Raw genomic sequence first — 115,884 nt, forward strand, 5'->3', positions numbered from 1 at the left:
CCAAACTTCTAAACGACACGTTGCTGCCTCATTCACCACCTCCACACACCCACACCAGCGTGGCTTTATGTTTTCAAGTCTGCAAGTCTTTTAGGGAGGCAAGATAAAGTTTGAGAAATTTGAATGGAACAATGTAAATGATCCGTCACTGCCTTCAGCATATTGCACTCTGGCATGCCAGTGCATCTGCAGGCAGGCACCTGGCCATGATATCCCGCAGTGGCACGAGGGAAAAGAAAAGTCTCCTTTGAGCTGGATTTGAACCAGCAACCTAAGGATCGCCTTATTAACAACTACAGTCCTCCGCTCTACCAACTGAGCTATCAAAGGTGCTATGCTAAAGGGTTGGACTGAAAACTGACAAGTGCATTTAGGACAGACTCGGATGCTCTCCTATGATTGTAGAGCGAGTACATCCGGCAAAAGCCTAGCCCTAGCCCCTGAACTTAATCCTATCTCCTTCCTTTCAGACGTAGCTGAAAACGGTGGCCCTGGTGGTCTAGTGGCTAGGATTCGGCGCTCTCACCGCTGCGGCCGGGTTCGATTCCCGGTCAGGGAAGTGTGTGCTTTCTTGCACACCAAGTCCACTACAAGACTCTGGAAGGTCCCCCCCCCACCCACATGCTGGGCTGTGTAGGTTGAAGGAATGTAAAGCGTCCTCCTTCTGCTACTTCCTTTTTTGCCAAACTTCTAAACGACACGTTGCTGCCTCATTCACCACCTCCACACACCCACACCAGCGTGGCTTTATGTTTTCAAGTCTGCAAGTCTTTTAGGGAGGCAAGATAAAGTTTGAGAAATTTGAATGGAACAGTGTAAATGATCCGTCACTGCCTTCAGCATATTGCACTCTGGCATGCCAGTGCATCTGCAGGCAGGCACCTGGCCATGATATCCCGCAGTGGCACGAGGGAAAAGAAAAGTCTCCTTCGAGCCGGATTTGAATCAGCGACCTAAGGATCGCCTTATTAACAACTACAGTCCTCCGCTCTACCAACTGAGCTATCGAAGGTGCTATGCTAAAGGGTTGGACTGAAAACTGACAAGTGCATTTAGGACAGACTCTAATGCACTCCTATGATTGTAGAGCGAGTACATCCGGCAAAAGCCTAGCCCTAGCCCCTGAACTTAATCCTATCTCCTTCCTTTCAGACGTAGCTGAAAACGGTGGCCCTGGTGGTCTAGTGGCTAGGATTCGGCGCTCTCACCGCTGCGGCCGGGTTCGATTCCCGGTCAGGGAAGTGTGTGCTTTCTTGCACACCAAGTCCACTACAAGACTCTGGAAGGTCCCCCCCCCACCCACATGCTGGGCTGTGTAGGTTGAAGGAATGTAAAGCGTCCTCCTTCTGCTACTTCCTTTTTTGCCAAACTTCTAAACGACACGTTGCTGCCTCATTCACCACCTCCACACACCCACACCAGCGTGGCTTTATGTTTTCAAGTCTGCAAGTCTTTTAGGGAGGCAAGATAAAGTTTGAGAAATTTGAATGGAACAATGTAAATGATCCGTCACTGCCTTCAGCATATTGCACTCTGGCATGCCAGTGCATCTGCAGGCAGGCACCTGGCCATGATATCCCGCAGTGGCACGAGGGAAAAGAAAAGTCTCCTTCAAGCCGGATTTGAACCAGCGACCTAAGGATCGCCTTATTAACAACTACAGTCCTCCGCTCTACCAACTGAGCTATCAAAGGTGCTATGCTAAAGGGTTGGACTGAAAACTGACAAGTGCATTTAGGACAGACTCTCATGCACTCCTATGATTGTAGAGCGAGTACATCCGGCAAAAGCCTAGCCCTAGCCCCTGAACTTAATCCTATCTCCTTCCTTTCAGACGTAGCTGAAAACGGTGGCCCTGGTGGTCTAGTGGCTAGGATTCGGCGCTCTCACCGCTGCGGCCGGGTTCGATTCCCGGTCAGGGAAGTGTGTGCTTTCTTGCACACCAAGTCCACTACAAGACTCTGGAAGGTCCCCCCCCCACCCACATGCTGGGCTGTGTAGGTTGAAGGAATGTAAAGCGTCCTCCTTCTGCTACTTCCTTTTTTGCCAAACTTCTAAACGACACGTTGCTGCCTCATTCACCACCTCCACACACCCACACCAGCGTGGCTTTATGTTTTCAAGTCTGCAAGTCTTTTAGGGAGGCAAGATAAAGTTTGAGAAATTTGAATGGAACAATGTAAATGATCCGTCACTGCCTTCAGCATATTGCACTCTGGCATGCCAGTGCATCTGCAGGCAGGCACCTGGCCATGATATCCCGCAGTGGCACGAGGGAAAAGAAAAGTCTCCTTCAAGCCGGATTTGAACCAGCGACCTAAGGATCGCCTTATTAACAACTACAGTCCTCCGCTCTACCAACTGAGCTATCAAAGGTGCTATGCTAAAGGGTTGGACTGAAAACTGACAAGTGCATTTAGGACAGACTCGGATGCTCTCCTATGATTGTAGAGCGAGTACATCCGGCAAAAGCCTAGCCCTAGCCCCTGAACTTAATCCTATCTCCTTCCTTTCAGACGTAGCTGAAAACGGTGGCCCTGGTGGTCTAGTGGCTAGGATTCGGCGCTCTCACCGCTGCGGCCGGGTTCGATTCCCGGTCAGGGAAGTGTGTGCTTTCTTGCACACCAAGTCCACTACAAGACTCTGGAAGGTCCCCCCCCCACCCACATGCTGGGCTGTGTAGGTTGAAGGAATGTAAAGCGTCCTCCTTCTGCTACTTCCTTTTTTGCCAAACTTCTAAACGACACGTTGCTGCCTCATTCACCACCTCCACACACCCACACCAGCGTGGCTTTATGTTTTCAAGTCTGCAAGTCTTTTAGGGAGGCAAGATAAAGTTTGAGAAATTTGAATGGAACAGTGTAAATGATCCGTCACTGCCTTCAGCATATTGCACTCTGGCATGCCAGTGCATCTGCAGGCAGGCACCTGGCCATGATATCCCGCAGTGGCACGAGGGAAAAGAAAAGTCTCCTTCGAGCCGGATTTGAATCAGCGACCTAAGGATCGCCTTATTAACAACTACAGTCCTCCGCTCTACCAACTGAGCTATCGAAGGTGCTATGCTAAAGGGTTGGACTGAAAACTGACAAGTGCATTTAGGACAGACTCTAATGCACTCCTATGATTGTAGAGCGAGTACATCCGGCAAAAGCCTAGCCCTAGCCCCTGAACTTAATCCTATCTCCTTCCTTTCAGACGTAGCTGAAAACGGTGGCCCTGGTGGTCTAGTGGCTAGGATTCGGCGCTCTCACCGCTGCGGCCGGGTTCGATTCCCGGTCAGGGAAGTGTGTGCTTTCTTGCACACCAAGTCCACTACAAGACTCTGGAAGGTCCCCCCCCCACCCACATGCTGGGCTGTGTAGGTTGAAGGAATGTAAAGCGTCCTCCTTCTGCTACTTCCTTTTTTGCCAAACTTCTAAACGACACGTTGCTGCCTCATTCACCACCTCCACACACCCACACCAGCGTGGCTTTATGTTTTCAAGTCTGCAAGTCTTTTAGGGAGGCAAGATAAAGTTTGAGAAATTTGAATGGAACAATGTAAATGATCCGTCACTGCCTTCAGCATATTGCACTCTGGCATGCCAGTGCATCTGCAGGCAGGCACCTGGCCATGATATCCCGCAGTGGCACGAGGGAAAAGAAAAGTCTCCTTCGAGCCGGATTTGAATCAGCGACCTAAGGATCGCCTTATTAACAACTACAGTCCTCCGCTCTACCAACTGAGCTATCGAAGGTGCTATGCTAAAGGGTTGGACTGAAAACTGACAAGTGCATTTAGGACAGACTCTAATGCACTCCTATGATTGTAGAGCGAGTACATCCGGCAAAAGCCTAGCCCTAGCCCCTGAACTTAATCCTATCTCCTTCCTTTCAGACGTAGCTGAAAACGGTGGCCCTGGTGGTCTAGTGGCTAGGATTCGGCGCTCTCACCGCTGCGGCCGGGTTCGATTCCCGGTCAGGGAAGTGTGTGCTTTCTTGCACACCAAGTCCACTACAAGACTCTGGAAGGTCCCCCCCCCACCCACATGCTGGGCTGTGTAGGTTGAAGGAATGTAAAGCGTCCTCCTTCTGCTACTTCCTTTTTTGCCAAACTTCTAAACGACACGTTGCTGCCTCATTCACCACCTCCACACACCCACACCAGCGTGGCTTTATGTTTTCAAGTCTGCAAGTCTTTTAGGGAGGCAAGATAAAGTTTGAGAAATTTGAATGGAACAATGTAAATGATCCGTCACTGCCTTCAGCATATTGCACTCTGGCATGCCAGTGCATCTGCAGGCAGGCACCTGGCCATGATATCCCGCAGTGGCACGAGGGAAAAGAAAAGTCTCCTTCAAGCCGGATTTGAACCAGCGACCTAAGGATCGCCTTATTAACAACTACAGTCCTCCGCTCTACCAACTGAGCTATCAAAGGTGCTATGCTAAAGGGTTGGACTGAAAACTGACAAGTGCATTTAGGACAGACTCGGATGCTCTCCTATGATTGTAGAGCGAGTACATCCGGCAAAAGCCTAGCCCTAGCCCCTGAACTTAATCCTATCTCCTTCCTTTCAGACGTAGCTGAAAACGGTGGCCCTGGTGGTCTAGTGGCTAGGATTCGGCGCTCTCACCGCTGCGGCCGGGTTCGATTCCCGGTCAGGGAAGTGTGTGCTTTCTTGCACACCAAGTCCACTACAAGACTCTGGAAGGTCCCCCCCCCACCCACATGCTGGGCTGTGTAGGTTGAAGGAATGTAAAGCGTCCTCCTTCTGCTACTTCCTTTTTTGCCAAACTTCTAAACGACACGTTGCTGCCTCATTCACCACCTCCACACACCCACACCAGCGTGGCTTTATGTTTTCAAGTCTGCAAGTCTTTTAGGGAGGCAAGATAAAGTTTGAGAAATTTGAATGGAACAGTGTAAATGATCCGTCACTGCCTTCAGCATATTGCACTCTGGCATGCCAGTGCATCTGCAGGCAGGCACCTGGCCATGATATCCCGCAGTGGCACGAGGGAAAAGAAAAGTCTCCTTCGAGCCGGATTTGAATCAGCGACCTAAGGATCGCCTTATTAACAACTACAGTCCTCCGCTCTACCAACTGAGCTATCGAAGGTGCTATGCTAAAGGGTTGGACTGAAAACTGACAAGTGCATTTAGGACAGACTCTAATGCACTCCTATGATTGTAGAGCGAGTACATCCGGCAAAAGCCTAGCCCTAGCCCCTGAACTTAATCCTATCTCCTTCCTTTCAGACGTAGCTGAAAACGGTGGCCCTGGTGGTCTAGTGGCTAGGATTCGGCGCTCTCACCGCTGCGGCCGGGTTCGATTCCCGGTCAGGGAAGTGTGTGCTTTCTTGCACACCAAGTCCACTACAAGACTCTGGAAGGTCCCCCCCCCACCCACATGCTGGGCTGTGTAGGTTGAAGGAATGTAAAGCGTCCTCCTTCTGCTACTTCCTTTTTTGCCAAACTTCTAAACGACACGTTGCTGCCTCATTCACCACCTCCACACACCCACACCAGCGTGGCTTTATGTTTTCAAGTCTGCAAGTCTTTTAGGGAGGCAAGATAAAGTTTGAGAAATTTGAATGGAACAATGTAAATGATCCGTCACTGCCTTCAGCATATTGCACTCTGGCATGCCAGTGCATCTGCAGGCAGGCACCTGGCCATGATATCCCGCAGTGGCACGAGGGAAAAGAAAAGTCTCCTTCAAGCCGGATTTGAACCAGCGACCTAAGGATCGCCTTATTAACAACTACAGTCCTCCGCTCTACCAACTGAGCTATCAAAGGTGCTATGCTAAAGGGTTGGACTGAAAACTGACAAGTGCATTTAGGACAGACTCTCATGCACTCCTATGATTGTAGAGCGAGTACATCCGGCAAAAGCCTAGCCCTAGCCCCTGAACTTAATCCTATCTCCTTCCTTTCAGACGTAGCTGAAAACGGTGGCCCTGGTGGTCTAGTGGCTAGGATTCGGCGCTCTCACCGCTGCGGCCGGGTTCGATTCCCGGTCAGGGAAGTGTGTGCTTTCTTGCACACCAAGTCCACTACAAGACTCTGGAAGGTCCCCCCCCCACCCACATGCTGGGCTGTGTAGGTTGAAGGAATGTAAAGCGTCCTCCTTCTGCTACTTCCTTTTTTGCCAAACTTCTAAACGACACGTTGCTGCCTCATTCACCACCTCCACACACCCACACCAGCGTGGCTTTATGTTTTCAAGTCTGCAAGTCTTTTAGGGAGGCAAGATAAAGTTTGAGAAATTTGAATGGAACAATGTAAATGATCCGTCACTGCCTTCAGCATATTGCACTCTGGCATGCCAGTGCATCTGCAGGCAGGCACCTGGCCATGATATCCCGCAGTGGCACGAGGGAAAAGAAAAGTCTCCTTCAAGCCGGATTTGAACCAGCGACCTAAGGATCGCCTTATTAACAACTACAGTCCTCCGCTCTACCAACTGAGCTATCAAAGGTGCTATGCTAAAGGGTTGGACTGAAAACTGACAAGTGCATTTAGGACAGACTCGGATGCTCTCCTATGATTGTAGAGCGAGTACATCCGGCAAAAGCCTAGCCCTAGCCCCTGAACTTAATCCTATCTCCTTCCTTTCAGACGTAGCTGAAAACGGTGGCCCTGGTGGTCTAGTGGCTAGGATTCGGCGCTCTCACCGCTGCGGCCGGGTTCGATTCCCGGTCAGGGAAGTGTGTGCTTTCTTGCACACCAAGTCCACTACAAGACTCTGGAAGGTCCCCCCCCCACCCACATGCTGGGCTGTGTAGGTTGAAGGAATGTAAAGCGTCCTCCTTCTGCTACTTCCTTTTTTGCCAAACTTCTAAACGACACGTTGCTGCCTCATTCACCACCTCCACACACCCACACCAGCGTGGCTTTATGTTTTCAAGTCTGCAAGTCTTTTAGGGAGGCAAGATAAAGTTTGAGAAATTTGAATGGAACAGTGTAAATGATCCGTCACTGCCTTCAGCATATTGCACTCTGGCATGCCAGTGCATCTGCAGGCAGGCACCTGGCCATGATATCCCGCAGTGGCACGAGGGAAAAGAAAAGTCTCCTTCGAGCCGGATTTGAATCAGCGACCTAAGGATCGCCTTATTAACAACTACAGTCCTCCGCTCTACCAACTGAGCTATCGAAGGTGCTATGCTAAAGGGTTGGACTGAAAACTGACAAGTGCATTTAGGACAGACTCTAATGCACTCCTATGATTGTAGAGCGAGTACATCCGGCAAAAGCCTAGCCCTAGCCCCTGAACTTAATCCTATCTCCTTCCTTTCAGACGTAGCTGAAAACGGTGGCCCTGGTGGTCTAGTGGCTAGGATTCGGCGCTCTCACCGCTGCGGCCGGGTTCGATTCCCGGTCAGGGAAGTGTGTGCTTTCTTGCACACCAAGTCCACTACAAGACTCTGGAAGGTCCCCCCCCCACCCACATGCTGGGCTGTGTAGGTTGAAGGAATGTAAAGCGTCCTCCTTCTGCTACTTCCTTTTTTGCCAAACTTCTAAACGACACGTTGCTGCCTCATTCACCACCTCCACACACCCACACCAGCGTGGCTTTATGTTTTCAAGTCTGCAAGTCTTTTAGGGAGGCAAGATAAAGTTTGAGAAATTTGAATGGAACAATGTAAATGATCCGTCACTGCCTTCAGCATATTGCACTCTGGCATGCCAGTGCATCTGCAGGCAGGCACCTGGCCATGATATCCCGCAGTGGCACGAGGGAAAAGAAAAGTCTCCTTCGAGCCGGATTTGAATCAGCGACCTAAGGATCGCCTTATTAACAACTACAGTCCTCCGCTCTACCAACTGAGCTATCGAAGGTGCTATGCTAAAGGGTTGGACTGAAAACTGACAAGTGCATTTAGGACAGACTCTAATGCACTCCTATGATTGTAGAGCGAGTACATCCGGCAAAAGCCTAGCCCTAGCCCCTGAACTTAATCCTATCTCCTTCCTTTCAGACGTAGCTGAAAACGGTGGCCCTGGTGGTCTAGTGGCTAGGATTCGGCGCTCTCACCGCTGCGGCCGGGTTCGATTCCCGGTCAGGGAAGTGTGTGCTTTCTTGCACACCAAGTCCACTACAAGACTCTGGAAGGTCCCCCCCCCACCCACATGCTGGGCTGTGTAGGTTGAAGGAATGTAAAGCGTCCTCCTTCTGCTACTTCCTTTTTTGCCAAACTTCTAAACGACACGTTGCTGCCTCATTCACCACCTCCACACACCCACACCAGCGTGGCTTTATGTTTTCAAGTCTGCAAGTCTTTTAGGGAGGCAAGATAAAGTTTGAGAAATTTGAATGGAACAGTGTAAATGATCCGTCACTGCCTTCAGCATATTGCACTCTGGCATGCCAGTGCATCTGCAGGCAGGCACCTGGCCATGATATCCCGCAGTGGCACGAGGGAAAAGAAAAGTCTCCTTCGAGCCGGATTTGAATCAGCGACCTAAGGATCGCCTTATTAACAACTACAGTCCTCCGCTCTACCAACTGAGCTATCGAAGGTGCTATGCTAAAGGGTTGGACTGAAAACTGACAAGTGCATTTAGGACAGACTCTCATGCACTCCTATGATTGTAGAGCGAGTACATCCGGCAAAAGCCAAGCCCTAGCCCCTGAACTTAATCCTATCTCCTTCCTTTCAGACGTAGCTGAAAACGGTGGCCCTGGTGGTCTAGTGGCTAGGATTCGGCGCTCTCACCGCTGCGGCCGGGTTCGATTCCCGGTCAGGGAAGTGTGTGCTTTCTTGCACACCAAGTCCACTACAAGACTCTGGAAGGTCCCCCCCCCACCCACATGCTGGGCTGTGTAGGTTGAAGGAATGTAAAGCGTCCTCCTTCTGCTACTTCCTTTTTTGCCAAACTTCTAAACGACACGTTGCTGCCTCATTCACCACCTCCACACACCCACACCAGCGTGGCTTTATGTTTTCAAGTCTGCAAGTCTTTTAGGGAGGCAAGATAAAGTTTGAGAAATTTGAATGGAACAGTGTAAATGATCCGTCACTGCCTTCAGCATATTGCACTCTGGCATGCCAGTGCATCTGCAGGCAGGCACCTGGCCATGATATCCCGCAGTGGCACGAGGGAAAAGAAAAGTCTCCTTCGAGCCGGATTTGAATCAGCGACCTAAGGATAGCCTTATTAACAACTACAGTCCTCCGCTCTACCAACTGAGCTATCGAAGGTGCTATGCTAAAGGGTTGGACTGAAAACTGACAAGTGCATTTAGGACAGACTCTCATGCACTCCTATGATTGCAGAGCGAGTAAATCCGGCAAAAGCCTAGCCCTAGCCCCTGAACTTAATCCTATCTCCTTCCTTTCAGACGTAGCTGAAAACGGTGGCCCTGGTGGTCTAGTGGCTAGGATTCGGCGCTCTCACCGCTGCGGCCGGGTTCGATTCCCGGTCAGGGAAGTGTGTGCTTTCTTGCACACCAAGTCCACTACAAGACTCTGGAAGGTCCCCCCCCCCACCCACATGCTGGGCTGTGTAGGTTGAAGGAATGTAAAGCGTCCTCCTTCTGCTACTTCCTTTTTTGCCAAACTTCTAAACGACACGTTGCTGCCTCATTCACCACCTCCACACACCCACACCAGCGTGGCTTTATGTTTTCAAGTCTGCAAGTCTTTTAGGGAGGCAAGATAAAGTTTGAGAAATTTGAATGGAACAATGTAAATGATCCGTCACTGCCTTCAGCATATTGCACTCTGGCATGCCAGTGCATCTGCAGGCAGGCACCTGGCCATGATATCCCGCAGTGGCACGAGGGAAAAGAAAAGTCTCCTTCAAGCCGGATTTGAACCAGCGACCTAAGGATCGCCTTATTAACAACTACAGTCCTCCGCTCTACCAACTGAGCTATCAAAGGTGCTATGCTAAAGGGTTGGACTGAAAACTGACAAGTGCATTTAGGACAGACTCTCATGCACTCCTATGATTGTAGAGCGAGTACATCCGGCAAAAGCCTAGCCCTAGCCCCTGAACTTAATCCTATCTCCTTCCTTTCAGACGTAGCTGAAAACGGTGGCCCTGGTGGTCTAGTGGCTAGGATTCGGCGCTCTCACCGCTGCGGCCGGGTTCGATTCCCGGTCAGGGAAGTGTGTGCTTTCTTGCACACCAAGTCCACTACAAGACTCTGGAAGGTCCCCCCCCCACCCACATGCTGGGCTGTGTAGGTTGAAGGAATGTAAAGCGTCCTCCTTCTGCTACTTCCTTTTTTGCCAAACTTCTAAACGACACGTTGCTGCCTCATTCACCACCTCCACACACCCACACCAGCGTGGCTTTATGTTTTCAAGTCTGCAAGTCTTTTAGGGAGGCAAGATAAAGTTTGAGAAATTTGAATGGAACAATGTAAATGATCCGTCACTGCCTTCAGCATATTGCACTCTGGCATGCCAGTGCATCTGCAGGCAGGCACCTGGCCATGATATCCCGCAGTGGCACGAGGGAAAAGAAAAGTCTCCTTCAAGCCGGATTTGAACCAGCGACCTAAGGATCGCCTTATTAAAAACTACAGTCCTCCGCTCTACCAACTGAGCTATCAAAGGTGCTATGCTAAAGGGTTGGACTGAAAACTGACAAGTGCATTTAGGACAGACTCTCATGCACTCCTATGATTGTAGAGCGAGTACATCCGGCAAAAGCCTAGCCCTAGCCCCTGAACTTATTCCTATCTCCTTCCTTTCAGACGTAGCTGAAAACGGTGGCCCTGGTGGTCTAGTGGCTAGGATTCGGCGCTCTCACCGCTGCGGCCGGGTTCGATTCCCGGTCAGGGAAGTGTGTGCTTTCTTGCACACCAAGTCCACTACAAGACTCTGGAAGGTCCCCCCCCCACCCACATGCTGGGCTGTGTAGGTTGAAGGAATGTAAAGCGTCCTCCTTCTGCTACTTCCTTTTTTGCCAAACTTCTAAACGACACGTTGCTGCCTCATTCACCACCTCCACACACCCACACCAGCGTGGCTTTATGTTTTCAAGTCTGCAAGTCTTTTAGGGAGGCAAGATAAAGTTTGAGAAATTTGAATGGAACAGTGTAAATGATCCGTCACTGCCTTCAGCATATTGCACTCTGGCATGCCAGTGCATCTGCAGGCAGGCACCTGGCCATGATATCCCGCAGTGGCACGAGGGAAAAGAAAAGTCTCCTTCGAGCCGGATTTGAATCAGCGACCTAAGGATCGCCTTATTAACAACTACAGTCCTCCGCTCTACCAACTGAGCTATCGAAGGTGCTATGCTAAAGGGTTGGACTGAAAACTGACAAGTGCGTTTAGGACAGACTCTCATGCACTCCTATGATTGTAGAGCGAGTACATCCGGCAAAAGCCTAGCCCTAGCCCCTGAACTTAATCCTATCTCCTTCCTTTCAGACGTAGCTGAAAACGGTGGCCCTGGTGGTCTAGTGGCTAGGATTCGGCGCTCTCACCGCTGCGGCCGGGTTCGATTCCCGGTCAGGGAAGTGTGTGCTTTCTTGCACACCAAGTCCACTACAAGACTCTGGAAGGTCCCCCCCCCCACCCACATGCTGGGCTGTGTAGGTTGAAGGAATGTAAAGCGTCCTCCTTCTGCTACTTCCTTTTTTGCCAAACTTCTAAACGACACGTTGCTGCCTCATTCACCACCTCCACACACCCACACCAGCGTGGCTTTATGTTTTCAAGTCTGCAAGTCTTTTAGGGAGGCAAGATAAAGTTTGAGAAATTTGAATGGAACAATGTAAATGATCCGTCACTGCCTTCAGCATATTGCACTCTGGCATGCCAGTGCATCTGCAGGCAGGCACCTGGCCATGATATCCCGCAGTGGCACGAGGGAAAAGAAAAGTCTCCTTTGAGCTGGATTTGAACCAGCAACCTAAGGATCGCCTTATTAACAACTACAGTCCTCCGCTCTACCAACTGAGCTATCAAAGGTGCTATGCTAAAGGGTTGGACTGAAAACTGACAAGTGCATTTAGGACAGACTCGGATGCTCTCCTATGATTGTAGAGCGAGTACATCCGGCAAAAGCCTAGCCCTAGCCCCTGAACTTAATCCTATCTCCTTCCTTTCAGACGTAGCTGAAAACGGTGGCCCTGGTGGTCTAGTGGCTAGGATTCGGCGCTCTCACCGCTGCGGCCGGGTTTGATTCCCGGTCAGGGAAGTGTGTGCTTTCTTGCACACCAAGTCCACTACAAGACTCTGGAAGGTCCCCCCCCCACCCACATGCTGGGCTGTGTAGGTTGAAGGAATGTAAAGCGTCCTCCTTCTGCTACTTCCTTTTTTGCCAAACTTCTAAACGACACGTTGCTGCCTCATTCACCACCTCCACACACCCACACCAGCGTGGCTTTATGTTTTCAAGTCTGCAAGTCTTTTAGGGAGGCAAGATAAAGTTTGAGAAATTTGAATGGAACAGTGTAAATGATCCGTCACTGCCTTCAGCATATTGCACTCTGGCATGCCAGTGCATCTGCAGGCAGGCACCTGGCCATGATATCCCGCAGTGGCACGAGGGAAAAGAAAAGTCTCCTTCGAGCCGGATTTGAATCAGCGACCTAAGGATCGCCTTATTAACAACTACAGTCCTCCGCTCTACCAACTGAGCTATCGAAGGTGCTATGCTAAAGGGTTGGACTGAAAACTGACAAGTGCATTTAGGACAGACTCTCATGCACTCCTATGATTGCAGAGCGAGTAAATCCGGCAAAAGCCTAGCCCTAGCCCCTGAACTTAATCCTATCTCCTTCCTTTCAGACGTAGCTGAAAACGGTGGCCCTGGTGGTCTAGTGGCTAGGATTCGGCGCTCTCACCGCTGCGGCCGGGTTCGATTCCCGGTCAGGGAAGTGTGTGCTTTCTTGCACACCAAGTCCACTACAAGACTCTGGAAGGTCCCCCCCCCCACCCACATGCTGGGCTGTGTAGGTTGAAGGAATGTAAAGCGTCCTCCTTCTGCTACTTCCTTTTTTGCCAAACTTCTAAACGACACGTTGCTGCCTCATTCACCACCTCCACACACCCACACCAGCGTGGCTTTATGTTTTCAAGTCTGCAAGTCTTTTAGGGAGGCAAGATAAAGTTTGAGAAATTTGAATGGAACAATGTAAATGATCCGTCACTGCCTTCAGCATATTGCACTCTGGCATGCCAGTGCATCTGCAGGCAGGCACCTGGCCATGATATCCCGCAGTGGCACGAGGGAAAAGAAAAGTCTCCTTTGAGCTGGATTTGAACCAGCAACCTAAGGATCGCCTTATTAACAACTACAGTCCTCCGCTCTACCAACTGAGCTATCAAAGGTGCTATGCTAAAGGGTTGGACTGAAAACTGACAAGTGCATTTAGGACAGACTCGGATGCTCTCCTATGATTGTAGAGCGAGTACATCCGGCAAAAGCCTAGCCCTAGCCCCTGAACTTAATCCTATCTCCTTCCTTTCAGACGTAGCTGAAAACGGTGGCCCTGGTGGTCTAGTGGCTAGGATTCGGCGCTCTCACCGCTGCGGCCGGGTTCGATTCCCGGTCAGGGAAGTGTGTGCTTTCTTGCACACCAAGTCCACTACAAGACTCTGGAAGGTCCCCCCCCCACCCACATGCTGGGCTGTGTAGGTTGAAGGAATGTAAAGCGTCCTCCTTCTGCTACTTCCTTTTTTGCCAAACTTCTAAACGACACGTTGCTGCCTCATTCACCACCTCCACACACCCACACCAGCGTGGCTTTATGTTTTCAAGTCTGCAAGTCTTTTAGGGAGGCAAGATAAAGTTTGAGAAATTTGAATGGAACAGTGTAAATGATCCGTCACTGCCTTCAGCATATTGCACTCTGGCATGCCAGTGCATCTGCAGGCAGGCACCTGGCCATGATATCCCGCAGTGGCACGAGGGAAAAGAAAAGTCTCCTTCGAGCCGGATTTGAATCAGCGACCTAAGGATCGCCTTATTAACAACTACAGTCCTCCGCTCTACCAACTGAGCTATCGAAGGTGCTATGCTAAAGGGTTGGACTGAAAACTGACAAGTGCATTTAGGACAGACTCTAATGCACTCCTATGATTGTAGAGCGAGTACATCCGGCAAAAGCCTAGCCCTAGCCCCTGAACTTAATCCTATCTCCTTCCTTTCAGACGTAGCTGAAAACGGTGGCCCTGGTGGTCTAGTGGCTAGGATTCGGCGCTCTCACCGCTGCGGCCGGGTTCGATTCCCGGTCAGGGAAGTGTGTGCTTTCTTGCACACCAAGTCCACTACAAGACTCTGGAAGGTCCCCCCCCCACCCACATGCTGGGCTGTGTAGGTTGAAGGAATGTAAAGCGTCCTCCTTCTGCTACTTCCTTTTTTGCCAAACTTCTAAACGACACGTTGCTGCCTCATTCACCACCTCCACACACCCACACCAGCGTGGCTTTATGTTTTCAAGTCTGCAAGTCTTTTAGGGAGGCAAGATAAAGTTTGAGAAATTTGAATGGAACAATGTAAATGATCCGTCACTGCCTTCAGCATATTGCACTCTGGCATGCCAGTGCATCTGCAGGCAGGCACCTGGCCATGATATCCCGCAGTGGCACGAGGGAAAAGAAAAGTCTCCTTCGAGCCGGATTTGAATCAGCGACCTAAGGATCGCCTTATTAACAACTACAGTCCTCCGCTCTACCAACTGAGCTATCGAAGGTGCTATGCTAAAGGGTTGGACTGAAAACTGACAAGTGCATTTAGGACAGACTCTAATGCACTCCTATGATTGTAGAGCGAGTACATCCGGCAAAAGCCTAGCCCTAGCCCCTGAACTTAATCCTATCTCCTTCCTTTCAGACGTAGCTGAAAACGGTGGCCCTGGTGGTCTAGTGGCTAGGATTCGGCGCTCTCACCGCTGCGGCCGGGTTCGATTCCCGGTCAGGGAAGTGTGTGCTTTCTTGCACACCAAGTCCACTACAAGACTCTGGAAGGTCCCCCCCCCACCCACATGCTGGGCTGTGTAGGTTGAAGGAATGTAAAGCGTCCTCCTTCTGCTACTTCCTTTTTTGCCAAACTTCTAAACGACACGTTGCTGCCTCATTCACCACCTCCACACACCCACACCAGCGTGGCTTTATGTTTTCAAGTCTGCAAGTCTTTTAGGGAGGCAAGATAAAGTTTGAGAAATTTGAATGGAACAATGTAAATGATCCGTCACTGCCTTCAGCATATTGCACTCTGGCATGCCAGTGCATCTGCAGGCAGGCACCTGGCCATGATATCCCGCAGTGGCACGAGGGAAAAGAAAAGTCTCCTTCAAGCCGGATTTGAACCAGCGACCTAAGGATCGCCTTATTAACAACTACAGTCCTCCGCTCTACCAACTGAGCTATCAAAGGTGCTATGCTAAAGGGTTGGACTGAAAACTGACAAGTGCATTTAGGACAGACTCTCATGCACTCCTATGATTGTAGAGCGAGTACATCCGGCAAAAGCCTAGCCCTAGCCCCTGAACTTAATCCTATCTCCTTCCTTTCAGACGTAGCTGAAAACGGTGGCCCTGGTGGTCTAGTGGCTAGGATTCGGCGCTCTCACCGCTGCGGCCGGGTTCGATTCCCGGTCAGGGAAGTGTGTGCTTTCTTGCACACCAAGTCCACTACAAGACTCTGGAAGGTCCCCCCCCCACCCACATGCTGGGCTGTGTAGGTTGAAGGAATGTAAAGCGTCCTCCTTCTGCTACTTCCTTTTTTGCCAAACTTCTAAACGACACGTTGCTGCCTCATTCACCACCTCCACACACCCACACCAGCGTGGCTTTATGTTTTCAAGTCTGCAAGTCTTTTAGGGAGGCAAGATAAAGTTTGAGAAATTTGAATGGAACAATGTAAATGATCCGTCACTGCCTTCAGCATATTGCACTCTGGCATGCCAGTGCATCTGCAGGCAGGCACCTGGCCATGATATCCCGCAGTGGCACGAGGGAAAAGAAAAGTCTCCTTCAAGCCGGATTTGAACCAGCGACCTAAGGATCGCCTTATTAACAACTACAGTCCTCCGCTCTACCAACTGAGCTATCAAAGGTGCTATGCTAAAGGGTTGGACTGAAAACTGACAAGTGCATTTAGGACAGACTCTCATGCACTCCTATGATTGTAGAGCGAGTACATCCGGCAAAAGCCTAGCCCTAGCCCCTGAACTTATTCCTATCTCCTTCCTTTCAGACGTAGCTGAAAACGGTGGCCCTGGTGGTCTAGTGGCTAGGATTCGGCGCTCTCACCGCTGCGGCCGGGTTCGATTCCCGGTCAGGGAAGTGTGTGCTTTCTTGCACACCAAGTCCACTACAAGACTCTGGAAGGTCCCCCCCCCACCCACATGCTGGGCTGTGTAGGTTGAAGGAATGTAAAGCGTCCTCCTTCTGCTACTTCCTTTTTTGCCAAACTTCTAAACGACACGTTGCTGCCTCATTCACCACCTCCACACACCCACACCAGCGTGGCTTTATGTTTTCAAGTCTGCAAGTCTTTTAGGGAGGCAAGATAAAGTTTGAGAAATTTGAATGGAACAGTGTAAATGATCCGTCACTGCCTTCAGCATATTGCACTCTGGCATGCCAGTGCATCTGCAGGCAGGCACCTGGCCATGATATCCCGCAGTGGCACGAGGGAAAAGAAAAGTCTCCTTCGAGCCGGATTTGAATCAGCGACCTAAGGATCGCCTTATTAACAACTACAGTCCTCCGCTCTACCAACTGAGCTATCGAAGGTGCTATGCTAAAGGGTTGGACTGAAAACTGACAAGTGCATTTAGGACAGACTCTCATGCACTCCTATGATTGTAGAGCGAGTACATCCGGCAAAAGCCTAGCCCTAGCCCCTGAACTTAATCCTATCTCCTTCCTTTCAGACGTAGCTGAAAACGGTGGCCCTGGTGGTCTAGTGGCTAGGATTCGGCGCTCTCACCGCTGCGGCCGGGTTCGATTCCCGGTCAGGGAAGTGTGTGCTTTCTTGCACACCAAGTCCACTACAAGACTCTGGAAGGTCCCCCCCCCACCCACATGCTGGGCTGTGTAGGTTGAAGGAATGTAAAGCGTCCTCCTTCTGCTACTTCCTTTTTTGCCAAACTTCTAAACGACACGTTGCTGCCTCATTCACCACCTCCACACACCCACACCAGCGTGGCTTTATGTTTTCAAGTCTGCAAGTCTTTTAGGGAGGCAAGATAAAGTTTGAGAAATTTGAATGGAACAATGTAAATGATCCGTCACTGCCTTCAGCATATTGCACTCTGGCATGCCAGTGCATCTGCAGGCAGGCACCTGGCCATGATATCCCGCAGTGGCACGAGGGAAAAGAAAAGTCTGCTTCGAGCCGGATTTGAACCAGCGACCTAAGGATCGCCTTATTAACAACTACAGTCCTCCGCTCTACCAACTGAGCTATTAAAGGTGCTATGCTAAAGGGTTGGACTGAAAACTGACAAGTGCGTTTAGGACAGACTCTCATGCACTCCTATGATTGCAGAGCGAGTACATCCGGCAAAAGCCTAGCCCTAGCCCCTGAACTTAATCCTATCTCCTTCCTTTCAGACGTAGCTGAAAACGGTGGCCCTGGTGGTCTAGTGGCTAGGATTCGGCGCTCTCACCGCTGCGGCCGGGTTCGATTCCCGGTCAGGGAAGTGTGTGCTTTCTTGCACACCAAGTCCACTACAAGACTCTGGAAGGTCCCCCCCCCACCCACATGCTGGGCTGTGTAGGTTGAAGGAATGTAAAGCGTCCTCCTTCTGCTACTTCCTTTTTTGCCAAACTTCTAAACGACACGTTGCTGCCTCATTCAACACCTCCACACACCCACACCAGCGTGGCTTTATGTTTTCAAGTCTGCAAGTCTTTTAGGGAGGCAAGATAAAGTTTGAGAAATTTGAATGGAACAATGTAAATGATCCGTCACTGCCTTCAGCATATTGCACTCTGGCATGCCAGTGCATCTGCAGGCAGGCACCTGGCCATGATATCCCGCAGTGGCACGAGGGAAAAGAAAAGTCTCCTTCGAGCCGGATTTGAACCAGCGACCTAAGGATCGCCTTATTAACAACTACAGTCCTCCGCTCTACCAACTGAGCTATCAAAGGTGCTATGCTAAAGGGTTGGACTGAAAACTGACAAGTGCATTTAGGACAGACTCTCATGCACTCCTATGATTGTAGAGCGAGTACATCCGGCAAAAGCCTAGCCCTAGCCCCTGAACTTAATCCTATCTCCTTCCTTTCAGACGTAGCTGAAAACGGTGGCCCTGGTGGTCTAGTGGCTAGGATTCGGCGCTCTCACCGCTGCGGCCGGGTTCGATTCCCGGTCAGGGAAGTGTGTGCTTTCTTGCACACCAAGTCCACTACAAGACTCTGGAAGGTCCCCCCCCCACCCACATGCTGGGCTGTGTAGGTTGAAGGAATGTAAAGCGTCCTCCTTCTGCTACTTCCTTTTTTGCCAAACTTCTAAACGACACGTTGCTGCCTCATTCACCACCTCCACACACCCACACCAGCGTGGCTTTATGTTTTCAAGTCTGCAAGTCTTTTAGGGAGGCAAGATAAAGTTTGAGAAATTTGAATGGAACAGTGTAAATGATCCGTCACTGCCTTCAGCATATTGCACTCTGGCATGCCAGTGCATCTGCAGGCAGGCACCTGGCCATGATATCCCGCAGTGGCACGAGGGAAAAGAAAAGTCTCCTTTGAGCCGGATTTGAATCAGCGACCTAAGGATCGCCTTATTAACAACTACAGTCCTCCGCTCTACCAACTGAGCTATCGAAGGTGCTATGCTAAAGGGTTGGACTGAAAACTGACAAGTGCGTTTAGGACAGACTCTCATGCACTCCTATGATTGTAGAGCGAGTACATCCGGCAAAAGCCTAGCCCTAGCCCCTGAACTTAATCCTATCTCCTTCCTTTCAGACGTAGCTGAAAACGGTGGCCCTGGTGGTCTAGTGGCTAGGATTCGGCGCTCTCACCGCTGCGGCCGGGTTCGATTCCCGGTCAGGGAAGTGTGTGCTTTCTTGCACACCAAGTCCACTACAAGACTCTGGAAGGTCCCCCCCCCACCCACATGCTGGGCTGTGTAGGTTGAAGGAATGTAAAGCGTCCTCCTTCTGCTACTTCCTTTTTTGCCAAACTTCTAAACGACACGTTGCTGCCTCATTCAACACCTCCACACACCCACACCAGCGTGGCTTTATGTTTTCAAGTCTGCAAGTCTTTTAGGGAGGCAAGATAAAGTTTGAGAAATTTGAATGGAACAATGTAAATGATCCGTCACTGCCTTCAGCATATTGCACTCTGGCATGCCAGTGCATCTGCAGGCAGGCACCTGGCCATGATATCCCGCAGTGGCACGAGGGAAAAGAAAAGTCTCCTTCGAGCCGGATTTGAACCAGCGACCTAAGGATCGCCTTATTAACAACTACAGTCCTCCGCTCTACCAACTGAGCTATCAAAGGTGCTATGCTAAAGGGTTGGACTGAAAACTGACAAGTGCATTTAGGACAGACTCTCATGCACTCCTATGATTGTAGAGCGAGTACATCCGGCAAAAGCCTAGCCCTAGCCCCTGAACTTAATCCTATCTCCTTCCTTTCAGACGTAGCTGAAAACGGTGGCCCTGGTGGTCTAGTGGCTAGGATTCGGCGCTCTCACCGCTGCGGCCGGGTTCGATTCCCGGTCAGGGAAGTGTGTGCTTTCTTGCACACCAAGTCCACTACAAGACTCTGGAAGGTCCCCCCCCCACCCACATGCTGGGCTGTGTAGGTTGAAGGAATGTAAAGCGTCCTCCTTCTGCTACTTCCTTTTTTGCCAAACTTCTAAACGACACGTTGCTGCCTCATTCACCACCTCCACACACCCACACCAGCGTGGCTTTATGTTTTCAAGTCTGCAAGTCTTTTAGGGAGGCAAGATAAAGTTTGAGAAATTTGAATGGAACAGTGTAAATGATCCGTCACTGCCTTCAGCATATTGCACTCTGGCATGCCAGTGCATCTGCAGGCAGGCACCTGGCCATGATATCCCGCAGTGGCACGAGGGAAAAGAAAAGTCTCCTTTGAGCCGGATTTGAATCAGCGACCTAAGGATCGCCTTATTAACAACTACAGTCCTCCGCTCTACCAACTGAGCTATCGAAGGTGCTATGCTAAAGGGTTGGACTGAAAACTGACAAGTGCGTTTAGGACAGACTCTCATGCACTCCTATGATTGTAGAGCGAGTACATCCGGCAAAAGCCTAGCCCTAGCCCCTGAACTTAATCCTATCTCCTTCCTTTCAGACGTAGCTGAAAACGGTGGCCCTGGTGGTCTAGTGGCTAGGATTCGGCGCTCTCACCGCTGCGGCCGGGTTTGATTCCCGGTCAGGGAAGTGTGTGCTTTCTTGCACACCAAGTCCACTACAAGACTCTGGAAGGTCCCCCCCCCACCCACATGCTGGGCTGTGTAGGTTGAAGGAATGTAAAGCGTCCTCCTTCTGCTACTTCCTTTTTTGCCAAACTTCTAAACGACACGTTGCTGCCTCATTCACCACCTCCACACACCCACACCAGCGTGGCTTTATGTTTTCAAGTCTGCAAGTCTTTTAGGGAGGCAAGATAAAGTTTGAGAAATTTGAATGGAACAATGTAAATGATCCGTCACTGCCTTCAGCATATTGCACTCTGGCATGCCAGTGCATCTGCAGGCAGGCACCTGGCCATGATATCCCGCAGTGGCACGAGGGAAAAGAAAAGTCTCCTTCAAGCCGGATTTGAACCAGCGACCTAAGGATCGCCTTATTAACAACTACAGTCCTCCGCTCTACCAACTGAGCTATCAAAGGTGCTATGCTAAAGGGTTGGACTGAAAACTGACAAGTGCGTTTAGGACAGACTCTCATGCACTCCTATGATTGTAGAGCGAGTACATCCGGCAAAAGCCTAGCCCTAGCCCCTGAACTTAATCCTATCTCCTTCCTTTCAGACGTAGCTGAAAACGGTGGCCCTGGTGGTCTAGTGGCTAGGATTCGGCGCTCTCACCGCTGCGGCTGGGTTCGATTCCCGGTCAGGGAAGTGTGTGCTTTCTTGCACACCAAGTCCACTACAAGACTCTGGAAGGTCCCCCCCCCACCCACATGCTGGGCTGTGTAGGTTGAAGGAATGTAAAGCGTCCTCCTTCTGCTACTTCCTTTTTTGCCAAACTTCTAAACGACACGTTGCTGCCTCATTCACCACCTCCACACACCCACACCAGCGTGGCTTTATGTTTTCAAGTCTGCAAGTCTTTTAGGGAGGCAAGATAAAGTTTGAGAAATTTGAATGGAACAATGTAAATGATCCGTCACTGCCTTCAGCATATTGCACTCTGGCATGCCAGTGCATCTGCAGGCAGGCACCTGGCCATGATATCCCGCAGTGGCACGAGGGAAAAGAAAAGTCTCCTTCGAGCCGGATTTGAACCAGCGACCTAAGGATCGCCTTATTAACAACTACAGTCCTCCGCTCTACCAACTGAGCTATCAAAGGTGCTATGCTAAAGGGTTGGACTGAAAACTGACAAGTGCGTTTAGGACAGACTCTCATGCACTCCTATGATTGTAGAGCGAGTACATCCGGCAAAAGCCTAGCCCTAGCCCCTGAACTTAATCCTATCTCCTTCCTTTCAGACGTAGCTGAAAACGGTGGCCCTGGTGGTCTAGTGGCTAGGATTCGGCGCTCTCACCGCTGCGGCCGGGTTCGATTCGCGGTCAGGGAAGTGTGTGCTTTCTTGCACACCAAGTCCACTACAAGACTCTGGAAGGTCCCCCCCCCCACCCACATGCTGGGCTGTGTAGGTTGAAGGAATGTAAAGCGTCCTCCTTCTGCTACTTCCTTTTTTGCCAAACTTCTAAACGACACGTTGCTGCCTCATTCACCACCTCCACACACCCACACCAGCGTGGCTTTATGTTTTCAAGTCTGCAAGTCTTTTAGGGAGGCAAGATAAAGTTTGAGAAATTTGAATGGAACAATGTAAATGATCCGTCACTGCCTTCAGCATATTGCACTCTGGCATGCCAGTGCATCTGCAGGCAGGCACCTGGCCATGATATCCCGCAGTGGCACGAGGGAAAAGAAAAGTCTCCTTTGAGCCAGCAACCTAAGGATCGCCTTATTAACAACTACAGTCCTCCGCTCTACCAACTGAGCTATCAAAGGTGCTATGCTAAAGGGTTGGACTGAAAACTGACAAGTGCATTTAGGACAGACTCGGATGCTCTCCTATGATTGTAGAGCGAGTACATCCGGCAAAAGCCTAGCCCTAGCCCCTGAACTTAATCCTATCTCCTTCCTTTCAGACGTAGCTGAAAACGGTGGCCCTGGTGGTCTAGTGGCTAGGATTCGGCGCTCTCACCGCTGCGGCCGGGTTCGATTCCCGGTCAGGGAAGTGTGTGCTTTCTTGCACACCAAGTCCACTACAAGACTCTGGAAGGTCCCCCCCCCACCCACATGCTGGGCTGTGTAGGTTGAAGGAATGTAAAGCGTCCTCCTTCTGCTACTTCCTTTTTTGCCAAACTTCTAAACGACACGTTGCTGCCTCATTCACCACCTCCACACACCCACACCAGCGTGGCTTTATGTTTTCAAGTCTGCAAGTCTTTTAGGGAGGCAAGATAAAGTTTGAGAAATTTGAATGGAACAGTGTAAATGATCCGTCACTGCCTTCAGCATATTGCACTCTGGCATGCCAGTGCATCTGCAGGCAGGCACCTGGCCATGATATCCCGCAGTGGCACGAGGGAAAAGAAAAGTCTCCTTCGAGCCAGATTTGAATCAGCGACCTAAGGATCGCCTTATTAACAACTACAGTGCTCCGCTCTACCAACTGAGCTATCGAAGGTGCTATGCTAAAGGGTTGGACTGAAAACTGACAAGTGCATTTAGGACAGACTCTCATGCACTCCTATGATTGTAGAGCGAGTACATCCGGCAAAAGCCTAGCCCTAGCCCCTGAACTTAATCCTATCTCCTTCCTTTCAGACGTAGCTGAAAACGGTGGCCCTGGTGGTCTAGTGGCTAGGATTCGGCGCTCTCACCGCTGCGGCCGGGGTCGATTCCCGGTCAGGGAAGTGTGTGCTTTCTTGCACACCAAGTCCACTACAAGACTCTGGAAGGTCCCCCCCCCACCCACATGCTGGGCTGTGTAGGTTGAAGGAATGTAAAGCGTCCTCCTTCTGCTACTTCCTTTTTTGCCAAACTTCTAAACGACACGTTGCTGCCTCATTCACCACCTCCACACACCCACACCAGCGTGGCTTTATGTTTTCAAGTCTGCAAGTCTTTTAGGGAGGCAAGATAAAGTTTGAGAAATTTGAATGGAACAATGTAAATGATCCGTCACTGCCTTCAGCATATTGCACTCTGGCATGCCAGTGCATCTGCAGGCAGGCACCTGGCCATGATATCCCGCAGTGGCACGAGGGAAAAGAAAAGTCTCCTTCAAGCCGGATTTGAACCAGCGACCTAAGGATCGCCTTATTAACAACTACAGTCCTCCGCTCTACCAACTGAGCTATCAAAGGTGCTATGCTAAAGGGTTGGACTGAAAACTGACAAGTGCATTTAGGACAGACTCTCATGCACTCCTATGATTGTAGAGCGAGTATATCCGGCAAAAGCCTAGCCCTAGCCCCTGAACTTAATCCTATCTCCTTCCTTTCAGACGTAGCTGAAAACGGTGGCCCTGGTGGTCTAGTGGCTAGGATTCGGCGCTCTCACCGCTGCGGCCGGGTTCGATTCCCGGTCAGGGAAGTGTGTGCTTTCTTGCACACCAAGTCCACTACAAGACTCTGGAAGGTCCCCCCCCCACCCACATGCTGGGCTGTGTAGGTTGAAGGAATGTAAAGCGTCCTCCTTCTGCTACTTCCTTTTTTGCCAAACTTCTAAACGACACGTTGCTGCCTCATTCACCACCTCCACACACCCACACCAGCGTGGCTTTATGTTTTCAAGTCTGCAAGTCTTTTAGGGAGGCAAGATAAAGTTTGAGAAATTTGAATGGAACAGTGTAAATGATCCGTCACTGCCTTCAGCATATTGCACTCTGGCATGCCAGTGCATCTGCAGGCAGGCACCTGGCCATGATATCCCGCAGTGGCACGAGGGAAAAGAAAAGTCTGCTTCGAGCCGGATTTGAACCAGCGACCTAAGGATCGCCTTATTAACAACTACAGTCCTCCGCTCTACCAACTGAGCTATTAAAGGTGCTATGCTAAAGGGTTGGACTGAAAACTGACAAGTGCGTTTAGGACAGACTCTCATGCACTCCTATGATTGCAGAGCGAGTACATCCGGCAAAAGCCTAGCCCTAGCCCCTGAACTTAATCCTATCTCCTTCCTTTCAGACGTAGCTGAAAACGGTGGCCCTGGTGGTCTAGTGGCTAGGATTCGGCGCTCTCACCGCTGCGGCCGGGTTCGATTCCCGGTCAGGGAAGTGTGTGCTTTCTTGCACACCAAGTCCACTACAAGACTCTGGAAGGTCCCCCCCCCACCCACATGCTGGGCTGTGTAGGTTGAAGGAATGTAAAGCGTCCTCCTTCTGCTACTTCCTTTTTTGCCAAACTTCTAAACGACACGTTGCTGCCTCATTCAACACCTCCACACACCCACACCAGCGTGGCTTTATGTTTTCAAGTCTGCAAGTCTTTTAGGGAGGCAAGATAAAGTTTGAGAAATTTGAATGGAACAATGTAAATGATCCGTCACTGCCTTCAGCATATTGCACTCTGGCATGCCAGTGCATCTGCAGGCAGGCACCTGGCCATGATATCCCGCAGTGGCACGAGGGAAAAGAAAAGTCTCCTTCGAGCCGGATTTGAACCAGCGACCTAAGGATCGCCTTATTAACAACTACAGTCCTCCGCTCTACCAACTGAGCTATCAAAGGTGCTATGCTAAAGGGTTGGACTGAAAACTGACAAGTGCATTTAGGACAGACTCTCATGCACTCCTATGATTGTAGAGCGAGTACATCCGGCAAAAGCCTAGCCCTAGCCCCTGAACTTAATCCTATCTCCTTCCTTTCAGACGTAGCTGAAAACGGTGGCCCTGGTGGTCTAGTGGCTAGGATTCGGCGCTCTCACCGCTGCGGCCGGGTTCGATTCCCGGTCAGGGAAGTGTGTGCTTTCTTGCACACCAAGTCCACTACAAGACTCTGGAAGGTCCCCCCCCCACCCACATGCTGGGCTGTGTAGGTTGAAGGAATGTAAAGCGTCCTCCTTCTGCTACTTCCTTTTTTGCCAAACTTCTAAACGACACGTTGCTGCCTCATTCACCACCTCCACACACCCACACCAGCGTGGCTTTATGTTTTCAAGTCTGCAAGTCTTTTAGGGAGGCAAGATAAAGTTTGAGAAATTTGAATGGAACAGTGTAAATGATCCGTCACTGCCTTCAGCATATTGCACTCTGGCATGCCAGTGCATCTGCAGGCAGGCACCTGGCCATGATATCCCGCAGTGGCACGAGGGAAAAGAAAAGTCTCCTTTGAGCCGGATTTGAATCAGCGACCTAAGGATCGCCTTATTAACAACTACAGTCCTCCGCTCTACCAACTGAGCTATCGAAGGTGCTATGCTAAAGGGTTGGACTGAAAACTGACAAGTGCGTTTAGGACAGACTCTCATGCACTCCTATGATTGTAGAGCGAGTACATCCGGCAAAAGCCTAGCCCTAGCCCCTGAACTTAATCCTATCTCCTTCCTTTCAGACGTAGCTGAAAACGGTGGCCCTGGTGGTCTAGTGGCTAGGATTCGGCGCTCTCACCGCTGCGGCCGGGTTTGATTCCCGGTCAGGGAAGTGTGTGCTTTCTTGCACACCAAGTCCACTACAAGACTCTGGAAGGTCCCCCCCCCACCCACATGCTGGGCTGTGTAGGTTGAAGGAATGTAAAGCGTCCTCCTTCTGCTACTTCCTTTTTTGCCAAACTTCTAAACGACACGTTGCTGCCTCATTCACCACCTCCACACACCCACACCAGCGTGGCTTTATGTTTTCAAGTCTGCAAGTCTTTTAGGGAGGCAAGATAAAGTTTGAGAAATTTGAATGGAACAATGTAAATGATCCGTCACTGCCTTCAGCATATTGCACTCTGGCATGCCAGTGCATCTGCAGGCAGGCACCTGGCCATGATATCCCGCAGTGGCACGAGGGAAAAGAAAAGTCTCCTTCAAGCCGGATTTGAACCAGCGACCTAAGGATCGCCTTATTAACAACTACAGTCCTCCGCTCTACCAACTGAGCTATCAAAGGTGCTATGCTAAAGGGTTGGACTGAAAACTGACAAGTGCGTTTAGGACAGACTCTCATGCACTCCTATGATTGTAGAGCGAGTACATCCGGCAAAAGCCTAGCCCTAGCCCCTGAACTTAATCCTATCTCCTTCCTTTCAGACGTAGCTGAAAACGGTGGCCCTGGTGGTCTAGTGGCTAGGATTCGGCGCTCTCACCGCTGCGGCTGGGTTCGATTCCCGGTCAGGGAAGTGTGTGCTTTCTTGCACACCAAGTCCACTACAAGACTCTGGAAGGTCCCCCCCCCACCCACATGCTGGGCTGTGTAGGTTGAAGGAATGTAAAGCGTCCTCCTTCTGCTACTTCCTTTTTTGCCAAACTTCTAAACGACACGTTGCTGCCTCATTCACCACCTCCACACACCCACACCAGCGTGGCTTTATGTTTTCAAGTCTGCAAGTCTTTTAGGGAGGCAAGATAAAGTTTGAGAAATTTGAATGGAACAATGTAAATGATCCGTCACTGCCTTCAGCATATTGCACTCTGGCATGCCAGTGCATCTGCAGGCAGGCACCTGGCCATGATATCCCGCAGTGGCACGAGGGAAAAGAAAAGTCTCCTTCGAGCCGGATTTGAACCAGCGACCTAAGGATCGCCTTATTAACAACTACAGTCCTCCGCTCTACCAACTGAGCTATCAAAGGTGCTATGCTAAAGGGTTGGACTGAAAACTGACAAGTGCGTTTAGGACAGACTCTCATGCACTCCTATGATTGTAGAGCGAGTACATCCGGCAAAAGCCTAGCCCTAGCCCCTGAACTTAATCCTATCTCCTTCCTTTCAGACGTAGCTGAAAACGGTGGCCCTGGTGGTCTAGTGGCTAGGATTCGGCGCTCTCACCGCTGCGGCCGGGTTCGATTCGCGGTCAGGGAAGTGTGTGCTTTCTTGCACACCAAGTCCACTACAAGACTCTGGAAGGTCCCCCCCCCCACCCACATGCTGGGCTGTGTAGGTTGAAGGAATGTAAAGCGTCCTCCTTCTGCTACTTCCTTTTTTGCCAAACTTCTAAACGACACGTTGCTGCCTCATTCACCACCTCCACACACCCACACCAGCGTGGCTTTATGTTTTCAAGTCTGCAAGTCTTTTAGGGAGGCAAGATAAAGTTTGAGAAATTTGAATGGAACAATGTAAATGATCCGTCACTGCCTTCAGCATATTGCACTCTGGCATGCCAGTGCATCTGCAGGCAGGCACCTGGCCATGATATCCCGCAGTGGCACGAGGGAAAAGAAAAGTCTCCTTTGAGCCAGCAACCTAAGGATCGCCTTATTAACAACTACAGTCCTCCGCTCTACCAACTGAGCTATCAAAGGTGCTATGCTAAAGGGTTGGACTGAAAACTGACAAGTGCATTTAGGACAGACTCGGATGCTCTCCTATGATTGTAGAGCGAGTACATCCGGCAAAAGCCTAGCCCTAGCCCCTGAACTCAATCCTATCTCCTTCCTTTCAGACGTAGCTGAAAACGGTGGCCCTGGTGGTCTAGTGGCTAGGATTCGGCGCTCTCACCGCTGCGGCCGGGTTCGATTCCCGGTCAGGGAAGTGTGTGCTTTCTTGCACACCAAGTCCACTACAAGACTCTGGAAGGTCCCCCCCCCACCCACATGCTGGGCTGTGTAGGTTGAAGGAATGTAAAGCGTCCTCCTTCTGCTACTTCCTTTTTTGCCAAACTTCTAAACGACACGTTGCTGCCTCATTCACCACCTCCACACACCCACACCAGCGTGGCTTTATGTTTTCAAGTCTGCAAGTCTTTTAGGGAGGCAAGATAAAGTTTGAGAAATTTGAATGGAACAGTGTAAATGATCCGTCACTGCCTTCAGCATATTGCACTCTGGCATGCCAGTGCATCTGCAGGCAGGCACCTGGCCATGATATCCCGCAGTGGCACGAGGGAAAAGAAAAGTCTCCTTCGAGCCAGATTTGAATCAGCGACCTAAGGATCGCCTTATTAACAACTACAGTGCTCCGCTCTACCAACTGAGCTATCGAAGGTGCTATGCTAAAGGGTTGGACTGAAAACTGACAAGTGCATTTAGGACAGACTCTCATGCACTCCTATGATTGTAGAGCGAGTACATCCGGCAAAAGCCTAGCCCTAGCCCCTGAACTTAATCCTATCTCCTTCCTTTCAGACGTAGCTGAAAACGGTGGCCCTGGTGGTCTAGTGGCTAGGATTCGGCGCTCTCACCGCTGCGGCCGGGGTCGATTCCCGGTCAGGGAAGTGTGTGCTTTCTTGCACACCAAGTCCACTACAAGACTCTGGAAGGTCCCCCCCCCACCCACATGCTGGGCTGTGTAGGTTGAAGGAATGTAAAGCGTCCTCCTTCTGCTACTTCCTTTTTTGCCAAACTTCTAAACGACACGTTGCTGCCTCATTCACCACCTCCACACACCCACACCAGCGTGGCTTTATGTTTTCAAGTCTGCAAGTCTTTTAGGGAGGCAAGATAAAGTTTGAGAAATTTGAATGGAACAATGTAAATGATCCGTCACTGCCTTCAGCATATTGCACTCTGGCATGCCAGTGCATCTGCAGGCAGGCACCTGGCCATGATATCCCGCAGTGGCACGAGGGAAAAGAAAAGTCTCCTTCAAGCCGGATTTGAACCAGCGACCTAAGGATCGCCTTATTAACAACTACAGTCCTCCGCTCTACCAACTGAGCTATCAAAGGTGCTATGCTAAAGGGTTGGACTGAAAACTGACAAGTGCATTTAGGACAGACTCTCATGCACTCCTATGATTGTAGAGCGAGTATATCCGGCAAAAGCCTAGCCCTAGCCCCTGAACTTAATCCTATCTCCTTCCTTTCAGACGTAGCTGAAAACGGTGGCCCTGGTGGTCTAGTGGCTAGGATTCGGCGCTCTCACCGCTGCGGCCGGGTTCGATTCCCGGTCAGGGAAGTGTGTGCTTTCTTGCACACCAAGTCCACTACAAGACTCTGGAAGGTCCCCCCCCCACCCACATGCTGGGCTGTGTAGGTTGAAGGAATGTAAAGCGTCCTCCTTCTGCTACTTCCTTTTTTGCCAAACTTCTAAACGACACGTTGCTGCCTCATTCACCACCTCCACACACCCACACCAGCGTGGCTTTATGTTTTCAAGTCTGCAAGTCTTTTAGGGAGGCAAGATAAAGTTTGAGAAATTTGAATGGAACAGTGTAAATGATCCGTCACTGCCTTCAGCATATTGCACTCTGGCATGCCAGTGCATCTGCAGGCAGGCACCTGGCCATGATATCCCGCAGTGGCACGAGGGAAAAGAAAAGTCTGCTTCGAGCCGGATTTGAACCAGCGACCTAAGGATCGCCTTATTAACAACTACAGTCCTCCGCTCTACCAACTGAGCTATTAAAGGTGCTATGCTAAAGGGTTGGACTGAAAACTGACAAGTGCGTTTAGGACAGACTCTCATGCACTCCTATGATTGCAGAGCGAGTACATCCGGCAAAAGCCTAGCCCTAGCCCCTGAACTTAATCCTATCTCCTTCCTTTCAGACGTAGCTGAAAACGGTGGCCCTGGTGGTCTAGTGGCTAGGATTCGGCGCTCTCACCGCTGCGGCCGGGTTCGATTCCCGGTCAGGGAAGTGTGTGCTTTCTTGCACACCAAGTCCACTACAAGACTCTGGAAGGTCCCCCCCCCACCCACATGCTGGGCTGTGTAGGTTGAAGGAATGTAAAGCGTCCTCCTTCTGCTACTTCCTTTTTTGCCAAACTTCTAAACGACACGTTGCTGCCTCATTCAACACCTCCACACACCCACACCAGCGTGGCTTTATGTTTTCAAGTCTGCAAGTCTTTTAGGGAGGCAAGATAAAGTTTGAGAAATTTGAATGGAACAATGTAAATGATCCGTCACTGCCTTCAGCATATTGCACTCTGGCATGCCAGTGCATCTGCAGGCAGGCACCTGGCCATGATATCCCGCAGTGGCACGAGGGAAAAGAAAAGTCTCCTTCGAGCCGGATTTGAACCAGCGACCTAAGGATCGCCTTATTAACAACTACAGTCCTCCGCTCTACCAACTGAGCTATCAAAGGTGCTATGCTAAAGGGTTGGACTGAAAACTGACAAGTGCATTTAGGACAGACTCTCATGCACTCCTATGATTGTAGAGCGAGTACATCCGGCAAAAGCCTAGCCCTAGCCCCTGAACTTAATCCTATCTCCTTCCTTTCAGACGTAGCTGAAAACGGTGGCCCTGGTGGTCTAGTGGCTAGGATTCGGCGCTCTCACCGCTGCGGCCGGGTTCGATTCCCGGTCAGGGAAGTGTGTGCTTTCTTGCACACCAAGTCCACTACAAGACTCTGGAAGGTCCCCCCCCCACCCACATGCTGGGCTGTGTAGGTTGAAGGAATGTAAAGCGTCCTCCTTCTGCTACTTCCTTTTTTGCCAAACTTCTAAACGACACGTTGCTGCCTCATTCACCACCTCCACACACCCACACCAGCGTGGCTTTATGTTTTCAAGTCTGCAAGTCTTTTAGGGAGGCAAGATAAAGTTTGAGAAATTTGAATGGAACAGTGTAAATGATCCGTCACTGCCTTCAGCATATTGCACTCTGGCATGCCAGTGCATCTGCAGGCAGGCACCTGGCCATGATATCCCGCAGTGGCACGAGGGAAAAGAAAAGTCTCCTTTGAGCCGGATTTGAATCAGCGACCTAAGGATCGCCTTATTAACAACTACAGTCCTCCGCTCTACCAACTGAGCTATCGAAGGTGCTATGCTAAAGGGTTGGACTGAAAACTGACAAGTGCGTTTAGGACAGACTCTCATGCACTCCTATGATTGTAGAGCGAGTACATCCGGCAAAAGCCTAGCCCTAGCCCCTGAACTTAATCCTATCTCCTTCCTTTCAGACGTAGCTGAAAACGGTGGCCCTGGTGGTCTAGTGGCTAGGATTCGGCGCTCTCACCGCTGCGGCCGGGTTTGATTCCCGGTCAGGGAAGTGTGTGCTTTCTTGCACACCAAGTCCACTACAAGACTCTGGAAGGTCCCCCCCCCACCCACATGCTGGGCTGTGTAGGTTGAAGGAATGTAAAGCGTCCTCCTTCTGCTACTTCCTTTTTTGCCAAACTTCTAAACGACACGTTGCTGCCTCATTCACCACCTCCACACACCCACACCAGCGTGGCTTTATGTTTTCAAGTCTGCAAGTCTTTTAGGGAGGCAAGATAAAGTTTGAGAAATTTGAATGGAACAATGTAAATGATCCGTCACTGCCTTCAGCATATTGCACTCTGGCATGCCAGTGCATCTGCAGGCAGGCACCTGGCCATGATATCCCGCAGTGGCACGAGGGAAAAGAAAAGTCTCCTTCAAGCCGGATTTGAACCAGCGACCTAAGGATCGCCTTATTAACAACTACAGTCCTCCGCTCTACCAACTGAGCTATCAAAGGTGCTATGCTAAAGGGTTGGACTGAAAACTGACAAGTGCGTTTAGGACAGACTCTCATGCACTCCTATGATTGTAGAGCGAGTACATCCGGCAAAAGCCTAGCCCTAGCCCCTGAACTTAATCCTATCTCCTTCCTTTCAGACGTAGCTGAAAACGGTGGCCCTGGTGGTCTAGTGGCTAGGATTCGGCGCTCTCACCGCTGCGGCTGGGTTCGATTCCCGGTCAGGGAAGTGTGTGCTTTCTTGCACACCAAGTCCACTACAAGACTCTGGAAGGTCCCCCCCCCACCCACATGCTGGGCTGTGTAGGTTGAAGGAATGTAAAGCGTCCTCCTTCTGCTACTTCCTTTTTTGCCAAACTTCTAAACGACACGTTGCTGCCTCATTCACCACCTCCACACACCCACACCAGCGTGGCTTTATGTTTTCAAGTCTGCAAGTCTTTTAGGGAGGCAAGATAAAGTTTGAGAAATTTGAATGGAACAATGTAAATGATCCGTCACTGCCTTCAGCATATTGCACTCTGGCATGCCAGTGCATCTGCAGGCAGGCACCTGGCCATGATATCCCGCAGTGGCACGAGGGAAAAGAAAAGTCTCCTTCGAGCCGGATTTGAACCAGCGACCTAAGGATCGCCTTATTAACAACTACAGTCCTCCGCTCTACCAACTGAGCTATCAAAGGTGCTATGCTAAAGGGTTGGACTGAAAACTGACAAGTGCGTTTAGGACAGACTCTCATGCACTCCTATGATTGTAGAGCGAGTACATCCGGCAAAAGCCTAGCCCTAGCCCCTGAACTTAATCCTATCTCCTTCCTTTCAGACGTAGCTGAAAACGGTGGCCCTGGTGGTCTAGTGGCTAGGATTCGGCGCTCTCACCGCTGCGGCCGGGTTCGATTCCCGGTCAGGGAAGTGTGTGCTTTCTTGCACACCAAGTCCACTACAAGACTCTGGAAGGTCCCCCCCCCCACCCACATGCTGGGCTGTGTAGGTTGAAGGAATGTAAAGCGTCCTCCTTCTGCTACTTCCTTTTTTGCCAAACTTCTAAACGACACGTTGCTGCCTCATTCACCACCTCCACACACCCACACCAGCGTGGCTTTATGTTTTCAAGTCTGCAAGTCTTTTAGGGAGGCAAGATAAAGTTTGAGAAATTTGAATGGAACAATGTAAATGATCCGTCACTGCCTTCAGCATATTGCACTCTGGCATGCCAGTGCATCTGCAGGCAGGCACCTGGCCATGATATCCCGCAGTGGCACGAGGGAAAAGAAAAGTCTCCTTTGAGCCGGATTTGAACCAGCAACCTAAGGATCGCCTTATTAACAACTACAGTCCTCCGCTCTACCAACTGAGCTATCAAAGGTGCTATGCTAAAGGGGTGGACTGAAAACTGACAAGTGCATTTAGGACAGACTCGGATGCTCTCCTATGATTGTAGAGCGAGTACATCCGGCAAAAGCCTAGCCCTAGCCCCTGAACTTAATCCTATCTCCTTCCTTTCAGACGTAGCTGAAAACGGTGGCCCTGGTGGTCTAGTGGCTAGGATTCGGCGCTCTCACCGCTGCGGCCGGGTTCGATTCCCGGTCAGGGAAGTGTGTGCTTTCTTGCACACCAAGTCCACTACAAGACTCTGGAAGGTCCCCCCCCCACCCACATGCTGGGCTGTGTAGGTTGAAGGAATGTAAAGCGTCCTCCTTCTGCTACTTCCTTTTTTGCCAAACTTCTAAACGACACGTTGCTGCCTCATTCACCACCTCCACACACCCACACCAGCGTGGCTTTATGTTTTCAAGTCTGCAAGTCTTTTAGGGAGGCAAGATAAAGTTTGAGAAATTTGAATGGAACAGTGTAAATGATCCGTCACTGCCTTCAGCATATTGCACTCTGGCATGCCAGTGCATCTGCAGGCAGGCACCTGGCCATGATATCCCGCAGTGGCACGAGGGAAAAGAAAAGTCTCCTTCGAGCCGGATTTGAATCAGCGACCTAAGGATCGCCTTATTAACAACTACAGTGCTCCGCTCTACCAACTGAGCTATCGAAGGTGCTATGCTAAAGGGTTGGACTGAAAACTGACAAGTGCATTTAGGACAGACTCTCATGCACTCCTATGATTGTAGAGCGAGTACATCCGGCAAAAGCCTAGCCCTAGCCCCTGAACTTAATCCTATCTCCTTCCTTTCAGACGTAGCTGAAAACGGTGGCCCTGGTGGTCTAGTGGCTAGGATTCGGCGCTCTCACCGCTGCGGCCGGGTTCGATTCCCGGTCAGGGAAGTGTGTGCTTTCTTGCACACCAAGTCCACTACAAGACTCTGGAAGGTCCCCCCCCCACCCACATGCTGGGCTGTGTAGGTTGAAGGAATGTAAAGCGTCCTCCTTCTGCTACTTCCTTTTTTGCCAAACTTCTAAACGACACGTTGCTGCCTCATTCACCACCTCCACACACCCACACCAGCGTGGCTTTATGTTTTCAAGTCTGCAAGTCTTTTAGGGAGGCAAGATAAAGTTTGAGAAATTTGAATGGAACAGTGTAAATGATCCGTCACTGCCTTCAGCATATTGCACTCTGGCATGCCAGTGCATCTGCAGGCAGGCACCTGGCCATGATATCCCGCAGTGGCACGAGGGAAAAGAAAAGTCTCCTTCGAGCCGGATTTGAATCAGCGACCTAAGGATCGCCTTATTAACAACTACAGTGCTCCGCTCTACCAACTGAGCTATCGAAGGTGCTATGCTAAAGGGTTGGACTGAAAACTGACAAGTGCATTTAGGACAGACTCTCATGCACTCCTATGATTGTAGAGCGAGTACATCCGGCAAAAGCCTAGCCCTAGCCCCTGAACTTAATCCTAACTCCTTCCTTTCAGACGTAGCTGAAAACGGTGGCCCTGGTGGTCTAGTGGCTAGGATTCGGCGCTCTCACCGCTGCGGCCGGGTTCGATTCCCGGTCAGGGAAGTGTGTGCTTTCTTGCACACCAAGTCCACTACAAGACTCTGGAAGGTCCCCCCCCCACCCACATGCTGGGCTGTGTAGGTTGAAGGAATGTAAAGCGTCCTCCTTCTGCTACTTCCTTTTTTGCCAAACTTCTAAACGACACGTTGCTGCCTCATTCACCACCTCCACACACCCACACCAGCGTGGCTTTATGTTTTCAAGTCTGCAAGTCTTTTAGGGAGGCAAGATAAAGTTTGAGAAATTTGAATGGAACAGTGTAAATGATCCGTCACTGCCTTCAGCATATTGCACTCTGGCATGCCAGTGCATCTGCAGGCAGGCACCTGGCCATGATATCCCGCAGTGGCACGAGGGAAAAGAAAAGTCTCCTTCGAGCCGGATTTGAATCAGCGACCTAAGGATCGCCTTATTAACAACTACAGTCCTCCGCTCTACCAACTGAGCTATCGAAGGTGCTATGCTAAAGGGTTGGACTGAAAACTGACAAGTGCATTTAGGACAGACTCTCATGCACTCCTATGATTGTAGAGCGAGTACATCCGGCAAAAGCCTAGCCCTAGCCCCTGAACTTAATCCTATCTCCTTCCTTTCAGACGTAGCTGAAAACGGTGGCCCTGGTGGTCTAGTGGCTAGGATTCGGCGCTCTCACCGCTGCGGCCGGGTTCGATTCCCGGTCAGGGAAGTGTGTGCTTTCTTGCACACCAAGTCCACTACAAGACTCTGGAAGGTCCCCCCCCCACCCACATGCTGGGCTGTGTAGGTTGAAGGAATGTAAAGCGTCCTCCTTCTGCTACTTCCTTTTTTGCCAAACTTCTAAACGACACGTTGCTGCCTCATTCACCACCTCCACACACCCACACCAGCGTGGCTTTATGTTTTCAAGTCTGCAAGTCTTTTAGGGAGGCAAGATAAAGTTTGAGAAATTTGAATGGAACAGTGTAAATGATCCGTCACTGCCTTCAGCATATTGCACTCTGGCATGCCAGTGCATCTGGAGGCAGGCACCTGGCCATGATATCCCGCAGTGGCACGAGGGAAAAGAAAAGTCTCCTTCGAGCCGGATTTGAACCAACGACCTAAGGATCGCCTTATTAACAACTACAGTCCTCCGCTCTACCAACTGAGCTATCGAAGGTGCTGTGCTAAAGGGTTGGACTGAAAACTGACAAGTGCGTTTAGGACAGACTCTCATGCACTCCTATGATTGTAGAGCGAGTACATCCGGCAAAAGCCTAGCCCTAGCCCCTGAACTTAATCCTATCTCCTTCCTTTCAGACGTAGCTGAAAACGGTGGCCCTGGTGGTCTAGTGGCTAGGATTCGGCGCTCTCACCGCTGCGGCCGGGTTCGATTCCTGGTCAGGGAAGTGTGTGCTTTCTTGCACACCAAGTCCACTACAAGACTCTGGAAGCCCCCCCCCCCACCCACATGCTGGGCTGTGTAGGTTGAAGGAATGTAAAGCGTCCTCCTTCTGCTACTTCCTTTTTTGCCAAACTTCTAAACGACACGTTGCTGCCTCATTCACCACCTCCACACACCCACACCAGCGTGGCTTTATGTTTTCAAGTCTGCAAGTCTTTTAGGGAGGCAAGATAAAGTTTGAGAAATTTGAATGGAACAATGTAAATGATCCGTCACTGCCTTCAGCATATTGCACTCTGGCATGCCAGTGCATCTGCAGGCAGGCACCTGGCCATGATATCCCGCAGTGGCACGAGGGAAAAGAAAAGTCTCCTTCGAGCCGGATTTGAACCAGCGACCTAAGGATCGCCTTATTAACAACTACAGTCCTCCGCTCTACCAACTGAGCTATCGAAGGTGCTATGCTAAAGGGTTGGACTGAAAACTGACAAGTGCGTTTAGGACAGACTCTCATGCACTCCTATGATTGTAGAGCGAGTACATCCGGCAAAAGCCTAGCCCTAGCCCCTGAACTTAATCCTATCTCCTTCCTTTCAGACGTAGCTGAAAACGGTGGCCCTGGTGGTCTAGTGGCTAGGATTCGGCGCTCTCACCGCTGCGGCCGGGTTCGATTCCCGGTCAGGGAAGTGTGTGCTTTCTTGCACACCAAGTCCACTACAAGACTCTGGAAGGTCCCCCCCCCACCCACATGCTGGGCTGTGTAGGTTGAAGGAATGTAAAGCGTCCTCCTTCTGCTACTTCCTTTTTTGCCAAACTTCTAAACGACACGTTGCTGCCTCATTCACCACCTCCACACACCCACACCAGCGTGGCTTTATGTTTTCAAGTCTGCAAGTCTTTTAGGGAGGCAAGATAAAGTTTGAGAAATTTGAATGGAACAGTGTAAATGATCCGTCACTGCCTTCAGCATATTGCACTCGGGCATGCCAGTGCATCTGGAGGCAGGCACCTGGCCATGATATCCCGCAGTGGCGCGAGGGAAAAGAAAAGTCTCCTTCGAGCCGTATTTGAACCAGCGACCTAAGGATCGCCTTATTAACAACTACATTCCTCCGCTCTACCAACTGAGCTATCGAAGGTGCTATGCTAAAGGGTTGGACTGAAAACTGACAAGTGCGTTTAGGACAGACTCTCATGCACTCCTATGATTGTAGAGCGAGTACATCCGGCAAAAGCCTAGCCCTAGCCCCTGAACTTAATCCTATCTCCTTCCTTTCAGACGTAGCTGAAAACGGTGGCCCTGGTGGTCTAGTGGCTAGGATTCGGCACTCTCACCGCTGCGGCCGGGTTCGATTCCCGGTCAGGGAAGTGTGTGCTTTCTTGCACACCAAGTCCACTACAAGACTCTGGAAGGTCCCCCCCCCACCCACATGCTGGGCTGTGTAGGTTGAAGGAATGTAAAGCGTCCTCCTTCTGCTACTTCCTTTTTTGCCTAACTTCTAAACGACACGTTGCTGCCTCAATCACCACCTCCACACACCCACACCAGCGTGGCTTTATGTTTTCAAGTCTGCAAGTCTTTTAGGGAGGCAAGATAAAGTTTGAGAAATTTGAATGGAACAGTGTAAATGATCCGTCACTGCCTTCAGCATATTGCACTCTGGCATGCCAGTGCATCTGCAGGCAGGCACCTGGCCATGATATCCCGCAGTGGCACGAGGGAAAAGAAAAGTCTCCTTCGAGCCGGATTTGAACCAGCGACCTAAGGATCGCCTTATTAACAACTACAGTCCTCCGCTCTACCAACTGAGCTATCGAAGGTGCTATGCTAAAGGGTTGGACTGAAAACTGACAAGTGCGTTTAGGACAGACTCTCATGCACTCCTATGATTGTAGAGCGAGTACATCCGGCAAAAGCCTAGCCCTAGCCCCTGAACTTAATCCTATCTCCTTCCTTTCAGACGTAGCTGAAAACGGTGGCCCTGGTGGTCTAGTGGCTAGGATTCGGCGCTCTCACCGCTGCGGCCGGGTTCGATTCCCGGTCAGGGAAGTGTGTGCTTTCTTGCACACCAAGTCCACTACAAGACTCTGGAAGGTCCCCCCCCCACCCACATGCTGGGCTGTGTAGGTTGAAGGAATGTAAAGCGTCCTCCTTCTGCTACTTCCTTTTTTGCCAAACTTCTAAACGACACGTTGCTGCCTCATTCACCACCTCCACACACCCACACCAGCGTGGCTTTATGTTTTCAAGTCTGCAAGTCTTTTAGGGAGGCAAGATAAAGTTTGAGAAATTTGAATGGAACAGTGTAAATGATCCGTCACTGCCTTCAGCATATTGCACTCGGGCATGCCAGTGCATCTGGAGGCAGGCACCTGGCCATGATATCCCGCAGTGGCGCGAGGGAAAAGAAAAGTCTCCTTCGAGCCGTATTTGAACCAGCGACCTAAGGATCGCCTTATTAACAACTACATTCCTCCGCTCTACCAACTGAGCTATCGAAGGTGCTATGCTAAAGGGTTGGACTGAAAACTGACAAGTGCGTTTAGGACAGACTCTCATGCACTCCTATGATTGTAGAGCGAGTACATCCGGCAAAAGCCTAGCCCTAGCCCCTGAACTTAATCCTATCTCCTTCCTTTCAGACGTAGCTGAAAACGGTGGCCCTGGTGGTCTAGTGGCTAGGATTCGGCACTCTCACCGCTGCGGCCGGGTTCGATTCCCGGTCAGGGAAGTGTGTGCTTTCTTGCACACCAAGTCCACTACAAGACTCTGGAAGGTCCCCCCCCCACCCACATGCTGGGCTGTGTAGGTTGAAGGAATGTAAAGCGTCCTCCTTCTGCTACTTCCTTTTTTGCCTAACTTCTAAACGACACGTTGCTGCCTCAATCACCACCTCCACACACCCACACCAGCGTGGCTTTATGTTTTCAAGTCTGCAAGTCTTTTAGGGAGGCAAGATAAAGTTTGAGAAATTTGAATGGAACAGTGTAAATGATCCGTCACTGCCTTCAGCATATTGCACTCGGGCATGCCAGTGCATCTGGAGGCAGGCACCTGGCCATGATATCCCACAGTGGCGCGAGGGAAAAGAAAAGTCTCCTTCGAGCCGGATTTGAACCCGCAACCTAAGGATCGCCTTATTAACAACTACAGTCCTCCGCTCTACCAACTGAGCTATCGAAGGTGCTATGCTAAGGGATTGGACTGAAAACTGACAAGTGCGTTTAGGACAGACTCTCATACACTCCTATGATTGTAGAGCGAGTACATCCGGCAAAAGCCTAGCCCTAGCCCCTGAACTTAATCCTATCTCCTTCCTTTCAGACGTAGCTGAAAACGGTGGCCCTGGTGGTCTAGTGGCTAGGATTCGGCGCTCTCACCGCTGCGGCCGGGTTCGATTCCCGGTCAGGGAAGTGTGTGCTTTCTTGCACACCAAGTCCACTACAAGACTCTGGAAAGTCCCCCCCCCCAACCAGATGCTGGGCTGTGTAGGTTGAAGGAATGTAAAGCATCCTCCTTCTGCTACTTCCTTTTTTGCCAAACTTCTAAACGACACGTTGCTGCCTCATTCACCACCTCCACACACCCACACCAGCGTGGCTTTATGTTTTCAAGTCTGAAAGTCTTTTAGGGAGGCAAGATAAAGTTTGAGAAATTTGAATGGAACAATGTAAATGATCCGTCACTGCCTTCAGCATATTGCACTCTGGCATGCCAGTGCATCTGCAGGCAGGCACCTGGCCATGATATCCCGCAGTGGCACGAGGGAAAAGAAAAGTCTCCTTCAAGCCGGATTTGAACCAGCAACCTAAGGATCGCCTTATTAACAACTACAGTCCTCCACTCTACCAACTGAGCTATCAAAGGTGCTATGCTAAGGGGTTGGACTGAAAACTGACAAGTGCGTTTAGGACAGACTCTCATGCACTCCTATGATTGTAGAGCGAGTACATCCGGCAAAAGCCTAGCCCTAGCCCCTGAACTTAATCCTATCTCCTTCCTTTCAGACGTAGCTGAAAACGGAGGCCCTGGTCGTCTAGTGGCTAGGATTCGGCGCTCTCACCGCTGCGGCCGGGTTCGATTCCCGGTCAGGGAAGTGTGTGCTTTCTTGCACACCAAGTCCACTACAAGACTCTGGAAGGTCCCCCCCCCCACCCACATGCTGGGCTGTGTAGGTTGAAGGAATGTAAAGCGTCCTCCTTCTGCTACTTCCTTTTTTGCCAAACTTCTAAACGACACGTTGCTGCCTCATTCACCACCTCCACACAGCCAAAACCAGCGTGGCTTTATGTTTTCAAGTCTGCAAGTCTTTTAGGGAGGCAAGATAAAGTTTGAGAAATTTGAATGGAACAGTGTAAATGATCCGTCACTGCCTTCAGCATATTGCACTCGGTCATGCCAGTGCATCTGGAGGCAGGCACCTGGCCATGATATCCCACAGTGGCGCGAAGGAAAAGAAAAGACTCCTTCGAGCCGGATTTGAACCAGCGACCTAAGGATCGCCTTATTAACAACTACAGTCCTCCACTCTACCAACTGAGCTATCGAAGGTGCTATGCTAAAGGGTCGGACTGAAAACTGACAAGTGCATTTAGGACAGACTCTCATGCACTCCTATGATTGTAGAGCGCGTACATCCGGCAAAAGCCTTGCCCTAGCCCCTGAACTTAATCCTATCTCCTTCCTTTCAGACGTAGCTGAAAACGGTGGCCCTGGTGGTCTAGTGGCTAGGATTCGGCGCTCTCACCGCTGCGGCCGGGTTCGATTCCTGGTCAGGGAAGTGTGTGCTTTCTTGCACACCAAGTCCACTACAAGACTCTGGAAGGTCCCCCCCCCCACCCACATGCTGGGCTGTGTAGGTTGAAGGAATGTAAAGCGTCCTCCTTCTGCTACTTCCTTTTTTGCCAAACTTCTAAACGACACGTTGCTGCCTCATTCACCACCTCCACACACCCACACCAGCGTGGCTTTATGTTTTCAAGTCTGCAAGTCTTTTAGGGAGGCAAGATAAAGTTTGAGAAATTTGAATGGAACAATGTAAATGATCCGTCACTGCCTTCAGCATATTGCACTCTGGCATGCCAGTGCATCTGCAGGCAGGCACCTGGCCATGATATCCCACAGTGGCGCGAGGGAAAAGAAAAGTCTCCTTCGAGCCGGATTTGAACCAGCGACCTAAGGATCGCCTTATTAACAACTACAGTCCTCCACTCTACCAACTGAGCTATCGAAGGTGGTATGCTAAAGGGTCGGACTGAAAACTCACAAGTGCGTTTAGGACAGAGTCTCATGCACTCCTATGATTGTAGAGCGAGTACATCCGGCAAAAGCCTTGCCCTAGCCCCTGAACTTAATCCTATCTCCTTCCTTTCAGACGTAGCTGAAAACGTTGGCCCTGGTGGTCTAGTGGCTAGGATTCGGCGCTCTCACCGCTGCGGTCGGGTTCGATTCCCGGTCAGGGAAGTGTGTGCTTTCTTGCACACCAAGTCCACTACAAGACTCTGGAAGGTCCCCCCCCCCCCACCCACATGCTGGGCTGTGTAGGTTGAAGGAATGTAAAGCGTCCTCCTTCTGCTACTTCCTTTTTTGCCAAACTTCTAAACGACACGTTGCTGCCTCATTCACCACCTCCACACACCCACACCAGCGTGGCTTTATGTTTTCAAGTCTGCAAGTCTTTTAGGGAGGCAAGATAAAGTTTGAGAAATTTGAATGGAACAATGTAAATGATCCGTCACTGCCTTCAGCATATTGCACTCGGGCATGCCAGTGCATCTGGAGGCAGGCACCTGGCCATGATATCCCGCAGTGGCACGAGGGAAAAGAAAAGTCTCCTTCGAGCCAGATTTGAACCAGCGACCTAAGGATCGCCTTATTAACAACTACAGTCCTCCGCTCTACCAACTGAGCTATTGAAGGTGCTATGCTAAAGGGTTGGACTGAAAACTGACAAGTGCGTTTAGGACAGACTCTCATGCACTCCTATGATTGTAGAGCGAGTACATCCGGCAAAAGCCTAGCCCTAGCCCCTGAACTTAATCCTATCTCCTTCCTTTCAGACGTAGCTGAAAACGGTGGCCCTGGTAGTCTAGTGGCTAGGATTTGGCACTCTCACCTCTGCGGCCGGGTTCGATTCCCGGTCAGGGAAGTGTGTGCTTTCTTGCACACCAAGTCCACTACAAGACTCTGGAAAGCCCCCCCCCCAACCAGATGCTGGGCTGTGTAGGTTGAAGGAATGTAAAGCGTCCTCCTTCTGCTACTTCCTTTTTTGCCAAACTTCTAAACGACACGTTGCTGCCTCATTCACCACCTCCACACACCCACACCAGCGTGGCTTTATGTTTTCAAGTCTGCAAGTCTTTTAGGGAGGCAAGATAAAGTTTGAGAAATTTGAATGGAACAGTGTAAATGATCCGTCACTGCCTTCAGCATATTGCACTCGGGCATGCCACTGCATCTGGAGGCAGGCACCTGGCCATGATATCCCGCAGTGGCACGAGGGAAAAGAAAAGTCTCCTTCGAGCCGGATTTGAACCAGCGACCTAAGGATCGCCTTATTAACAACTACAGTCCTCCACTCTACCAACTGAGCTATCGAAGGTGCTATGCTAAAGGGTTGGACTGAAAACTGACAAGTGCATTTAGGACAGACTCTCATGCACTCCTATGATTGTAGAGCGCGTACATCCGGCAAAAGCCTTGCCCTAGCCCCTGAACTTAATCCTATCTCCTTCCTTTCAGACGTAGCTGAAAACGGTGGCCCTGGTGGTCTAGTGGCTAGGATTCGGCGCTCTCACCGCTGCGGCCGGGTTCGATTCCCGGTCAGGGAAGTGTGTGCTTTCTTGCACACCAAGTCCACTACAAGACTCTGGAAGGTCCCCCCCCCCACCCACATGCTGGGCTGTGTAGGTTGAAGGAATGTAAAGCGTCCTCCTTCTGCTACTTCCTTTTTTGCCAAACTTCTAAACGACACGTTGCTGCCTCATTCACCACCTCCACACACCCACACCAGCGTGGCTTTATGTTTTCAAGTCTGCAAGTCTTTTAGGGAGGCAAGATAAAGTTTGAGAAATTTGAATGGAACAATGTAAATGATCCGTCACTGCCTTCAGCATATTGCACTCTGGCATGCCAGTGCATCTGCAGGCAGGCACCTGGCCATGATATCCCGCAGTGGCGCGAGGGAAAAGAAAAGTCTCCTTCGAGCCGGATTTGAACCAGCGACCTAAGGATCGCCTTATTAACAACTACAGTCCTCCACTCTACCAACTGAGCTATCGAAGGTGGTATGCTAAAGGGTCGGACTGAAATCTCACAAGTGCGTTTAGGACAGAGTCTCATGCACTCCTATGATTGTAGAGCGAGTACATCCGGCAAAAGCCTTGCCCTAGCCCCTGAACTTAATCCTATCTCCTTCCTTTCAGACGTAGCTGAAAACGTTGGCCCTGGTGGTCTAGTGGCTAGGATTCGGCGCTCTCACCGCTGCGGTCGGGTTCGATTCCCGGTCAGGGAAGTGTGTGCTTTCTTGCACACCAAGTCCACTACAAGACTCTGGAAGGTCCCCCCCCCCCCACCCACATGCTGGGCTGTGTAGGTTGAAGGAATGTAAAGCGTCCTCCTTCTGCTACTTCCTTTTTTGCCAAACTTCTAAACGACACGTTGCTGCCTCATTCACCACCTCCACACACCCACACCAGCGTGGCTTTATGTTTTCAAGTCTGCAAGTCTTTTAGGGAGGCAAGATAAAGTTTGAGAAATTTGAATGGAACAATGTAAATGATCCGTCACTGCCTTCAGCATATTGCACTCGGGCATGCCAGTGCATCTGGAGGCAGGCACCTGGCCATGATATCCCGCAGTGGCACGAGGGAAAAGAAAAGTCTCCTTCGAGCCAGATTTGAACCAGCGACCTAAGGATCGCCTTATTAACAACTACAGTCCTCCGCTCTACCAACTGAGCTATTGAAGGTGCTATGCTAAAGGGTTGGACTGAAAACTGACAAGTGCGTTTAGGACAGACTCTCATGCACTCCTATGATTGTAGAGCGAGTACATCCGGCAAAAGCCTAGCCCTAGCCCCTGAACTTAATCCTATCTCCTTCCTTTCAGACGTAGCTGAAAACGGTGGCCCTGGTAGTCTAGTGGCTAGGATTTGGCACTCTCACCTCTGCGGCCGGGTTCGATTCCCGGTCAGGGAAGTGTGTGCTTTCTTGCACACCAAGTCCACTACAAGACTCTGGAAAGTCCCCCCCCCAACCAGATGCTGGGCTGTGTAGGTTGAAGGAATGTAAAGCGTCCTCCTTCTGCTACTTCCTTTTTTGCCAAACTTCTAAACGACACGTTGCTGCCTCATTCACCACCTCCACACACCCACACCAGCGTGGCTTTATGTTTTCAAGTCTGCAAGTCTTTTAGGGAGGCAAGATAAAGTTTGAGAAATTTGAATGGAACAGTGTAAATGATCCGTCACTGCCTTCAGCATATTGCACTCGGGCATGCCAGTGCATCTGGAGGCAGGCACCTGGCCATGATATCCCGCAGTGGCACGAGGGAAAAGAAAAGTCTCCTTCGAGCCGGATTTGAACCAGCGACCTAAGGATCGCCTTATTAACAACTACAGTCCTCCGCTCTACCAACTGAGCTATCGAAGGTGCTATGCTAAAGGGTTGGACTGAAAACTGACAAGTGCGTTTAGGACAGACTCTCATGCACTCCTATGATTGTAGAGCGAGTACATCCGGCAAAAGCCTAGCCCTAGCCCCTGAACTTAATCCTATCTCCTTCCTTTCAGACGTAGCTGAAAACGGTGGCCCTGGTGGTCTAGTGGCTAGGATTCGGCGCTCTCACCGCTGCGGCCGGGTTCGATTCCCGGTCAGGGAAGTGTGTGCTTTCTTGCACACCAAGTCCACTACAAGACTCTGGAAGGTCCCCCCCCCCACCCACATGCTGGGCTGTGTAGGTTGAAGGAATGTAAAGCGTCCTCCTTCTGCTACTTCCTTTTTTGCCAAACTTCTAAACGACACGTTGCTGCCTCATTCACCACCTCCACACACCCACACCAGCGTGGCTTTATGTTTTCAAGTCTGCAAGTCTTTTAGGGAGGCAAGATAAAGTTTGAGAAATTTGAATGGAACAGTGTAAATGATCCGTCACTGCCTTCAGCATATTGCACTCGGGCATGCCAGTGCATCTGGAGGCAGGCACCTGGCCATGATATCCCGCAGTGGCGCGAGGGAAAAGAAAAGTCTCCTTCGAGCCGTATTTGAACCAGCGGCCTAAGGATCGCCTTATTAACAACTACATTCCTCCGCTCTACCAACTGAGCTATCGAAGGTGCTATGCTAAAGGGTTGGACTGAAAACTGACAAGTGCGTTTAGGACAGACTCTCATGCACTCCTATGATTGTAGAGCGAGTACATCCGGCAAAAGCCTAGCCCTAGCCCCTGAACTTAATCCTATCTCCTTCCTTTCAGACGTAGCTGAAAACGGTGGCCCTGGTGGTCTAGTGGCTAGGATTCAGCACTCTCACCGCTGCGGCCGGGTTCGATTCCCGGTCAGGGAAGTGTGTGCTTTCTTGCACACCAAGTCCACTACAAGACTCTGGAAGGTCCCCCCCCCACCCACATGCTGGGCTGTGTAGGTTGAAGGAATGTAAAGCGTCCTCCTTCTGCTACTTCCTTTTTTGCCAAACTTCTAAACGACACGTTGCTGCCTCAATCACCACCTCCACACACCCACACCAGCGTGGCTTTATGTTTTCAAGTCTGCAAGTCTTTTAGGGAGGCAAGATAAAGTTTAAGAAATTTGAATGGAACAGTGTAAATGATCCGTCACTGCCTTCAGCATATTGCACTCGGGCATGCCAGTGCATCTGGAGGCAGGCACCTGGCCATGATATCCCGCAGTGGCACGAGGGAAAAGAAAAGTCTCCTTCGAGCCGGATTTGAACCAGCGACCTAAAAATCGACTTATTAACAACTACAGTCCTCTGCTCTACCAACTGAGCTATCAAAGGTGCTATGCTAAGGGGTTGGACTGAAAACTGACAAGTGCGTTTAGGACAGAGTCTCATGCACTCCTATGATTGTAGAGCGAGTACATCCGGCAAAAGCCTAGCCCTAGCCCCTGAACTTAATCCTATCTCCTTCCTTTCAGACGTAACTGAAAGCGGTGGCCCTGGTGGTCTAGTGGCTAGGATTCGGTGCTCTCACCGCTGCGGCCGAGTTCGATTCCCGGTCAGGGAAGTGTGTGCTTTCTTGCACACCAAGTCCACTACAAGACTCTGGAAGCCCCCCCCCCCCCCCCAACCAGATGCTGGGCTGTGTAGGTTGAAGGAATGTAAAGCGTCCTCCTTCTGCTACTTCCTTTTTTGCCAAACTTCTAAACGACACGTTGCTGCCTCATTCACCACCTCCACACACCCACACCAGCGTGGCTTTATGTTTTCAAGTCTGCAAGTCTTTTAGGGAGGCAAGATAAAGTTTGAGAAATTTGAATGGAACAGTGTAAATGATCCGTCACTGCCTTCAGCATATTGCACTCTGGCATGCCAGTGCATCTGGAGGCAGGCACCTGGCCATGATATCCCGCAGTGGCACGAGGGAAAAGAAAAGTCTCCTTCGAGCCGGATTTGAACCAGCGACCTAAGGATCGCCTTATTAACAACTACAGTACTCCGCTCTACCAAATGAGCTATCAAAGGTGCTATGCTAAAGGGTTGGACTGAAAACTGACAAGTGCGTTTAGGACAGACTCTCATGCACTCCTATGATTGTAGAGCGGGTACATCCGGCAAAAGCCTAGCCCTAGCCCCTGAACTTAATCCTATCTCCTTCCTTTCAGACGTAGCTGAAAACGGTGGCCCTGGTAGTCTAGTGGCTAGGATTCGGCACTCTCACCGCTGCGGCCGGGTTCGATTCCCGGTCAGGGAAGTGTGTGCTTTCTTGCACACCAAGTCCACTACAAGACTCTGGAAGGTCCCCCCCCCCACCCACATGCTGGGCTGTGTAGGTTGAAGGAATGTAAAGCGTCCTCCTTCTGCTACTTCCTTTTTTGCCAAACTTCTAAACGACACGTTGCTGCCTCAATCACCACCTCCACACACCCACACCAGCGTGGCTTTATGTTTTCAAGTCTGCAAGTCTTTTAGGGAGGCAAGATAAAGTTTGAGAAATTTGAATGGAACAGTGTAAATGATCCGTCACTGCCTTCAGCATATTGCACTCGGGCATGCCAGTGCATCTGGAGGCAGGCACCTGGCCATGATATCCCGCAGTGGCACGAGGGAAAAGAAAAGTCTCCTTCGAGCCGGATTTGAACCAGCGACCTAAGGATCGGCTTATTAACAACTACAGTCCTCCACTCTACCAACTGAGCTATCGAAGGTGCTATGCTAAGGGATTGGACTGAAAACTGACAAGTGCGTTTAGGACAGACTCTCATGCACTCCTATGATTGTAGAGCGAGTACATCCGGCAAAAGCCTAGCCCTAGCCCCTGAACTTAATCCTATCTCCTTCCTTTCAGACATAGCTGAAAACGGTGGCCCTGGTGGTCTACTGGCTAGGATTCGGCACTCTCACCGCTGCGGCTGGGTTCGATTCCCGGTCAGGGAAGTGTGTGCTTTCTTGCACACCAAGTCCACTACAAGACTCTGGAAAGTCCCCCCCCCACCCACATGCTGGGCTGTGTAGGTTGAAGGAATGTAAAGCGTCCTCCTTCTGCTACTTCCTTTTTTGCCAAACTTCTAAACGACACGTTGCTGCCTCATTCACCACCTCCACACACCCACACCAGCGTGGCTTTATGTTTTCAAGTCTGCAAGTCTTTTAGGGAGGCAAGATAAAGTTTGAGAAATTTGAATGGAACAATGTAAATGATCCGTCACTGCCTTCAGCATATTGCACTCTGGCATGCCAGTGCATCTGCAGGCAGGCACCTGGCCATGATATCCCGCAGTGGCACGAGGGAAAAGAAAAGTCTCCTTCGAGCCGGATTTGAACCAGCGACCTAAAAATCGACTTATTAACAACTACAGTCCTCTGCTCTACCAACTGAGCTATCGAAGGTGCTATGCTAAAGGGTTGGACTGAAAACTGACAAGTGCGTTTAGGACAGAGTCTCATGCACTCCTATGATTGTAGAGCGAGTACATCCGGCAAAAGCCTAGCCCTAGCCCCTGAACTTAATCCTATCTCCTTCCTTTCAGACGTAACTGAAAGCGGTGGCCCTGGTGGTCTAGTGGCTAGGATTCGGTGCTCTCACCGCTGCGGCCGAGTTCGATTCCCGGTCAGGGAAGTGTGTGCTTTCTTCAAAACACCGAGTCCACTACTAGACTCCGGAAGCCCCCCCCCCCCCCCCCCCCCAACCAGATGCTGGGCTGTGTAGGTTGAAGGAATGTAAAGCGTCCTCCTTCTGCTACTTCCTTTTTTGCCAAACTTCTAAACGACACGTTGCTGCCTCATTCACCACCTCCACACACCCACACCAGCGTGGCTTTATGTTTTCAAGTCTGCAAGTCTTTTAGGGAGGCAAGATAAAGTTTGAGAAATTTGAATGGAACAGTGTAAATGATCCGTCACTGCCTTCAGCATATTGCACTCTGGCATGCCAGTGCATCTGGAGGCAGGCACCTGGCCATGATATCCCGCAGTGGCATGAGGGAAAAGAAAAGTCTCCTTCGAGCCGGATTTGAACCAGCGACCTAAGGATCGCCTTATTAACAACTACAGTCCTCCGCTCTACCAACTGAGCTATCGAAGGTGCTATGCTAAAGGGTTGGACTGAAAACTGACAAGTGCGTTTAGGACAGACTCTCATGCACTCCTATGATTGTAGAGCGAGTACATCCGGCAAAAGCCTAGCCCTAGCCCCTGAACTTAATCCTATCTCCTTCCTTTCAGACGTAACTGAAAGCGGTGGCCCTGGTGGTCTAGTGGCTAGGATTCGGTGCTCTCACCGCTGCGGCCGAGTTCGATTCCCGGTCAGGGAAGTGTGTGCTTTCTTGCACACCGAGTCCACTACTAGACTCCGGAAGCCCCCCCCCCCCCCCCCCAACCAGATGCTGGGCTGTGTAGGTTGAAGGAATGTAAAGCGTCCTCCTTCTGCTACTTCCTTTTTTGCCAAACTTCTAAACGACACGTTGCTGCCTCATTCACCACCTCCACACACCCACACCAGCGTGGCTTTATGTTTTCAAGTCTGCAAGTCTTTTAGGGAGGCAAGATAAAGTTTGAGAAATTTGAATGGAACAGTGTAAATGATCCGTCACTGCCTTCAGCATATTGCACTCTGGCATGCCAGTGCATCTGCAGGCAGGCACCTGGCCATGATATCCCGCAGTGGCACGAGGGAAAAGAAAAGTCTCCTTCGAGCCGGATTTGAACCAGCGACCTAAGGATCGCCTTATTAACAACTACAGTCCTCCGCTCTACCAACTGAGCTATCGAAGGTGCTATGCTAAAGGGTTGGACTGAAAACTGACAAGTGCGTTTAGGACAGACTCTCATGCACTCCTATGATTGTAGAGCGAGTACATCCGGCAAAAGCCTAGCCCTAGCCCCTGAACTTAATCCTATCTCCTTCCTTTCAGACGTAGCTGAAAACGGTGGCCCTGGTGGTCTAGTGGCTAGGATTCGGCACTCTCACTGCTGCGGCCGGGTTCGATTCCCGGTCAGGGAAGTGTGTGCTTTCTTGCACACCAAGTCCACTACAAGACTCTGGAAAGTCCCCCCCCCAACCAGATGCTGGGCTGTGTAGGTTGAAGGAATGTAAAGCGTCCTCCTTCTGCTACTTCCTTTTTTGCCAAACTTCTAAACGACACGTTGCTGCCTCATTCACCACCTCCACACACCCACACCAGCGTGGCTTTATGTTTTCAAGTCTGCAAGTCTTTTAGGGAGGCAAGATAAAGTTTGAGAAATTTGAATGGAACAGTGTAAATGATCCGTCACTGCCTTCAGCATATTGCACTCTGGCATGCCAGTGCATCTGGAGGCAGGCACCTGGCCATGATATCCCGCAGTGGCATGAGGGAAAAGAAAAGTCTCCTTCGAGACGGATTTGAACCAGCGACCTAAGGATCGCCTTATTAACAACTACAGTCCTCCGCTCTACCAACTGAGCTATCGAAGGTGCTATGCTAAAGGGTTGGACTGAAAACTGACAAGTGCGTTTAGGACAGACTCTCATGCACTCCTATGATTGTAGAGCGAGTACATCCGGCAAAAGCCTAGCCCTAGCCCCTGAACTTAATCCTATCTCCTTCCTTTCAGACGTAGCTGAAAACGGTGGCCCTGGTGGTCTAGTGGCTAGGATTCGGCACTCTCACTGCTGCGGCCGGGTTCGATTCCCGGTCAGGGAAGTGTGTGCTTTCTTGCACACCGAGTCCACTACAAGACTCTGGAAAGTCCCCCCCCCAACCAGATGCTGGGCTGTGTAGGTTGAAGGAATGTAAAGCGTCCTCCTTCTGCTACTTCCTTTTTTGCCAAACTTCTAAACGACACGTTGCTGCCTCAATCACTACCTCCACACACCCACACCAGCGTGGCTTTATGTTTTCAAGTCTGCAAGTCTTTTAGGGAGGCAAGATAAAGTTTGAGAAATTTGAATGGAACAGTGTAAATGATCCGTCACTGCCTTCAGCATATTGCACTCGGGCATGCCAGTGCATCTGGAGGCAGGCACCTGGCCATGATATCCCGCAGTGGCGTGAGGGAAAAGAAAAGTCTCCTTCGAGCCGGATTTGAACCAGCGACCTAAGGATCGCCTTATTAACAACTACAGTCCTCCGCTCTACCAACTGAGCTATCGAAGGTGCTATGCTAAGGAATTGGACTGAAAACTGACAAGTGCGTTTAGGACAGACTCTCATGCACTCCTATGATTGTAGAGCGAGTACATCCGGCAAAAGCCTAGCCCTAGCCCCTGAACTTAATCCTATCTCCTTCCTTTCAGACGTAGCTGAAAACGGTGGCCCTGGTGGTCTAGTGGCTAGGATTCGGCACTCTCACCGCTGCGGCTGGGTTCGATTCCCGGTCAGGGAAGTGTGTGCTTTCTTGCACACCAAGTCCACTACAAGACTCTGGAAAGTCCCCCCCCCCCAACCAGATGCTGGGCTGTGTAGGTTGAAGGAATGTAAAGCGTCCTCCTTCTGCTACTTCCTCTTTTGCCAAACTTCTAAACGACACGTTGCTGCCTCATTCACCACCTCCACACACCCACACCAGCGTGGCTTTATGTTTTCAAGTCTGCAAGTCTTTTAGGGAGGCAAGATAAAGTTTGAGAAATTTGAATGGAACAATGTAAATGATCCGTCACTGCCTTCAGCATATTGCACTCTGGCATGCCAGTGCATCTGCAGGCAGGCACCTGGCCATGATATCCCGCAGTGGCACGAGGGAAAAGAAAAGTCTCCTTCGAGCCGGATTTGAACCAGCGACCTAAAAATCGACTTATTAACAACTACAGTCCTCTGCTCTACCAACTGAGCTATCGAAGGTGCTATGCTAAGGGGTTGGACTGAAAACTGACAAGTGCGTTTAGGACAGAGTCTCATGCACTCCTATGATTGTAGAGCGAGTACATCCGGCAAAAGCCTAGCCCTAGCCCCTGAACTTAATCCTATCTCCTTCCTTTCAGACGTAACTGAAAGCGGTGGCCCTGGTGGTCTAGTGGCTAGGATTTGGTGCTCTCACCGCTGCGGCCGAGTTCGATTCCCGGTCAGGGAAGTGTGTGCTTTCTTGCACACCAAGTCCACTACAAGACTCTGGAAAGTCCCCCCCCCCCCCCCCCCCAACCAGATGCTGGGCTGTGTAGGTTGAAGGAATGTAAAGCGTCCTCCTTCTGCTACTTCCTTTTTTGCCAAACTTCTAAACGACACGTTGCTGCCTCATTCACCACCTCCACACACCCACACCAGCGTGGCTTTATGTTTTCAAGTCTGCAAGTCTTTTAGGGAGGCAAGATAAAGTTTGAGAAATTTGAATGGAACAGTGTAAATGATCCGTCACTGCCTTCAGCATATTGCACTCTGGCATGCCAGTGCATCTGGAGGCAGGCACCTGGCCATGATATCCCGCAGTGGCATGAGGGAAAAGAAAAGTCTCCTTCGAGCCGGATTTGAACCAGCGACCTAAGGATCGCCTTATTAACAACTACAGTCCTCCGCTCTACCAACTGAGCTATCGAAGGTGCTATGCTAAAGGGTTGGACTGAAAACTGACAAGTGCGTTTAGGACAGACTCTCATGCACTCCTATGATTGTAGAGCGAGTACATCCGGCAAAAGCCTAGCCCTAGCCCCTGAACTTAATCCTATCTCCTTCCTTTCAGACGTAGCTGAAAACGGTGGCCCTGGTGGTCTAGTGGCTAGGATTCGGCACTCTCACTGCTGCGGCCGGGTTCGATTCCCGGTCAGGGAAGTGTGTGCTTTCTTGCACACCAAGTCCACTACAAGACTCTGGAAAGTCCCCCCCCCAACCAGATGCTGGGCTGTGTAGGTTGAAGGAATGTAAAGCGTCCTCCTTCTGCTACTTCCTTTTTTGCCAAACTTCTAAACGACACGTTGCTGCCTCATTCACCACCTCCACACACCCACACCAGCGTGGCTTTATGTTTTCAAGTCTGCAAGTCTTTTAGGGAGGCAAGATAAAGTTTGAGAAATTTGAATGGAACAGTGTAAATGATCCGTCACTGCCTTCAGCATATTGCACTCTGGCATGCCAGTGCATCTGGAGGCAGGCACCTGGCCATGATATCCCGCAGTGGCATGAGGGAAAAGAAAAGTCTCCTTCGAGACGGATTTGAACCAGCGACCTAAGGATCGCCTTATTAACAACTACAGTCCTCCGCTCTACCAACTGAGCTATCGAAGGTGCTATGCTAAAGGGTTGGACTGAAAACTGACAAGTGCGTTTAGGACAGACTCTCATGCACTCCTATGATTGTAGAGCGAGTACATCCGGCAAAAGCCTAGCCCTAGCCCCTGAACTTAATCCTATCTCCTTCCTTTCAGACGTAGCTGAAAACGGTGGCCCTGGTGGTCTAGTGGCTAGGATTCGGCACTCTCACTGCTGCGGCCGGGTTCGATTCCCGGTCAGGGAAGTGTGTGCTTTCTTGCACACCAAGTCCACTACAAGACTCTGGAAAGTCCCCCCCCCAACCAGATGCTGGGCTGTGTAGGTTGAAGGAATGTAAAGCGTCCTCCTTCTGCTACTTCCTTTTTTGCCAAACTTCTAAACGACACGTTGCTGCCTCAATCACCACCTCCACACACCCACACCAGCGTGGCTTTATGTTTTCAAGTCTGCAAGTCTTTTAGGGAGGCAAGATAAAGTTTGAGAAATTTGAATGGAACAGTGTAAATGATCCGTCACTGCCTTCAGCATATTGCACTCGGGCATGCCAGTGCATCTGGAGGCAGGCACCTGGCCATGATATCCCGCAGTGGCGTGAGGGAAAAGAAAAGTCTCCTTCGAGCCGGATTTGAACCAGCGACCTAAGGATCACCTTATTAACAACTACAGTCCTCCGCTCTACCAACTGAGCTATCGAAGGTGCTATGCTAAGGGATTGGACTGAAAACTGACAAGTGCGTTTAGGACAGACTCTCATGCACTCCTATGATTGTAGAGCGAGTACATCCGGCAAAAGCCTAGCCCTAGCCCCTGAACTTAATCCTATCTCCTTCCTTTCAGACGTAGCTGAAAACGGTGGCCCTGGTGGTCTAGTGGCTAGGATTCGGCACTCTCACCGCTGCGGCTGGGTTCGATTCCCGGTCAGGGAAGTGTGTGCTTTCTTGCACACCAAGTCCACTACAAGACTCTGGAAAGTCCCCCCCCCCCAACCAGATGCTGGGCTGTGTAGGTTGAAGGAATGTAAAGCGTCCTCCTTCTGCTACTTCCTTTTTTGCCAAACTTCTAAACGACACGTTGCTGCCTCATTCACCACCTCCACACACCCACACCAGCGTGGCTTTATGTTTTCAAGTCTGCAAGTCTTTTAGGGAGGCAAGATAAAGTTTGAGAAATTTGAATGGAACAATGTAAATGATCCGTCACTGCCTTCAGCATATTGCACTCTGGCATGCCAGTGCATCTGCAGGCAGGCACCTGGCCATGATATCCCGCAGTGGCACGAGGGAAAAGAAAAGTCTCCTTCGAGCCGGATTTGAACCAGCGACCTAAAAATCGACTTATTAACAACTACAGTCCTCTGCTCTACCAACTGAGCTATCGAAGGTGCTATGCTAAGGGGTTGGACTGAAAACTGACAAGTGCGTTTAGGACAGAGTCTCATGCACTCCTATGATTGTAGAGCGAGTACATCCGGCAAAAGCCTAGCCCTAGCCCCTGAACTTAATCCTATCTCCTTCCTTTCAGACGTAACTGAAAGCGGTGGCCCTGGTGGTCTAGTGGCTAGGATTTGGTGCTCTCACCGCTGCGGCCGAGTTCGATTCCCGGTCAGGGAAGTGTGTGCTTTCTTGCACACCAAGTCCACTACAAGACTCTGGAAAGTCCCCCCCCCCCCCCCCAACCAGATGCTGGGCTGTGTAGGTTGAAGGAATGTAAAGCGTCCTCCTTCTGCTACTTCCTTTTTTGCCAAACTTCTAAACGACACGTTGCTGCCTCATTCACCACCTCCACACACCCACACCAGCGTGGCTTTATGTTTTCAAGTCTGCAAGTCTTTTAGGGAGGCAAGATAAAGTTTGAGAAATTTGAATGGAACAGTGTAAATGATCCGTCACTGCCTTCAGCATATTGCACTCTGGCATGCCAGTGCATCTGGAGGCAGGCACCTGGCCATGATATCCCGCAGTGGCACGAGGGAAAAGAAAAGTCTCCTTCGAGCCGGATTTGAACCAGCGACCTAAGGATCGCCTTATTAACAACTACAGTACTCCGCTCTACCAAATGAGCTATCGAAGGTGCTATGCTAAAGGGTTGGACTGAAAACTGACAAGTGCGTTTAGGACAGACTCTCATGCACTCCTATGATTGTAGAGCGGGTACATCCGGCAAAAGCCTAGCCCTAGCCCCTGAACTTAATCCTATCTCCTTCCTTTCAGACGTAGCTGAAAACGGTGGCCCTGGTAGTCTAGTGGCTAGGATTCGGCACTCTCACCGCTGCGGCCGGGTTCGATTCCCGGTCAGGGAAGTGTGTGCTTTCTTGCACACCAAGTCCACTACAAGACTCTGGAAGGTCCCCCCCCCACCCACATGCTGGGCTGTGTAGGTTGAAGGAATGTAAAGCGTCCTCCTTCTGCTACTTCCTTTTTTGCCAAACTTCTAAACGACACGTTGCTGCCTCAATCACCACCTCCACACACCCACACCAGCGTGGCTTTATGTTTTCAAGTCTGCAAGTCTTTTAGGGAGGCAAGATAAAGTTTGAGAAATTTGAATGGAACAGTGTAAATGATCCGTCACTGCCTTCAGCATATTGCACTCGGGCATGCCAGTGCATCTGCAGGCAGGCACCTGGCCATGATATCCCGCAGTGGCGCGAGGGAAAAGAAGAGTCTCCTTCGAGCCTGATTTGAACCAGCGACCTAAGGATCGCCTTATTAACAACTACAGTCCTCCGCTCTACCAACTGAGCTATCGAAGGTGCTATGCTAAAGGGTTGGACTGAAAACTGACAAGTGCGTTTAGGACAGACTCTCATGCACTCCTATGATTGTAGAGCGAGTACATCCGGCAAAAGCCTAGCCCTAGCCCCTGAACTTAATCCTATCTCCTTCCTTTCAGACGTAGCTGAAAACGGTGGCCCTGGTGGTCTAGTGGCTAGGATTCGGCACTCTCACTGCTGCGGCCGGGTTCGATTCCCGGTCAGGGAAGTGTGTGCTTTCTTGCACACCAAGTCCACTACAAGACTCTGGAAAGTCCCCCCCCCAACCAGATGCTGGGCTGTGTAGGTTGAAGGAATGTAAAGCGTCCTCCTTCTGCTACTTCCTTTTTTGCCAAACTTCTAAACGACACGTTGCTGCCTCAATCACCACCTCCACACACCCACACCAGCGTGGCTTTATGTTTTCAAGTCTGCAAGTCTTTTAGGGAGGCAAGATAATGTTTGAGAAATTTGAATGGAACAGTGTAAATGATCCGTCACTGCCTTCAGCATATTGCACTCGGGCATGCCAGTGCATCTGGAGGCAGGCACCTGGCCATGATATCCCGCAGTGGCGTGAGGGAAAAGAAAAGTCTCCTTCGAGCCGGATTTGAACCAGCGACCTAAGGATTTTCGCCTTATTAACAACTACAGTCCTCCGCTCTACCAACTGAGCTATCGAAGGTGCTATGCTAAGGGATTGGACTGAAAACTGACAAGTGCGTTTAGGACAGACTCTCATGCACTCCTATGATTGTAGAGCGAGTACATCCGGCAAAAGCCTAGCCCTAGCCCCTGAACTTAATCCTATCTCCTTCCTTTCAGACGTAGCTGAAAACGGTGGCCCTGGTGGTCTAGTGGCTAGGATTCGGCACTCTCACCGCTGCGGCCGGGTTCGATTCCCGGTCAGGGAAGTGTGTGCTTTCTTGCACACCAAGTCCACTACAAGACTCTGGAAGGTCCCCCCCCCACCCACATGCTGGGCTGTGTAGGTTGAAGGAATGTAAAGCGTCCTCCTTCTGCTACTTCCTTTTTTGCCAAACTTCTAAACGACACGTTGCTGCCTCAATCACCACCTCCACACACCCACACCAGCGTGGCTTTATGTTTTCAAGTCTGCAAGTCTTTTAGGGAGGCAAGATAAAGTTTGAGAAATTTGAATGGAACAGTGTAAATGATCCGTCACTGCCTTCAGCATATTGCACTCGGGCATGCCAGTGCATCTGCAGGCAGGCACCTGGCCATGATATCCCGCAGTGGCGCGAGGGAAAAGAAGAGTCTCCTTCGAGCCTGATTTGAACCAGCGACCTAAGGATCGCCTTATTAACAACTACAGTCCTCCGCTCTACCAACTGAGCTATCGAAGGTGCTATGCTAAAGGGTTGGACTGAAAACTGACAAGTGCGTTTAGGACAGACTCTCATGCACTCCTATGATTGTAGAGCGAGTACATCCGGCAAAAGCCTAGCCCTAGCCCCTGAACTTAATCCTATCTCCTTCCTTTCAGACGTAGCTGAAAACGGTGGCCCTGGTGGTCTAGTGGCTAGGATTCGGCACTCTCACTGCTGCGGCCGGGTTCGATTCCCGGTCAGGGAAGTGTGTGCTTTCTTGCACACCAAGTCCACTACAAGACTCTGGAAAGTCCCCCCCCCCAACCAGATGCTGGGCTGTGTAGGTTGAAGGAATGTAAAGCGTCCTCCTTCTGCTACTTCCTTTTTTGCCAAACACACACTCTATCAGATTCTGCCTCAATCACCACCTCCACACACCCACACCAGCGTGGCTTTATGTTTTCAAGTCTGCAAGTCTTTTAGGGAGGCAAGATAATGTTTGAGAAATTTGAATGGAACAGTGTAAATGATCCGTCACTGCCTTCAGCATATTGCACTCGGGCATGCCAGTGCATCTGGAGGCAGGCACCTGGCCATGATATCCCGCAGTGGCGTGAGGGAAAAGAAAAGTCTCCTTCGAGCCGGATTTGAACCAGCGACCTAAGGATCGCCTTATTAACAACTACAGTCCTCCGCTCTACCAACTGAGCTATCGAAGGTGCTATGCTAAGGGATTGGACTGAAAACTGACAAGTGCGTTTAGGACAGACTCTCATGCACTCCTATGATTGTAGAGCGAGTACATCCGGCAAAAGCCTAGCCCTAGCCCCTGAACTTAATCCTATCTCCTTCCTTTCAGACGTAGCTGAAAACGGTGGCCCTGGTGGTCTAGTGGCTAGTATTCGGCACTCTCACCGCTGCGGCTGGGTTCGATTCCCGGTCAGGGAAGTGTGTGCTTTCTTGCACACCAAGTCCACTACAAGACTCTGGAAAGTCCCCCCCCCCCAACCAGATGCTGGGCTGTGTAGGTTGAAGGAATGTAAAGCGTCCTCCTTCTGCTACTTCCTTTTTTGCCAAACTTCTAAACGACACGTTGCTGCCTCATTCACCACCTCCACACACCCCACACCAGCGTGGCTTTATGTTTTCAAGTCTGCAAGTCTTTTAGGGAGGCAAGATAAAGTTTGAGAAATTTGAATGGAACAATGTAAATGATCCGTCACTGCCTTCAGCATATTGCACTCTGGCATGCCAGTGCATCTGCAGGCAGGCACCTGGCCATGATATCCCGCAGTGGCACGAGGGAAAAGAAAAGTCTCCTTCGAGCCGGATTTGAACCAGCGACCTAAAAATCAACTTATTAACAACTACAGTCCTCTGCTCTACCAACTGAGCTATCGAAGGTGCTATGCTAAGGGGTTGGACTGAAAACTGACAAGTGCGTTTAGGACAGAGTCTCATGCACTCCTATGATTGTAGAGCGAGTACATCCGGCAAAAGCCTAGCCCTAGCCCCTGAACTTAATCCTATCTCCTTCCTTTCAGACGTAACTGAAAGCGGTGGCCCTGGTGGTCTAGTGGCTAGGATTCGGTGCTCTCACCGCTGCGGCCGAGTTCGATTCCCGGTCAGGGAAGTGTGTGCTTTCTTGCACACCAAGTCCACTACAAGACTCTGGAAGGTCCCCCCCCCCACCCACATGCTGGGCTGTGTAGGTTGAAGGAATGTAAAGCGTCCTCCTTCTGCTACTTCCTTTTTTGCCAAACTTCTAAACGACACGTTGCTGCCTCAATCACCACCTCCACACACCCACACCAGCGTGGCTTTATGTTTTCAAGTCTGCAAGTCTTTTAGGGAGGCAAGATAAAGTTTGAGAAATTTGAATGGAACAGTGTAAATGATCCGTCACTGCCTTCAGCATATTGCACTCGGGCATGCCAGTGCATCTGGAGGCAGGCACCTGGCCATGATATCCCGCAGTGGCGCGAGGGAAAAGAAAAGTCTCCTTCGAGCCGGATTTGAACCAGCGACCTAAGGATCGTCTTATTAACAACTACAGTCCTCCGCTCTACCAACTGAGCTATCGAAGGTGCTATGCTAAGGGATTGGACTGAAAACTGACAAGTGCGTTTAGGACAGACTCTCATGCACTCCTATGATTGTAGAGCGAGTACATCCGGCAAAAGCCTAGCCCTAGCCCCTGAACTTAATCCTATCTCCTTCCTTTCAGACGTAGCTGAAAACGGTGGCCCTGGTGGTCTACTGGCTAGGATTCGGCACTCTCACCGCTGCGGCTGGGTTCGATTCCCGGTCAGGGAAGTGTGTGCTTTCTTGCACACCAAGTCCACTACAAGACTCTGGAAAGTCCCCCCCCCCCAACCAGATGCTGGGCTGTGTAGGTTGAAGGAATGTAAAGCGTCCTCCTTCTGCTACTTCCTTTTTTGCCAAACTTCTAAACGACACGTTGCTGCCTCATTCACCACCTCCACACACCCACACCAGCGTGGCTTTATGTTTTCAAGTCTGCAAGTCTTTTAGGGAGGCAAGATAAAGTTTGAGAAATTTGAATGGAACAATGTAAATGATCCGTCACTGCCTTCAGCATATTGCACTCTGGCATGCCAGTGCATCTGGAGGCAGGCACCTGGCCATGATATCCCGCAGTGGCACGAGGGAAAAGAAAAGTCTCCTTCGAGCTGGATTTGAACCAGCGACCTAAGGATTGCCTTATTAACAACTACAGTCCTCCGCTCTACCAACTGAGCTATCAAAGGTGCTATGCTAAGGGATTGGACTGAAAACTGACAAGTGCGTTTAGGACAGACTCTCATGCACTCCTATGATTGTAGAGCGGGTACATCCGGCAAAAGCCTAGCCCTAGCCCCTGAACTTAATCCTATCTCCTTCCTTTCAGACGTAGCTGAAAACGGTGGCCCTGGTAGTCTAGTGGCTAGGATTCGGCGCTCTCACCGCTGCGGCCGGGTTCGATTCCCGGTCAGGGAAGTGTGTGCTTTCTTGCACACCAAGTCCACTACAAGACTCTGGAAGGTCCCCCCCCCACCCACATGCTGGGCTGTGTAGGTTGAAGGAATGTAAAGCGTCCTCCTTCTGCTACTTCCTTTTTTGCCAAACTTCTAAACGACACGTTGCTGCCTCAATCACCACCTCCACACACCCACACCAGCGTGGCTTTATGTTTTCAAGTCTGCAAGTCTTTTAGGGAGGCAAGATAAAGTTTGAGAAATTTGAATGGAACAGTGTAAATGATCCGTCACTGCCTTCAGCATATTGCACTCGGGCATGCCAGTGCATCTGGAGGCAGGCACCTGGCCATGATATCCCGCAGTGGCGCGAGGGAAAAGAAAAGTCTCCTTCGAGCCGGATTTGAACCAGCGACCTAAGGATCGCCTTATTAACAACTACAGTCCTCCGCTCTACCAACTGAGCTATCGAAGGTGCTATGCTAAGGGATTGGACTGAAAACTGACAAGTGCGTTTAGGACAGACTCTCATGCACTCCTATGATTGTAGAGCGAGTACATCCGGCAAAAGCCTAGCCCTAGCCCCTGAACTTAATCCTATCTCCTTCCTTTCAGACGTAGCTGAAAACGGTGGCCCTGGTGGTCTACTGGCTAGGATTCGGCACTCTCACCGCTGCGGCTGGGTTCGATTCCCGGTCAGGGAAGTGTGTGCTTTCTTGCACACCAAGTCCACTACAAGACTCTGGAAAGTCCCCCCCCCCCAACCAGATGCTGGGCTGTGTAGGTTGAAGGAATGTAAAGCGTCCTCCTTCTGCTACTTCCTTTTTTGCCAAACTTCTAAACGACACGTTGCTGCCTCATTCACCACCTCCACACACCCACACCAGCGTGGCTTTATGTTTTCAAGTCTGCAAGTCTTTTAGGGAGGCAAGATAAAGTTTGAGAAATTTGAATGGAACAATGTAAATGATCCGTCACTGCCTTCAGCATATTGCACTCTGGCATGCCAGTGCATCTGGAGGCAGGCACCTGGCCATGATATCCCGCAGTGGCACGAGGGAAAAGAAAAGTCTCCTTCGAGCCGGATTTGAACCAGCGACCTAAGGATCGCCTTATTAACAACTACAGTCCTCCGCTCTACCAACTGAGCTATCGAAGGTGCTATGCTAAGGGATTGGACTGAAAACTGACAAGTGCGTTTAGGACAGACTCTCATGCACTCCTATGATTGTAGAGCGGGTACATCCGGCAAAAGCCTAGCCCTAGCCCCTGAACTTAATCCTATCTCCTTCCTTTCAGACGTAGCTGAAAACGGTGGCCCTGGTAGTCTAGTGGCTAGGATTCGGCACTCTCACCGCTGCGGCCGGGTTCGATTCCCGGTCAGGGAAGTGTGTGCTTTCTTGCACACCAAGTCCACTACAAGACTCTGGAAGGTCCCCCCCCCACCCACATGCTGGGCTGTGTAGGTTGAAGGAATGTAAAGCGTCCTCCTTCTGCTACTTCCTTTTTTGCCAAACTTCTAAACGACACGTTGCTGCCTCAATCACCACCTCCACACACCCACACCAGCGTGGCTTTATGTTTTCAAGTCTGCAAGTCTTTTAGGGAGGCAAGATAAAGTTTGAGAAATTTGAATGGAACAGTGTAAATGATCCGTCACTGCCTTCAGCATATTGCACTCGGGCATGCCAGTGCATCTGGAGGCAGGCACCTGGCCATGATATCCCGCAGTGGCGCGAGGGAAAAGAAAAGTCTCCTTCGAGCCGGATTTGAACCAGCGACCTAAGGATCGCCTTATTAACAACTACAGTCCTCCGCTCTACCAACTGAGCTATCGAAGGTGCTATGCTAAGGGATTGGACTGAAAACTGACAAGTGCGTTTAGGACAGACTCTCATGCACTCCTATGATTGTAGAGCGAGTACATCCGGCAAAAGCCTAGCCCTAGCCCCTGAACTTAATCCTATCTCCTTCCTTTCAGACGTAGCTGAAAACGGTGGCCCTGGTGGTCTACTGGCTAGGATTCGGCACTCTCACCGCTGCGGCTGGGTTCGATTCCCGGTCAGGGAAGTGTGTGCTTTCTTGCACACCAAGTCCACTACAAGACTCTGGAAAGTCCCCCCCCCCCCAACCAGATGCTGGGCTGTGTAGGTTGAAGGAATGTAAAGCGTCCTCCTTCTGCTACTTCCTTTTTTGCCAAACTTCTAAACGACACGTTGCTGCCTCATTCACCACCTCCACACACCCACACCAGCGTGGCTTTATGTTTTCAAGTCTGCAAGTCTTTTAGGGAGGCAAGATAAAGTTTGAGAAATTTGAATGGAACAATGTAAATGATCCGTCACTGCCTTCAGCATATTGCACTCTGGCATGCCAGTGCATCTGGAGGCAGGCACCTGGCCATGATATCCCGCAGTGGCACGAGGGAAAAGAAAAGTCTCCTTCGAGCCGGATTTGAACCAGCGACCTAAGGATCGCCTTATTAACAACTACAGTACTCCGCTCTACCAACTGAGCTATTGAAGGTGCTATGCTAAGGGATTGGACTGAAAACTGACAAGTGCGTTTAGGACAGACTCTCATGCACTCCTATGATTGTAGAGCGGGTACATCCGGCAAAAGCCTAGCCCTAGCCCCTGAACTTAATCCTATCTCCTTCCTTTCAGACGTAGCTGAAAACGGTGGCCCTGGTAGTCTAGTGGCTAGGATTCGGCACTCTCACCGCTGCGGCCGGGTTCGATTCCCGGTCAGGGAAGTGTGTGCTTTCTTGCACACCAAGTCCACTACAAGACTCTGGAAGGTCCCCCCCCCACCCACATGCTGGGCTGTGTAGGTTGAAGGAATGTAAAGCGTCCTCCTTCTGCTACTTCCTTTTTTGCCAAACTTCTAAACGACACGTTGCTGCCTCAATCACCACCTCCACACACCCACACCAGCGTGGCTTTATGTTTTCAAGTCTGCAAGTCTTTTAGGGAGGCAAGATAAAGTTTGAGAAATTTGAATGGAACAGTGTAAATGATCCGTCACTGCCTTCAGCATATTGCACTCGGGCATGCCAGTGCATCTGGAGGCAGGCACCTGGCCATGATATCCCGCAGTGGCGCGAGGGAAAAGAAAAGTCTCCTTCGAGCCGGATTTGAACCAGCGACCTAAGGATCGCCTTATTAACAACTACAGTCCTCCGCTCTACCAACTGAGCTATCGAAGGTGCTATGCTAAGGGATTGGACTGAAAACTGACAAGTGCGTTTAGGACAGACTCTCATGCACTCCTATGATTGTAGAGCGAGTACATCCGGCAAAAGCCTAGCCCTAGCCCCTGAACTTAATCCTATCTCCTTCCTTTCAGACGTAGCTGAAAACGGTGGCCCTGGTGGTCTACTGGCTAGGATTCGGCACTCTCACCGCTGCGGCTGGGTTCGATTCCCGGTCAGGGAAGTGTGTGCTTTCTTGCACACCAAGTCCACTACAAGACTCTGGAAAGTCCCCCCCCCCCAACCAGATGCTGGGCTGTGTAGGTTGAAGGAATGTAAAGCGTCCTCCTTCTGCTACTTCCTTTTTTGCCAAACTTCTAAACGACACGTTGCTGCCTCATTCACCACCTCCACACACCCACACCAGCGTGGCTTTATGTTTTCAAGTCTGCAAGTCTTTTAGGGAGGCAAGATAAAGTTTGAGAAATTTGAATGGAACAGTGTAAATGATCCGTCACTGCCTTCAGCATATTGCACTCTGGCATGCCAGTGCATCTGGAGGCAGGCACCTGGCCATGATATCCCGCAGTGGCACGAGGGAAAAGAAAAGTCTCCTTCGAGCCGGATTTGAACCAGCGACCTAAAAATCGACTTTTTAACAACTACAGTCCTCTGCTCTACCAACTGAGCTATCGAAGGTGCTATGCTAAGGGGTTGGACTGAAAACTGACAAGTGCATTTAGGACAGAGTCTCATGCACTCCTATGATTGTAGAGCGAGTACATCCGGCAAAAGCCTAGCCCTAGCCCCTGAACTTAATCCTATCTCCTTCCTTTCAGACGTAACTGAAAGCGGTGGCCCTGGTGGTCTAGTGGCTAGGATTCGGTGCTCTCACCGCTGCGGCCGAGTTCGATTCCCGGTCAGGGAAGTGTGTGCTTTCTTGCACACCAAGTCCACTACAAGACTCTGGAAGCCCCCCCCCCCCCCCCCCCCCCAACCAGATGCTGGGCTGTGTAGGTTGAAGGAATGTAAAGCGTCCTCCTTCTGCTACTTCCTTTTTTGCCAAACTTCTAAACGACACGTTGCTGCCTCATTCACCACCTCCACACACCCACACCAGCGTGGCTTTATGTTTTCAAGTCTGCAAGTCTTTTAGGGAGGCAAGATAAAGTTTGAGAAATTTGAATGGAACAGTGTAAATGATCCGTCACTGCCTTCAGCATATTGCACTCTGGCATGCCAGTGCATCTGGAGGCAGGCACCTGGCCATGATATCCCGCAGTGGCACGAGGGAAAAGAAAAGTCTCCTTCGAGCCGGATTTGAACCAGCGACCTAAGGATCGCCTTATTAACAACTACAGTCCTCCGCTCTACCAACTGAGCTATCGAAGGTGCTATGCTAAGGGATTGGACTGAAAACTGACAAGTGCGTTTAGGACAGACTCTCATGCACTCCTATGATTGTAGAGCGGGTACATCCGGCAAAAGCCTAGCCCTAGCCCCTGAACTTAATCCTATCTCCTTCCTTTTTGACGTAGCTGAAAACGGTGGCCCTGGTAGTCTAGTGGCTAGGATTCGGCACTCTCACCGCTGCGGCCGGGTTCGATTCCCGGTCAGGGAAGTGTGTGCTTTCTTGCACACCAAGTCCACTACAAGACTCTGGAAGGTCCCCCCCCCACCCACATGCTGGGCTGTGTAGGTTGAAGGAATGTAAAGCGTCCTCCTTCTGCTACTTCCTTTTTTGCCAAACTTCTAAACGACACGTTGCTGCCTCAATCACCACCTCCACACACCCACACCAGCGTGGCTTTATGTTTTCAAGTCTGCAAGTCTTTTAGGGAGGCAAGATAAAGTTTGAGAAATTTGAATGGAACAGTGTAAATGATCCGTCACTGCCTTCAGCATATTGCACTCGGGCATGCCAGTGCATCTGGAGGCAGGCACCTGGCCATGATATCCCGCAGTGGCGCGAGGGAAAAGAAAAGTCTCCTTCAAGCCGGATTTGAACCAGCGACCTAAGGATCGCCTTATTAACAACTACAGTCCTCCGCTCTACCAACTGAGCTATCGAAGGTGCTATGCTAAGGGATTGGACTGAAAACTGACAAGTGCGTTTAGGACAGACTCTCATGCACTCCTATGATTGTAGAGCGAGTACATCCGGCAAAAGCCTAGCCCTAGCCCCTGAACTTAATCCTATCTCCTTCCTTTCAGACGTAGCTGAAAACGGTGGCCCTGGTGGTCTACTGGCTAGGATTCGGCACTCTCACCGCTGCGGCTGGGTTCGATTCCCGGTCAGGGAAGTGTGTGCTTTCTTGCACACCAAGTCCACTACAAGACTCTGGAAAGTCCCCCCCCCCCCAACCAGATGCTGGGCTGTGTAGGTTGAAGGAATGTAAAGCGTCCTCCTTCTGCTACTTCCTTTTTTGCCAGACTTCTAAACGACACGTTGCTGCCTCATTCACCACCTCCACACACCCACACCAGCGTGGCTTTATGTTTTCAAGTCTGCAAGTCTTTTAGGGAGGCAAGATAAAGTTTGAGAAATTTGAATGGAACAATGTAAATGATCCGTCACTGCCTTCAGCATATTGCACTCTGGCATGCCAGTGCATCTGCAGGCAGGCACCTGGCCATGATATCCCGCAGTGGCACGAGGGAAAAGAAAAGTCTTCTTCGAGCCGGATTTGAACCAGCGACCTAAAAATCGACTTATTAACAACTACAGTCCTCTGCTCTACCAACTGAGCTATCGAAGGTGCTATGCTAAAGGGTTGGACTGAAAACTGACAAGTGCGTTTAGGACAGAGTCTCATGCACTCCTATGATTGTAGAGCGAGTACATCCGGCAAAAGCCTAGCCCTAGCCCCTGAACTTAATCCTATCTCCTTCCTTTCAGACGTAACTGAAAGCGGTGGCCCTGGTGGTCTAGTGGCTAGGATTCGGTGCTCTCACCGCTGCGGCCGAGTTCGATTCCCGGTCAGGGAAGTGTGTGCTTTCTTGCACACCAAGTCCACTACAAGACTCTGGAAGCCCCCCCCCCCCCCCCCCCCCCAACCAGATGCTGGGCTGTGTAGGTTGAAGGAATGTAAAGCGTCCTCCTTCTGCTACTTCCTTTTTTGCCAAACTTCTAAACGACACGTTGCTGCCTCATTCACCACCTCCACACACCCACACCAGCGTGGCTTTATGTTTTCAAGTCTGCAAGTCTTTTAGGGAGGCAAGATAAAGTTTGAGAAATTTGAATGGAACAGTGTAAATGATCCGTCACTGCCTTCAGCATATTGCACTCTGGCATGCCAGTGCATCTGGAGGCAGGCACCTGGCCATGATATCCCGCAGTGGCACGAGGGAAAAGAAAAGTCTCCTTCGAGCCGGATTTGAACCAGCGACCTAAGGATCGCCTTATTAACAACTACAGTCCTCCGCTCTACCAACTGAGCTATCGAAGGTGCTATGCTAAGGGATTGGACTGAAAACTGACAAGTGCGTTTAGGACAGACTCTCATGCACTCCTATGATTGTAGAGCGGGTACATCCGGCAAAAGCCTAGCCCTAGCCCCTGAACTTAATCCTATCTCCTTCCTTTTTGACGTAGCTGAAAACGGTGGCCCTGGTAGTCTAGTGGCTAGGATTCGGCACTCTCACCGCTGCGGCCGGGTTCGATTCCCGGTCAGGGAAGTGTGTGCTTTCTTGCACACCAAGTCCACTACAAGACTCTGGAAGGTCCCCCCCCCACCCACATGCTGGGCTGTGTAGGTTGAAGGAATGTAAAGCGTCCTCCTTCTGCTACTTCCTTTTTTGCCAAACTTCTAAACGACACGTTGCTGCCTCAATCACCACCTCCACACACCCACACCAGCGTGGCTTTATGTTTTCAAGTCTGCAAGTCTTTTAGGGAGGCAAGATAAAGTTTGAGAAATTTGAATGGAACAGTGTAAATGATCCGTCACTGCCTTCAGCATATTGCACTCGGGCATGCCAGTGCATCTGGAGGCAGGCACCTGGCCATGATATCCCGCAGTGGCGCGAGGGAAAAGAAAAGTCTCCTTCGAGCCGGATTTGAACCAGTGACCTAAGGATCGCCTTATTAACAACTACAGTCCTCCGCTCTACCAACTGAGCTATCGAAGGTGCTATGCTAAGGGATTGGACTGAAAACTGACAAGTGCGTTTAGGACAGAGTCTCATGCACTCCTATGATTGTAGAGCGAGTACATCCGGCAAAAGCCTAGCCCTAGCCCCTGAACTTAATCCTATCTCCTTCCTTTCAGACGTAACTGAAAGCGGTGGCCCTGGTGGTCTAGTGGCTAGGATTTGGTGCTCTCACCGCTGCGGCCGAGTTCGATTCCCGGTCAGGGAAGTGTGTGCTTTCTTGCACACCAAGTCCACTACAAGACTCTGGAAAGTCCCCCCCCCCCCCCCAACCAGATGCTGGGCTGTGTAGGTTGAAGGAATGTAAAGCGTCCTCCTTCTGCTACTTCCTTTTTTGCCAAACTTCTAAACGACACGTTGCTGCCTCATTCACCACCTCCACACACCCACACCAGCGTGGCTTTATGTTTTCAAGTCTGCAAGTCTTTTAGGGAGGCAAGATAAAGTTTGAGAAATTTGAATGGAACAGTGTAAATGATCCGTCACTGCCTTCAGCATATTGCACTCTGGCATGCCAGTGCATCTGGAGGCAGGCACCTGGCCATGATATCCCGCAGTGGCACGAGGGAAAAGAAAAGTCTCCTTCGAGCCGGATTTGAACCAGCGACCTAAGGATCGCCTTATTAACAACTACAGTACTCCGCTCTACCAAATGAGCTATCGAAGGTGCTATGCTAAAGGGTTGGACTGAAAACTGACAAGTGCGTTTAGGACAGACTCTCATGCACTCCTATGATTGTAGAGCGGGTACATCCGGCAAAAGCCTAGCCCTAGCCCCTGAACTTAATCCTATCTCCTTCCTTTCAGACGTAGCTGAAAACGGTGGCCCTGGTAGTCTAGTGGCTAGGATTCGGCACTCTCACCGCTGCGGCCGGGTTCGATTCCCGGTCAGGGAAGTGTGTGCTTTCTTGCACACCAAGTCCACTACAAGACTCTGGAAGGTCCCCCCCCCACCCACATGCTGGGCTGTGTAGGTTGAAGGAATGTAAAGCGTCCTCCTTCTGCTACTTCCTTTTTTGCCAAACTTCTAAACGACACGTTGCTGCCTCAATCACCACCTCCACACACCCACACCAGCGTGGCTTTATGTTTTCAAGTCTGCAAGTCTTTTAGGGAGGCAAGATAAAGTTTGAGAAATTTGAATGGAACAGTGTAAATGATCCGTCACTGCCTTCAGCATATTGCACTCGGGCATGCCAGTGCATCTGCAGGCAGGCACCTGGCCATGATATCCCGCAGTGGCGCGAGGGAAAAGAAGAGTCTCCTTCGAGCCTGATTTGAACCAGCGACCTAAGGATCGCCTTATTAACAACTACAGTCCTCCGCTCTACCAACTGAGCTATCGAAGGTGCTATGCTAAAGGGTTGGACTGAAAACTGACAAGTGCGTTTAGGACAGACTCTCATGCACTCCTATGATTGTAGAGCGAGTACATCCGGCAAAAGCCTAGCCCTAGCCCCTGAACTTAATCCTATCTCCTTCCTTTCAGACGTAGCTGAAAACGGTGGCCCTGGTGGTCTAGTGGCTAGGATTCGGCACTCTCACTGCTGCGGCCGGGTTCGATTCCCGGTCAGGGAAGTGTGTGCTTTCTTGCACACCAAGTCCACTACAAGACTCTGGAAAGTCCCCCCCCCCAACCAGATGCTGGGCTGTGTAGGTTGAAGGAATGTAAAGCGTCCTCCTTCTGCTACTTCCTTTTTTGCCAAACTTCTAAACGACACGTTGCTGCCTCAATCACCACCTCCACACACCCACACCAGCGTGGCTTTATGTTTTCAAGTCTGCAAGTCTTTTAGGGAGGCAAGATAATGTTTGAGAAATTTGAATGGAACAGTGTAAATGATCCGTCACTGCCTTCAGCATATTGCACTCGGGCATGCCAGTGCATCTGGAGGCAGGCACCTGGCCATGATATCCCGCAGTGGCGTGAGGGAAAAGAAAAGTCTCCTTCGAGCCGGATTTGAACCAGCGACCTAAGGATCGCCTTATTAACAACTACAGTCCTCCGCTCTACCAACTGAGCTATCGAAGGTGCTATGCTAAGGGATTGGACTGAAAACTGACAAGTGCGTTTAGGACAGACTCTCATGCACTCCTATGATTGTAGAGCGAGTACATCCGGCAAAAGCCTAGCCCTAGCCCCTGAACTTAATCCTATCTCCTTCCTTTCAGACATAGCTGAAAACGGTGGCCCTGGTGGTCTAGTGGCTAGTATTCGGCACTCTCACCGCTGCGGCTGGGTTCGATTCCCGGTCAGGGAAGTGTGTGCTTTCTTGCACACCAAGTCCACTACAAGACTCTGGAAAGTCCCCCCCCCCCAACCAGATGCTGGGCTGTGTAGGTTGAAGGAATGTAAAGCGTCCTCCTTCTGCTACTTCCTTTTTTGCCAAACTTCTAAACGACACGTTGCTGCCTCATTCACCACCTCCACACACCCACACCAGCGTGGCTTTATGTTTTCAAGTCTGCAAGTCTTTTAGGGAGGCAAGATAAAGTTTGAGAAATTTGAATGGAACAATGTAAATGATCCGTCACTGCCTTCAGCATATTGCACTCTGGCATGCCAGTGCATCTGCAGGCAGGCACCTGGCCATGATATCCCGCAGTGGCACGAGGGAAAAGAAAAGTCTCCTTCGAGCCGGATTTGAACCAGCGACCTAAAAATCAACTTATTAACAACTACAGTCCTCTGCTCTACCAACTGAGCTATCGAAGGTGCTATGCTAAGGGGTTGGACTGAAAACTGACAAGTGCGTTTAGGACAGAGTCTCATGCACTCCTATGATTGTAGAGCGAGTACATCCGGCAAAAGCCTAGCCCTAGCCCCTGAACTTAATCCTATCTCCTTCCTTTCAGACGTAACTGAAAGCGGTGGCCCTGGTGGTCTAGTGGCTAGGATTCGGTGCTCTCACCGCTGCGGCCGAGTTCGATTCCCGGTCAGGGAAGTGTGTGCTTTCTTGCACACCAAGTCCACTACAAGACTCTGGAAGGTCCCCCCCCCACCCACATGCTGGGCTGTGTAGGTTGAAGGAATGTAAAGCGTCCTCCTTCTGCTACTTCCTTTTTTGCCAAACTTCTAAACGACACGTTGCTGCCTCAATCACCACCTCCACACACCCACACCAGCGTGGCTTTATGTTTTCAAGTCTGCAAGTCTTTTAGGGAGGCAAGATAATGTTTGAGAAATTTGAATGGAACAGTGTAAATGATCCGTCACTGCCTTCAGCATATTGCACTCGGGCATGCCAGTGCATCTGGAGGCAGGCACCTGGCCATGATATCCCGCAGTGGCGTGAGGGAAAAGAAAAGTCTCCTTCGAGCCGGATTTGAACCAGCGACCTAAGGATCGCCTTATTAACAACTACAGTCCTCCGCTCTACCAACTGAGCTATCGAAGGTGCTATGCTAAGGGATTGGACTGAAAACTGACAAGTGCGTTTAGGACAGACTCTCATGCACTCCTATGATTGTAGAGCGAGTACATCCGGCAAAAGCCTAGCCCTAGCCCCTGAACTTAATCCTATCTCCTTCCTTTCAGACATAGCTGAAAACGGTGGCCCTGGTGGTCTAGTGGCTAGTATTCGGCACTCTCACCGCTGCGGCTGGGTTCGATTCCCGGTCAGGGAAGTGTGTGCTTTCTTGCACACCAAGTCCACTACAAGACTCTGGAAAGTCCCCCCCCCCCAACCAGATGCTGGGCTGTGTAGGTTGAAGGAATGTAAAGCGTCCTCCTTCTGCTACTTCCTTTTTTGCCAAACTTCTAAACGACACGTTGCTGCCTCATTCACCACCTCCACACACCCACACCAGCGTGGCTTTATGTTTTCAAGTCTGCAAGTCTTTTAGGGAGGCAAGATAAAGTTTGAGAAATTTGAATGGAACAATGTAAATGATCCGTCACTGCCTTCAGCATATTGCACTCTGGCATGCCAGTGCATCTGCAGGCAGGCACCTGGCCATGATATCCCGCAGTGGCACGAGGGAAAAGAAAAGTCTCCTTCGAGCCGGATTTGAACCAGCGACCTAAAAATCAACTTATTAACAACTACAGTCCTCTGCTCTACCAACTGAGCTATCGAAGGTGCTATGCTAAGGGGTTGGACTGAAAACTGACAAGTGCGTTTAGGACAGAGTCTCATGCACTCCTATGATTGTAGAGCGAGTACATCCGGCAAAAGCCTAGCCCTAGCCCCTGAACTTAATCCTATCTCCTTCCTTTCAGACGTAACTGAAAGCGGTGGCCCTGGTGGTCTAGTGGCTAGGATTCGGTGCTCTCACCGCTGCGGCCGAGTTCGATTCCCGGTCAGGGAAGTGTGTGCTTTCTTGCACACCAAGTCCACTACAAGACTCTGGAAGGTCCCCCCCCCACCCACATGCTGGGCTGTGTAGGTTGAAGGAATGTAAAGCGTCCTCCTTCTGCTACTTCCTTTTTTGCCAAACTTCTAAACGACACGTTGCTGCCTCAATCACCACCTCCACACACCCACACCAGCGTGGCTTTATGTTTTCAAGTCTGCAAGTCTTTTAGGGAGGCAAGATAAAGTTTGAGAAATTTGAATGGAACAGTGTAAATGATCCGTCACTGCCTTCAGCATATTGCACTCGGGCATGCCAGTGCATCTGGAGGCAGGCACCTGGCCATGATATCCCGCAGTGGCGCGAGGGAAAAGAAAAGTCTCCTTCGAGCCGGATTTGAACCAGCGACCTAAGGATCGTCTTATTAACAACTACAGTCCTCCGCTCTACCAACTGAGCTATCGAAGGTGCTATGCTAAGGGATTGGACTGAAAACTGACAAGTGCGTTTAGGACAGACTCTCATGCACTCCTATGATTGTAGAGCGAGTACATCCGGCAAAAGCCTAGCCCTAGCCCCTGAACTTAATCCTATCTCCTTCCTTTCAGACGTAGCTGAAAACGGTGGCCCTGGTGGTCTACTGGCTAGGATTCGGCACTCTCACCGCTGCGGCTGGGTTCGATTCCCGGTCAGGGAAGTGTGTGCTTTCTTGCACACCAAGTCCACTACAAGACTCTGGAAAGTCCCCCCCCCCCAACCAGATGCTGGGCTGTGTAGGTTGAAGGAATGTAAAGCGTCCTCCTTCTGCTACTTCCTTTTTTGCCAAACTTCTAAACGACACGTTGCTGCCTCATTCACCACCTCCACACACCCACACCAGCGTGGCTTTATGTTTTCAAGTCTGCAAGTCTTTTAGGGAGGCAAGATAAAGTTTGAGAAATTTGAATGGAACAATGTAAATGATCCGTCACTGCCTTCAGCATATTGCACTCTGGCATGCCAGTGCATCTGGAGGCAGGCACCTGGCCATGATATCCCGCAGTGGCACGAGGGAAAAGAAAAGTCTCCTTCGAGCCGGATTTGAACCAGCGACCTAAGGATCGCCTTATTAACAACTACAGTCCTCCGCTCTACCAACTGAGCTATCGAAGGTGCTATGCTAAGGGATTGGACTGAAAACTGACAAGTGCGTTTAGGACAGACTCTCATGCACTCCTATGATTGTAGAGCGGGTACATCCGGCAAAAGCCTAGCCCTAGCCCCTGAACTTAATCCTATCTCCTTCCTTTCAGACGTAGCTGAAAACGGTGGCCCTGGTAGTCTAGTGGCTAGGATTCGGCACTCTCACCGCTGCGGCCGGGTTCGATTCCCGGTCAGGGAAGTGTGTGCTTTCTTGCACACCAAGTCCACTACAAGACTCTGGAAGGTCCCCCCCCCACCCACATGCTGGGCTGTGTAGGTTGAAGGAATGTAAAGCGTCCTCCTTCTGCTACTTCCTTTTTTGCCAAACTTCTAAACGACACGTTGCTGCCTCAATCACCACCTCCACACACCCACACCAGCGTGGCTTTATGTTTTCAAGTCTGCAAGTCTTTTAGGGAGGCAAGATAAAGTTTGAGAAATTTGAATGGAACAGTGTAAATGATCCGTCACTGCCTTCAGCATATTGCACTCGGGCATGCCAGTGCATCTGGAGGCAGGCACCTGGCCATGATATCCCGCAGTGGCGCGAGGGAAAAGAAAAGTCTCCTTCGAGCCGGATTTGAACCAGCGACCTAAGGATCGCCTTATTAACAACTACAGTCCTCCGCTCTACCAACTGAGCTATCGAAGGTGCTATGCTAAGGGATTGGACTGAAAACTGACAAGTGCGTTTAGGACAGACTCTCATGCACTCCTATGATTGTAGAGCGAGTACATCCGGCAAAAGCCTAGCCCTAGCCCCTGAACTTAATCCTATCTCCTTCCTTTCAGACGTAGCTGAAAACGGTGGCCCTGGTGGTCTACTGGCTAGGATTCGGCACTCTCACCGCTGCGGCTGGGTTCGATTCCCGGTCAGGGAAGTGTGTGCTTTCTTGCACACCAAGTCCACTACAAGACTCTGGAAAGTCCCCCCCCCCCAACCAGATGCTGGGCTGTGTAGGTTGAAGGAATGTAAAGCGTCCTCCTTCTGCTACTTCCTTTTTTGCCAAACTTCTAAACGACACGTTGCTGCCTCATTCACCACCTCCACACACCCACACCAGCGTGGCTTTATGTTTTCAAGTCTGCAAGTCTTTTAGGGAGGCAAGATAAAGTTTGAGAAATTTGAATGGAACAATGTAAATGATCCGTCACTGCCTTCAGCATATTGCACTCTGGCATGCCAGTGCATCTGCAGGCAGGCACCTGGCCATGATATCCCGCAGTGGCACGAGGGAAAAGAAAAGTCTCCTTCGAGCCGGATTTGAACCAGCGACCTAAAAATCGACTTATTAACAACTACAGTCCTCTGCTCTACCAACTGAGCTATCGAAGGTGCTATGCTAAAGGGTTGGACTGAAAACTGACAAGTGCGTTTAGGACAGAGTCTCATGCACTCCTATGATTGTAGAGCGAGTACATCCGGCAAAAGCCTAGCCCTAGCCCCTGAACTTAATCCTATCTCCTTCCTTTCAGACGTAACTGAAAGCGGTGGCCCTGGTGGTCTAGTGGCTAGGATTCGGTGCTCTCACCGCTGCGGCCGAGTTCGATTCCCGGTCAGGGAAGTGTGTGCTTTCTTGCACACCGAGTCCACTACAAGACTCCGGAAGCCCCCCCCCCCCCCAACCAGATGCTGGGCTGTGTAGGTTGAAGGAATGTAAAGCGTCCTCCTTCTGCTACTTCCTTTTTTGCCAAACTTCTAAACGACACGTTGCTGCCTCATTCACCACCTCCACACACCCACACCAGCGTGGCTTTATGTTTTCAAGTCTGCAAGTCTTTTAGGGAGGCAAGATAAAGTTTGAGAAATTTGAATGGAACAGTGTAAATGATCCGTCACTGCCTTCAGCATATTGCACTCTGGCATGCCAGTGCATCTGGAGGCAGGCACCTGGCCATGATATCCCGCAGTGGCATGAGGGAAAAGAAAAGTCTCCTTCGAGCCGGATTTGAACCAGCGACCTAAGGATCGCCTTATTAACAACTACAGTCCTCCGCTCTACCAACTGAGCTATCGAAGGTGCTATGCTAAAGGGTTGGACTGAAAACTGACAAGTGCGTTTAGGACAGACTCTCATGCACTCCTATGATTGTAGAGCGAGTACATCCGGCAAAAGCCTAGCCCTAGCCCCTGAACTTAATCCTATCTCCTTCCTTTCAGACGTAGCTGAAAACGGTGGCCCTGGTGGTCTACTGGCTAGGATTCGGCACTCTCACCGCTGCGGCTGGGTTCGATTCCCGGTCAGGGAAGTGTGTGCTTTCTTGCACACCAAGTCCACTACAAGACTCTGGAAAGTCCCCCCCCCCCAACCAGATGCTGGGCTGTGTAGGTTGAAGGAATGTAAAGCGTCCTCCTTCTGCTACTTCCTTTTTTGCCAAACTTCTAAACGACACGTTGCTGCCTCATTCACCACCTCCACACACCCACACCAGCGTGGCTTTATGTTTTCAAGTCTGCAAGTCTTTTAGGGAGGCAAGATAAAGTTTGAGAAATTTGAATGGAACAATGTAAATGATCCGTCACTGCCTTCAGCATATTGCACTCTGGCATGCCAGTGCATCTGGAGGCAGGCACCTGGCCATGATATCCCGCAGTGGCACGAGGGAAAAGAAAAGTCTCCTTCGAGCCGGATTTGAACCAGCGACCTAAGGATCGTCTTATTAACAACTACAGTCCTCCACTCTACCAACTGAGCTATCGAAGGTGCTATGCTAAGGGATTGGACTGAAAACTGACAAGTGCGTTTAGGACAGACTCTCATGCACTCCTATGATTGTAGAGCGGGTACATCCGGCAAAAGCCTAGCCCTAGCCCCTGAACTTAATCCTATCTCCTTCCTTTCAGACGTAGCTGAAAACGGTGGCCCTGGTAGTCTAGTGGCTAGGATTCGGCACTCTCACCGCTGCGGCCGGGTTCGATTCCCGGTCAGGGAAGTGTGTGCTTTCTTGCACACCAAGTCCACTACAAGACTCTGGAAGGTCCCCCCCCCACCCACATGCTGGGCTGTGTAGGTTGAAGGAATGTAAAGCGTCCTCCTTCTGCTACTTCCTTTTTTGCCAAACTTCTAAACGACACGTTGCTGCCTCAATCACCACCTCCACACACCCACACCAGCGTGGCTTTATGTTTTCAAGTCTGCAAGTCTTTTAGGGAGGCAAGATAAAGTTTGAGAAATTTGAATGGAACAGTGTAAATGATCCGTCACTGCCTTCAGCATATTGCACTCGGGCATGCCAGTGCATCTGGAGGCAGGCACCTGGCCATGATATCCCGCAGTGGCGCGAGGGAAAAGAAAAGTCTCCTTCGAGCCGGATTTGAACCAGCGACCTAAGGATCGCCTTATTAACAACTACAGTCCTCCGCTCTACCAACTGAGCTATCGAAGGTGCTATGCTAAGGGATTGGACTGAAAACTGACAAGTGCGTTTAGGACAGACTCTCATGCACTCCTATGATTGTAGAGCGAGTACATCCGGCAAAAGCCTAGCCCTAGCCCCTGAACTTAATCCTATCTCCTTCCTTTCAGACGTAGCTGAAAACGGTGGCCCTGGTGGTCTACTGGCTAGGATTCGGCACTCTCACCGCTGCGGCTGGGTTCGATTCCCGGTCAGGGAAGTGTGTGCTTTCTTGCACACCAAGTCCACTACAAGACTCTGGAAAGTCCCCCCCCCCCAACCAGATGCTGGGCTGTGTAGGTTGAAGGAATGTAAAGCGTCCTCCTTCTGCTACTTCCTTTTTTGCCAAACTTCTAAACGACACGTTGCTGCCTCATTCACCACCTCCACACACCCACACCAGCGTGGCTTTATGTTTTCAAGTCTGCAAGTCTTTTAGGGAGGCAAGATAAAGTTTGAGAAATTTGAATGGAACAATGTAAATGATCCGTCACTGCCTTCAGCATATTGCACTCTGGCATGCCAGTGCATCTGGAGGCAGGCACCTGGCCATGATATCCCGCAGTGGCACGAGGGAAAAGAAAAGTCTCCTTCGAGCCGGATTTGAACCAGCGACCTAAGGATCGCCTTATTAACAACTACAGTCCTCCGCTCTACCAACTGAGCTATTGAAGGTGCTATGCTAAGGGATTGGACTGAAAACTGACAAGTGCGTTTAGGACAGACTCTCATGCACTCCTATGATTGTAGAGCGGGTACATCCGGCAAAAGCCTAGCCCTAGCCCCTGAACTTAATCCTATCTCCTTCCTTTCAGACGTAGCTGAAAACGGTGGCCCTGGTAGTCTAGTGGCTAGGATTCGGCACTCTCACCGCTGCGGCCGGGTTCGATTCCCGGTCAGGGAAGTGTGTGCTTTCTTGCACACCAAGTCCACTACAAGACTCTGGAAGGTCCCCCCCCCACCCACATGCTGGGCTGTGTAGGTTGAAGGAATGTAAAGCGTCCTCCTTCTGCTACTTCCTTTTTTGCCAAACTTCTAAACGACACGTTGCTGCCTCAATCACCACCTCCACACACCCACACCAGCGTGGCTTTATGTTTTCAAGTCTGCAAGTCTTTTAGGGAGGCAAGATAAAGTTTGAGAAATTTGAATGGAACAGTGTAAATGATCCGTCACTGCCTTCAGCATATTGCACTCGGGCATGCCAGTGCATCTGGAGGCAGGCACCTGGCCATGATATCCCGCAGTGGCGCGAGGGAAAAGAAAAGTCTCCTTCGAGCCGGATTTGAACCAGCGACCTAAGGATTGCCTTATTAACAACTACAGTCCTCCGCTCTACCAACTGAGCTATCGAAGGTGCTATGCTAAGGGATTGGACTGAAAACTGACAAGTGCGTTTAGGACAGACTCTCATGCACTCCTATGATTGTAGAGCGAGTACATCCGGCAAAAGCCTAGCCCTAGCCCCTGAACTTAATCCTATCTCCTTCCTTTCAGACGTAGCTGAAAACGGTGGCCCTGGTGGTCTACTGGCTAGGATTCGGCACTCTCACCGCTGCGGCTGGGTTCGATTCCCGGTCAGGGAAGTGTGTGCTTTCTTGCACACCAAGTCCACTACAAGACTCTGGAAAGTCCCCCCCCCCCAACCAGATGCTGGGCTGTGTAGGTTGAAGTAATGTAAAGCGTCCTCCTTCTGCTACTTCCTTTTTTGCCAAACTTCTAAACGACACGTTGCTGCCTCATTCACCACCTCCACACACCCACACCAGCGTGGCTTTATGTTTTCAAGTCTGCAAGTCTTTTAGGGAGGCAAGATAAAGTTTGAGAAATTTGAATGGAACAGTGTAAATGATCCGTCACTGCCTTCAGCATATTGCACTCTGGCATGCCAGTGCATCTGGAGGCAGGCACCTGGCCATGATATCCCGCAGTGGCACGAGGGAAAAGAAAAGTCTCCTTCGAGCCGGATTTGAACCAGCGACCTAAAAATCGACTTTTTAACAACTACAGTCCTCTGCTCTACCAACTGAGCTATCGAAGGTGCTATGCTAAGGGGTTGGACTGAAAACTGACAAGTGCATTTAGGACAGAGTCTCATGCACTCCTATGATTGTAGAGCGAGTACATCCGGCAAAAGCCTAGCCCTAGCCCCTGAACTTAATCCTATCTCCTTCCTTTCAGACGTAACTGAAAGCGGTGGCCCTGGTGGTCTAGTGGCTAGGATTCGGTGCTCTCACCGCTGCGGCCGAGTTCGATTCCCGGTCAGGGAAGTGTGTGCTTTCTTGCACACCAAGTCCACTACAAGACTCTGGAAGCCCCCCCCCCCCCCAACCAGATGCTGGGCTGTGTAGGTTGAAGGAATGTAAAGCGTCCTCCTTCTGCTACTTCCTTTTTTGCCAAACTTCTAAACGACACGTTGCTGCCTCATTCACCACCTCCACACACCCACACCAGCGTGGCTTTATGTTTTCAAGTCTGCAAGTCTTTTAGGGAGGCAAGATAAAGTTTGAGAAATTTGAATGGAACAGTGTAAATGATCCGTCACTGCCTTCAGCATATTGCACTCTGGCATGCCAGTGCATCTGGAGGCAGGCACCTGGCCATGATATCCCGCAGTGGCACGAGGGAAAAGAAAAGTCTCCTTCGAGCCGGATTTGAACCAGCGACCTAAGGATCGCCTTATTAACAACTACAGTCCTCCGCTCTACCAACTGAGCTATCGAAGGTGCTATGCTAAGGGATTGGACTGAAAACTGACAAGTGCGTTTAGGACAGACTCTCATGCACTCCTATGATTGTAGAGCGGGTACATCCGGCAAAAGCCTAGCCCTAGCCCCTGAACTTAATCCTATCTCCTTCCTTTTAGACGTAGCTGAAAACGGTGGCCCTGGTAGTCTAGTGGCTAGGATTCGGCACTCTCACCGCTGCGGCCGGGTTCGATTCCCGGTCAGGGAAGTGTGTGCTTTCTTGCACACCAAGTCCACTACAAGACTCTGGAAGGTCCCCCCCCCACCCACATGCTGGGCTGTGTAGGTTGAAGGAATGTAAAGCGTCCTCCTTCTGCTACTTCCTTTTTTGCCAAACTTCTAAACGACACGTTGCTGCCTCAATCACCACCTCCACACACCCACACCAGCGTGGCTTTATGTTTTCAAGTCTGCAAGTCTTTTAGGGAGGCAAGATAAAGTTTGAGAAATTTGAATGGAACAGTGTAAATGATCCGTCACTGCCTTCAGCATATTGCACTCGGGCATGCCAGTGCATCTGGAGGCAGGCACCTGGCCATGATATCCCGCAGTGGCGCGAGGGAAAAGAAAAGTCTCCTTCAAGCCGGATTTGAACCAGCGACCTAAGGATCGCCTTATTAACAACTACAGTCCTCCGCTCTACCAACTGAGCTATCGAAGGTGCTATGCTAAGGGATTGGACTGAAAACTGACAAGTGCGTTTAGGACAGACTCTCATGCACTCCTATGATTGTAGAGCGAGTACATCCGGCAAAAGCCTAGCCCTAGCCCCTGAACTTAATCCTATCTCCTTCCTTTCAGACGTAGCTGAAAACGGTGGCCCTGGTGGTCTACTGGCTAGGATTCGGCACTCTCACCGCTGCGGCTGGGTTCGATTCCCGGTCAGGGAAGTGTGTGCTTTCTTGCACACCAAGTCCACTACAAGACTCTGGAAAGTCCCCCCCCCCCAACCAGATGCTGGGCTGTGTAGGTTGAAGGAATGTAAAGCGTCCTCCTTCTGCTACTTCCTTTTTTGCCAGACTTCTAAACGACACGTTGCTGCCTCATTCACCACCTCCACACACCCACACCAGCGTGGCTTTATGTTTTCAAGTCTGCAAGTCTTTTAGGGAGGCAAGATAAAGTTTGAGAAATTTGAATGGAACAATGTAAATGATCCGTCACTGCCTTCAGCATATTGCACTCTGGCATGCCAGTGCATCTGCAGGCAGGCACCTGGCCATGATATCCCGCAGTGGCACGAGGGAAAAGAAAAGTCTTCTTCGAGCCGGATTTGAACCAGCGACCTAAAAATCGACTTATTAACAACTACAGTCCTCTGCTCTACCAACTGAGCTATCGAAGGTGCTATGCTAAAGGGTTGGACTGAAAACTGACAAGTGCGTTTAGGACAGAGTCTCATGCACTCCTATGATTGTAGAGCGGGTACATCCGGCAAAAGCCTAGCCCTAGCCCCTGAACTTAATCCTATCTCCTTCCTTTCAGACGTAGCTGAAAACGGTGGCCCTGGTAGTCTAGTGGCTAGGATTCGGCACTCTCACCGCTGCGGCCGGGTTCGATTCCCGGTCAGGGAAGTGTGTGCTTTCTTGCACACCAAGTCCACTACAAGACTCTGGAAGGTCCCCCCCCCACCCACATGCTGGGCTGTGTAGGTTGAAGGAATGTAAAGCGTCCTCCTTCTGCTACTTCCTTTTTTGCCAAACTTCTAAACGACACGTTGCTGCCTCAATCACCACCTCCACACACCCACACCAGCGTGGCTTTATGTTTTCAAGTCTGCAAGTCTTTTAGGGAGGCAAGATAAAGTTTGAGAAATTTGAATGGAACAGTGTAAATGATCCGTCACTGCCTTCAGCATATTGCACTCGGGCATGCCAGTGCATCTGGAGGCAGGCACCTGGCCATGATATCCCGCAGTGGCGCGAGGGAAAAGAAAAGTCTCCTTCGAGCCGGATTTGAACCAGCGACCTAAAAATCGACTTATTAACAACTACAGTCCTCTGCTCTACCAACTGAGCTATCGAAGGTGCTATGCTAAGGGGTTGGACTGAAAACTGACAAGTGCGTTTAGGACAGAGTCTCATGCACTCCTATGATTGTAGAGCGAGTACATCCGGCAAAAGCCTAGCCCTAGCCCCTGAACTTAATCCTATCTCCTTCCTTTCAGACGTAACTGAAAGCGGTGGCCCTGGTGGTCTAGTGGCTAGGATTCGGTGCTCTCACCGCTGCGGCCGAGTTCGATTCCCGGTCAGGGAAGTGTGTGCTTTCTTGCACACCAAGTCCACTACAAGACTCTGGAAGCCCCCCCCCCCCCCCCCCCCAACCAGATGCTGGGCTGTGTAGGTTGAAGGAATGTAAAGCGTCCTCCTTCTGCTACTTCCTTTTTTGCCAAACTTCTAAACGACACGTTGCTGCCTCATTCACCACCTCCACACACCCACACCAGCGTGGCTTTATGTTTTCAAGTCTGCAAGTCTTTTAGGGAGGCAAGATAAAGTTTGAGAAATTTGAATGGAACAGTGTAAATGATCCGTCACTGCCTTCAGCATATTGCACTCTGGCATGCCAGTGCATCTGGAGGCAGGCACCTGGCCATGATATCCCGCAGTGGCACGAGGGAAAAGAAAAGTCTCCTTCGAGCCGGATTTGAACCAGCGACCTAAGGATCGCCTTATTAACAACTACAGTACTCTGCTCTACCAAATGAGCTATCGAAGGTGCTATGCTAAAGGGTTGGACTGAAAACTGACAAGTGCGTTTAGGACAGACTCTCATGCACTCCTATGATTGTAGAGCGGGTACATCCGGCAAAAGCCTAGCCCTAGCCCCTGAACTTAATCCTATCTCCTTCCTTTCAGACGTAGCTGAAAACGGTGGCCCTGGTAGTCTAGTGGCTAGGATTCGGCACTCTCACCGCTGCGGCCGGGTTCGATTCCCGGTCAGGGAAGTGTGTGCTTTCTTGCACACCAAGTCCACTACAAGACTCTGGAAGGTCCCCCCCCCACCCACATGCTGGGCTGTGTAGGTTGAAGGAATGTAAAGCGTCCTCCTTCTGCTACTTCCTTTTTTGCCAAACTTCTAAACGACACGTTGCTGCCTCAATCACCACCTCCACACACCCACACCAGCGTGGCTTTATGTTTTCAAGTCTGCAAGTCTTTTAGGGAGGCAAGATAAAGTTTGAGAAATTTGAATGGAACAGTGTAAATGATCCGTCACTGCCTTCAGCATATTGCACTCGGGCATGCCAGTGCATCTGGAGGCAGGCACCTGGCCATGATATCCCGCAGTTGCGCGAGGGAAAAGAAAAGTCTCCTTCGAGCCGGATTTGAACCAGCGACCTAAGGATCACCTTATTAACAACTACAGTCCTCCGCTCTACCAACTGAGCTATCAAAGGTGCTATGCTAAGGGATTGGACTGAAAACTGACAAGTGCGTTTAGGACAGACTCTCATGCACTCCTATGATTGTAGAGCGAGTACATCCGGCAAAAGCCTAGCCCTAGCCCCTGAACTTAATCCTATCTCCTTCCTTTCAGACGTAGCTGAAAACGGTGGCCCTGGTGGTCTAGTGGCTAGGATTCGGCACTCTCACCGCTGCGGCCGGGATCGATTCCCGGTCAGGGAAGTGTGTGCTTTCTTGCACACCAAGTCCACTACAAGACTCTGGAAAGTCCCCCCCCCAACCAGATGCTGGGCTGTGTAGGTTGAAGGAATGTAAAGCGTCCTCCTTCTGCTACTTCCTTTTTTGCCAAACTTCTAAACGACACGTTGCTGCCTCATTCACCACCTCCACACACCCACACCAGCGTGGCTTTATGTTTTCAAGTCTGCAAGTCTTTTAGGGAGGCAAGATAAAGTTTGAGAAATTTGAATGGAACAGTGTAAATGATCCGTCACTGCCTTCAGCATATTGCACTCGGGCATGCCAGTGCATCTGGAGGCAGGCACCTGGCCATGATATCCCGCAGTGGCGCGAGGGAAAAGAAAAGTCTCCTTCGAACCGTATTTGAACCAGCGACCTAAGGATCGCCTTATTAACAACTACAGTCCTCCGCTCTACCAACTGAGCTATCGAAGGTCCTATGCTAAGGGATTGGACTGAAAACTGACAAGTGCGTTTAGGACAGACTCTCATGCACTCCTATGATTGTAGAGCGAGTACATCCGGTAAAAGCCTAGCCCTAGCCCCTGAACTTAATCCTATCTCCTTCCTTTCAGACGTAGCTGAAAACGGTGGCCCTGGTGGTCTAGTGGCTAGGATTCGGCACTCTCACCGCTGCGGCTGGGTTCGATTCCCGGTCAGGGAAGTGTGTGCTTTCTTGCACACCAAGTCCACTACAAGACTCTGGAAAGTCCCCCCCCCCCAACCAGATGCTGGGCTGTGTAGGTTGAAGGAATGTAAAGCGTCCTCCTTCTGCTACTTCCTTTTTTGCCAAACTTCTAAACGACACGTTGCTGCCTCATTCACCACCTCCACACACCCACACCAGCGTGGCTTTATGTTTTCAAGTCTGCAAGTCTTTTAGGGAGGCAAGATAAAGTTTGAGAAATTTGAATGGAACAATGTAAATGATCCGTCACTGCCTTCAGCATATTGCACTCTGGCATGCCAGTGCATCTGCAGGCAGGCACCTGGCCATGATATCCCGCAGTGGCACGAGGGAAAAGAAAAGTCTCCTTTGAGCCGGATTTGAACCAGCGACCTAAAAATCGACTTATTAACAACTACAGTCCTCTGCTCTACCAACTGAGCTATCGAAGGTGCTATGCTAAGGGGTTGGACTGAAAACTGACAAGTGCGTTTAGGACAGAGTCTCATGCACTCCTATGATTGTAGAGCGAGTACATCCGGCAAAAGCCTAGCCCTAGCCCCTGAACTTAATCCTATCTCCTTCCTTTCAGACGTAGCTGAAAACGGTGGCCCTGGTGGTCTAGTGGCTAGGATTCGGCACTCTCACTGCTGCGGCCGGGTTCGATTCCCGGTCAGGGAAGTGTGTGCTTTCTTGCACACCAAGTCCACTACAAGACTCTGGAAAGTCCCCCCCCCAACCAGATGCTGGGCTGTGTAGGTTGAAGGAATGTAAAGCGTCCTCCTTCTGCTACTTCCTTTTTTGCCAAACTTCTAAACGACACGTTGCTGCCTCAATCACCACCTCCACACACCCACACCAGCGTGGCTTTATGTTTTCAAGTCTGCAAGTCTTTTAGGGAGGCAAGATAAAGTTTGAGAAATTTGAATGGAACAGTGTAAATGATCCGTCACTGCCTTCAGCATATTGCACTCGGGCATGCCAGTGCATCTGGAGGCAGGCACCTGGCCATGATATCCCGCAGTGGCGCGAGGGAAAAGAAAAGTCTCCTTCGAGCCGGATTTGAACCAGCGACCTAAGGATCGTCTTATTAACAACTACAGTCCTCCGCTCTACCAACTGAGCTATCGAAGGTGCTATGCTAAGGGATTGGACTGAAAACTGACAAGTGCGTTTAGGACAGACTCTCATGCACTCCTATGATTGTAGAGCGAGTACATCCGGCAAAAGCCTAGCCCTAGCCCCTGAACTTAATCCTATCTCCTTCCTTTCAGACGTAGCTGAAAACGGTGGCCCTGGTGGTCTACTGGCTAGGATTCGGCACTCTCACCGCTGCGGCTGGGTTCGATTCCCGGTCAGGGAAGTGTGTGCTTTCTTGCACACCAAGTCCACTACAAGACTCTGGAAAGTCCCCCCCCCCCAACCAGATGCTGGGCTGTGTAGGTTGAAGGAATGTAAAGCGTCCTCCTTCTGCTACTTCCTTTTTTGCCAAACTTCTAAACGACACGTTGCTGCCTCATTCACCACCTCCACACACCCACACCAGCGTGGCTTTATGTTTTCAAGTCTGCAAGTCTTTTAGGGAGGCAAGATAAAGTTTGAGAAATTTGAATGGAACAATGTAAATGATCCGTCACTGCCTTCAGCATATTGCACTCTGGCATGCCAGTGCATCTGGAGGCAGGCACCTGGCCATGATATCCCGCAGTGGCACGAGGGAAAAGAAAAGTCTCCTTCGAGCCGGATTTGAACCAGCGACCTAAGGATCGCCTTATTAACAACTACAGTCCTCCGCTCTACCAACTGAGCTATCGAAGGTGCTATGCTAAGGGGTTGGACTGAAAACTGACAAGTGCGTTTAGGACAGACTCTCATGCACTCCTATGATTGTAGAGCGGGTACATCCGGCAAAAGCCTAGCCCTAGCCCCTGAACTTAATCCTATCTCCTTCCTTTCAGACGTAGCTGAAAACGGTGGCCCTGGTAGTCTAGTGGCTAGGATTCGGCACTCTCACCGCTGCGGCCGGGTTCGATTCCCGGTCAGGGAAGTGTGTGCTTTCTTGCACACCAAGTCCACTACAAGACTCTGGAAGGTCCCCCCCCCACCCACATGCTGGGCTGTGTAGGTTGAAGGAATGTAAAGCGTCCTCCTTCTGCTACTTCCTTTTTTGCCAAACTTCTAAACGACACGTTGCTGCCTCAATCACCACCTCCACACACCCACACCAGCGTGGCTTTATGTTTTCAAGTCTGCAAGTCTTTTAGGGAGGCAAGATAAAGTTTGAGAAATTTGAATGGAACAGTGTAAATGATCCGTCACTGCCTTCAGCATATTGCACTCGGGCATGCCAGTGCATCTGGAGGCAGGCACCTGGCCATGATATCCCGCAGTGGCGCGAGGGAAAAGAAAAGTCTCCTTCGAGCCGGATTTGAACCAGCGACCTAAGGATCGCCTTATTAACAACTACAGTCCTCCGCTCTACCAACTGAGCTATCGAAGGTGCTATGCTAAGGGATTGGACTGAAAACTGACAAGTGCGTTTAGGACAGACTCTCATGCACTCCTATGATTGTAGAGCGAGTACATCCGGCAAAAGCCTAGCCCTAGCCCCTGAACTTAATCCTATCTCCTTCCTTTCAGACGAAGCTGAAAACGGTGGCCCTGGTGGTCTACTGGCTAGGATTCGGCACTCTCACCGCTGCGGCTGGGTTCGATTCCCGGTCAGGGAAGTGTGTGCTTTCTTGCACACCAAGTCCACTACAAGACTCTGGAAAGTCCCCCCCCCCCAACCAGATGCTGGGCTGTGTAGGTTGAAGGAATGTAAAGCGTCCTCCTTCTGCTACTTCCTTTTTTGCCAAACTTCTAAACGACACGTTGCTGCCTCATTCACCACCTCCACACACCCACACCAGCGTGGCTTTATGTTTTCAAGTCTGCAAGTCTTTTAGGGAGGCAAGATAAAGTTTGAGAAATTTGAATGGAACAATGTAAATGATCCGTCACTGCCTTCAGCATATTGCACTCTGGCATGCCAGTGCATCTGGAGGCAGGCACCTGGCCATGATATCCCGCAGTGGCACGAGGGAAAAGAAAAGTCTCCTTCGAGCCGGATTTGAACCAGCGACCTAAGGATCGCCTTATTAACAACTACAGTCCTCCGCTCTACCAACTGAGCTATTGAAGGTGCTATGCTAAGGGATTGGACTGAAAACTGACAAGTGCGTTTAGGACAGACTCTCATGCACTCCTATGATTGTAGAGCGGGTACATCCGGCAAAAGCCTAGCCCTAGCCCCTGAACTTAATCCTATCTCCTTCCTTTCAGACGTAGCTGAAAACGGTGGCCCTGGTAGTCTAGTGGCTAGGATTCGGCACTCTCACCGCTGCGGCCGGGTTCGATTCCCGGTCAGGGAAGTGTGTGCTTTCTTGCACACCAAGTCCACTACAAGACTCTGGAAGGTCCCCCCCCCACCCACATGCTGGGCTGTGTAGGTTGAAGGAATGTAAAGCGTCCTCCTTCTGCTACTTCCTTTTTTGCCAAACTTCTAAACGACACGTTGCTGCCTCAATCACCACCTCCACACACCCACACCAGCGTGGCTTTATGTTTTCAAGTCTGCAAGTCTTTTAGGGAGGCAAGATAAAGTTTGAGAAATTTGAATGGAACAGTGTAAATGATCCGTCACTGCCTTCAGCATATTGCACTCGGGCATGCCAGTGCATCTGGAGGCAGGCACCTGGCCATGATATCCCGCAGTGGCGCGAGGGAAAAGAAAAGTCTCCTTCGAGCCGGATTTGAACCAGCGACCTAAGGATCGCCTTATTAACAACTACAGTCCTCCGCTCTACCAACTGAGCTATCGAAGGTGCTATGCTAAGGGATTGGACTGAAAACTGACAAGTGCGTTTAGGACAGACTCTCATGCACTCCTATGATTGTAGAGCGAGTACATCCGGCAAAAGCCTAGCCCTAGCCCCTGAACTTAATCCTATCTCCTTCCTTTCAGACGTAGCTGAAAACGGTGGCCCTGGTGGTCTAGTGGCTAGGATTCGGCGCTCTCACCGCTGCGGCCGGGTTCGATTCCCGGTCAGGGAAGTGTGTGCTTTCTTGCACACCAAGTCCACTACAAGACTCTGGAAGGTCCCCCCCCCACCCACATGCTGGGCTGTGTAGGTTGAAGGAATGTAAAGCGTCCTCCTTCTGCTACTTCCTTTTTTGCCAAACTTCTAAACGACACGTTGCTGCCTCATTCACCACCTCCACACACCCACACCAGCGTGGCTTTATGTTTTCAAGTCTGCAAGTCTTTTAGGGAGGCAAGATAAAGTTTGAGAAATTTGAATGGAACAGTGTAAATGATCCGTCACTGCCTTCAGCATATTGCACTCTGGCATGCCAGTGCATCTGGAGGCAGGCACCTGGCCATGATATCCCGCAGTGGCACGAGGGAAAAGAAAAGTCTCCTTCGAGCCGGATTTGAACCAGCGACCTAAAAATCGACTTTTTAACAACTACAGTCCTCTGCTCTACCAACTGAGCTATCGAAGGTGCTATGCTAAGGGGTTGGACTGAAAACTGACAAGTGCGTTTAGGACAGACTCTCATGCACTCCTATGATTGTAGAGCGAGTACATCCGGCAAAAGCCTAGCCCTAGCCCCTGAACTTAATCCTATCTCCTTCCTTTCAGACGTAGCTGAAAACGGTGGCCCTGGTGGTCTACTGGCTAGGATTCGGCACTCTCACCGCTGCGGCTGGGTTCGATTCCCGGTCAGGGAAGTGTGTGCTTTCTTGCACACCAAGTCCACTACAAGACTCTGGAAAGTCCCCCCCCCCCAACCAGATGCTGGGCTGTGTAGGTTGAAGGAATGTAAAGCGTCCTCCTTCTGCTACTTCCTTTTTTGCCAAACTTCTAAACGACACGTTGCTGCCTCATTCACCACCTCCACACACCCACACCAGCGTGGCTTTATGTTTTCAAGTCTGCAAGTCTTTTAGGGAGGCAAGATAAAGTTTGAGAAATTTGAATGGAACAATGTAAATGATCCGTCACTGCCTTCAGCATATTGCACTCTGGCATGCCAGTGCATCTGGAGGCAGGCACCTGGCCATGATATCCCGCAGTGGCACGAGGGAAAAGAAAAGTCTCCTTCGAGCCGGATTTGAACCAGCGACCTAAGGATCGCCTTATTAACAACTACAGTCCTCCGCTCTACCAACTGAGCTATTGAAGGTGCTATGCTAAGGGATTGGACTGAAAACTGACAAGTGCGTTTAGGACAGACTCTCATGCACTCCTATGATTGTAGAGCGGGTACATCCGGCAAAAGCCTAGCCCTAGCCCCTGAACTTAATCCTATCTCCTTCCTTTCAGACGTAGCTGAAAACGGTGGCCCTGGTAGTCTAGTGGCTAGGATTCGGCACTCTCACCGCTGCGGCCGGGTTCGATTCCCGGTCAGGGAAGTGTGTGCTTTCTTGCACACCAAGTCCACTACAAGACTCTGGAAGGTCCCCCCCCCACCCACATGCTGGGCTGTGTAGGTTGAAGGAATGTAAAGCGTCCTCCTTCTGCTACTTCCTTTTTTGCCAAACTTCTAAACGACACGTTGCTGCCTCAATCACCACCTCCACACACCCACACCAGCGTGGCTTTATGTTTTCAAGTCTGCAAGTCTTTTAGGGAGGCAAGATAAAGTTTGAGAAATTTGAATGGAACAGTGTAAATGATCCGTCACTGCCTTCAGCATATTGCACTCGGGCATGCCAGTGCATCTGGAGGCAGGCACCTGGCCATGATATCCCGCAGTGGCGCGAGGGAAAAGAAAAGTCTCCTTCGAGCCGGATTTGAACCAGCGACCTAAGGATCGCCTTATTAACAACTACAGTCCTCCGCTCTACCAACTGAGCTATCGAAGGTGCTATGCTAAGGGATTGGACTGAAAACTGACAAGTGCGTTTAGGACAGACTCTCATGCACTCCTATGATTGTAGAGCGAGTACATCCGGCAAAAGCCTAGCCCTAGCCCCTGAACTTAATCCTATCTCCTTCCTTTCAGACGTAGCTGAAAACGGTGGCCCTGGTGGTCTACTGGCTAGGATTCGGCACTCTCACCGCTGCGGCTGGGTTCGATTCCCGGTCAGGGAAGTGTGTGCTTTCTTGCACACCAAGTCCACTACAAGACTCTGGAAAGTCCCCCCCCCCCAACCAGATGCTGGGCTGTGTAGGTTGAAGGAATGTAAAGCGTCCTCCTTCTGCTACTTCCTTTTTTGCCAAACTTCTAAACGACACGTTGCTGCCTCATTCACCACCTCCACACACCCACACCAGCGTGGCTTTATGTTTTCAAGTCTGCAAGTCTTTTAGGGAGGCAAGATAAAGTTTGAGAAATTTGAATGGAACAGTGTAAATGATCCGTCACTGCCTTCAGCATATTGCACTCTGGCATGCCAGTGCATCTGGAGGCAGGCACCTGGCCATGATATCCCGCAGTGGCACGAGGGAAAAGAAAAGTCTCCTTCGAGCCGGATTTGAACCAGCGACCTAAAAATCGACTTTTTAACAACTACAGTCCTCTGCTCTACCAACTGAGCTATCGAAGGTGCTATGCTAAGGGGTTGGACTGAAAACTGACAAGTGCATTTAGGACAGAGTCTCATGCACTCCTATGATTGTAGAGCGAGTACATCCGGCAAAAGCCTAGCCCTAGCCCCTGAACTTAATCCTATCTCCTTCCTTTCAGACGTAACTGAAAGCGGTGGCCCTGGTGGTCTAGTGGCTAGGATTCGGTGCTCTCACCGCTGCGGCCGAGTTCGATTCCCGGTCAGGGAAGTGTGTGCTTTCTTGCACACCAAGTCCACTACAAGACTCTGGAAGCCCCCCCCCCCCAACCAGATGCTGGGCTGTGTAGGTTGAAGGAATGTAAAGCGTCCTCCTTCTGCTACTTCCTTTTTTGCCAAACTTCTAAACGACACGTTGCTGCCTCATTCACCACCTCCACACACCCACACCAGCGTGGCTTTATGTTTTCAAGTCTGCAAGTCTTTTAGGGAGGCAAGATAAAGTTTGAGAAATTTGAATGGAACAGTGTAAATGATCCGTCACTGCCTTCAGCATATTGCACTCTGGCATGCCAGTGCATCTGGAGGCAGGCACCTGGCCATGATATCCCGCAGTGGCACGAGGGAAAAGAAAAGTCTCCTTCGAGCCGGATTTGAACCAGCGACCTAAGGATCGCCTTATTAACAACTACAGTCCTCCGCTCTACCAACTGAGCTATCGAAGGTGCTATGCTAAGGGATTGGACTGAAAACTGACAAGTGCGTTTAGGACAGACTCTCATGCACTCCTATGATTGTAGAGCGGGTACATCCGGCAAAAGCCTAGCCCTAGCCCCTGAACTTAATCCTATCTCCTTCCTTTTAGACGTAGCTGAAAACGGTGGCCCTGGTAGTCTAGTGGCTAGGATTCGGCACTCTCACCGCTGCGGCCGGGTTCGATTCCCGGTCAGGGAAGTGTGTGCTTTCTTGCACACCAAGTCCACTACAAGACTCTGGAAGGTCCCCCCCCCACCCACATGCTGGGCTGTGTAGGTTGAAGGAATGTAAAGCGTCCTCCTTCTGCTACTTCCTTTTTTGCCAAACTTCTAAACGACACGTTGCTGCCTCAATCACCACCTCCACACACCCACACCAGCGTGGCTTTATGTTTTCAAGTCTGCAAGTCTTTTAGGGAGGCAAGATAAAGTTTGAGAAATTTGAATGGAACAGTGTAAATGATCCGTCACTGCCTTCAGCATATTGCACTCGGGCATGCCAGTGCATCTGGAGGCAGGCACCTGGCCATGATATCCCGCAGTGGCGCGAGGGAAAAGAAAAGTCTCCTTCGAGCCGGATTTGAACCAGCGACCTAAGGATCGCCTTATTAACAACTACAGTCCTCTGCTCTACCAACTGAGCTATCGAAGGTGCTATGCTAAGGGATTGGACTGAAAACTGACAAGTGCGTTTAGGACAGACTCTCATGCACTCCTATGATTGTAGAGCGAGTACATCCGGCAAAAGCCTAGCCCTAGCCCCTGAACTTAATCCTATCTCCTTCCTTTCAGACGTAGCTGAAAACGGTGGCCCTGGTGGTCTAGTGGCTAGGATTCGGCACTCTCACCGCTGCGGCTGGGTTCGATTCCCGGTCAGGGAAGTGTGTGCTTTCTTGCACACCAAGTCCACTACAAGACTCTGGAAAGTCCCCCCCCCCCAACCAGATGCTGGGCTGTGTAGGTTGAAGGAATGTAAAGCGTCCTCCTTCTGCTACTTCCTTTTTTGCCAGACTTCTAAACGACACGTTGCTGCCTCATTCACCACCTCCACACACCCACACCAGCGTGGCTTTATGTTTTCAAGTCTGCAAGTCTTTTAGGGAGGCAAGATAAAGTTTGAGAAATTTGAATGGAACAATGTAAATGATCCGTCACTGCCTTCAGCATATTGCACTCTGGCATGCCAGTGCATCTGCAGGCAGGCACCTGGCCATGATATCCCGCAGTGGCACGAGGGAAAAGAAAAGTCTTCTTCGAGCCGGATTTGAACCAGCGACCTAAAAATCGACTTATTAACAACTACAGTCCTCTGCTCTACCAACTGAGCTATCGAAGGTGCTATGCTAAAGGGTTGGACTGAAAACTGACAAGTGCGTTTAGGACAGAGTCTCATGCACTCCTATGATTGTAGAGCGAGTACATCCGGCAAAAGCCTAGCCCTAGCCCCTGAACTTAATCCTATCTCCTTCCTTTCAGACGTAGCTGAAAACGGTGGCCCTGGTGGTCTACTGGCAAGGATTCGGCACTCTCACCGCTGCGGCTGGGTTCGATTCCCGGTCAGGGAAGTGTGTGCTTTCTTGCACACCAAGTCCACTACAAGACTCTGGAAAGTCCCCCCCCCCCAACCAGATGCTGGGCTGTGTAGGTTGAAGGAATGTAAAGCGTCCTCCTTCTGCTACTTCCTTTTTTGCCAAACTTCTAAACGACACGTTGCTGCCTCATTCACCACCTCCACACACCCACACCAGCGTGGCTTTATGTTTTCAAGTCTGCAAGTCTTTTAGGGAGGCAAGATAAAGTTTGAGAAATTTGAATGGAACAGTGTAAATGATCCGTCACTGCCTTCAGCATATTGCACTCTGGCATGCCAGTGCATCTGGAGGCAGGCACCTGGCCATGATATCCCGCAGTGGCACGAGGGAAAAGAAAAGTCTCCTTCGAGCCGGATTTGAACCAGCGACCTAAGGATCGCCTTATTAACAACTACAGTACTCTGCTCTACCAAATGAGCTATCGAAGGTGCTATGCTAAAGGGTTGGACTGAAAACTGACAAGTGCGTTTAGGACAGACTCTCATGCACTCCTATGATTGTAGAGCGGGTACATCCGGCAAAAGCCTAGCCCTAGCCCCTGAACTTAATCCTATCTCCTTCCTTTCAGACGTAGCTGAAAACGGTGGCCCTGGTAGTCTAGTGGCTAGGATTCGGCACTCTCACCGCTGCGGCCGGGTTCGATTCCCGGTCAGGGAAGTGTGTGCTTTCTTGCACACCAAGTCCACTACAAGACTCTGGAAGGTCCCCCCCCCACCCACATGCTGGGCTGTGTAGGTTGAAGGAATGTAAAGCGTCCTCCTTCTGCTACTTCCTTTTTTGCCAAACTTCTAAACGACACGTTGCTGCCTCAATCACCACCTCCACACACCCACACCAGCGTGGCTTTATGTTTTCAAGTCTGCAAGTCTTTTAGGGAGGCAAGATAAAGTTTGAGAAATTTGAATGGAACAGTGTAAATGATCCGTCACTGCCTTCAGCATATTGCACTCGGGCATGCCAGTGCATCTGGAGGCAGGCACCTGGCCATGATATCCCGCAGTTGCGCGAGGGAAAAGAAAAGTCTCCTTCGAGCCGGATTTGAACCAGCGACCTAAGGATCACCTTATTAACAACTACAGTCCTCCGCTCTACCAACTGAGCTATCAAAGGTGCTATGCTAAGGGATTGGACTGAAAACTGACAAGTGCGTTTAGGACAGACTCTCATGCACTCCTATGATTGTAGAGCGAGTACATCCGGCAAAAGCCTAGCCCTAGCCCCTGAACTTAATCCTATCTCCTTCCTTTCAGACGTAGCTGAAAACGGTGGCCCTGGTGGTCTAGTGGCTAGGATTCGGCACTCTCACCGCTGCGGCCGGGATCGATTCCCGGTCAGGGAAGTGTGTGCTTTCTTGCACACCAAGTCCACTACAAGACTCTGGAAAGTCCCCCCCCCAACCAGATGCTGGGCTGTGTAGGTTGAAGGAATGTAAAGCGTCCTCCTTCTGCTACTTCCTTTTTTGCCAAACTTCTAAACGACACGTTGCTGCCTCATTCACCACCTCCACACACCCACACCAGCGTGGCTTTATGTTTTCAAGTCTGCAAGTCTTTTAGGGAGGCAAGATAAAGTTTGAGAAATTTGAATGGAACAATGTAAATGATCCGTCACTGCCTTCAGCATATTGCACTCGGGCATGCCAGTGCATCTGGAGGCAGGCACCTGGCCATGATATCCCGCAGTGGCACGAGGGAAAAGAAAAGTCTCCTTCGAGCCAGATTTGAACCAGCGACCTAAGGATCGCCTTATTAACAACTACAGTCCTCCGCTCTACCAACTGAGCTATCGAAGGTGCTATGCTAAAGGGTTGGACTGAAAACTGACAAGTGCGTTTAGGACAGACTCTCATGCACTCCTATGATTGTAGAGCGAGTACATCCGGCAAAAGCCTAGCCCTAGCCCCTGAACTTAATCCTATCTCCTTCCTTTCAGACGTAGCTGAAAACGGTGGCCCTGGTGGTCTAGTGGCTAGGATTCGGCGCGCTCACCGCTGCGGCCGGGTTCGATTCCCAGTTAGGGAAGTGTGTGCTTTCTTGCACACCAAGTCCACTACAAGACTCTGGAAGGTCCCCCCCCCACCCACATGCTGGGCTGTGTAGGTTGAAGGAATGTAAAGCGTCCTCCTTCTGCTACTTCCTTTTTTGCCAAACTTCTAAACGACACGTTGCTGCCTCATTCACCACCTCCACACACCCACACCAGCGTGGCTTTATGTTTTCAAGTCTGCAAGTCTTTTAGGGAGGCAAGATAAAGTTTGAGAAATTTGAATGGAACAGTGTAAATGATCCGTCACTGCCTTCAGCATATTGCACTCGGGCATGCCAGTGCATCTGGAGGCAGGCACCTGGCCATGATATCCCGCAGTGGCGCGAGGGAAAAGAAAAGTCTCCTTCGAGCCGTATTTGAACCAGCGACCTAAGGATCGCCTTATTAACAACTACAGTCCTCCGCTCTACCAACTGAGCTATCGAAGGTCCTATGCTAAGGGATTGGACTGAAAACTGACAAGTGCGTTTAGGACAGACTCTCATGCACTCCTATGATTGTAGAGCGAGTACATCCGGTAAAAGCCTAGCCCTAGCCCCTGAACTTAATCCTATCTCCTTCCTTTCAGACGTAGCTGAAAACGGTGGCCCTGGTGGTCTAGTGGCTAGGATTCGGCACTCTCACCGCTGCGGCTGGGTTCGATTCCCGGTCAGGGAAGTGTGTGCTTTCTTGCACACCAAGTCCACTACAAGACTCTGGAAAGTCCCCCCCCCCCAACCAGATGCTGGGCTGTGTAGGTTGAAGGAATGTAAAGCGTCCTCCTTCTGCTACTTCCTTTTTTGCCAAACTTCTAAACGACACGTTGCTGCCTCATTCACCACCTCCACACACCCACACCAGCGTGGCTTTATGTTTTCAAGTCTGCAAGTCTTTTAGGGAGGCAAGATAAAGTTTGAGAAATTTGAATGGAACAATGTAAATGATCCGTCACTGCCTTCAGCATATTGCACTCTGGCATGCCAGTGCATCTGCAGGCAGGCACCTGGCCATGATATCCCGCAGTGGCACGAGGGAAAAGAAAAGTCTCCTTTGAGCCGGATTTGAACCAGCGACCTAAAAATCGACTTATTAACAACTACAGTCCTCTGCTCTACCAACTGAGCTATCGAAGGTGCTATGCTAAGGGGTTGGACTGAAAACTGACAAGTGCGTTTAGGACAGAGTCTCATGCACTCCTATGATTGTAGAGCGAGTACATCCGGCAAAAGCCTAGCCCTAGCCCCTGAACTTAATCCTATCTCCTTCCTTTCAGACGTAGCTGAAAACGGTGGCCCTGGTGGTCTAGTGGCTAGGATTCGGCACTCTCACTGCTGCGGCCGGGTTCGATTCCCGGTCAGGGAAGTGTGTGCTTTCTTGCACACCAAGTCCACTACAAGACTCTGGAAAGTCCCCCCCCCAACCAGATGCTGGGCTGTGTAGGTTGAAGGAATGTAAAGCGTCCTCCTTCTGCTACTTCCTTTTTTGCCAAACTTCTAAACGACACGTTGCTGCCTCAATCACCACCTCCACACACCCACACCAGCGTGGCTTTATGTTTTCAAGTCTGCAAGTCTTTTAGGGAGGCAAGATAAAGTTTGAGAAATTTGAATGGAACAGTGTAAATGATCCGTCACTGCCTTCAGCATATTGCACTCGGGCATGCCAGTGCATCTGGAGGCAGGCACCTGGCCATGATATCCCGCAGTGGCGTGAGGGAAAAGAAAAGTCTCCTTCGAGCCGGATTTGAACCAGCGACCTAAGGATCACCTTATTAACAACTACAGTCCTCCGCTCTACCAACTGAGCTATCGAAGGTGCTATGCTAAGGATAGGACTGAAAACTGACAAGTGCGTTTAGGACAGACTCTCATGCACTCCTATGATTGTAGAGCGAGTACATCCGGCAAAAGCCTAGCCCTAGCCCCTGAACTTAATCCTATCTCCTTCCTTTCAGACGTAGCTGAAAACGGTGGCCCTGGTGGTCTAGTGGCTAGGATTCGGCACTCTCACCGCTGCGGCTGGGTTCGATTCCCGGTCAGGGAAGTGTGTGCTTTCTTGCACACCAAGTCCACTACAAGACTCTGGAAAGTCCCCCCCCCCCAACCAGATGCTGGGCTGTGTAGGTTGAAGGAATGTAAAGCGTCCTCCTTCTGCTACTTCCTTTTTTGCCAAACTTCTAAACGACACGTTGCTGCCTCATTCACCACCTCCACACACCCACACCAGCGTGGCTTTATGTTTTCAAGTCTGCAAGTCTTTTAGGGAGGCAAGATAAAGTTTGAGAAATTTGAATGGAACAATGTAAATGATCCGTCACTGCCTTCAGCATATTGCACTCTGGCATGCCAGTGCATCTGCAGGCAGGCACCTGGCCATGATATCCCGCAGTGGCACGAGGGAAAAGAAAAGTCTCCTTCGAGCCGGATTTGAACCAGCGACCTAAAAATCGACTTATTAACAACTACAGTCCTCTGCTCTACCAACTGAGCTATCGAAGGTGCTATGCTAAGGGGTTGGACTGAAAACTGACAAGTGCGTTTAGGACAGAGTCTCATGCACTCCTATGATTGTAGAGCGAGTACATCCGGCAAAAGCCTAGCCCTAGCCCCTGAACTTAATCCTATCTCCTTCCTTTCAGACGTAACTGAAAGCGGTGGCCCTGGTGGTCTAGTGGCTAGGATTCGGTGCTCTCACCGCTGCGGCCGAGTTCGATTCCCGGTCAGGGAAGTGTGTGCTTTCTTGCACACCAAGTCCACTACAAGACTCTGGAAGCCCCCCACCCACATGCTGTGTAGGTTAAAGGAATGTAAAGTGTCCTCCTTCTGCTACTTCCTTTTTTGCCAAACTTCTAAACGACACGTTGCTGCCGAATTCACCACCTCCACACACCCACACCAGCGTGGCTTTATGCTTTCAAGTCTGCAAGTCTTTTAGGGAGGCAAGATAAAGTTTGAGAAATTTGAATGGAACAGTGTAAATGATCCGTCACTGCCTTCAGCATATTGCACTCTGGCATGCCAGTGCATCTGCAGGCAGGCACCTGGCCATGATATCCCGCAGTGGCACGAGGGAAAAGAAAAGTCTCCTTCGAGCCGGATTTGAACCAGCGACCTAAGGATCGCCTTATTAACAACTACAGTCCTCCGCTCTACCAACTGAGCTATCAAAGGTGCTATGCTAAAGGGTTGGACTGAAAACTGACAGGTGCGTTTAGGACAGACTCTCATGCACTCCTATGATTGTAGAGCGAGTACATCCGGCAAAAGCCTAGCCCTAGCCCCTGAACTTAATCCTATCTCCTTCCTTTCAGACGTAGCTGAAAACGGTGGCCCTGGTGGTCTAGTGGCTAGGATTCGGCGCTCTCACCGCTGCGGCCGGGTTCGATTCCCGGTCAGGGAAGTGTGTGCTTTCTTGCACACCAAGTCCACTACAAGACTCTGGAAGGTCCCCCCCCCACCCACATGCTGGGCTGTGTAGGTTGAAGGAATGTAAAGCGTCCTCCTTCTGCTACTTCCTTTTTTGCCAAACTTCTAAACGACACGTTGCTGCCTCATTCACCACCTCCACACACCCACACCAGCGTGGCTTTATGTTTTCAAGTCTGCAAGTCTTTTAGGGAGGCAAGATAAAGTTTGAGAAATTTGAATGGAACAGTGTAAATGATCCGTCACTGCCTTCAGCATATTGCACTCGGGCATGCCAGTGCATCTGGAGGCAGGCACCTGGCCATGATATCCCGCAGTGGCGTGAGGGAAAAGAAAAGTCTCCTTCGAGCCGGATTTGAACCAGCGACCTAAGGATCGCCTTATTAACAACTACAGTCCTCCGCTCTACCAACTGAGCTATCGAAGGTGCTATGCTAAGGATAGGACTGAAAACTGACAAGTGCGTTTAGGACAGACTCTCATGCACTCCTATGATTGTAGAGCGAGTACATCCGGCAAAAGCCTAGCCCTAGCCCCTGAACTTAATCCTATCTCCTTCCTTTCAGACGTAGCTGAAAACGGTGGCCCTGGTGGTCTAGTGGCTAGGATTCGGCACTCTCACCGCTGCGGCTGGGTTCGATTCCCGGTCAGGGAAGTGTGTGCTTTCTTGCACACCAAGTCCACTACAAGACTCTGGAAAGTCCCCCCCCCCCAACCAGATGCTGGGCTGTGTAGGTTGAAGGAATGTAAAGCGTCCTCCTTCTGCTACTTCCTTTTTTGCCAAACTTCTAAACGACACGTTGCTGCCTCATTCACCACCTCCACACACCCACACCAGCGTGGCTTTATGTTTTCAAGTCTGCAAGTCTTTTAGGGAGGCAAGATAAAGTTTGAGAAATTTGAATGGAACAATGTAAATGATCCGTCACTGCCTTCAGCATATTGCACTCTGGCATGCCAGTGCATCTGCAGGCAGGCACCTGGCCATGATATCCCGCAGTGGCACGAGGGAAAAGAAAAGTCTCCTTCGAGCCGGATTTGAACCAGCGACCTAAAAATCGACTTATTAACAACTACAGTCCTCTGCTCTACCAACTGAGCTATCGAAGGTGCTATGCTAAGGGGTTGGACTGAAAACTGACAAGTGCGTTTAGGACAGAGTCTCATGCACTCCTATGATTGTAGAGCGAGTACATCCGGCAAAAGCCTAGCCCTAGCCCCTGAACTTAATCCTATCTCCTTCCTTTCAGACGTAACTGAAAGCGGTGGCCCTGGTGGTCTAGTGGCTAGGATTCGGTGCTCTCACCGCTGCGGCCGAGTTCGATTCCCGGTCAGGGAAGTGTGTGCTTTCTTGCACACCAAGTCCACTACAAGACTCTGGAAGCCCCCCACCCACATGCTGTGTAGGTTAAAGGAATGTAAAGTGTCCTCCTTCTGCTACTTCCTTTTTTGCCAAACTTCTAAACGACACGTTGCTGCCGAATTCACCACCTCCACACACCCACACCAGCGTGGCTTTATGCTTTCAAGTCTGCAAGTCTTTTAGGGAGGCAAGATAAAGTTTGAGAAATTTGAATGGAACAGTGTAAATGATCCGTCACTGCCTTCAGCATATTGCACTCTGGCATGCCAGTGCATCTGCAGGCAGGCACCTGGCCATGATATCCCGCAGTGGCACGAGGGAAAAGAAAAGTCTCCTTCGAGCCGGATTTGAACCAGCGACCTAAGGATCGCCTTATTAACAACTACAGTCCTCTGCTCTACCAACTGAGCTATCGAAGGTGCTATGCTAAAGGGTTGGACTGAAAACTGACAGGTGCGTTTAGGACAGACTCTCATGCACTCCTATGATTGTAGAGCGAGTACATCCGGCAAAAGCCTAGCCCTAGCCCCTGAACTTAATCCTATCTCCTTCCTTTCAGACGTAGCTGAAAACGGTGGCCCTGGTGGTCTAGTGGCTAGGATTCGGCGCTCTCACCGCTGCGGCCGGGTTCGATTCCCGGTCAGGGAAGTGTGTGCTTTCTTGCACACCAAGTCCACTACAAGACTCTGGAAGGTCCCCCCCCCCCACCCACATGCTGGGCTGTGTAGGTTGAAGGAATGTAAAGCGTCCTCCTTCTGCTACTTCCTTTTTTGCCAAACTTCTAAACGACACGTTGCTGCCTCATTCACCACCTCCACACACCCACACCAGCGTGGCTTTATGTTTTCAAGTCTGCAAGTCTTTTAGGGAGGCAAGATAAAGTTTGAGAAATTTGAATGGAACAGTGTAAATGATCCGTCACTGCCTTCAGCATATTGCACTCGGGCATGCCAGTGCATCTGGAGGCAGGCACCTGGCCATGATATCCCGCAGTGGCACGAGGGAAAAGAAAAGTCTCCTTCGAGCCAGATTTGAACCAGCGACCTAAGGATCGCCTTATTAACAACTACAGTCCCCCGCTCTACCAACTGAGCTATCGAAGGTGCTATGCTAAAGGGTTGGACTGAAAACTGACAAGTGCGTTTAGGACAGACTCTCATGCACTCCTATGATTGTAGAGCGAGTACATCCGGCAAAAGCCTAGCCCTAGCCCCTGAACTTAATCCTATCTCCTTCCTTTCAGACGTAGCTGAAAACGGTGGCCCTGGTAGTCTAGTGGCTAGGATTCGGCACTCTCACCGCTGCGGCCGGGTTCGATTCCCGGTCAGGGAAGTGTGTGCTTTCTTGCACACCAAGTCCACTACAAGACTCTGGAAAGTCCCCCCCCCAACCAGATGCTGGGCTGTGTAGGTTGAAGGAATGTAAAGCGTCCTCCTTCTGCTACTTCCTTTTTTGCCAAACTTCTAAACGACACGTTGCTGCCTCATTCACCACCTCCACACACCCACACCAGCGTGGCTTTATGTTTTCAAGTCTGCAAGTCTTTTAGGGAGGCAAGATAAAGTTTGAGAAATTTGAATGGAACAGTGTAAATGATCCGTCACTGCCTTCAGCATATTGCACTCGGGCATGCCAGTGCATCTGGAGGCAGGCACCTGGCCATGATATCCCGCAGTTGCGCGAGGGAAAAGAAAAGTCTCCTTCGAGCCGGATTTGAACCAGCGACCTAAGGATCACCTTATTAACAACTACAGTCCTCCGCTCTACCAACTGAGCTATCAAAGGTGCTATGCTAAGGGATTGGACTGAAAACTGACAAGTGCGTTTAGGACAGACTCTCATGCACTCCTATGATTGTAGAGCGAGTACATCCGGCAAAAGCCTAGCCCTAGCCCCTGAACTTAATCCTATCTCCTTCCTTTCAGACGTAGCTGAAAACGGTGGCCCTGGTGGTCTAGTGGCTAGGATTCGGCACTCTCACCGCTGCGGCCGGGATCGATTCCCGGTCAGGGAAGTGTGTGCTTTCTTGCACACCAAGTCCACTACAAGACTCTGGAAAGTCCCCCCCCCAACCAGATGCTGGGCTGTGTAGGTTGAAGGAATGTAAAGCGTCCTCCTTCTGCTACTTCCTTTTTTGCCAAACTTCTAAACGACACGTTGCTGCCTCAATCACCACCTCCACACACCCACACCAGCGTGGCTTTATGTTTTCAAGTCTGCAAGTCTTTTAGGGAGGCAAGATAAAGTTTGAGAAATTTGAATGGAACAGTGTAAATGATCCGTCACTGCCTTCAGCATATTGCACTCGGGCATGCCAGTGCATCTGGAGGCAGGCACCTGGCCATGATATCCCGCAGTGGCGTGAGGGAAAAGAAAAGTCTCCTTCGAGCCGGATTTGAACCAGCGACCTAAGGATCGCCTTATTAACAACTACAGTCCTCCGCTCTACCAACTGAGCTATCGAAGGTGCTATGCTAAGGATAGGACTGAAAACTGACAAGTGCGTTTAGGACAGACTCTCATGCACTCCTATGATTGTAGAGCGAGTACATCCGGCAAAAGCCTAGCCCTAGCCCCTGAACTTAATCCTATCTCCTTCCTTTCAGACGTAGCTGAAAACGGTGGCCCTGGTGGTCTAGTGGCTAGGATTCGGCACTCTCACCGCTGCGGCTGGGTTCGATTCCCGGTCAGGGAAGTGTGTGCTTTCTTGCACACCAAGTCCACTACAAGACTCTGGAAAGTCCCCCCCCCCCAACCAGATGCTGGGCTGTGTAGGTTGAAGGAATGTAAAGCGTCCTCCTTCTGCTACTTCCTTTTTTGCCAAACTTCTAAACGACACGTTGCTGCCTCATTCACCACCTCCACACACCCACACCAGCGTGGCTTTATGTTTTCAAGTCTGCAAGTCTTTTAGGGAGGCAAGATAAAGTTTGAGAAATTTGAATGGAACAATGTAAATGATCCGTCACTGCCTTCAGCATATTGCACTCTGGCATGCCAGTGCATCTGCAGGCAGGCACCTGGCCATGATATCCCGCAGTGGCACGAGGGAAAAGAAAAGTCTCCTTCGAGCCGGATTTGAACCAGCGACCTAAAAATCGACTTATTAACAACTACAGTCCTCTGCTCTACCAACTGAGCTATCGAAGGTGCTATGCTAAGGGGTTGGACTGAAAACTGACAAGTGCGTTTAGGACAGAGTCTCATGCACTCCTATGATTGTAGAGCGAGTACATCCGGCAAAAGCCTAGCCCTAGCCCCTGAACTTAATCCTATCTCCTTCCTTTCAGACGTAACTGAAAGCGGTGGCCCTGGTGGTCTAGTGGCTAGGATTCGGTGCTCTCACCGCTGCGGCCGAGTTCGATTCCCGGTCAGGGAAGTGTGTGCTTTCTTGCACACCAAGTCCACTACAAGACTCTGGAAGCCCCCCACCCACATGCTGTGTAGGTTAAAGGAATGTAAAGTGTCCTCCTTCTGCTACTTCCTTTTTTGCCAAACTTCTAAACGACACGTTGCTGCCGAATTCACCACCTCCACACACCCACACCAGCGTGGCTTTATGCTTTCAAGTCTGCAAGTCTTTTAGGGAGGCAAGATAAAGTTTGAGAAATTTGAATGGAACAGTGTAAATGATCCGTCACTGCCTTCAGCATATTGCACTCTGGCATGCCAGTGCATCTGCAGGCAGGCACCTGGCCATGATATCCCGCAGTGGCACGAGGGAAAAGAAAAGTCTCCTTCGAGCCGGATTTGAACCAGCGACCTAAGGATCGCCTTATTAACAACTACAGTCCTCCGCTCTACCAACTGAGCTATCGAAGGTGCTATGCTAAAGGGTTGGACTGAAAACTGACAGGTGCGTTTAGGACAGACTCTCATGCACTCCTATGATTGTAGAGCGAGTACATCCGGCAAAAGCCTAGCCCTAGCCCCTGAACTTAATCCTATCTCCTTCCTTTCAGACGTAGCTGAAAACGGTGGCCCTGGTAGTCTAGTGGCTAGGATTCGGCACTCTCACCGCTGCGGCCGGGTTCGATTCCCGGTCAGGGAAGTGTGTGCTTTCTTGCACACCAAGTCCACTACAAGACTCTGGAAAGTCCCCCCCCCAACCAGATGCTGGGCTGTGTAGGTTGAAGGAATGTAAAGCGTCCTCCTTCTGCTACTTCCTTTTTTGCCAAACTTCTAAACGACACGTTGCTGCCTCATTCACCACCTCCACACACCCACACCAGCGTGGCTTTATGTTTTCAAGTCTGCAAGTCTTTTAGGGAGGCAAGATAAAGTTTGAGAAATTTGAATGGAACAATGTAAATGATCCGTCACTGCCTTTAGCATATTGCACTCTGGCATGCCAGTGCATCTGCAGGCAGGCACCTGGCCATGATATCCCGCAGTGGCACGAGGGAAGAGAAAAGTCTCCTTCGAGCCGGATTTGAACCAGCGACCTAAGGATCGCCTTATTAACAACTACAGTCCTCCGCTCTACCAACTGAGCTATCGAAGGTGCTATGCTAAAGGGTTGGACTGAAAACTGACAGGTGCGTTTAGGACAGACTCTCATGCACTCCTATGATTGTAGAGCGAGTACATCCGGCAAAAGCCTAGCCCTAGCCCCTGAACTTAATCCTATCTCCTTCCTTTCAGACGTAGCTGAAAACGGTGGCCCTGGTGGTCTAGTGGCTAGGATTCGGCGCTCTCACCGCTGCGGCCGGGTTCGATTCCCGGTCAGGGAAGTGTGTGCTTTCTTGCACACCAAGTCCACTACAAGACTCTGGAAGGTCCCCCCCCCCACCCACATGCTGGGCTGTGTAGGTTGAAGGAATGTAAAGCGTCCTCCTTCTGCTACTTCCTTTTTTGCCAAACTTCTAAACGACACGTTGCTGCCTCAATCACCACCTCCACACACCCACACCAGCGTGGCTTTATGTTTTCAAGTCTGCAAGTCTTTTAGGGAGGCAAGATAATGTTTGAGAAATTTGAATGGAACAGTGTAAATTATCCGTCACTGCCTTCAGCATATTGCACTCTGGCATGCCAGCGCATCTGCAGGCAGGCACCTGGCCATGATATCCGGCAGTGGCGCGAGGGAAAAGAAAAGTCTTCTTCGAGCCGGATTTGAACCCGCGACCTAAGGATCGCCTTATTAACAACTACAGTCCTCTGCTCCACCAACTGAGCTATCAAAGGTGCTAGCCTAAAGAGTTGGACTGAAAACTGACAAGTGCATTTAGGACAGACTCGGATGCTCTCCTATGATTGTAGAACGAGTACATCTGGCAAAGGCCTAGCCCTAGCCCCTGAACTTAATCCTATCTCCTTCCTTTCAGAGGTTGCTGAAAACGGTGTCCCTGGTGGTCTAGTGGCTAGGATTCGGCGCTCTCACCGCCGCGGCCCGGGTTCGATTCCCGGTCAGGGAAGCGTGTGCTTTCTTGCACACCAAGTCCACTACAAGACTCTGGAAGCCCCCCACCCACATGCTGTGTAGGTTAAAGGAATGTAAAGCGTCCTCCTTCTGCTACTTCCTTTTTTGCCAAACTTCTAAACGACACGTTGCTGCCTCATTCACCACCTCCACACACCCACACCAGCGTGGCTTTATGCTTTCAAGTCTGCAAGTCTTTTAGGGAGGCAAGATAAAGTTTGAGAATTATTAATAACTACAGTCCTCTGCTCTACCAACTGAGCTATCAAAGGTGCTAGCCTAAAGAGTTGGACTGAAAACTGACAAGTGCATTTAGGACAGACTCGGATGCTCTCCTATGATTGTAGAACGAGTACATCTGGCAAAAGCCTAGCCCTAGCCCCTGAACTTAATCCTATCTCCTTCCTTTCAGACGTGGCTGAAAACGGTGTCCCTGGTGGTCTAGTGGCTAGGATTCGGCGCTCTCACCGCCGCGGCCCCGGTTCGATTCCCGGTCAGGGAAGCGTGTGCTTTCTTGCACACCAAGTCCACTACAAGACTCTGGAAGCCCCCCACCCACATGCTGTGTAGGTTAAAGGAATGTAAAGCGTCCTCCTTCTGCTACTTCATTTTTTGCCAAACTTCTAAACGACACGTTGCTGCCTCATTCACCACCTCCACACACCCACACCAGCGTGGCTTTATGCTTTCAAGTCTGCAAGTCTTTTAGGGAGGCAAGATAAAGTTTGAGAAATTTGAATGGAACAGTGTAAATGATCCGTCACTGCCTTCAGCAGATTGCACTCTGGCATGCCAGCGCATCTGCAGGCAGGCACCTGGCCATGATATCCCGCAGTGGCGCGAGGGAAAAGAAAAGTCTTCTTCGAGCCGGATTTGAACCCGCGACCTAAGGATCGCCTTATTAACAACTACAGTCCTCTGCTCTACCAACTGAGCTTTCAAAGGTGCTAGCCTAAAGAGTTGGACTGTAAACTGACAAGTGCATTTAGGACAGACTCGGATGCTCTCCTATGATTGTAGAACGAGTACATCTGGCAAAAGCCTAGCCCTAGCCCCTGAACTTAATCCTATCTCCTTCCTTTCAGACGTGGCTGAAAACGGTGTCCCTGGTGGTCTAGTGGCTAGGATTCGGCGCTCTCACCACCGCGGCCCGGGTTCGATTCCAGGTCAGGGAAGCGTGTGCTTTCTTGCACACCAAGTCCACTACAAGACTCTGGAAGCCCCCCACCCACATGCTGTGTAGGTTAAAGGAATGTAAAGCGTCCTCCTTCTGCTACTTCCTTTTTTGCCAAACTTCTAAACGACACGTTGCTGCCTCATTCACCACCTCCACACACCCACACCAGCGTGGCTTTATGCTTTCAAGTCTGCAAGTCTTTTAGGGAGGCAAGATAATGTTTGAGAAATTTGAATGGAACAGTGTAAATGATCCGTCACTGCCTTCAGCAGATTGCACTCTGGCATGCCAGCACAGCTGCAGGCAGGCACCTGGCCATGATATCCCGCAGTGGCGCGAGGGAAAAGAAAAGTCTTCTTCGAGCCGGATTTGAACCCGCGACCTAAGGATCGCCTTATTAACAACTACAGTCCTCTGCTCTACCAACTGAGCTATCAAAGGTGCTAGCCTAAAGAGTTGGACTGTAAACTGACAAGTGCATTTAGGACAGACTCGGATGCTCTCCTATGATTGTAGAACGAGTACATCTGGCAAAAGCCTAGCCCTAGCCCCTGAACTTAATCCTATCTCCTTCCTTTCAGACGTGGCTGAAAACGGTGTCCCTGGTGGTCTAGTGGCTAGGATTCGGCGCTCTCACCACCGCGGCCCGGGTTCGATTCCAGGTCAGGGAAGCGTGTGCTTTCTTGCACACCAAGTCCACTACAAGACTCTGGAAGCCCCCCACCCACATGCTGTGTAGGTTAAAGGAATGTAAAGCGTCCTCCTTCTGCTACTTCCTTTTTTGCCAAACTTCTAAACGACACGTTGCTGCCTCATTCACCACCTCCACACACCCACACCAGCGTGGCTTTATGCTTTCAAGTCTGCAAGTCTTTTAGGGAGGCAAGATAAAGTTTGAGAAATTTGAATGGAACAGTGTAAATGATCCGTCACTGCCTTCAGCAGATTGCACTCTGGCATGCCAGCGCATCTGCAGGCAGGCACCTGGCCATGATATCCGGCAGTGGCGCGAGGGAAAAGAAAAGTCTTCTTCGAGCCGGATTTGAACCCGCGACCTAAGGATCGCCTTATTAACAACTACAGTCCTCCGCTCTACCAACTGAGCTATCAAAGGTGCTAGACTAAAGAGTTGGACTGAAAACTGACAAGTGCATTTAGGACAGACTCGGATGCTCTCCTATGATTGTAGAACGAGTACATCTGACAAAAGCCTAGCCCTAGCCCCTAAACTTAATCCTATCTCCTTCCTTTCAGACGTGGCTGAAAACGGTGTCCCTGGTGGTCTAGTGGCTAGGATTCGGCGCTCTCACCGCCGCGGCCCGGGTTCGATTCCCGCTCAGGGAAGCGTGTGCTTTCTTGCACACCAAGTCCACTACAAGACTCTGGAAGCCCCCCACCCACATGCTGTGTAGGTTAAAGGAATGTAAAGCGTCCTCCTTCTGCTACTTCCTTTTTTGCCAAACTTCTAAACGACACGTTGCTGCCTCATTCACCACCTCCACACACCCACACCAGCGTGGCTTTATGCTTTCAAGTCTGCAAGTCTTTTAGGGAGGCAAGATAAAGTTTGAGAATTATTAATAACTACAGTTCCCTGCTCTACCAACTGAGCTATCAAAGGTGCTAGCCTAAAGAGTTGGACTGAAAACTGACAAGTGCATTTAGGACAGACTCGGATGCTCTCCTATGATTGTAGAACGAGTACATCTGGCAAAAGCCTAGCCCTAGCCCCTGAACTTAATCCTATCTCCTTCCTTTCAGACGTGGCTGAAAACGGTGTCCCTGGTGGTCTAGTGGCTAGGATTCGGCGCTCTCACCGCCGCGGCCCCGGTTCGATTCCCGGTCAGGGAAGCGTGTGCTTTCTTGCACACCAAGTCCACTACAAGACTCTGGAAGCCCCCCACCCACATGCTGTGTAGGTTAAAGGAATGTAAAGCGTCCTCCTTCTGCTACTTCCTTTTTTGCCAAACTTCTAAACGACACGTTGCTGCCTCATTCACCACCTCCACACACCCACACCAGCGTGGCTTTATGCTTTCAAGTCTGCAAGTCTTTTAGGGAGGCAAGATAAAGTTTGAGAAATTTGAATGGAACAGTGTAAATGATCCGTCACTGCCTTCAGCATATTGCACTCTGGCATGCCAGCGCATCTGCAGGCAGGCACCTGGCCATGATATCCGGCAGTGGCGCGAGGGAAAAGAAAAGTCTTCTTCGAGCCGGATTTGAACCCGCGACCTAAGGTTCGCCTTATTAACAACTACAGTCCTCTGCTCTACCAACTGAGCTATCAAACATGCTAGCCTAAAGAGTTGGACTGAAAACTGACAAGTGCATTTAGGACAGACTCGGATGCTCTCCTATGATTGTAGAACGAGTACATCTGGCAAAAGCCTAGCCCTAGCCCCTGAACTTAATCCTATCTCCTTCCTTTCAGACATGGCTGAAAACGGTGTCCCTGGTGGTCTAGTGGCTAGGATTCGGCGCTCTCACCGCCGCGGCCCGGGTTTGATTCCCGGTCAGGGAAGCGTGTGCTTTCTTGCACACCAAGTCCACTACAAGACTCTGGAAGCCCCCCACCCACATGCTGTGTAGGTTAAAGGAATGTAAAGCGTCCTCCTTCTGCTACTTCCTTTTTTGCCAAACTTCTAAACGACACGTTGCTGCCTCATTCACCACCTCCACACACCCACACCAGCGTGGCTTTATGCTTTCAAGTCTGCAAGTCTTTTAGGGAGGCAAGATAATGTTTGAGAAATTTGAATGGAACAGTGTAAATGATACGTCACTGCCTTCAGCATATTGCACTCTGGCATGCCAGCGCATCTGCAGGCAGGCACCTGGCCATGATATCCGGCAGTGGCGCGAGGGAAAAGAAAAGTCTTCTTTGAGCCGGATTTGAACCCTCGACCTAAGGATCGCCTTATTAACAACTACAGTCCTCTGCTCTACCAACTGAGCTTTCAAAGGTGCTAGCCTAAAGAGTTGGACTGAAAACTGACAAGTGCATTTAGGACAGACTCGGATGCTCTCCTATGATTGTAGAACGAGTACATCTGGCAAAAGCCTAGCCCTAGCCCCTGAACTTAATCCTATCTCCTTCCTTTCAGACGTGGCTGAAAATGGTGTCCCTGGTGGTCTAGTGGCTAGGATTCGGCGCTCTCACCGCCGCGGCCCGGGTTCGATTCCTGGTCAGGGAAGCGTGTGCTTTCTTGCACACCAAGTCCACTACAAGACTCTGGAAGCCCCCCACCCACATGCTGTGTAGGTTAAAGGAATGTAAAGCGTCCTCCTTCTGCTACTTCCTTTTTTGCCAAACTTCTAAACGACACGTTGCTGCCTCATTCACCACCTCCACACACCCACACCAGCGTGGCTTTATGCTTTCAAGTCTGCAAGTCTTTTAGGGAGGCAAGATAAAGTTTAAGAAATTTGAATGGAACAGTGTAAATGATCCGTCACTGCCTTCAGCAGATTGCACTCTGGCATGCCAGCGCATCTGCAGGCAGGCACCTGGCCATGATATCCGGCAGTGGCGCGAGGGAAAAGAAAAGTCTTCTTCGAGCCGGATTTGAACCCGCGACCTAAGGATCGCCTTATTAACAACTACAGTCCTCTGCTCTACCAACTGAGCTATCAAAGGTGCTAGCCTAAAGAGTTGGACTGTAAACTGACAAGTGCATTTAGGACAGACTCGGATGCTCTCCTATGATTGTAGAACGAGTACATCTGGCAAGAGCCTAGCCCTAGCCCCTGAACTTAATCCTATCTCCTTCCTTTCAGACGTGGCTGAAAACGGTGTCCCTGGTGGTCTAGTGGCTAGGATTCGGCGCTCTCACCGCCGCGGCCCCGGTTCGATTCCCGGTCAGGGAAGCGTGTGCTTTCTTGCACACCAAGTCCACTACAAGACTCTGGAAGCCCCCCACCCACATGCTGTGTAGGTTAAAGGAATGTAAAGCGTCCTCCTTCTGCTACTTCCTTTTTTGCCAAACTTCTAAACGACACGTTGCTGCCTCATTCACCACCTCCACACACCCACACCAGCGTGGCTTTATGCTTTCAAGTCTGCAAGTCTTTTAGGGAGGCAAGATAAAGTTTGAGAAATTTGAATGGAACAGTGTAAATGATCCGTCACTGCCTTCAGCAGATTGCACTCTGGCATGCCAGCGCATCTGCAGGCAGGCACCTGGCCATGATATCCGGCAGTGGCGCGAGGGAAAAGAAAAGTCTTCTTCGAGCCGGATTTGAACCCGCGACCTAAGGATCGCCTTATTAACAACTACAGTCCTCTGCTCTACCAACTGAGCTATCAAAGGTGCTAGCCTAAAGAGTTGGACTGTAAACTGACAAGTGCATTTAGGACAGACTCGGATGCTCTCCTATGATTGTAGAACGAGTACATCTGGCAAAAGCCTAGCCCTAGCCCCTGAACTTAATCCTATCTCCTTCCTTTCAGACGTGGCTGAAAACGGTGTCCCTGGTGGTCTAGTGGCTAGGATTCGGCGCTCTCACCGCTGTGGCCCCGGTTCGATTCCCGGTCAGGGAAGCGTGTGCTTTCTTGCACACCAAGTCCACTACAAGACTCTGGAAGCCCCCCACCCACATGCTGTGTAGGTTAAAGGAATGTAAAGCGTCCTCCTTCTGCTACTTCCTTTTTTGCCAAACTTCTAAACGACACGTTGCTGCCTCATTCACCACCTCCACACACCCACACCAGCGTGGCTTTATGCTTTCAAGTCTGCAAGTCTTTTAGGGAGGCAAGATAAAGTTTGAGAAATTTGAATGGAACAGTGTAAATGATCCGTCACTGCCTTCAGCAGATTGCACTCTGGCATGCCAGCGCATCTGCAGGCAGGCACCTGGCCATGATATCCGGCAGTGGCGCGAGGGAAAAGAAAAGTCTTCTTCGAGCCGGATTTGAACCCGCGACCTAAGGATCGCCTTATTAACAACTACAGTCCTCTGCTCTACCAACTGAGCTATCAAAGGTGCTAGCCTAAAGAGTTGGACTGTAAACTGAGAAGTGCATTTAGGACAGACTCGGATGCTCTCCTATGATTGTAGAACGAGTACATCTGGCAAGAGCCTAGCCCTAGCCCCTGAACTTAATCCTATCTCCTTCCTTTCAGACGTGGCTGAAAACGGTGTCCCTGGTGGTCTAGTGGCTAGGATTCGGCGCTCTCACCGCCGCGGCCCCGGTTCGATTCCCGGTCAGGGAAGCGTGTGCTTTCTTGCACACCAAGTCCACTACAAGACTCTGGAAGCCCCCCACCCACATGCTGTGTAGGTTAAAGGAATGTAAAGCGTCCTCCTTCTGCTACTTCCTTTTTTGCCAAACTTCTAAACGACACGTTGCTGCCTCATTCACCACCTCCACACACCCACACCAGCGTGGCTTTATGCTTTCAAGTCTGCAAGTCTTTTAGGGAGGCAAGATAAAGTTTGAGAATTATTAACAACTACAGTCCTCTGCTCTACCAACTGAGCTATCAAAGGTGCTAGCCTAAAGAGTTGGACTGAAAACTGACAAGTGCATTTAGGACAGACTCGGATGCTCTCCTATGATTGTAGAACGAGTACATCTGGCAAAAGCCTAGCCCTAGCCCCTGAACTTAATCCTATCTCCTTCCTTTCAGACGTGGCTGAAAACGGTGTCCCTGGTCGTCTAGTGGCTAGGATTCGGCGCTCTCACCGCCGCGGCCCGGGATCGATTCCCGGTCAGGGAAGCGTGTGCTTTCTTGCACACCAAGTCCACTACAAGACTCTGGAAGCCCCCCACGCACATGCTGTGTAGGTTAAAGGAATGTAAAGCGTCCTCCTTCTGCTACTTCCTTTTTTGCCAAACTTCTAAACGACACGTTGCTGCCTCATTCACCACCTCCACACACCCACACCAGCGTGGCTTTATGCTTTCAAGTCTGCAAGTCTTTTAGGGAGGCAAGATAAAGTTTGAGAAATTTGAATGGAACAGTGTAAATGATCCGTCACTGCCTTCAGCAGATTGCACTCTGGCATGCCAGCGCATCTGCAGGCAGGCACCTGGCCATGATATCCGGCAGTGGCGCGAGGGAAAAGAAAAGTCTTCTTCGAGCCGGATTTGAACCCGCGACCTAAGGATCGCCTTATTAACAACTACAGTCCTCTGCTCTACCAACTGAGCTATCAAAGGTGCTAGCCTAAAGAGTTGGACTGTAAACTGACAAGTGCATTTAGGACAGACTCGGATGCTCTCCTATGATTGTAGAACGAGTACATCTGGCAAAAGCCTAGCCCTAGCCCCTGAACTTAATCCTATCTCCTTCCTTTCAGACGTGGCTGAAAACGGTGTCCCTGGTGGTCTAGTGGCTAGGATTCGGCGCTCTCACCGCCGTGGCCCCGGTTCGATTCCCGGTCAGGGAAGCGTGTGCTTTCTTGCACACCAAGTCCACTACAAGACTCTGGAAGCCCCCCACCCACATGCTGTGTAGGTTAAAGGAATGTAAAGCGTCCTCCTTCTGCTACTTCCTTTTTTGCCAAACTTCTAAACGACACGTTGCTGCCTCATTCACCACCTCCACACACCCACACCAGCGTGGCTTTATGCTTTCAAGTCTGCAAGTCTTTTAGGGAGGCAAGATAAAGTTTGAGAATTATTAACAACTACAGTCCTCTGCTCTACCAACTGAGCTATCAAAGGTGCTAGCCTAAAGAGTTGGACTGAAAACTGACAAGTGCATTTAGGACAGACTCGGATGCTCTCCTATGATTGTAGAACGAGTACATCTGGCAAAAGCCTAGCCCTAGCCCCTGAACTTAATCCTATCTCCTTCCTTTCAGACGTGGCTGAAAACGGTGTCCCTGGTGGTCTAGTGGCTAGGATTCGGCGCTCTCACCGCCGCGGCCCGGGTTCGATTCCCGGTCAGGGAAGCGTGTGGTTTCTTGCACACCAAGTCCACTGCAAGACTCTGGAAGCCCCCCACCCACATGCTGTGTAGGTTAAAGGAATGTAAAGCGTCCTCCTTCTGCTACTTCCTTTTTTGCCAAACTTCTAAACGACACGTTGCTGCCTCATTCACCACCTCCACACACCCACACCAGCGTGGCTTTATGCTTTCAAGTCTGCAAGTCTTTTAGGGAGGCAAGATAAAGTTTGAGAATTATTAACAACTACAGTCCTCTGCTCTACCAACTGAGCTATCAAAGGTGCTAGCCTAAAGAGTTGGACTGAAAACTGACAAGTGCATTTAGGACAGACTCGGATGCTCTCCTATGATTGTAGAACGAGTACATCTGGCAAAAGCCTAGCCCTAGCCCCTGAACTTAATCCTATCTCCTTCCTTTCAGACGTGGCTGAAAACGGTGTCCCTGGTGGTCTAGTGGCTAGGATTCGGCGCTCTCACCGCCGCGGCCCGGGTTCGATTCCCGGTCAGGGAAGCGTGTGGTTTCTTGCACACCAAGTCCACTGCAAGACTCTGGAAGCCCCCCACCCACATGCTGTGTAGGTTAAAGGAATGTAAAGCGTCCTCCTTCTGCTACTTCCTTTTTTGCCAAACTTCTAAACGACACGTTGCTGCCTCATTCACCACCTCCACACACCCACACCAGCGTGGCTTTATGCTTTCAAGTCTGCAAGTCTTTTAGGGAGGCAAGATAAAGTTTGAGAATTATTAACAACTACAGTCCTCTGCTCTACCAACTGAGCTATCAAAGGTGCTAGCCTAAAGAGTTGGACTGAAAACTGACAAGTGCATTTAGGACAGACTCGGATGCTCTCCTATGATTGTAGAACGAGTACATCTGGCAAAAGCCTAGCCCTAGCCCCTGAACTTAATCCTATCTCCTTCCTTTCAGACGTGGCTGAAAACGGTGTCCCTGGTGGTCTAGTGGCTAGGATTCGGCGCTCTCACCGCCGCGGCCTGGGTTCGATTCCCGGTCAGGGAAGCGTGTGCTTTCTTGCACACCAAGTCCACTGCAAGACTCTGGAAGCCCCCCACCCACATGCTGTGTAGGTTAAAGGAATGTAAAGCGTCCTCCTTCTGCTACTTCCTTTTTTGCCAAACTTCTAAACGACACGTTGCTGCCTCATTCACCACCTCCACACACCCACACCAGCGTGGCTTTATGCTTTCAAGTCTGCAAGTCTTTTAGGGAGGCAAGATAATGTTTGAGAAATTTGAATGGAACAGTGTAAATGATCCGTCACTGCCTTCAGCAGATTGCACTCTGGCATGCCAGCGCATCTGCAGGCAGGCACCTGGCCATGATATCCCGCAGTGGCGCGAGGGAAAAGAAAAGTCTTCTTCGAGCCGGATTTGAACCCACGACCTAAGGATCGCCTTATTAACAACTACAGTCCTCTGCTCTACCAACTGAGCTATCAAAGGTGCTAGCCTAAAGAGTTGGACTGAAAACTGACAAGTGCATTTAGGACAGACTCGGATGCTCTCCTATGATTGTAGAACGAGTACATCTGGCAAAAGCCTAGCCCTGGCCCCTGAACTTAATCCTATCTCCTTCCTTTCAGACGGGGCTGAAAACGGTGTCCCTGGTGGTCTAGTGGCTAGGATTCGGTGCTCTCACCGCCGCGGCCCGGGTTCGATTCCCGCTCAGGGAAGCGTGTGCTTTCTTGCACACCAAGTCCACTACAAGACTCTGGAAGCCCCCCACGCACATGCTGTGTAGGTTAAAGGAATGTAAAGCGTCCTCCTTCTGCTACTTCCTTTTTTGCCAAACTTCTAAACGACACGTTGCTGCCTCATTCACCACCTCCACACACCCACACCAGCGTGGCTTTATGCTTTCAAGTCTGCAAGTCTTTTAGGGAGGCAAGATAAAGTTTGAGAATTATTAACAACTACAGTCCTCTGCTCTACCAACTGAGCTATCAAAGGTGCTAGCCTAAAGAGTTGGACTGAGAACTGACAAGTGCATTTAGGACAGACTCGGATGCTCTCCTATGATTGTAGAACGAGTACATCTGGCAAAAGCCTAGCCCTAGCCCCTGAACTTAATCCTATCTCCTTCCTTTCAGACGTGGCTGAAAACGGTGTCCCTGGTGGTCTAGTGGCTAGGATTCGGCGCTCTCACCGCCGCGGCCCGGGTTCGATTCCCGCTCAGGGAAGCGTGTGCTTTCTTGCACACCAAGTCCACTACAAGACTCTGGAAGCCCCCCACCCACATGCTGTGTAGGTTAAAGGAATGTAAAGCGTCCTCCTTCTGCTACTTCCTTTTTTGCCAAACTTCTAAACGACACGTTGCTGCCTCATTCACCACCTCCACACACCCACACCAGCAAGGCTTTATGCTTTCAAGTCTGCAAGTCTTTTAGGGAGGCAAGATAAAGTTTGAGAATTATTAACAACTACAGTCCTCTGCTCTACCAACTGAGCTATCAAAGGTGCTAGCCTAAAGAGTTGGACTGAAAACTGACAAGTGCATTTAGGACAGACTCGGATGCTCTCCTATGATTGTAGAACGAGTACATCTGGCAAAAGCCTAGCCCTAGCCCCTGAACTTAATCCTATCTCCTTCCTTTCAGACGTGGCTGAAAACGGTGTCCCTGGTCGTCTAGTGGCTAGGATTCGGCGCACTCACCGCCGCGGCCCGGGATCGATTCCCGGTCAGGGAAGCGTGTGCTTTCTTGCACACCAAGTCCACTACAAGACTCTGGAAGCCCCCCACGCACATGCTGTGTAGGTTAAAGGAATGTAAAGCGTCCTCCTTCTGCTACTTCCTTTTTTGCCAAACTTCTAAACGACACGTTGCTGCCTCATTCACCACCTCCACACACCCACACCAGCGTGGCTTTATGCTTTCAAGTCTGCAAGTCTTTTAGGGAGGCAAGATAAAGTTTGAGAATTATTAACAACTACAGTCCTCTGCTCTACCAACTGAGCTATCAAAGGTGCTAGCCTAAAGAGTTGGACTGAAAACTGACAAGTGCATTTAGGACAGACTCGGATGCTCTCCTATGATTGTAGAACGAGTACATCTGGCAAAAGCCTAGCCCTAGCCCCTGAACTTAATCCTATCTCCTTCCTTTCAGACGTGGCTGAAAACGGTGTCCCTGGTCGTCTAGTGGCTAGGATTCGGCGCTCTCACCGCCGCGGCCCGGGATCGATTCCCGGTCAGGGAAGCGTGTGCTTTCTTGCACACCAAGTCCACTACAAGACTCTGGAAGCCCCCCACGCACATGCTGTGTAGGTTAAAGGAATGTAAAGCGTCCTCCTTCTGCTACTTCCTTTTTTGCCAAACTTCTAAACGACACGTTGCTGCCTCATTCACCACCTCCACACACCCACACCAGCGTGGCTTTATGCTTTCAAGTCTGCAAGTCTTTTAGGGAGGCAAGATAATGTTTGAGAAATTTGAATGGAACAGTGTAAAT

General features: G+C 50.5%; 55 non-coding genes across 55 annotated transcripts; 3 read left to right on the plus strand and 52 right to left on the minus strand.

Annotated features, from left to right (window-relative positions):
• Window positions 1-243: 243 nt before the first annotated feature.
• Window positions 244-330, minus strand: trnay-gua (transfer RNA tyrosine (anticodon GUA)). The gene is given in 2 exon segments: window positions 244-279; window positions 294-330. It is a non-coding gene; the product is annotated as a tRNA-Tyr (tRNA).
• An 11,509-nt stretch (window positions 331-11,839) lies between these two features.
• On the minus strand, window positions 11,840-11,926 carry trnay-gua (transfer RNA tyrosine (anticodon GUA)). The gene is given in 2 exon segments: window positions 11,840-11,875; window positions 11,890-11,926. It is a non-coding gene; the product is annotated as a tRNA-Tyr (tRNA).
• Window positions 11,927-13,204: 1,278 nt separating this feature from the next.
• Window positions 13,205-13,291, minus strand: trnay-gua (transfer RNA tyrosine (anticodon GUA)). Its single transcript is given in 2 exon segments — window positions 13,205-13,240; window positions 13,255-13,291. It is a non-coding gene; the product is annotated as a tRNA-Tyr (tRNA).
• A 4,687-nt stretch (window positions 13,292-17,978) lies between these two features.
• trnay-gua (transfer RNA tyrosine (anticodon GUA)) lies at window positions 17,979-18,065 on the minus strand. Its single transcript is given in 2 exon segments — window positions 17,979-18,014; window positions 18,029-18,065. It is a non-coding gene; the product is annotated as a tRNA-Tyr (tRNA).
• Window positions 18,066-32,963: 14,898 nt separating this feature from the next.
• On the minus strand, window positions 32,964-33,050 carry trnay-gua (transfer RNA tyrosine (anticodon GUA)). Its single transcript is given in 2 exon segments — window positions 32,964-32,999; window positions 33,014-33,050. It is a non-coding gene; the product is annotated as a tRNA-Tyr (tRNA).
• A 3,323-nt stretch (window positions 33,051-36,373) lies between these two features.
• trnay-gua (transfer RNA tyrosine (anticodon GUA)) lies at window positions 36,374-36,460 on the minus strand. The gene is given in 2 exon segments: window positions 36,374-36,409; window positions 36,424-36,460. It is a non-coding gene; the product is annotated as a tRNA-Tyr (tRNA).
• A 1,277-nt stretch (window positions 36,461-37,737) lies between these two features.
• trnay-gua (transfer RNA tyrosine (anticodon GUA)) lies at window positions 37,738-37,824 on the minus strand. Its single transcript is given in 2 exon segments — window positions 37,738-37,773; window positions 37,788-37,824. It is a non-coding gene; the product is annotated as a tRNA-Tyr (tRNA).
• Window positions 37,825-40,468: 2,644 nt separating this feature from the next.
• On the minus strand, window positions 40,469-40,555 carry trnay-gua (transfer RNA tyrosine (anticodon GUA)). The gene is given in 2 exon segments: window positions 40,469-40,504; window positions 40,519-40,555. It is a non-coding gene; the product is annotated as a tRNA-Tyr (tRNA).
• Window positions 40,556-41,151: 596 nt separating this feature from the next.
• Window positions 41,152-41,238, minus strand: trnay-gua (transfer RNA tyrosine (anticodon GUA)). The gene is given in 2 exon segments: window positions 41,152-41,187; window positions 41,202-41,238. It is a non-coding gene; the product is annotated as a tRNA-Tyr (tRNA).
• A 1,280-nt stretch (window positions 41,239-42,518) lies between these two features.
• Window positions 42,519-42,605, minus strand: trnay-gua (transfer RNA tyrosine (anticodon GUA)). Its single transcript is given in 2 exon segments — window positions 42,519-42,554; window positions 42,569-42,605. It is a non-coding gene; the product is annotated as a tRNA-Tyr (tRNA).
• A 596-nt stretch (window positions 42,606-43,201) lies between these two features.
• trnay-gua (transfer RNA tyrosine (anticodon GUA)) lies at window positions 43,202-43,288 on the minus strand. Its single transcript is given in 2 exon segments — window positions 43,202-43,237; window positions 43,252-43,288. It is a non-coding gene; the product is annotated as a tRNA-Tyr (tRNA).
• A 1,280-nt stretch (window positions 43,289-44,568) lies between these two features.
• Window positions 44,569-44,655, minus strand: trnay-gua (transfer RNA tyrosine (anticodon GUA)). The gene is given in 2 exon segments: window positions 44,569-44,604; window positions 44,619-44,655. It is a non-coding gene; the product is annotated as a tRNA-Tyr (tRNA).
• Window positions 44,656-47,303: 2,648 nt separating this feature from the next.
• On the minus strand, window positions 47,304-47,390 carry trnay-gua (transfer RNA tyrosine (anticodon GUA)). The gene is given in 2 exon segments: window positions 47,304-47,339; window positions 47,354-47,390. It is a non-coding gene; the product is annotated as a tRNA-Tyr (tRNA).
• A 1,289-nt stretch (window positions 47,391-48,679) lies between these two features.
• Window positions 48,680-48,766, minus strand: trnay-gua (transfer RNA tyrosine (anticodon GUA)). The gene is given in 2 exon segments: window positions 48,680-48,715; window positions 48,730-48,766. It is a non-coding gene; the product is annotated as a tRNA-Tyr (tRNA).
• Window positions 48,767-49,368: 602 nt separating this feature from the next.
• trnay-gua (transfer RNA tyrosine (anticodon GUA)) lies at window positions 49,369-49,455 on the minus strand. Its single transcript is given in 2 exon segments — window positions 49,369-49,404; window positions 49,419-49,455. It is a non-coding gene; the product is annotated as a tRNA-Tyr (tRNA).
• A 1,277-nt stretch (window positions 49,456-50,732) lies between these two features.
• trnay-gua (transfer RNA tyrosine (anticodon GUA)) lies at window positions 50,733-50,819 on the minus strand. Its single transcript is given in 2 exon segments — window positions 50,733-50,768; window positions 50,783-50,819. It is a non-coding gene; the product is annotated as a tRNA-Tyr (tRNA).
• Window positions 50,820-52,108: 1,289 nt separating this feature from the next.
• Window positions 52,109-52,195, minus strand: trnay-gua (transfer RNA tyrosine (anticodon GUA)). The gene is given in 2 exon segments: window positions 52,109-52,144; window positions 52,159-52,195. It is a non-coding gene; the product is annotated as a tRNA-Tyr (tRNA).
• Window positions 52,196-53,472: 1,277 nt separating this feature from the next.
• Window positions 53,473-53,559, minus strand: trnay-gua (transfer RNA tyrosine (anticodon GUA)). The gene is given in 2 exon segments: window positions 53,473-53,508; window positions 53,523-53,559. It is a non-coding gene; the product is annotated as a tRNA-Tyr (tRNA).
• Window positions 53,560-56,209: 2,650 nt separating this feature from the next.
• Window positions 56,210-56,299, minus strand: trnay-gua (transfer RNA tyrosine (anticodon GUA)). Its single transcript is given in 2 exon segments — window positions 56,210-56,245; window positions 56,263-56,299. It is a non-coding gene; the product is annotated as a tRNA-Tyr (tRNA).
• Window positions 56,300-57,577: 1,278 nt separating this feature from the next.
• Window positions 57,578-57,664, minus strand: trnay-gua (transfer RNA tyrosine (anticodon GUA)). Its single transcript is given in 2 exon segments — window positions 57,578-57,613; window positions 57,628-57,664. It is a non-coding gene; the product is annotated as a tRNA-Tyr (tRNA).
• A 1,281-nt stretch (window positions 57,665-58,945) lies between these two features.
• trnay-gua (transfer RNA tyrosine (anticodon GUA)) lies at window positions 58,946-59,032 on the minus strand. The gene is given in 2 exon segments: window positions 58,946-58,981; window positions 58,996-59,032. It is a non-coding gene; the product is annotated as a tRNA-Tyr (tRNA).
• Window positions 59,033-60,311: 1,279 nt separating this feature from the next.
• trnay-gua (transfer RNA tyrosine (anticodon GUA)) lies at window positions 60,312-60,398 on the minus strand. The gene is given in 2 exon segments: window positions 60,312-60,347; window positions 60,362-60,398. It is a non-coding gene; the product is annotated as a tRNA-Tyr (tRNA).
• A 597-nt stretch (window positions 60,399-60,995) lies between these two features.
• Window positions 60,996-61,082, minus strand: trnay-gua (transfer RNA tyrosine (anticodon GUA)). Its single transcript is given in 2 exon segments — window positions 60,996-61,031; window positions 61,046-61,082. It is a non-coding gene; the product is annotated as a tRNA-Tyr (tRNA).
• Window positions 61,083-61,677: 595 nt separating this feature from the next.
• trnay-gua (transfer RNA tyrosine (anticodon GUA)) lies at window positions 61,678-61,764 on the minus strand. Its single transcript is given in 2 exon segments — window positions 61,678-61,713; window positions 61,728-61,764. It is a non-coding gene; the product is annotated as a tRNA-Tyr (tRNA).
• Window positions 61,765-63,044: 1,280 nt separating this feature from the next.
• On the minus strand, window positions 63,045-63,131 carry trnay-gua (transfer RNA tyrosine (anticodon GUA)). The gene is given in 2 exon segments: window positions 63,045-63,080; window positions 63,095-63,131. It is a non-coding gene; the product is annotated as a tRNA-Tyr (tRNA).
• Window positions 63,132-64,421: 1,290 nt separating this feature from the next.
• trnay-gua (transfer RNA tyrosine (anticodon GUA)) lies at window positions 64,422-64,508 on the minus strand. Its single transcript is given in 2 exon segments — window positions 64,422-64,457; window positions 64,472-64,508. It is a non-coding gene; the product is annotated as a tRNA-Tyr (tRNA).
• A 595-nt stretch (window positions 64,509-65,103) lies between these two features.
• Window positions 65,104-65,190, minus strand: trnay-gua (transfer RNA tyrosine (anticodon GUA)). Its single transcript is given in 2 exon segments — window positions 65,104-65,139; window positions 65,154-65,190. It is a non-coding gene; the product is annotated as a tRNA-Tyr (tRNA).
• A 1,291-nt stretch (window positions 65,191-66,481) lies between these two features.
• On the minus strand, window positions 66,482-66,568 carry trnay-gua (transfer RNA tyrosine (anticodon GUA)). Its single transcript is given in 2 exon segments — window positions 66,482-66,517; window positions 66,532-66,568. It is a non-coding gene; the product is annotated as a tRNA-Tyr (tRNA).
• A 2,648-nt stretch (window positions 66,569-69,216) lies between these two features.
• On the minus strand, window positions 69,217-69,303 carry trnay-gua (transfer RNA tyrosine (anticodon GUA)). The gene is given in 2 exon segments: window positions 69,217-69,252; window positions 69,267-69,303. It is a non-coding gene; the product is annotated as a tRNA-Tyr (tRNA).
• Window positions 69,304-70,582: 1,279 nt separating this feature from the next.
• trnay-gua (transfer RNA tyrosine (anticodon GUA)) lies at window positions 70,583-70,669 on the minus strand. Its single transcript is given in 2 exon segments — window positions 70,583-70,618; window positions 70,633-70,669. It is a non-coding gene; the product is annotated as a tRNA-Tyr (tRNA).
• Window positions 70,670-71,948: 1,279 nt separating this feature from the next.
• On the minus strand, window positions 71,949-72,035 carry trnay-gua (transfer RNA tyrosine (anticodon GUA)). The gene is given in 2 exon segments: window positions 71,949-71,984; window positions 71,999-72,035. It is a non-coding gene; the product is annotated as a tRNA-Tyr (tRNA).
• Window positions 72,036-72,632: 597 nt separating this feature from the next.
• On the minus strand, window positions 72,633-72,719 carry trnay-gua (transfer RNA tyrosine (anticodon GUA)). The gene is given in 2 exon segments: window positions 72,633-72,668; window positions 72,683-72,719. It is a non-coding gene; the product is annotated as a tRNA-Tyr (tRNA).
• Window positions 72,720-73,314: 595 nt separating this feature from the next.
• On the minus strand, window positions 73,315-73,401 carry trnay-gua (transfer RNA tyrosine (anticodon GUA)). Its single transcript is given in 2 exon segments — window positions 73,315-73,350; window positions 73,365-73,401. It is a non-coding gene; the product is annotated as a tRNA-Tyr (tRNA).
• Window positions 73,402-74,683: 1,282 nt separating this feature from the next.
• On the minus strand, window positions 74,684-74,770 carry trnay-gua (transfer RNA tyrosine (anticodon GUA)). Its single transcript is given in 2 exon segments — window positions 74,684-74,719; window positions 74,734-74,770. It is a non-coding gene; the product is annotated as a tRNA-Tyr (tRNA).
• A 597-nt stretch (window positions 74,771-75,367) lies between these two features.
• trnay-gua (transfer RNA tyrosine (anticodon GUA)) lies at window positions 75,368-75,454 on the minus strand. Its single transcript is given in 2 exon segments — window positions 75,368-75,403; window positions 75,418-75,454. It is a non-coding gene; the product is annotated as a tRNA-Tyr (tRNA).
• Window positions 75,455-76,049: 595 nt separating this feature from the next.
• On the minus strand, window positions 76,050-76,136 carry trnay-gua (transfer RNA tyrosine (anticodon GUA)). Its single transcript is given in 2 exon segments — window positions 76,050-76,085; window positions 76,100-76,136. It is a non-coding gene; the product is annotated as a tRNA-Tyr (tRNA).
• A 1,279-nt stretch (window positions 76,137-77,415) lies between these two features.
• trnay-gua (transfer RNA tyrosine (anticodon GUA)) lies at window positions 77,416-77,502 on the minus strand. Its single transcript is given in 2 exon segments — window positions 77,416-77,451; window positions 77,466-77,502. It is a non-coding gene; the product is annotated as a tRNA-Tyr (tRNA).
• A 1,282-nt stretch (window positions 77,503-78,784) lies between these two features.
• trnay-gua (transfer RNA tyrosine (anticodon GUA)) lies at window positions 78,785-78,871 on the minus strand. Its single transcript is given in 2 exon segments — window positions 78,785-78,820; window positions 78,835-78,871. It is a non-coding gene; the product is annotated as a tRNA-Tyr (tRNA).
• A 595-nt stretch (window positions 78,872-79,466) lies between these two features.
• Window positions 79,467-79,553, minus strand: trnay-gua (transfer RNA tyrosine (anticodon GUA)). Its single transcript is given in 2 exon segments — window positions 79,467-79,502; window positions 79,517-79,553. It is a non-coding gene; the product is annotated as a tRNA-Tyr (tRNA).
• A 4,700-nt stretch (window positions 79,554-84,253) lies between these two features.
• On the minus strand, window positions 84,254-84,340 carry trnay-gua (transfer RNA tyrosine (anticodon GUA)). The gene is given in 2 exon segments: window positions 84,254-84,289; window positions 84,304-84,340. It is a non-coding gene; the product is annotated as a tRNA-Tyr (tRNA).
• Window positions 84,341-84,937: 597 nt separating this feature from the next.
• Window positions 84,938-85,024, minus strand: trnay-gua (transfer RNA tyrosine (anticodon GUA)). The gene is given in 2 exon segments: window positions 84,938-84,973; window positions 84,988-85,024. It is a non-coding gene; the product is annotated as a tRNA-Tyr (tRNA).
• Window positions 85,025-85,619: 595 nt separating this feature from the next.
• trnay-gua (transfer RNA tyrosine (anticodon GUA)) lies at window positions 85,620-85,706 on the minus strand. Its single transcript is given in 2 exon segments — window positions 85,620-85,655; window positions 85,670-85,706. It is a non-coding gene; the product is annotated as a tRNA-Tyr (tRNA).
• A 1,279-nt stretch (window positions 85,707-86,985) lies between these two features.
• On the minus strand, window positions 86,986-87,072 carry trnay-gua (transfer RNA tyrosine (anticodon GUA)). The gene is given in 2 exon segments: window positions 86,986-87,021; window positions 87,036-87,072. It is a non-coding gene; the product is annotated as a tRNA-Tyr (tRNA).
• A 1,961-nt stretch (window positions 87,073-89,033) lies between these two features.
• trnay-gua (transfer RNA tyrosine (anticodon GUA)) lies at window positions 89,034-89,120 on the minus strand. The gene is given in 2 exon segments: window positions 89,034-89,069; window positions 89,084-89,120. It is a non-coding gene; the product is annotated as a tRNA-Tyr (tRNA).
• A 1,280-nt stretch (window positions 89,121-90,400) lies between these two features.
• Window positions 90,401-90,487, minus strand: trnay-gua (transfer RNA tyrosine (anticodon GUA)). Its single transcript is given in 2 exon segments — window positions 90,401-90,436; window positions 90,451-90,487. It is a non-coding gene; the product is annotated as a tRNA-Tyr (tRNA).
• Window positions 90,488-91,082: 595 nt separating this feature from the next.
• trnay-gua (transfer RNA tyrosine (anticodon GUA)) lies at window positions 91,083-91,169 on the minus strand. Its single transcript is given in 2 exon segments — window positions 91,083-91,118; window positions 91,133-91,169. It is a non-coding gene; the product is annotated as a tRNA-Tyr (tRNA).
• A 4,693-nt stretch (window positions 91,170-95,862) lies between these two features.
• Window positions 95,863-95,949, minus strand: trnay-gua (transfer RNA tyrosine (anticodon GUA)). The gene is given in 2 exon segments: window positions 95,863-95,898; window positions 95,913-95,949. It is a non-coding gene; the product is annotated as a tRNA-Tyr (tRNA).
• Window positions 95,950-97,899: 1,950 nt separating this feature from the next.
• trnay-gua (transfer RNA tyrosine (anticodon GUA)) lies at window positions 97,900-97,986 on the minus strand. The gene is given in 2 exon segments: window positions 97,900-97,935; window positions 97,950-97,986. It is a non-coding gene; the product is annotated as a tRNA-Tyr (tRNA).
• Window positions 97,987-99,254: 1,268 nt separating this feature from the next.
• On the minus strand, window positions 99,255-99,341 carry trnay-gua (transfer RNA tyrosine (anticodon GUA)). The gene is given in 2 exon segments: window positions 99,255-99,290; window positions 99,305-99,341. It is a non-coding gene; the product is annotated as a tRNA-Tyr (tRNA).
• Window positions 99,342-101,302: 1,961 nt separating this feature from the next.
• On the minus strand, window positions 101,303-101,389 carry trnay-gua (transfer RNA tyrosine (anticodon GUA)). Its single transcript is given in 2 exon segments — window positions 101,303-101,338; window positions 101,353-101,389. It is a non-coding gene; the product is annotated as a tRNA-Tyr (tRNA).
• A 1,268-nt stretch (window positions 101,390-102,657) lies between these two features.
• Window positions 102,658-102,744, minus strand: trnay-gua (transfer RNA tyrosine (anticodon GUA)). The gene is given in 2 exon segments: window positions 102,658-102,693; window positions 102,708-102,744. It is a non-coding gene; the product is annotated as a tRNA-Tyr (tRNA).
• Window positions 102,745-103,339: 595 nt separating this feature from the next.
• Window positions 103,340-103,426, minus strand: trnay-gua (transfer RNA tyrosine (anticodon GUA)). The gene is given in 2 exon segments: window positions 103,340-103,375; window positions 103,390-103,426. It is a non-coding gene; the product is annotated as a tRNA-Tyr (tRNA).
• An 841-nt stretch (window positions 103,427-104,267) lies between these two features.
• trnae-cuc (transfer RNA glutamic acid (anticodon CUC)) lies at window positions 104,268-104,339 on the plus strand. The gene has a single exon. It is a non-coding gene; the product is annotated as a tRNA-Glu (tRNA).
• An 8,013-nt stretch (window positions 104,340-112,352) lies between these two features.
• On the plus strand, window positions 112,353-112,424 carry trnae-cuc (transfer RNA glutamic acid (anticodon CUC)). The gene has a single exon. It is a non-coding gene; the product is annotated as a tRNA-Glu (tRNA).
• Window positions 112,425-112,859: 435 nt separating this feature from the next.
• Window positions 112,860-112,931, plus strand: trnae-cuc (transfer RNA glutamic acid (anticodon CUC)). Its single transcript has one exon. It is a non-coding gene; the product is annotated as a tRNA-Glu (tRNA).
• The last annotated feature ends 2,953 nt before the right edge of the window (window positions 112,932-115,884 follow it).

The sequence above is a fragment of the Hoplias malabaricus genome, chromosome 8 (assembly GCF_029633855.1).
Source record: "Hoplias malabaricus isolate fHopMal1 chromosome 8, fHopMal1.hap1, whole genome shotgun sequence".
NCBI lineage: Eukaryota > Metazoa > Chordata > Actinopteri > Characiformes > Erythrinidae > Hoplias > Hoplias malabaricus.